The sequence below is a fragment of the Staurois parvus genome, unplaced genomic scaffold, assembly GCF_062004578.1.
Source record: "Staurois parvus isolate SC_StPar_1 unplaced genomic scaffold, SC_StPar_1.0 ptg000175l, whole genome shotgun sequence".
NCBI classification, from domain to species: Eukaryota; Metazoa; Chordata; class Amphibia; order Anura; family Ranidae; genus Staurois; species Staurois parvus.
In genome coordinates this window covers 8,158,907-8,278,187 of record NW_028317971.1, presented here as the reverse complement: position 1 = coordinate 8,278,187, position 119,281 = coordinate 8,158,907, and the positions used below count along the sequence as shown (strand labels likewise).

The window sequence follows — 119,281 nt, the reverse complement described above, 5'->3', positions numbered from 1 at the left end:
AAACAGCATTTTTTCTTGCATGTGAATGGATGAAAGAAATCAATAGAGCTTTGTCTCATTTCAGAGCTTCCTCTCGGATCTAAAGCAAGTGCACTTGAAGTGCACAGTATATTTGCCTTTAGTAAATCAACCCCTCTGCGGTGTGGGGACTTGGCACCAGATGCAAACTACATAAAGGGAGCCATCTACTCCCTGTGCCCTATTACCATCCCATGGTTAACCTTTCTTACCCAGCTGATACTCTGACCCAACTGTTTCAATGTAAACTTCTTCAGTGTTTCTAGTTTCTTGACTTTAGAATTCTTTTGGCTCCCCTTTTTTATTCAGTTAGAACATTTTGCAGTGTTTACTCATAAGGACGATACTAGTCGCTTGTTAATGTGCTCATTGGCAGATGGTTTATTTGTAGCTTTTTCTTTCTGGGGAATCTTACACGGTACTAGTCGGCATTTACCAACAGGGTTGTACTGTCATAAACCAGCTGAGCCTGGGTTCACATATATCGCATGTGATTCGTACAGGAACCGCACCGCATTCCTGTGCAAATCCCGTGCGATTTGTATGCTGTGCGATTGGAGCCATACATTTTATATGGCTCTAATCGCACCGCACCAAAAAGGTGCAGGACCCTTTTTTTAGTGCGCACTAGAATTGGATCACATTAGTATGCACACCTATGCAATCCAATTCTGCACATCGCATAGCGTTTTGCGGACCACTTTCGGGGTGTTGTTAACCACTTGCCATCCGGCCGCTGTATATAAATGGCCGGTGGCAGTCCAGGGGCGGGTTGTGCGCTGCACCGCGACTCGGTCACAGTGGAACACCGATCATCGTACGGGAGCTTTGTGTGAGGTCCCGATCATGTGATCACTGATTGGCCAATCAGTGATCACATGCAGAGTAGTAAGCCAGATGTCACTTCTGACATCATTGCTTACTACTTGTGAAATCTGTGAATGATCACAGAAGTCACATGGTACAAGACTATTCACAACAGCCTTGTACCATGTGACAAGCTGTGACCAATCTCAGCTCACACAGTAGTTCTCAATGGCTACAAGAATGCAGCCAGATAAAAGGAGAAATTATTGCTTTTACAGCCTTTATGGGTGTAAAAGCAATCAGTGTAAAAAAAATATATATATCTTCATCACCCCCCACAAGTAGTACAGTGTCACCAAAAACATAAATAATAGTATAAAAAAATAAAATAAAATGTAAAAATCATAATTTTTGGTTATAAACTAGTTTGTTTTTTTTATACTAAAAAGATAACTGAATACATTTTGACCAAGATTTATGATGAAATATTATTTATTTGCAAAATTTTATAAGAAAAACACTTTTTTCAAAATTTTTGGACTTTCATTTATATAGCAAAAAAAAAAAAAAAATCCCATTGCTGAATAAATACCACCACAATAAAGCTTTATCTGCCTCAAAAAAATGCTAAAAAATTCATATGGGTACAGTGTTGCATGACTGCGCAATTGTCATTCAAAGTGTGATAGCACTGAAAGCTGAAAATTGGCCTGGACAGGAAGGGGGTAAAAGTGTCCGGACTTGAAGTGGTTAACTTAACATACACACCCACAGTGGTTTGCATGAACGGGGTGCGATTCTGATGAGGTGCGGAATTCGCACAGAAAACGCTGCAAATTCCACACCGTATCAGTGTGAACCACTCATTGTACAATTTACAACCTTACTTATATGGTACATAATTGCTGTCAACTATTTCATCCTGCCATACTGATGATGACCATTTGTCTGTTTTGTATTATAAAAATAATGAATTAAATAGCAATTTTGGTTTGTGGTGCTCAAAAGCAGTGTTGTTCTTCTTTAAAGATGAACTCCAGAAATGTAGTCACTTTTTAAAATACTCCTGGCTACTGTAGTTTAAAATGGAACATTATTCCTGCTAGATCACTTCAGGCTGGCCCATTTTGCAGGTATAGCTATGTAAAACATTAATAATAAGTGCCTATACACTATCTCCCCCTGCTCTGCACATGCTCAGTTGCAGTCTCTTTTGCATCACCGTGCCATAAATCAGAGCCACTAGAACTGCTAGATCAGATCTGTTGATGGCCTAAAGATTTACTGCTGCTCAGGGGCTCTGGGTTTTAGCAAAACGGGGGCCTCCAGCAAGAAAACACAAGACCAATGCTGGAGGAAATTTACAGCATACTCTAATTTTTATAGTATAATTATTCATATGGAATGTTGTGACGAATCGTCCTTTTTGATACCATTTTGCCCTTTCTGTTTCAGTTTTCTTCCCTTTGTAAAGCTGGACATGTTTCACAGACATTCTACACTGTTTGTTTAGGGTAATGTGACCTGGTAGTCATTCACCTCTAATAGGAGTTTATACTGTATTGTTGTATTGTAGGGTTTGTTGTGGGTGGGGAAAACCTGGTGCCAGGCTGTCTGGTGGGGGTGGGGTGAAGTTGTATATACTGAACTGTGTTTAATAAAGAGTCATTCATTTTCACCCTACACGAAGTTCAGACTCCTGGTTTGGGAGAGCAGGGAAGGGAGTGTTTTCAGATATATTACCTGCCTTGGCAGAGCACTGGAAGCCTCACTGGAAAAGGGGACCATTGGCTGAGATGCACTGCTCCGCACGAGGAAGCCCAGGCGGAACGGTTCCGCCACAAATGTATATTCCTTGCTAAAGAACATAATTTTTTTATTGAGTTATTATGGGTAAAGTTACGCTTTAAGTCCACAAGGTGTATGCCAACTCATGAACTTATCACTTTTATTTACAAGTTTTATTTTTACTGAGTGACATTACTATACTTGTGGTGCTGGACCGTTGAGTTCCTGCAGTTGCAGAGTTGTATGCAGCGGCTCTGCCTGCCCCTCCTCTCTTGCTCTCTTGCTAAATCACGGAGTGCGTTGTATTATGTGAACTGATTCACAAAATACAAAGACTTCAGTGAATGGATAGTGAAGGGGAGGGATAGGCAAAGCAGCTGTTGTGTCATCTCTACTGTAAGAGTGCAGAGAGTATAGCAATAGCTGTACACCTAGCACACAATAAAACTGTAAATTGTAAATAAAAGCAGTAAGTCCACGAGGTGGCATACGCATCATTGGACTTGACCTCTTGAAAGCCAGCACATTTTAAAAGCTGGATACATTTCAAGAGTTCAGCTTTAGGCCTCATGCACACTGGGCAGAGACTCCAGGGCAGGTGGAAGGCACATATGCCCCTTCCAGTCCTACTGCAGACAGCCTGTAAAACTCTATGAGAGGCTGACAGCTGCTGCGGCTGTACATGGCTGGACAATGCACCTAGCAATGCTAATGTTTAGGGCAGTGTATTCCCAGGGCTGAATGCCAGAAACACAGATTGCTTGTATTCCAAGCACTTGTCCATGGGTATATACTGCCCTAAACCTTACCGCTAGGTGCTTTGTCCAGCCACAACAAGGCGCAGCAGCTGTCAGCCTCTCATAAAGTTTTCTTATTAGACTAATTACTCTAATGCATTTTTATTGAATCTATAGATTTCCATTTGTTTCAAATCTGATAAAACACATGTAATGCAAACATCGTTGTGGACAAAAAGGGAAAATATGAACACCAAGCATGCATTTTTCTTTCCTACTTTTAGAAATGTTTGCCAAATGAATGGTCATATACAGGTTACCTATCGAGATAAGACAGTGATTCAAACAAATGTGTATTTTTTAATTCAAAGCTTATTCAATTTTCATAGGATGATTTGTCAAAAAGTCTTTCACAGACAATTGTCATTAGAAAAAGATATAAATACACGTAATGGATATTTGAGAAATGTTTATGTACACCCATACACTAACATCATATAAATTAATTACCATGTTAAGCCCTCCAGAAGGTTTCACCCCTTTCATGACCAGGCCACTTTTTGCTATTCAGCACTGCGTTACTTTGGCAATTGCGCGGTCATGAAACACTGTACTCATATGACATTTTTAATACATTTTTTCGCACAAATAGAGCTTTCCTTTGGTGGTATTTGATCACCACAGGGTTTTTATTTTTTATTATATATTAAATTATATACATTTCAAAAAAAAAATATTTTTTACTTTCTGTCATAAAACATCCAATAAAATTAAATGTCTCCATAAATTTAGACCAACATGTATTCTGCTACATGTCTTTGGTAAAGAAAATCCCAATAAATGTTTATTATTGTTATGAAAGTTATAGCACCTACAAACTATGGTATATATATATATTTGAATATTGATCAATCCTGTTGTACTGATGGCCGATAGCATTTCTTGAGGCCCTAAAATGCCAGGACAGTACTAATGCCCCCCAAATAACCCATTTTGGAAAGTAGACAGTCCAAGGTATTTAATAAGAGGCATGGCAAGTTTATTCACGTTTTAATTTTGTCACAATTTTTTTAAAAATTAAAATTAAATTTGTTTTTTTTCTCACAATTTTTTTTACATGCTGTCACCAGAGTAGTACAGCATCATCATATGACTGGTGTGGCAGTGATCAGGGATACTGAATGGTGACAGTAAAAAAACACACATTTGTATGTATTTATGTTTATAACATTTTTAATTATTTTTCTTTCTTTTTTTTTTTTTTACAATTTTGTTTTCTTTGTTTTACATTTTTTTTTAGATCCTGTCATTAGAGTAGTTTAGTGTCACCATAGTGGTACTGTTCCTTTCTGAGTTATCAAGGGATGATCACTATAAGAATAATAATTTGAACTGTCATAAACTTTCATTCATAACAGCTGGGATTAGTATTGTGATCACATGGTACAGGGTGCTGTGATTGGCCCACTGTACCATGTTATAGTCCAGGACCAATCATAGTATCAGAGTACTAAGCACAACTGTTATGAATGACACTGGGATCATGTGATTGCTTAGTGATCATGTGACATCCTGGCCGCTCAAAGCTGCCGGTTACAGCGATCCACAATCCGCTGTTTCTGGTGGACACATTGGTTGTGGGATGGGCGTGCCAGAATGCAATTGCTATGCAACGTACGGGTACATCACTTAGCCTGCTGTACAGTTGCCTTTGTACAACTAGGCCATCACATCAAGGAAAGAAGACATGGTATGTAGCTATGCATTGTCCTCTTTGAACATCAAGTTTGAGGCTCACCTTGAAGTAGCAAAATAATGAACCCCACCTTGGTGGATTTTAGGGAGCAAGTTTGTGGTTGCAGGGAGACGTACAACTGGCATGCATTATGGAATGCTCTGAATTTACGTTGATCCCCTAAACATCTTTCTGGTGTGGGGACCCTGGTTTCAGGAGGCAGCATCATCACTGTGGGTGCAGTAGCAGTCTCTGTTGGTGCTGCAGCAGAAGAGGAAGTAGAGGTTGTAGTCAAGGACTGCATGAACTCTTCCAGCTGGACACATCCCTCCTGAAAGGATTTGACAACTTGGGTAAGGGCTGCAAGGTGTTGGCAAATTTGATCCATAGGGCAGGTCCCTCTTGCAGGCTCAGACATGATGTCTGATACTGTCACGTACCTTGCGGCTGAGCCTGATGTGCAGAAGGAAGCCTCTCATACAGCCCTGGCTCAGCGAGTGTGCAGCTAGGTATGAGGGCCTGTAAAGTCTTCTGCTGGTTGCAGAGGTGCATAGCAGGTGCAAAGCAGATTTGGCCAGAAAGCTGGTAGACAACGGCTGATTGTAGATGCAGGAAGACAGGTGGCCCACAACAGATGATAAATCAGCGGGAACTAGGCAGGATGCAAGCAGGACAGATGAACAACTGGATGCAAGGTCAGACAAGCCAGATCAGCAACAGACAGTCAGGCACAGGAATGGACAGCAGGCAGAGAATGGTCAGGATACAGGCAGAGGTCAGCAACACAAGATCAGGCAGATGAGCAGAAGGCAGGGCAAAGTCCAGGGACAAGCCAAGGTAAGGGCAGATAACATTCAAGTGAGGTCAGGACCAAGCAGGGTCAAACACAGAAGTCAACAGAAGCAGATACAATAACATGGGTACAGATGTAGATCAGACAGCAGCAAGCTAGTCAAGATGCTGTAATTATATAGGCCACTTGTTGCCAGTATCAATGGCGAACACACATACCTGCACATGCGCATCTGTGCACAGCAGGATGGGCACTCGCAGGGCTGCGCCTGCACTTTTGTGTGGGCCTCAGAGCTTCAGCTGTGCTATGGCCAGTGCTTGCCTGACACAATGCTGTAAAATCACTTGGTATACCTTCTGCCTATGCTCCGCTCAGGTGTGGATGTGTTCTGCCTGTTTGCTGGCCATCTCTTTTCACAACTTCCTGGACTAGGACTACATATCCCATGGTACCTTACTGCTTACAAGCGGTGATTCCTGAAACTCATCATCTCAGCACCTCTGTAGTTCAGAAGGCAGGCTCTATGAAATGTGTGACACAACTTTACAAACTTCAAGATGGTTCAAATTAATAGGAGTAGCCTAGAAATAAATGAAATATAACGTGGAAATGCATATATATGATTTTACATTTTGAACATAGGTATGTTTTAATGTACGTCCAAAAGTCTGCAGCTCTCACTAGTATAATTCTTGGTAATCCTGTCATCAAGGTCCTTTTTGGCTCTTTCTTTTATAGGGTGATAATTGTCCTTTCCTGTCTCCAATTTTAGATTTCAATTTGTTTATTTTTTTGGACAAGGAAATCACAGCCATACGGAATGGAAATATCAGCTTGTACAATAGCGCATTAATAAAGAATAATTTTTTCCACTTCAATATAATATTCTTGATTTGAGGGAATGCTTCATTGTTAATGCGATATTAAACCCAAAACCAAAAATGTAATATATCGCAGATTACCAATTATTAGATTTGGTGGCTACATTAATGTTCTTTTTTTCGGCTTTTACTCTTCTGTTTTCACCAGGTGATGTGGCAAGTAACACACCTTCTGTATTAGAGTGCCCCCACTCTGGATGATGGAGCACAGGGGGCAACTTTGGACAGCAGCAATGTCAGTTTGGGGGAGGGGAGTGTTATATGTATTAGCAAATTTAGATACACTAACAAACTGAAGCCAAATTCCAGCTCACACTTTATCGTGAGCTACAGTAAACATTTTTTTTTTCATTTTGGGATAAAGGTTTTACAATACATCTGAATTGGTAAGCTGCAATATAATAAATGTTTGCTTTTGGGTTAACAATACTTTAATAAGGCATATGTAGCTATACGTCTCCAATTATAAGTCCTGTGTTGTCACCGATAGGGTATTTGCAGAAGGTACCATTGTATGACCATCAGAATGCTGGCAGAAAAATTTCAGATTTTCTTGGGTTGTACCATATTTGTGTGTAACGCCCTCCAGGTTAGCTAGGTTTGTTGTTTTTTAGATAGAGGCAGAGTAGCAGCCTGGGATGAGTTAGAATGGGAGTGAGGCAGGAGTTCACCTCAGGACAGGCTGGGAAGTTCTACAGGTCAGGGTTTCTGAAGCCCTCCCACCTTTCCAGAAACTGAAGAACTTTCTGGAAGAGGAGGGGAGGAGATCTGAATGTTTGAGGGACCTTGGCCAATCCCCTGGCAGGAGGCTGGGCATAGTGATCAGGACCTGTGGAGGAAGGGGAGTCAGATGGAAGATAGACTGAGAGCAGGCTGGAGTGTGGAGCCTGGGAGGGCGCCCCAGGGTGGGGAGCCTACCTACAGGCTGGTTGCTGGACAGAAGGATCTCCACTGCCCAAAGTCTCCTAGAGAGGACATCCCGAGCAGCAGGGAAGGAGCCAGTGTGAGTACTCCTTCAGCCCCTGGGCAAGATAAGCGGAAAGGGCAGTCAGGTGTAATACCCAACTAGTCTTCATCCGGGACTGCTTAACTGCAAGCTCTTGGGACCCCCTTGCTCAAGGATATCCTCAGCACAGTTGGGTGAAGAGGAGGATTTATCCGGGGTATGAGGAGGTACACCAAAAAAGGGACAGTGCTACTTTTTTTGCTAGTCCACATTTTTGTGTACATAGTTGCTAAGAAGCTCGTCCTCAGGTTCTACAGTTCCTTGGGCATCCCATATACCACTAGACCCCATCCAAGTTGTTAACCCCTTAATAAAAACAACTAAAAACCAGCTCAAGGACCGTTTTACTGAAAATGTATGTTGCCTGGCCATTCTTAGCTTAGGGGGACCCAAATCCAGCGGCCCTTACAAGGGAAGTACTATATGTGTATGCACATAAGCACGTAAAATATTGCCTGGCTATGCAGGTTATTGTATATTTTACTTATCTATGTGTAGAGCAAGTTTACACGCCTGTGTGTACAGGCACATTAAAGTGGAACTACACTGCATCGGAACACCACAAATCATAAACACTATTTAATTCATTTTTAATTTTCAAAGCAAACTCGCCCATCCATGGCTCCTTAATTTATTTTGCTGAGAAATCACTTTGAAAAACACCCCTAGCATTTCTGTCCATAGCCATCTTAAGTAAGGGCAGATGATTTATGTAGCATTAACTTCCTGGAATCCATCTGCCCTTAGCTCAGGCTTGCGGGCAGGGGGTGTACTTAGCTGCGAAAACCAGTCTTCCCCTGCTGAAGACTCCTGGGATGTATTACATCATTTTCCTAGGCCTGGAAACCAGGAAGTAACTGAAATAATGTAAACAAAAAAAAGTTCAAAACAGGTAAATATGATAAACTTTGCTTTCTATTCACTAAGGCTAGCAGCATAAGGATTACAAATTATTAATGTTAATTGAGAGAGTGAGGTTCCACTTTAACTTGTTCCCGCCAACATGGCGCATATATGCGGCCTCTCAGTGGTTGGGCTTTAAAGCCGAGCAGTTGCATATATGGACAGTTGGAGGGCTGTAAACCCATGAGTGGACTGCCTACATTTACTGCCCCCCCCCTTTGACAGTGAAAACAAGCCATGAAGGTAAATTTCACTATCAGCCAGCAAGAGGTAAGTACCAATGATCTTTTACTGCAAACTGTTTAAAAAAACTAAGCCAACAGAGTCACTTTACAGAGACCAAGTTTTATCAAGCAGCACCATGTTATTTTGGATGGACAGTTGGAGGGCTGTAAACCCATGAGTGGACTGCCTACATTTACTGCCCCCCCCCCTTTGACAGTGAAAACAAGCCATGAAGGTAAATTTCACTATCAGCCAGCAAGATGTAAGTACCAATCATCTTTTACTGCAAACTGTTTAAAAAAACTAAGCCAACAGAGTCACTTTACAGAGACCAAGTTTTATCAAGCAGCACCCAGAATTGTTCATGAATTAACAATGATGGAATGGTGATCTTTTATTCATATTTCAGTTAAAAAAGTAACTAAGCCAAGTGTGACATCAGTCGAACCTGAAAAATAGTTGCACTGTCTCTACAGATTAAACAAAAAAGTGCTTACTACATTTTTCAGTGAGAACACCGTAGAAGTGGAATAGGAAGGAAATGGTGGGTTGTATATTCGTTCTTCATTCACAACTGAAGCTTTTAAATTCTAAAATGTTCCTTTTATCATCTAAACAAATACAAAGCTTAGATAAGGAATTTTAGCGTTTCAGTGCACCCTTTAAGCTCCTTTCATATTAACAGTAGTGTTTACTGCCCCCTTGAAAAACGATCCGTGGGGGAAAACGTTTCAGAGGACAGTGAAAGGAGGTATGCAGGCGTTAAAGGGGCAATGCTGCCACCTCCTGATGCCTGTTTTTTTTTTCCTCTTTTAATGCCAAAAGGCAATTTTGCATGGCAGGACCATGCTGCAACTGTAAGCTGAGTGTTTGGCTCATGGTTGTGGTGCAGCCCCATTCACTTACGTGAGAGAGTTTGACAGGTAGTGCTGCCCATCAAACTCTAGATGAAGTGTTAAAACTGCCGAACCGCAATGCAAAGCTACGGCAATGTGTACTTATCTGAGCAGCAGCTGCTTATATATATATAAAATATATCACTCTGCAAAAGGCTCTAATATCTAGGGACACAAAAGAGGTCATCTCTAAGATAGATACTGAACTTGATGTTGGCATGCTGGGACATTTACATTTATTTAATGAGACTTTCTAAATTACATGCCATTTCAAAGCCTCATATATCTTTCTTTAATAGACAGAACTGAAAGTTTGATTAAACATTTCAGCCAGACATAGGAAATGGGCTTAGCATTTCAATTAAGGCGCTCAGTTAGTCATTGGATGTTTAATCCCTTTCTGAGCAAGCAGTACATTCTATTTTTGTCTTTTACAATTAATCCTATTTCTGTGCAAGGAAATATCTATTACACATTTGGGAGATATACAACAAGATAAACAGTATAATTTTTTTTCCACAAATGCCCATGTTTAAATTTGTCAGGTTTGGAACAGGTAGGCAGGTGGTTTGCTGGGGGGGCTGGGAGATCCAGTTGTTAACAACCTCATTACAAATATTCAGAAAATTGAAGACATAAAATAGTCTTTGCTCATAGTGGTCAACTGGGGGCCTGTATCCACCAGGCATGCCACTGTCTGAGTGTTAAACAGTCCCACAACAACAGGCCAGGTGCTTTATTGCTTCCCAGAATTTGCCTGATTACTGCACGGTTCTGCATTTTTGACACTCTTTGACAAAATAAATTCCTTTCCCACACCTCCAGCAAGGCTCAGGCATCTGTTCACTTTTGGGATGAGGCTATTTTACTTCTGCTGGAGCTACCTGCTCAAGCTGGGTCATTTCCTATTTTAGTGCCAGCATGCTGTCCATCAGTTCCTTGATAGTCTCCATTTTAATTGATTCCAGAAATTTCACCTGAATACTTGTTTCAGGTACATTGGTATAAATATCTCTTTCCTATTATGCTTATAGCCTCTTTTTCCAACTGGTGGAAGCATATAGCAGGGTCAGCATCAACCTTCTTCTGGAGGATCTGCCGCAGAAACTGATCTCAAGCAAAAAATGATCACATAGTAACAGATTGGTCTCCTCCAGTACCTGCAAGTGGTTTATGTCATTCCTTTCCACCACCACCATAATTTCCTGCAAGGCGTTGGCAAACTGAGTGAGGGATTTTCCTTCCCTCTGGAACTGGGGAAAAAAAAGTTTGCATACCACAGTGGCTGAAGAGGTGTCTTCATATAAGACCCCAATATGCTTTTAATGTCACTCAGGGTTACTCTATCTTCTGAAGGTTGAAGCAACACGGACCAACATGCATCTATCTCCAGAGCGTTAAGAGCCAGCTCAGCTTGAAGCTCCCGGGGCACATTATACAGACAGATCATGCTTTCCAGTTTCCCATACCAGTAACAGGCTGGAGCTATTACATTATGGAACATTGTCAAGAATGGCTCCAAGAGATACCATAGATATACTCCATTTTAAATGAGTGAAGCTACCCTGCTATCTAAACCAATTTTCTTACAGAGATGCAGCAGGTACTAATTAGCTCAACTTCTAATGGAGTAAACAAACAGGTACTTTATTGCAAAATTAGGTCTAACAACACAGTTCCACGTTTATTAGTATGGAAAGACAGCATGAAATAATAGTATGTGCCGCAAACAGTTCCAATATTTTTTTATACATTATTTTCTTTAAAGCTTATAAAATGGTACAATGCAAGAAGACATATATAAGCATATTCAATAAGAACAATAACATATGAATAAATGAGTAACAAAAAAAATCCACAGTATTAATAATGAATGAATTTACATAGTATTATGATAAACATAACATATCATAAGATAACACAATGAATGGTGAAATAAAATACTTAACAATTGGGGAAGGGGAGGGGAATAAATAAATAAAGAGGTGGGGGGATTGGAAAAGCAGGAAGGGGTAGAGAAAAGAAGGAATGGTGAGTGGGAAGTGAAAACCCCTAATCCAACCTTGGGGATATAAAAGTCAACATATATAAGATATACGAATAAAGTTAATATTTATCAAGTGCTCCCGAAAGAGGAAATGGAAGCGTCTATTAGGATAATATTATATTCGTCAGAATGGGAGAAGTCAGCGGGACCATATATTATGATATTTTGGTTGTATTTTTGAGAAAACTTGAATCATGAATTAGACGAAAAGTGGTCCAAAGAACTGGGATGCAGAATCGGGCTACATTTACTAAATGAATAAGGACCACATTTTTGTATATTTTAAATGGTATGTTATTATGACATAGAAGGAAAAAACTTGAATCTTTAAAAATAATATGATTGGTGAATTTCTGAGTAACAATATGTACCTTGGCCATTAAGACAGGGACAGGTCCAGAAGATATGTAAAAAATTTGCCTGTTTATTGTAACATCGCCAGCAGGAATCTGAAACAAGAGGGTATACTGAATTTAATCATTTAGGGGTACAATACCAACAAGAAAGTAATTTATATCCAGAGTCTTGGTATAAATTACTTATGGATGAGTGAGTTGATAATGTAAGTAATTTAGATCTAGCCTGAGGTGTAAATTTAATATCCAGATCCTGTTCCCATTTATCTATAAATTTTGAAATCTGTAATGAATCAGAAAGTAAGAGTTTAAAGGTAAAAGAAAGGGAATGGGGAAAAGGTCCTGTGGCCTGGCATCCTTGTTCAAATGTCGCAAGTGAGTGGACAAATGAAATGGCATTTGATAAAGAGCACAGAAAATTTGAGATTTGAAAGATCTGTAATGGTGCAATTGAAGAGAAAAAGGGGCCAGATGACATTTGCTCTGCCGATAACCAAGTCAAATTTTGTATAAACTGGAATGCGTGTTTTTTTATCTATAGCTATTAATGTGCAAAAAAGTTTATCTCGCCTGCTTGGAGTGAATTTAGGATGATCTAAATTTGGTAGAAGTGGAGAGGGGAAAGGGAAGATCCCGTATTTATTAAACATGTTTTTACAGTGTTTACATGTGGCTGTAATGGTGAGGTGAGTAGGTAGAATCGATTGCAGGAGTATTGGGCTCCATTGGAAAGCAGGGAGGGGAATGGAAGAAAAAGATTGTTCCGTGGATACCCATTATTTAATGTCAGAATGTCTACACCAATCTATGGCTCTCAAAAGGTGGGCGGCTAAATAGTAAAGTTTAATGTCAGGGAGTGCCAATCCTCCTAATGTTCTTGGTCTATGAAGAATAGTATGTTTAATCCTGACAGGTTTGGGAGCCCAAATACATTTGTTAAAAATCAATTATAACATTTTGAAAAAGTAAACTGGAATGTTTGTTGGGACTGTTGGAAAAAGATAAAAAAAACTTGGGGAGTGCATTCTCTTTCAAACATTATATCTGCCCATTTAAGAAAAATTACAAGACAGAAATTTAGCGTGTATAAAGCATATAGGTTTGAGAGTAGTAAAATACCCAGATATTTAATGTGGGATGAGGTCCATTTGAAATGGAAATTGTATAGTGTAGTTTTTGGGATAGTGAGATTTAGGGCTTCAGATTTTTGATAATTAATATGAAAGTTTGATAAGTTCCTGTATCGTTTAAATTCCGCAATCAGGTTTGGTAAAGTGCTAGTGGGCTTACTAAGAAAGAAAAGTCATCTGCATATGCCGAGATTTTATGTTCACAATTTCCGCAAAAATATCCAGAAATGTCTGGATTTCTCTGACAGTTCTCAGGAAGGGTTCTAATGTAATTATGAAAATGAGTTGAGGCAGTGGACATCGCTGTCGAGTTCTGTTTGATATAGAAAAAGAGGAAGAGAAAGTACCATTCAGGCGAACCTGGACTGAGGGATTTGAATAGAGGGCATTGATCCAGCCATTGAGCTAGGCCTATAACCTCTAAAGTTTGATAGAGTCTAAAGCTTTTTCTGTGTCTGTAGAAAGGATAAAAGTGTGAGCAGTTTTTTACGTCACACCCATGTGACTTGATCAGAGGGATAAAGTCTGATGAAGTCAGGTGGGTGTGACGTAACGCATATGTGCGTAACCATGGGTAGATGTGAATTGTGTTTAATACTACCTGGAAGTGCAGCTTATCTGGTGATGTTTTATACCTGTTTGACCACTTCTACAAGGTTAATGATCGGGTGAATGAAGGAATCCTTACCAGTTTGGCATTACTAAGCACAATTTGATTGCTGTGAGGTGAGAGTTCTGTGAGCACTGAGGTGACACCGCCTGCATGGTTATAGCACTTATTTAATGGTGTGGGTTTTGAGCACAAGAAGAAGCAGATGAGCCGTGAAGAGATGGATTGTTTGCAATATCACTGATTATTTTACATTTATGGACTTGGTTTATGGTCATTTATTTAATATATAGTGTTTACTACACTTTATACACCTTCTATATGCAATTTGTTCATTGATTTATTTGCAGCTCAGAATTGTTTTATTTTTATGTATACAATATTAAACATACCACACGGTCCACCCTTACAGCTCAGCAGTCCTCTAAGTCTGCTAGTTATAAATTAGTCCCAACAATCTCAAAAGTCCCAGTGTACTTGGGTCCCCCACATTATTGGTAATATTAGCAGCAGTAGCAGTGACAGAGCTGTGTACAGCTGCAAATGTCCCTTCATAATCCACAGCAGTTGGTGTCCTTAATTGTGGCTCTCTATTCAGTGCAGTAAAATGCTTTTCTGCTCTTTTAAAGCTGCTTCGGTCTGAATGAGAAAGAAGCTCACAGATGCTTGCATCCACACAAGTGAGGTGAATGCATGAGTCTAATGATCGGCTTCTGTTGAACAGAGAGGACTACATCTACACACCAATTGAAAATTGTCCAGTTCCTGCTCAACCAGTCAAATTTCAGTCTTTGTTTACCCAGCTTTAGGGTTCTGATCATCCAGTCCTGCTGAAGCATTTCCCTTCAATTCTCCCAGCAGCAGCAGAAGCAGCAACTGCATTTTTCCCCCCAGCACACATGTGGATCTCTGTCTCCTCCATTAGGACACCTTCTATATATACCAGCTTGAGGCTGCCCCTCTCTGCACCTTCAGTAGAGCTTCCAGAGGCTTCTTTTCTGGAGTCTTCCCTACTGAAACTATGATTGTTCTCTCCAGCAAACGCGTAACCTTCCTTCCCCTTCATAAATGATAAAGATTTCAGCATCTTCTTCCCTGGCAACTTCACAGCTGGAATGTTCCTTTCTAGGATCTTCTATCCTCTTCTGAAGGACAGGGAAGCTACTGTTCGGTTACAAAGGCAAGCCAGGTTGATATCAGGTAGACAGTCAGAAAATGCGGTCACAGATTCGTAAGACAAGACTGCACTGGACTCATACAGTCATCTGTTTAAATAGCCTGCTCGGTACCAACACTGTCAGCAAGCATGTACGCACCAATAAACGTGCACACACCTCTGCAAACACATGTGAGGTCAGTGGTAACCCTGTGTGTAAGACGACATGTCAACTTGCAATTACACATGATGCACCATTCCCTATTCTGGCACAATCTTCTCAATGACAATGGTCACCAATACAATTAAATGAATCCCCAAAGAGAGCGCAGGGATCAATAAAAACCTGACAGACACTGACCCTGTATTTCATAAAGACTGGTGCAGACAGATTTTGCTAAAGTGTCTGTCATGCAATCTAAGGGCTTGGTCACACTTGCTTCAAAATATGGCATTGGGCATGCTTTTTTAAAGAGCTCCAATGCCAATCAAAGCACCTGTCACTTAAAAAAAATGGTAAGCCTACAGTCCTGGTTGCACGTTGTGCTTGCTTTGCTTCAAAGATTAGATTTCTTTGTGCTTCAATGGTCTCCAAAGCCTCCATAGAAGCCTATGACAAAGCAGTAGGAGATTTAATGTGTGTTGAAGTTGAAGCAAGTGTAAATAAGCCCTAAAAGTGGGGAAGAATACACCAAATTCATGTACCTGTCTAGAACATTTACTTGAATTTGGCTCATGCTGCGCCACTTTTAGAATGCACTTGAGACACTTTTGCAAAGTCTATCTGAGCCAGTTTTTCTCTCTGTACAGCAAAAGAGAGTTGGCCTTAATTAGCTCCACTTTTAAATCTGGTACGTTCAATGCGACACAATGAATGTAAAAGTGGCGCATTTTAGAACTACCTGAATTTGGTGCACGAGTCGCTGTCAGAACCAAGTGTCTGTAATGTTTCATGAATTTGGCGCAATACAATGACAAGAGGGATTAATGCCAGAAAAGTGACACAGCAGCATTATTGAAGTCCCCCTGTGACTTTTTTTTGCAAAGTCACTACTTCTTAGCACATTTTCTAGGTTTTTCCAGGGATGAGCTATACCAACAGCCAAACTCTGCACCTTCTTGAAGTGTAGTACAAACTCTTTTACAACTCAGATGTATGATATATACTTTATAGAATATTAGATGTATGACTAAAGCCTATAAAAACTAAATAACAGAAAAAGAAAACATACACAAATGGAGGTAGCGCCAGACCAAAAGGATAAATGATTCCAAATTAATTCATTCATTTGGACTAAAAAAACCAACACATTTGGGGGAGTCAAAGAAACTCCCCTATCATCAGGGATACAACAAAACACAATATAATGTAAATGTGACAGATAAAATCACAAGTCTAATAGTGCATACAAAAATACACACATATACATGTACATATGCATAGAAATAAAGATAAAGAAATATCAGATGGCAAGCAATAATGTGTAATAGGTTAATTTTTTCTTTTTCTATAAAAACCAAATGACTCCTTGGTAGACTTCCTCTAGTCTTGGTTCTTCTGTCCAACAGCAGGAAGTGGTACTTAGCAGCATTTGGGTATGACTGTGTAATAAGCTTGATCATAATCATTGTCTATACACATTTGCTTGCACACAGACCACAAGCCTCTACTCTGCATATTACTTTATTACTTACTGAGGCAATTACAGTCTTTAAAGTGTTCCTATGGTAACAGCAGTATGTCATACAGTATGGTCACTAGAATATATGCCAACCTTTATCTTAGTTCAACCCTTAGACTTTTCCAGCGTTGTGAATGACATATCAGGAAAACTAATTCTGGATGGTTTTATTTTTTATTTTTAATAAATTGCAAAGATTTCAAAACAAACTTCTTTCACGTTGTCATTATGGGGTATTGTTTGTAGAATGTTGGGGGAAAAAATGAATTTAATCCATTTTGGAATAAGGCTGCAACATGTGTCAAACGTTAAGTGCTGTGAATACTTTCTAGATGCACTGTATATGTACTTTATTTTATTGAAGTTTGATTGCCTCGTACGTATATAACATGCACAAAGTTTGAATACAGTAAACAATCTTAACAAAAAACTCACTCTTTTTCATGTAAATAAGTAATGGCAACTCCTTACAAAAATGAAATACAATCATCTTGTGCATATTAAACAAAACTATTTTAATTCTGCTCAATTCTACTACTACTATTACTTCTATAAAATGAAAATTCACACTTGCCATTATGGAGTAACACAAGATGGCAGTTGTGCAGAGAGATGATACAAATCTAAATGGTAAACATGGACCAACAAGAGGCAATTAATGGTTGACACTATAAGCAGTGGCAGGGTGCTTCTTTTTTAAATTTCTTTCAATGGAAAACTGTTGATTGAAACAAGGGGAGGGCTATATGTTGAATGTAAATGTTATTTTTTTATCTGACCCTCACAGAGCTTCTGAAACTCAACCATTGACTAATTAGGGGTCCATGGTCCGCAGGTTAAGAACCCCTGCTCTAATAATTTAATTCAAATTTTTTTTATTTGGATATATGGTTAATGAGGTCGAATTGAACTTTGTTTTCAAACCCATAATAAGAAATTTCACCGGAGCAGGACAGAAAACTTTTCTCAGACACAGAAATTCTAATGATAAAAATCTATTATTAAAATCATATATATTGTAATGCTCATGTTCTAGGCACAAAAGAAGCCTGTTTAATGCATCTGAAATTCCAGGATTGGATGAAATTTTAAGACTCAATGAAGGCAAGATCAAATGCTGTGACAAACAATTTTTCAAAAGTTCCGTACAAATGTTCCAACTAAATTCTATTGATGTATGGCCAGCATGAGCTCTCTAACTTTTATCTCTAGTCTGTTCTGTTTTTTTTTCTCACCTATTTCATATATTGATACATTGCATAAATAAACACTAATGACAATGTATCCAAGCTAAACTACATCAACCCATTAATCTAAATTAATATTTAAACAAATAATTTTTTTGTTTTACTGACATATTATTTTTTGCATTAAGATGTAATTTCCCTGAAAATGTTGGTTAGTTTCATTAACAGCAAAGTGGTATAAATGACAAGTCAGATGTCTAATAGGATGCATCTTGATGCTGAGTGTCTATGACAGCGTAGATCAGTTAGTGGAACATTCCAGGAAGACTGGCAGAGCTGTGAGCATTGCAGTAAAATGTAGGTGTAGAAAACAAAAAAAAATAGTAGCAATATTTTCCATGTACAATATTACACACAGGCAGTTTGTAATAACTTCTACAACTCTGCTAGGTTCTAGTCAAAGAAATAAATTACAGATATCTGCATTTAGGTTTAATAATAAGAATGATTAATTGTTTTCTTTATTAAAAATAATTCTAATGACAAACAGAACATAAGAAAGCCATATGCTGCACAATACAATTAATATATATGTTATACAAAATAAATTATGAATCAAGTGGCTGGTGCCACTGTCAGTAATATAATAGGATGGGTGTGGGGGGGATTTGTCCATCAACCTTATTTGTGTAAAACCTAGTATACACTATTAGAAATTTAGATGAACAATCATTTGCATTTTTCCATGTGCTCGTCCCATGTTGAAAACAAGAATGCCTAAAATGGTGTGAAAAATTATTGAACGACAAAGGACAACTTCCCACGTAAGTAGCTACAGTCTATGTCTAGTCTGTGGTCATACTTTGTTTCTGATCATGATTTTTACAGGAAAAATATTATCTCTTTGGAAAGTTTCATCGAAACAGTCTATATCGGCTCTCGAAAGCAGTGTAATAATGAACAGAAAATCAAAAGATCATTCCGAATATGGATAATTTTGGACGACTTATAATGACTCTAATAGTGTGTACTAGGCTTAAAAGTGTATGGCCATCAATTCTTTAGTGTATTTGTTATAAGTTTAGGAATTAAGAGTGGTTATAATTCAATAAAGTAGTTTTGTGTCTTATTACTGGTTAAGAAATGGTGCTAAACCCAAAAATCTTATTTTAGTTAAAAAAGACTTAGTTTTAAGAAACTACGCTATTCTTTTTAAATCTTTTAAATTAAAATACACACTGCACACTTGAGAGCACCTACAAGTGAGAAAAATAGCTTATGCCTCAAATATGTAACATAAACTATATTTAGTTTATGTATTTTTTTACATATATTTATATTTACATCTATATACACTGTATATATACAGTATATATATATATATATATATATATACACCGAAGAAAAGAGGAAGTGCTTACAACGCATATCATCAATACAAAAATCCTAATAAAAGTAACAGATTGTATATATTGTTATATTCGCTACAATATGCTCAAAGAAGAAAATGCTGATTTCTCATAGAAAAAAACTACCATACATATTTAAAGATAAAATCCAACAACTCACTTTAAATGTGTGCCCGGTAATCATATGCACATGGAAAGCATATAGTGTACAAGGCACCTCACTAGTAGACAATCTAAATGAACAATCAACAGGAGACAGGTAAAAACATAGACAGTGAAATTAAAACATGATGATGTCACTAAAAGGAGTCATACTACATATAATTTGCCCACTTGCCCTACTTATGTTTTGTCTGTGGACTTCTTAGTGGGCTTCAAGCTCATTTGCCCTCTCTATGGTTTGGCTGTGGACTTCTTCAGGGACTCCAAGCTCCTGAAGGTACATTGTACATCGTTTGTTTTCCTTCATGCTGCTAGACTGGTCCCTGAAGTCTCTGCTCTCCTGCACTTCATCAGACTAAGGCCCTCTGATGTCATCAAAACAGATGTAGGGCCAATAGCCCTGAATTGTATATGGGAAAGCCTAGGGGCAATCCACTGTAGGGGAGTGTCGACTGCCAGGGAAGCATAGGATCAGGTAAGTAAATATGTTTTTTCCGTACCCTAGACAGAAATGAGCACTGAAAACTTGCAGTTTGGGCGCAGCCCTACTGCAAGGGAAGACTTTTAGTTTTCCCAGAGTTGGGCTTTAAATCAGTTTTAAGTAATAATACCTAACGCATTAGACAACTAACAATTCTGGCTTTGTTAGTGCTTATTTTACTGCTGAACGGAGCTAATTCTAAAAAAGGTAATGAATTTTCTTCCAAGAAACAAAACCATTTTTTATGTATACTATATTGCCAAATGTATTGGGACACTCCTCCACATTACTGGATTCAGGTGGTGTTCCAATCACCTCCATGGACACAGGTGTATAAAGTCATGCACCTAGGCATATAGACTGCTTCTACAATCATTTGTGAAAGAACGGGTCGCTCTCAGGAGCTCGGTGAATTCAAGTGTAGTACCAGGGTAAATTGCCACCTGTGCAATAAGTCTATTCATAAAAGTTCCTTGCTACTAAATATTCCATGTTCAACAGTTAGTGGTATTATAACAAAGTGGAAGTAACAGGGAACAACAGCAACTCAGCCACGAAGTGGTAGGCCATGCAAAATGACAGAGCGGGGTCAGCGTATGCTGAAGCACTGAGTGTGCAGAAGTCGCCAACTGTCTGCAGAGTCAATAGCTAAAGACCTCCAAACTTCCTGTGGACTTCAGATTAGCAGAACTTCAGTGCGTAGAGAGCTTCATGGAATGGGTTTGCATGGCCGAGCAGCTACATACAAGCCTTACATCAGCAAGTGCAATGCAAAGCGTTGGATGTAGTGGTGTACAGCACACCGCCACTGGACTCTAGAGCAGTGGAGACGTGTTCTCTGAAGTGATGAATCATGCTTCTCTGTCTGGCAATCCGATGGATGTGTCTGGGTTTGGCAGTTGCCAGGAGAACGGTACTTTGTCTGACTGCATTGTGCCAAGTATTAAGTTTGGTGGAGTGGGTATTATGGTGTGGGGTTGTTTTTTAGGGGTTGGGCTTGGCCCTTAGTTCCAGTGAAGGGAACTCTTAAGGCATCAGCATACCCACAAGCTCCCAACTTTGTTGGAACAGTTTGGGGATGGCCCCTTTCTGTTCCAACATGACTGTACACCAGTGCACAAATCCATGTCCATAAAGACAATGATGAGCAAGTTTGGGGTGGAGGACTTGACTGGCCTGCACAGAGGCCTGACCTCAACCCGATAGATCACCTTTGGGGTGAATTAGAGTGGAGACTGTGAGCCAGGCCTTTATTGTCCAACATCAGTGCCTGACCCCACAAATGCGCTTCTGGAAGAATGGTCAAACATTCCCATAGACACACTCCTAAACCTTGTGGACAGCCTTCCCAGAAGAGTTGAAGCTGTTATAGCTGCAAAGGGTGGGCCAACTCATTATTGAACCCTACAGACTAGGACTGGGATGCCATTAAAGTTCATGGGTGTGTAAAGGCAGGCGTCCCAATACTTTTGGCAATATAGTGTATCTCTAACTGTAAAATATATGTCAGTCTGTTTAGCACTTAGAATTACACAATAAGCAATTTTAGAAATGTAATAAACACCAAGATATTTTTTCTTGAATACCATGTGCCTGTGTTGAGCATATGAAAGGTCTTTTTATGGCTGGAGCATATGATAGCAGCCATAAGTGCTGGAGCAAGGCCCTTTGTATACAACTTATAAGAGCAGAGTCACAGGGAAAGGTCATGTTAGTATAGACATCCAAGCAGTCTCAGTGTGTTCTGTATGCTTGCAGTGTTTTTTCATCAAGGCTCACACTTCTGGACTTTAAAGCAGTATTAAACCCAAAAGCAAAAACAGTATTATATTGCACATTACCAATTCTTACATGTATTGTAAAACCTTTATCACAAAAGGAAAAAAACTGTTTGCTGTAGCTGATGATAAAGAGTGACCTGGAGTTTGGCTTCAATTTGTTAGAGCATTTTAATCTGCTAGTACATATAACACTTCCCTCCCCACAGATTGGCAATGCTCCTGTCTGTTGTGCCCCCTGTACTCCTTCATCCAGAGTAGTGGCACTTTAATGCAGGAGGTGTGCTACTGGTCAGATCACCAGGTGAAAACAGAGGGAATAAAGCATAAGAAAAGAAACTAACGCAGCCTCCACATCTAGTGGTTGGTAAGCTGCAATATAGTACATTATTGGTTTTGGATCTACTACCACTTTAAAACTAAGCAACATGCAAAAATGTGATGTAATATTTTGTCAATGAGCATTAGATGTATCTGCATATACTGTGCACATGTTGTATGCCTCTGCAAAGCCAAGTGCAAGAAATTTTTGTTTGTTTTACTACCAAAGATGAAAATGCAAGGTCTTCTTCAACCGCTTGCCGGCTGTCTCACATAGGAGTATGGCAGCAGAGCAGCTCTCCTGTGACAGATCACATATCTAGTACATGATCCGGTACTTCCAGGTAGGAGGCGTGCTGGTTGTGCTGTGATTAGTCACAGCACAAGCTGATCAGCAGGTGTCGGCCAATGACTGACTCCCAGCACCTGCTGATCAGTGAGGAGGAAGACAGGGCAGGGCTCTGACAATGTAAACAATACAATGTAAACAATGTGACACTCACAAAGTGACACAATATTCTTACTCTCTAAAAATAATCCATACACATCCACCTCATAAGAGCCCTGTAATCTATTTTCATGAAATTGTTTCTTACCCCGGGTTCACATCTATGCGGCCGTGCGGGCCGCGTTTTGCACGGCCACAAGAGCCTATTAATTGGAATGGACTCCCGTGCCATGCAGGGAAAGAAGTCCCTGCATTTCTTCCGAAAATGCAGCCCGCACGTGAACTTTGGTTCCCAGTACCGTTGCATTTCCCAGCGTGGGCGGCGTGCCATTAGAAGTATTGGCTCCCGCCCGCGGGTCTGTATTTCTCTGTACGGGTGGTGCGGCTGCACGAACGTTCGTGTGGACCTGCAGCGGCACCACCCACACAGATGTGAACCTAGGGTTGCAGTGTTTTCTATCTTTGTGAGCTCCCAAACCTCTCCTTTTCCCACCCATCTCTGTTTATTGGAAACAAACAGTGTGCGTTAATTGTGATCATGTGCACTGTTCTATGCAGACCACACCTTAGGATGTGTAGTCTGCGTAGAACAAGAAAAGCAAAATAGGGTGGCTGTGTTGGCTATGTTCTTACATACAGTGGGACCATGGAGAACAAAAGCAGTCATCCTCTAACAGGAGGTCAGTTCACAGCAGCAAAAAAAAAAGAAAAGAGGCTGAACGCAATAGTAGGTACTTTTTCGAGTTAAGAATATATACAATTTCTTTTTACCCAGAGTGTAGTTTCCCTTCAATGTAAATGTATCATGGAAGATACAGAGGCTGTCATTGCTAACCTTCTTTTGTAATGCTGATTTTCTGGTCTCACAGTTTTCTGAATTACTGACCTCAAGCAAGTATGCAGATCAGGAAGAGCTGCAGTTTTTATCGGCATTGTTCAATCATTGATTTAGAAGTATTGCCGCACAAAGGTCAGTATGGCAGCCAGACAGCTAGCATTTTCAGTAGAAAACCACTTGCCCTCCAGAGGATTTACCCCCTTTCCTGACCAGACCATTTATTTGCGATACAGCACTGTGTTACTTTAACTGACAATTGCGCAGTCATGCAATGCTGCACCCAAATGAAATTTATGTCCTCTTTTTCCCACAAATGGAGCTTTCTTTTGATGGTATTTGATCGCATCTGTGTTTTTAATGTTTTGCACTATAAACAAAAAAATTCGACAATTTTGAAAAAATAAAACAATATTTTTTACTTTTTGCTATAAAACATATCCAGTAAAAAAAATCAAAATTCATCATAAATGTAGGCCAAAATGTATTCTGCTAGATGTCTTTGCTTAAAAAAAAATCCCAATATGTGTAAATTAATTGGTTTACATGAAAGTTATAGCGTTTACAAATGGCGGTATATATTTTTTAAAAATTGCTTTTATACTAGTAATGGCGTCGATCAGCGACTTATAGCGGGACTGTGGCGGGCATTCTCACACCGGGGGGGAACTGAATAACTGCCACTGACATCCCAATGACACTAATACAATGATCAGTGCTAATAAAAAGCACTGACACTGCTAATGACACTGGGCAGGAAGGGATTAACATTTGGGGTGATCAAAGGGTTAACTGTGTGCTGTGTGTGTCTTACATTATGTGCTGTGTGTGTTTTACTAGGGAGGTAAGCTGCATTGTATTGCTCTGTTGTGCAGAGCAATACAAAGCAGCATGTTCATGCTGACAGGGGACAGATCTGTATTGTTTACACAAAGACCTCGCCCCTGTCACTGTTCCTCGGTGATCGCCAGGTGCTGGTGGGGAATCTCCAGCCGGGACATGGCGATCGACAGCTGTAGCCGCCAATGGTGTGCGCCCCCTACCCAGAAATGCAAAATCACATATATATGTGATTTTGCTCCTCGATTGTAAGCTCCAAGGAGCAGGGCCCTCTACTCCCTCTTGTATTTATTTATTTATTATTTCAGGTACTTATATAGCGCTGTCCATTTACGAAGCGCTTTACATATATAATAATAATATATAAAAATAATAGCAGTCAGACATCACTAACCTGATCAATCACTGTTTTTGGTAGAAATGATATTTCTACATGGCAAATAATTTACTAGCAGGTGTAGTAGAGTAATAGAAATCCAACAGACCCAACAGTCATGACATCCATGCTGCTGATTCTGTGTAATTGAATCACTAATTGAAAGGGGCATGTTCAAAATAATAGCAGTGTGGAGTTCTATTAGTGAGGTCATTCATTCTTTGAAAAACAGGTGGCAATTATTGCCCTTATTTAAGGAAGACAGCAAATGTTGTACATGCTGGTTACAGTGCATTTCTCTCTGAAATTCTAAGGAAAATGGGTCGTTCCAGACATTGTTCAGAAGAACAGCGTACCTTGATTAAAAAGTTGATTGGAGAGGGGAAAACATATAAAGAAGTGCAGAAAATGATAGGCTGCTCAGCTAAAATGATCGCAAATGCTTTAAAATGGCAACCAAAATCTGAAAAACGTGGAAGAAAGCAAAAAACTACCATTAGAATGGATAGAAGAATAGCCAAAATGGCAAGGACTCAGCCAACAATCAGCTCCAGGAAGATCAAAGAAGGTCTAAAGTTACCTGTGAGTACTGTTACAATTAGAAGACGCCTATGTGAAGCCAAGCTATCTGCAAGAAGCCCCCGCAAAGTCCCACTGTTGAAAAAAAGACGTGCTGAAGAGGTTACAATTTGCCAAAGAGCACATTGACTGGCCTAAAGAGAAATGGCGCAACATTTTGTGGACTGATGAAAGTAAGATTGTTCTTTTTGGGTCTAGTGGCCAGAGATAGTTTGTCAGACGACCCCCAAACACTGAATTCAAGCCACAGTACACTGTGAAGACAGTGAAGCATGGTTGCGCAAGCATCATAATATGGGGATGTTTCTCATACTACGGTGTTGGGCCTATTTATCGCATACCAGGGATCATGGATCAGTTTGAATACATCAGAATACTTGAAGAGGTCATGCTGCCTTATGCTGAAGAGGAAATGCCCTTGAAATGGGTGTTCCAACAAGACTACGACCCCAAACACACCAGTAAACGTGCAACATCTTGGTTCCAGACCAACAAGATTGACGTTATGGAGTGGCCAGTGCAATCCCTGGATCTTAATCCAATAGAAAACTTGTGGGGTGACATCAAAAATGCAGTTTCTGAGGCAAAACCAAGAAATAGAGAAGAACTGTGGAATGTAGTCCAATCATCCTGGGCTGGAATACCTGTTCACAGGTGCCAGAAGTTGGTTGACTCCATGCAACACAGATGTACAGCAGTTCTCAGAAACAGTGCTTATACAACTAAATATTAATTAAGTGATTCAAAGGAAAGCAAAATCTTCAAACATTTTTCAGTTTATATAGTGAATGTTTGAGTTTGTAAAGAAGAATACAAACACTGCTATTTTTTTGAACAGTCTAATATTCACTTTTCTTTAATTTTTTTAGATGAACAACACAAATTTGATATATTTTTCTTCATGTTTTGATTTGGAATAGAATGTGTAGTGTTCCCAATGCATTTGTGTGTATGGAAATAAAAGCTATTAGAAGGATTTTGAGCTTTATTCACTTTTTTCAACACACTGCTATTATTTTGAACACAACTGTATATATTGTACATTCACATCAGTCCCTAACCCTCAAGGGGCGTACAATCTAAGGTCCCTAACTCACATACTAGGGCCAATTTTAGGCAGGATCCAATTAACCTACCAGCATGTCTTTGGAGTGTGGAAGGAAACCGAAGTACCCGGAGGAAATCCACGCAAGCACAGGGAGAACATGCAAACTGTATTGAACTGTATTGTTACTATATTGTCTCCCACTATAATGTAAAGTGCTGAGCAAACTGTTGGCGCTATATAAATCCTGTATAATAATATTAATAATTTTGCGCAGACCTGCCACCCTGTAGCAGTAGTTCTGTTATAGGGTGGCGGGGAAGCAGTTAAAGCAGAACTTAAAGGGAACTTAACCTAAAAGGGAAAGTTCGGCTTTATGTCCTCCCCCCCCCCCACCACCACCATTACAACTGGCACATTATTGTTTGGGGGGGAGTGGGTACGTGGTTTTGACAGATACCCACTTCCACTCGGATCACCTTGGTGATCCGAGCGGAAGTTCGCCCCCCTCACCTTTGCCCACAGCCTTTTGAAACACATCACAGATCCCAGGAGGCTGCAGGACCATTCACAAAGCGCAGCACGGCTCATGCATGTGCAGTGTAAAGTCGCAAGGAGTCATAGCCAGTTTCCCACAGTAAACATGTTGGCACTGGGGACCTGAAGAACCAGCCCCAGTGTGGACGGTGCTGGATCCCTGGTCAGGTAAGTGTCCTCTTATTAAAAGTCAGCAGCTGCAGTAATTGTAGCTGCTGACATTTAATTTGTTCTTTCTATGGTGAACATCCTCTGTCAGAGCAGTTGCTGTAAATCATGATGTATTTGTGAAATATGCAAATGTTTCTACACATATTTTGCTAATTAAACCATTGCTGTAATTACAGCCCTCATACAGTTCTAGACTTCTGTGAATGTGATTACGTTTGCTGGATTTCTCAAAGAATTGAATATTAAATTATACGCTAGCAATGCATAATTTTATTTAATTCCTGTCCATACTGTTTCAAATGTAATTACTTATATTGAGTTAAGATACATTTTGTCAAACTATCCTTGTACTGAAGGAACATTAATTTTCATGAGTCAGGCACATCACAGACTTTCTGATTCGTTTTTAATCAGACTTTCTGATTCGTTACATAATAACTGTGCAGCTGAAGCAGTTAAATGTGTTTAAGGAGTGTCTACAAGTGGCCGTGGGATGGAGCATGTGAGAGCTGCAGAGGTGCTCTGTACAGATGTCATGACATTTAGCACAAAGACTACATCGCAGGCTTCTACTTCAGCACCAGCAAGGTATAGTATACTCTGACTATTCATTATTACATGCTTTCACTTTACATGACACTTTACTATCATGTATAGATGTGGCAAGCCACAAAATGAACTTCATTTAATCTAGGTGCCCGGTCACACTGGTGCAATTTCTGGTGTAATTTGCGAATTGAAATGGCACCTGAAATCACATCTAATGAATGTCAATGTCAGTGCCTTAACATGTGCGATTTTCTGCAGCACTATTTCTAAATTCATTCTTGCATTACTTTTTCTGCAGTTTTGTTGCGATTTCACATACATAGAATATAATGGAAATCAGACTGCAAATTGCAAGAAATAATTGAAAATCTTCATAAGTAGCAGTAATGTCTTCAGAAATCTCACCTGAAATTGCGCTGAAATTGCACACAAATCGCACGATTTTAAATCGCAGCGGTGTGACTGGTGACTTAATGTTATAATCCAGACTAGAAGATACTTTACGTGTCATACTTTGCTTTCTCCGATGACAGAATCTTAATAAGCCCATAAGAATGCAAAAAAGCAGTTTAAATGACAAAATATAAAATACATGTAGATGTACATGTAGATCAGCTGAAGAAAGTGTGGCAATGTGCAACCATTGTTTAGTGGAACTACCTAAAGTATCTAATCTGCTGTGTCCTTTCTTTGTTTGGTAGCATTATTTCATAGTACTGCACACAAATACTGCAACGTAAAGCTTATCAGCAATCATTTCCATGTGAGCGAAAATAAACCCAACTTGTGCCCTCATTTTTTTGGGTCATTTTATCCCGAAAACTACCTTCTGGTATCTGTTCACATTTTCTTCATTTGGTGTGTACCTGTTGGGAAGATCTGATTTTTACTAACCTGGTAAGCAAGGATATTATGTGTTCTTGTTGCCATAATCAAAGAATTTAAAAATAAAATACCCAACAGCAGATTATTTTTTTAAATTAAGCAAAATACAAATAATTGTAGTGCCACTACCACTGGAGAGACGTATGCACAATTTAGAAACTTATAGCAGCCTATCAGTAAATATGTTCTTAGACTTGGCTTCTTTGTTCATTGAAACGTGATTGGCTATGGGTTACTGCACTTTCATATCTTCATTGGCTTCTGCTGGTTTGGTGGTATTAATACATTGAACTGGCCTGAGCAACACTTGATGCATGCTTGTCCCAAGTCATTCATTCCTAGTATTCTAATCAAATGATCAGTATGACAGCCAGGCATGGAGCATTTTTAGCACCATATGAACAGTGGTAGTCCTAATGCTTTTGCTCAGTAAAAAGTTCACAGTTTTGTAATACTAATAATAATATTTTGTAGAAGGAAATATGTTTTTCTATTTTGTTTTATTATTTTGTATTCCTCTGTCAGTGATGTAATGTGTCTGTTATTTTCCATTAAAAGAAAAAACTGCATGTTGGTAAAAGTAGTTCTTTATAGGCTATCTCCCTGCACCCCATGTCAGCAGGAGGAGTGTAGCTACACAGAGATCCAATGGGCCAGTGAGCATGTAGCCTTGTTGCCTGTCTAATGCTGTTCACAAAGCAGCACCTCCTGCATTCTTTTGAAATGGCCTTTTTGATCTCCTTTGTTAAAGCACAACAAGGCGGCAGCTACATCAAAGATTTCCTTTACACAAAAGAAGCTACTCCACTTCTTAAAGTGTTACTAAACCCCAGACCCTGCATTCACTATATCTGGTCTCCCACAGTACACAGAACATAGAAATGCAATTATTTTAAAAATATAAACTGCTAAATACCTTTTCTCATCAAGAGTTAGAGCAGTCTTGCGACTTCTATCGGTGTCCAGCCCAGCACTGGTTAAAGCTTGTAGGAGGAGTTTTCATTCTCCTCTAGGAGGATGCAGAATCCCTGATCTCTGTCTGGACAGTGCGGATTGGCTCTGTGCTGATCACATACACTCTCCCAAGAAAAAAAAATCTCTAGCAATACACACCAAACTGAGCATGTACAGAGTGTCTCCACAAGATATGTCTTATCAGGAGATAAGAGGGGGACACTGGAAGAAGGGGAGGATCAGAGAAGTCAGAATCAAACAGCGTTTTGTACACAATGCATAGGATTAACCCCTTAGGTTCCACAGTGAGTATAACAAGCATGCTTTACTGCATGTACACACTGATTTTACTGTTGTGGGTTTAGTAACACTTTAAAGTCAAACTAAACTGTATTTTTTTAAAATATCTATTAAGTATGCATTCCTAATATTGCTACTAACTTTCTTAGAATCTTTTCCGTTTATTTGTTTTCTGCTGTGATCGGACTTCCTGTTAGAGGGTGGCTACATTCGTTCTCCATGGTCCTAGGAAGGTAGCCACCCTCTCTTGCTCATTCCTAAGATGACTATGGACCAGGGGCGGACTGACAACTCATGGGGCCGCCTGGCAATAGGGGATCATGGGGCCCCTGTGTCCTTGCCCAATCTCAAAAAAGCCTATGAAAAAGGTACTAGGGGCATTTCATGGGGCCCCCTACTGACCCTGGGGCCCTCGGGCAGTGCCCTAGTTTCCAAATGGTCAGTCCGCCCCTGCTATGGACTATGGGATTTGTTCTCAAACAAATGAAAGTGAAGAGGAAATGGAAAAATCTGGGAGCTCATGGAGGATGTTACAAGGAGGCAGAAAAACATAGTAAGAGACAATGAAATTAATAATAGTTTACAGGGCCATTAGATAGTGGATATACATGGATCATTTTGTTGTTTAGTGTTACATGAATGGCCATGTAATCTATTTTTCATTAAAACGTTTCTGTGTTTTTTTCCTGTCTTGTAACATCCTCTGTGAGTTCCAGAACTTCTCCTTTTCCCCTTCTGTTTACTTGGAGCAAGCAGTGCTTGCTACTCACGGTCATGCACACAGCTCTATGCACACTACAAATCCTATAGTCCCATAATACTCGGTCCCTCTCAGAAGCAAATAGCAGACAGTGGCTATGTTATTACATAGAGTGGGACCATGGAGGATGCATACTTGAATAGAATCATTTCATCAGGTAAGTGCTTTGTAACTGCATTTGTATTACATGTGAGTAAATACTCATGCAGTATGTAATGTATCTGTCATTGATATGAATGGAACTGCATTTCAAATGTCTTAATCAGGGGCGTACTGACCATTTGGAAACTCGGGCACTGCCCGAGGGCCCGGGGTCAGTAGGGGGCCCCATGAGATGCCCCTGGTACCTTTTTCATAGGCTTTTTTGAGTTTTGGCAAGGACACAGGGGCCCCATGATCCCCTATTGCCCGGGGGCCCCATGAGTTGTCAGTCCGCCCCTGGTCTTAATGTATAAAGGCAAGACTTTTTTTTACATTGGTAGTCACTGAAGATGTACCCCCTTACATTGGTGGTTAGTGGAGAAGTGTCCCGTTACATTGTTGGTCAGTGAAGATGCGCCCCCTTACATTGGTGATCAGTGGATAAGTGTCCCATTACATTGTTGGTCACTGAAGATGCGCCCCCTTACATTGGTGGACGGTGGATAAGTGTCCCGTTGCATTGCTGGTCAGTGAAGATGCACCCCCTTACATTGGTGATCAGTGGATAAGTGTCCCGTTGCATTGCTGGTCAGTGAAGATGCGCCCCCTTACATTGGTGGTCAGTGGATAAGTGTCCTGTTGCATTGCTGGTCAGTGAAGATGCGCCCCCTTACATTGGTGGTCAGTGGATAAGTGTCCCATTACATTGCTGGTCAGTGAAGATGCGCCCCCTTACACTGGTGGTCAGTGGATAAGTGTGCCATTGCATTGCTGGTCAGTGAAGATGCGCCCCCTTACATTGGTGGTCAGTGGATAAGTGTCTTGTTGCATTGCTGGTCAGTGAAGATGCACCCCCTTACATTGGTGGTCAGTGGATAAGTGTGCCATTGCATTGCTGGTCAGTGAAGATGCGCCCTCTTACATTGGTGGTCAGTGGATAAGTGTTCCGTTGCATTGCTGGTCAGTGAAGATATGCCACCTTACATTGTAGGTCAGTGGATAAGTGTCCCGTTGCATTGCTGGTCAGTAAAAGATGCGCCCCCTTACATTGGTGGTCAGGGGATAAGTGTCGCATTGCATTGCTGGTTAGTGAAAATACACCCCCTTACACTGGTGGTCAGTGGATAAGTGTGCCATTGCATTACTGGTCAGTGAAGATGCCTCCCTTACATTGGTGGTCAGTGGATAAGTGTCCCGTTGCATTGGTGGTCAGTGAAGATGCATCCCCTTACATTGGAGGTCAGTGGATAAGTGTTCCATTGCATTGCTAGTCAGTGAAGATGCGCCCTCTTACATTGGTGGTCAGTTGATAAGTGTTCAGTTGCATTGCTGGTCAGTGAAGATATGCCCCCTTACATTGTTGGTCAGTGGATAAGTGTCCTGTTGCATTGCTGGTCAGTGAAGATGCACCCCCTTACATTGGTGATCAGTGGATAAGTGTCCCTTTGCATTGCTGTTCAATGAAGATGCACGCCTTTACATTGGTGATCAGTGGATAAGTGTCCCGTTCCATTGCTGGTCAGTGAAGATGCGACCCCTTACTTTGGTGGTCAGTGGATAAGTGTCCCATTGCATTGCTGGTCAGTGAAGATGTAACCCCTTACACTAGTGATCAGTGGATAAGTGCCCCATTGCATTGCTGGTCAATGAAGATGTGCCCCCTTACATTGGTGGTCAGTGGATAAGTGTCCTATTGCATTGCTGGTCAGTGAAGATGCACCCCTTTAGATTGGTGATCAGTGGATAAGTGTCCCATTGCATTGCTGGTCAGTGAAGATGTGCCCCCTTACACTGGTGGTCAGTGGATAGGTGTCCCATTGCATTGCCGGTCAGTGAGTGAAGATGTTCCCCCTTACATTGGTGGTCAGTCAATGAGTGTCCCTTTGCATTGCTGGTCAGTGAAGATGCGCCCCCTTACATTGGTGATCAGTGGATAAGTGTCCCATTTCATTGCTGGTCAGTAAAGTGCTCCCTTATATTGGTGGTCAGTTGTGTAGTGCCCTCATACATTGGTGGACTTAAAAACACATCAGAAAGAGGGAAATGCACTTTCACTTTAATAATTCATTTTGATCTACATATACCCCATATTTGAGGTATAGATTAAGATTAGAAAAATGAATGCTGAAATAGTCAACAATGAAGATTGACGCTTTTATTTTCATGGATCGCTATAAATGATATTAGTTGTAAAAAAATATTTAAAGGAAAATGATACAGAATCTGCTTTCTGCATCAAGTAAAACCACTGGAACTAGTGGTGAGTAAGACAATTCAGTAAAGTCTGGGTTTATACACTTTCTGCTGAGTCCTGCGACACCTGTTGAGCCTACTTACTGTATACACAGCACACATATGCCACAGCCTTTTTAACCACAAAATATATTTTAAGGATTGTGCCATGAGCGAGAGACTAAAGGATATATCTCATTTTTCACACCTCAACACACTCATTTTTAAAAAACGAAACTCTTTCATTACATATTCTTTTCTATACAAACCCTACTTTAAAGTGTTACTTAAGCCCTGGACCCTGGGTATCACTATATCTGGTCTCCCACAGTACACACAATATGGACGTGCAATTATTTTAGTAAATATAAACTGCTAAATACCTTTTTGTCATCAGAAGTTACAGCAGTCTTGTGCCTTCTATCAGTGTTCAGCAGAGAACTGGTTGAAGCTTGTAGGAGGAGTTTTCTTTCTGCTCTAGGAGGATGCAAAACCCCTGACCTCTGTCTGGACAGTGTTGATTGGCTCTGTGCTGATCACATGCACCCTAAGAAAAAAAAAACCTCTCTAGCAATACACACTAAACTGAGCATGTGCAGATTGGCTACAGGTTCAGTCTGTCTTATCAGCGTGGACATTTGAACAAGAGGAGGGGCAGAGAAGTCAGGATCAAACAGTCTTTTTACACAGTGCGGAGGATTAAACCCTTAGTTTTCACAGTGAGTATAACAAGCATGCTTTACTGCATATACAGACTGATTTTACTGTTGTGGGTTTAGTAACACTTTAAAGAAGAAGTATATAGTGCCACTGTCATGTGACGAATGATGATGAGAAGAACTGTGAGAGTCTCTGGTCAGTTGGGAGCAGCAGTGAATACTCAGCGTAGTAAACTGCAGTGAAGCTGCACAGGTGTGTGTGTGTGATCTGCCTCTAGCACAAACTAGACCACTAAGTGTATTTGCAAAACGGCAATATCCCACCACCCTCTCTGATGCCCCCCGAGCAGGGGACTATTTACCACAAGGCAAACAAGACACTTGCCTAGGGCTGCATTTTTTAGGGGGGCAGCACCTCCCCTCAGACGAAGGGATGAAAGAAGGGACATGTGTGCTATGGGAACCAGGTGGAATCCGAGAGAGGCTGCGGGCTGCTTGATGGTGTACATAGAGCCTGACTCCCTTTCTCAGGGGTATCCAGAGCTTTGAAGATGAGTGTCTTCCTCTCTATCGAGTGGAAGGCTCTCTCGAGTGGGTGGCAGGGGTGTTGTTGGTCAATGTCAGACTCTCTTCGCAGGAGGGGAAGGAGGGGTGGTGTTGGTTGGCGTCCGTTGGGGAAGATGATTTTTGTGTTGCCTAGGGCAGCACAAAACCTAAATACACCACTGCCCCCTAACCAAGACCGCAAGCTTGCCAGGTGCAGTCAAACATATAGGCTTCCCCATAATCCATTGTTGATTCACCTTTTCTGAGATTGGTAGTTCAAAAGGGGCTTTAGGATTTGCAGTAGGACTACAGGTTCCAAGATTCTCTGCTCTCAGACCAGAAGAATGATTCCCCCTCTATACACAGGAAGTCATGATACGGATAACAGTAATACAGAGTGAAGAGTTCAAGAGTATGTCAGGACTGCGGATAAAGAGAGTATAGGGGTTAGGAGTATCTAACGCAGAGAGTGCAGGGGTCAGATGTACATAATGCACAGGTTAGTGTACACAGTCTAACCAAAAATTTCCCCCAAGACAAATCCCCCCTGCCCCCCAAGCCAATATCCCCACCCAATACAGGTTTCCCTCCAAAGTCCTGACCGATTTCTCCGAGTCAGACCCTCCACAGTCCGGACTGTGTCCCTACATCCAATTCAGCCACTTGAACAAAAAAATGGCAACCGTCCCAACCTATAACCAGCCTTAGCAGAAAGGTGCTGGGTATAGGTTGGGATGATTGCCATTTTTTGTACAAGTGGCTGAATTGGATGCAAGGATGCACTGGATGCCTTTGCTGTCATTTTGCTATAGCTGGGTGTCAAGTGCGTCCTTGTACCTTTTTAGGGAGGGGTGGGCTCCCTCCACGCACTTCTGTCCTTGACCTATCCATTGATATATGTGCTCCCACTGTGGAGGCTCTGGAAATTTTACAGTTAGGTCCACAGTAGACAGAGGCCCCTTGATGATGGACTGTGACTTACACATGTATTTACAAATGTGTGCAAACAAAACCCTCTGCTTTTAACACAAACTGCTAGACAGGGCCAGATTGGTTGTCTTGTAGGCTGGCTGGTAAGTGTGCTGGGAAATCCTTTGTTTGTGCTTTCCCTTCATAAGCCCTGCCTCCATCTTATGAATATGCCCTTGGACTGGGACTGATAAGTATTGCCTTTTATATACGTGTGCTATGATCCTTACAAGTGTCTGCAAGGAGATGACTGGACAGTGTATGGCAGGTTCACTTTTGGATGCCTAATGGACGTTCTATGGTGAATTCTCCCACTAAAGGCTCTTTCCATACATTGATGAACTGAGTTATTATTGTTACTAGCTGTTGTATGAGGGAGATTTTGATTGAGGCAGCCCTGCTTTGTGCCTCTGTGTTGTGGAAAGGTAAAACTTCGCCCTTGGCACTGGTCCTTGCAGACTGGATGAGGTTTTTCTCCGTATTCGTGCTGTATTTATCCTGCCCTTACAAACCTTCCAGGCTCTGCCACAGAGAAACATTTCCACAGTATGATGTTACTGCTACATGTTTCATGGATGAAAGTATTAAATTATCGTGATGTTTGGAGTTTTGATTCTGCCAAAGAAAATGTTTGGAAAATAAAACAAGTTATAAAAAATAAAGGAGCTGCAATTGCTGACTTTTTCTTTGAAATGTTGCTAGGGGGTTTGTTCACGTGTGCGGCTATCATTGCCGCCACTGTTTCACAAGCTAATCTCGCTCCTCGCCGCCAGGACACATAGGCTTCCAGATCGACAACATGGGGAACACAATCATCACCTGCCATGTGCATTAGCCCTCCTACACCCTCAGAGACCCAAATGGAGAAGAAATCAGTCCACCCTAGAGCCTCAATCTCTGAAAAACCGGACCGGATTCTGGTCAGGCCCCCCTCGCCGGACACCATCCAGCCTGGATCCTTTCCTCCTACCACTCTCAGGGGACTTGATCCCTCTTTCAGCGGCTGGTAATGGCTTGGAGGAGCCCTGGACATCCCAGCAAGCGGCTTTCCGTGATGCAGAGCTGTTGACCTGCTGCAAACCAAATTATTAGCTTCAACGTCTAGGTTGGCGACACAACTCACCAAAGAAATTCGGGAACTGGGTCCCGCACTAACGACTTAGAGGATAGAATGGATTCAGCTGCCATGGTTCTGGAAAACCATGAGCAGGACATGACAGATATGCGAAAAGAACTGGAGACAGCTCTCCTGCGCATAGAGGACTTCGAGAATAGGTCCCTTAGAGGCAATCTTCCCCTCCGGGGCATCCCAGAAACTATAACGGACCTCACCTCTACAGCCACAGCTCTTTTCCAGGAGTTGGTCCCGGTTATACTTATTGAGAAGCTGGAGTTTGATCGCATCCATCACTCTCTAGGCCCCAAAAGGCCGAACAGCCTGCCAAGGGACATTATCATTAAGTTTTCTTTTTACTGCACTACGGACATGCTTCTCCGGGCGCCCAGAGACTGTGCAGACCTGGAGTTCCAAGGACACCCCTACCAACATATTTTCCAACCTGGCCCCCTCCACTATCATAAAGCGGAGGCAGCTGAAGCCATACAGAATGGTGCTTGTACAACATCAGATCCGCTACCAGTGGGACTTTCCCTTTAAGCTGAAATTTTCTCATCTGGGGTGCACACATACTTTGCATACCCTGGAAGAGGCGCGAGAGGTTCTGGAGAGGCTGCATCTCCTACTATCTAGAGACATTGATCCATCTCCGGCTGGGCCCCCTCCATCCCGCTCTCCACTGAATCTCCCGGGTTGTGCATGGGAAAAAGCCAAAGGCACTCTCTTCTTCGCACCCAATATATGACAAGCTCTCCAAGATCTGACCCAGGCTGATGTTCTGGAGCCCACAGATGGAGCCTCTTAGTCCTTTTTATTGCCATCCTGAACTGTCCCACGGATCTTCTCATTCCCCGTGAGTGTGCTGATGACCAGTCAGTGAGTCTTACCACGAACTCCCTGGTGGGCCGAGACTTTGTTGTTGGCCCTCTCCATCCGCAGACATACTGTCCCTGGCTTTCTGGGACCAGAGGCTTCCTGGCTGGGAGCTCGCCCAGGAGGCCTATCCTCCCTCTGGGAACTGACACCATTATTGCACCCACCCCCATCCTCGGTGGTACACCAGTTTAGGGGTCCTATGCAAGCCATCCTATATTATGGCTGTATTAACATGTGTCTATGTTGAATTTTATTTGTTTGCTCATTTAGTGCATATGTGGTTGTTTCCCCTTCCTTCCCACTTCCCTGACCCTCCCTCCCTGGCCCCCTTCCCACTTCCATATTCTTTTTCCCTCCCACTTTTCTCCCACCACCCCTTCCCTTACCTCCTTTCCCCCCTACCCCTTTCCCGCTGCCCTCTAACCCCTCCTCACCCCCCCTTCTTCCCCATCCTTGTACCCTTCTCTTTCCATATTCCCCCCCCCCCAGACCTTTCACTCCGTTCCTCTCCCCTCCTGTTCCCCCATCCCTACCTCACTTGAGATCTTTGGTATTTTCATGCACGCATGAATGGCTATCAATACCCTGGAACCCCTCCCCCACGTTTTTTGCTGGAGGAGTCGGTTCCCGATGATGGGTCCGGCCTTTGGGTGTGTTTGGACCCCGGAGGCTTTTTGCCTTAAGTTGTTATACACACTCATAGAGTTTTGTTATGCTAACTGTTCATATTTACTTTGCTTCTATTAAGGTTATCACAAGTTTATGGACTGTATGATGGAACTGGGGGCGGCCTAGTGCCCCCACCCACCCCCCCCAGCCCCACTGGTTGCAATTCCTATTTACCCTCTCTAGTTCAGGTTTTTGCTCTATGATCAGGAGCGCAGAGCCCATATAGTTTTGATCCACCTTGTATTCCCCCAGTGTTTTCATTTTCCATTACATTTTAAGCATAACCACCATGTCTCCAGCGGCAGAGTTCTCCCACAGCAAACATCCCATGCGTAGGATGTTTTCCACTCTTCGAGTAGTGTATACTAGCCACCTTCTTTTCCTTTCTTCGCATTCTTCTCCTGGCATTTTTTTGCTTCTCTACTTTCTTCCTTCTCTCTCTTTCTATGTTCTGAGCTCCTGCAGGTCTGGATCCCCCTTTATGGAAGTACTGCTCTCCTTGGACTGCGCAAAACCCTGGCGGGACTTCTGTGTAACTTCTTCCCATTCTCTATCATGGCTAATATATATATAAAGTGCAGCGCTATCTCTAAATATACTAAATACATATAAATATAAAGTGCAAAAACTGACTGTTAAAGTGCTCCAAATATTAACACACGGTACAAAATAAATGTGCAAAATCATGCATTTCCAAAAAAATAGAGTATAAGAGGCGAGGAAGGTCCTGGTGAGCTATTAAAGTGGTGTCCTGTTTAAAAAGCAAGCTGACCCTGTGGGGTCGTGGCAAGGAGGTGAGAGGCCATCATGGCTAAAGTGTGGATTCACGAAGTGTGGTCACGTGGGACACATGCATGAAGATTAAAAAAGTTTTTTTTTTGTTGCAAAAAGTTTTTTTGGTTGCATTTTGGACATTATAATAATTTTTTCTGTAGATTTTTTATTATACCATCACATTTACAGATGGTTGGAGTGATTATGATTGTCACTAATTGCACTTTATCCGTATGATTTGGAATACACGGGTTGCACTAATTATTTTTGTAAATGCATGATTTTGCACATTTATTTAGTACCGTGTGTTAATATTTGGAGCACTTTAACAGTCAGGTTTTGCACTTTATATTTATATGTATTTAGTATATTTAGAGATAGCGCTGCACTTTATATACAGTATATATTTATTTACTTTGGTTGGTAAGGAGTTTTGTGTCAGCAGCTTGGTGAATAGGGCCCCATTCCTAGCGCAGGAAGTTCTTGCATTTAGTATCATGGCTAATATCCCCCTGAAGATTTACTCTCACAATATTCAGGGCTTCAACTCTCCTATAAAGCGGGTGAAGGTATTTCACCACCTTAAGACTAGCCACATTGATTTAGTATGCCTACAAGAGAGCAGGTTTTCCTCCTCCTCTTTTCTCAGTTTCCTCTCTCCGCATTTTCCTACCTTTATTCTGGCTTCGGCCCCTGAGAAACACAGAGGAGTGATAGTTTTTCATCAGGATCTTTTATTTTCCTGCACTAAAGAAATTGCAGACCCTACTGGCAGATACTTACTGCTCCAAGGTGCTTTTAATGGCCAAGAGGTTACTATAGTGTCCTACTACACCCCCAACCGATTTAAAAACAAATTTTTCTCCCCGCATAAAAGTTACTGCAGGATTGACAAATTTTTTTTATCCCCTTAAGACATATTTCCCAAGAGTGTAAAACAGACATTCCAGACTCCCCCTGGTCTGACCATGACCCACTGATTCTTTCCTTCTCTCTCTCCAGCCTCACTCGCCCAACTTTCCATTGGAGACTCAATGATTCCCTCCTGATGTCCCAGGACTCGTGCAGAAATTCAAAATCACTTCCAGTCTTACTTTACCGACAATGTTGGCTCTGTCGTCTCGGCCACTACTCTATGGGAAGCTCATAAAGCGACCCTTTGGGGACATCTTATTCAGATAGCCTCCGCTAAAAAGCGATCTAGAGAGCAAAAGCTTCAAGAACTTACGGCACAGCTCGCGTCTGCAAACGCCCTGTGGAAGTCTCACCCCTTGGTGAGCAATTGACAGAAACGAGACTCCCTGGCAATGGAATTGGATCTTCTAGCCACTGACCAGGGGAGAAAGCCCTCAGATGGACTAAACACAAGTTTTTTTACTTGTGCAAACAAACCAGGCGCAATCTTGGCAAATTGAATGGATGGTGCCGCTCTCATAAGCCACTCCATGTCCTTGCCCTTAATGGAAATCTTACTTCGGACCCTACCAAGGTTATGGCTTCATTTACCAAATTTCTGTCCTCCTTATATGAGAAACCGCCCCCCCCCCTTCCCCAAGGCTCTCGCGGATATACTTTTTTAAGATCTTCGTCTCCCTTCTCTCGACGAGTAAGCCAGCGAGATGCTTTAGGCTAACATTACAGAACTAGAGGTAATACAGGCCATCAAGACTATTCACACCTCCAAGGCCCCTGGACCGGATGGCTTTTCTGGCTTATACTTTCATAAGTTCTCTTCCATCTTGACACCTTATCTGGCAGGCTATTTTAACGACTTAAAATGGGGTTCCGTGCCCTCCCTCGACTCCCTCAGAGCTCACATCACTATCTTACCCAAATCTTCGAAGGATGCTTCTGACCCTCGAGACTTTAGGCCCATTTTGTTGTTGAATGAGGATATGAAGCTTTTAGGGAAAATTATCAGCACCCGTATTAACCGGTACCTTCGTAAGTTGATTCATAGAGACCAAGTAGGTGTCATTCCAGGCCCACAGGCAGGAGACAACATCAGAAAGGTGATTCATTTAATACATATCCTGAAAGATCCCAGGCTTTATTCTGTCTCTTGATATCTACAAGGCTTTTGATTCCCTATCTTGAGATTACTTTCAATATGTCCTACAACGCTGGGGTTTTGGAGATCCCTTTTTGGCTTGGATCTCAGCTCTCTACTCTTCTCCATCAGGCTGTGTGAAATATGCCAGTCTTCTTTCCAAACCGTTCCCTATTTTCTGAGGCACTAGGCAAGAATGCCCATTGCGCTCCGGTCAGACCCTAATATATCAGGGGTCCCTTAAGCGGGAACCCACCACAAAGTGAATTTATTTGTCGGTAGCGAGCTCCTTCCCTTGACGAATCCCCTAACCTCTCTGCCTAATCTACAAAGCCTTTTTTCTCACTTTTCAGCATTATCTGGTCTTTGGATTAATCCTCATAAAACAACAACACTTAACATCTGCTGGGCGGATTCCTCTCTAGACTGCCTAAGAGTCAAGCTGACCTCATCTTATTCCGCCCTCTTCTCAACCAATTATTATCCGCTCCTTTGGACAGTCACCTCTTTATTGCAATCATGGCAATTTCCCTCCTTACCATGGATTGGCCGTATACATGCTATAAAAATGATCATCCTCCCAAATATCCTCTATTACTTTTGAACTTTTCCCATTCAGGTACCTTCCTTTTTTTACGCCTACTACAAAACAGGATTCTTTCTTTTATTTGGGCCTATAAATGCCCCAGAGTCTCTCGCTCTAGACTGTGCACCCATAGACTCAGAGGAGGTCTGGAAGTTCCTAATGTGGCAAAGTATTATAAAGTGGCACAGATTGGCCAACTCACCCTGCTCCATGTGACCATGGATATCCCCTTGTGGGTATTCCTGAAACTTCCCAACTGTGCTCCTTTTTTCCTGTAATGGCTCTGCTGTTGCTTCCCCATAAGCTTTGTCCTTTCGTAGTGAACCCCCTAATGCTCCACAGCTTGAAAGTCTGGGATTCAGTCCGCTACTCTGGCAACCTTTTGTCCCCCTTTCTTCCTCTTTTGCTGTTACTCAACAATCCTCACTTTTCCCCAGGCCTTGAACAGCCAACATCATTTAGTTGGTGGGCAACTCATGGCTTCACACAGGTTCAACAATTCCTTACCTCATGTTCCTTTTCTTCTTGGTCCGCTATTTGCAAGGCTTATGATGCGCCGCCGACTGAGTTTTTTGCTATGTTCAGCTCAGCCATTGGATATCTTCTCTGAGATGCAACTCTACGTTTCCCTATCGGTCCATGGCCTTTGAACACCTCTGTCGGCACTCCCTGGGTGCATTAGGCACTATCACTCTTCTTTACTCCTCACTGAACACTGTAGACTCTCCTTCCTCCATTTCTTACAAGTCTAGCTGGGAGAGAGATCTGGGTTCCCTCATTGAACCGAAGGATTGGACTAAAGCCTGGTCTTCTATCTCTCATCGTTCATTCAACATGTCCACACTGGAAGCTGCATATAAAGTTCTCTTGAGGTGTTACTGGGTCCCTGCCTGCATTGCAAGCTCAAACCCTGAGTATGATGATAGATGCTTCAGAGGCTGTGGACAACGGCGTGACGTGGTTCATACCTGGTGGTTGTGTACATGTCTCACGGGGTTCTGGTCCAGGGTTTTTGGCCTCCTGTATTCCATATCCTCATCCCCAAATAAGCCAAACTGGCCCTGTTACATTGTCCGATAAAGGGCTTGTTTTCTCACCAACAAAAATTGGCCACTTACCTGTTTATAGCCACCAAACATGTCATCGTCAAGGCGTAGAAGAAACCATCAGTACCTTTTCACATGGTGAAATCTAACCTGACAATCCTGATGTTACATGAAAAGATGGCCAGCATCCTACACGATTCTCATTCAAAAATGTTTAAAATATGGAGTCCCTGATGGACCTATGCTTTTCCTACCCTATCCCCATTTGGTTTGGGTATTTCCTAAATTTTGGCCCGGGGTCAGTAGGGGGTCCCATGAGATGCCCCTGATACCTTTTTCATAGGATTGTTTGAGTTTGGGCAAGGACACAGGGGCCCCATGATCCCCTATTGCCTGGGAGCCCCATGAGTTGTCAGTCTGCCCCTGATTGGGCCCCAACATTTAGCCAGCCAAAGAGCCAGAACTAAGGACTGCCCCTTAACACCTGCTTATAAGAGACTTTTTATCGTTTTACTTGGTTGAAGAGGTACCTCTTAGGAGATGCTGGGCCATACCCAAGACAACACCTTAGAGTGCGCGCTAATCCAGTTGTAGTATTGCTACCTACATTATAGTTAACAATTATTTGAACTGTGTATTTCTGAATTTGCTGCTTCTTGTATTGATCCCAGTTTGGTGGTATAGAACCTGAAAACTTTGGCATAGTTATTACTCTGTCTATCAGACTATGTCCACATTTACCTCTATGTTCAGACTGACATTTATTCTAACCGTGTCAATAGATTCAGTGCATTTATCACTATTGTGTATGTGTCTATTTTTAGGTAGTAATTCACAGCCAGATTAAAGGTATTTATACTTTTGTTTTATACATGCTTGCAGTGATTTTTAATCCAACCAGGTATGTCAGAGGAGATGAGGTTGTTCTTGAAGTCGAGGAGCAGAACAGAGAACCGAATTTACCAAGCAGCTCCTTTGGGGGGTAGCGCTACAATGACATAGCAACTAATAACTGATAAATAAATGACAGTCAGCTCCATAGTTCTTATATACTTGATTTACAAGGATGAGTGAATCTGCAATAATGTTGACAAAGCCTTTTTTAAGTTTTCCAAACCTGAACGTAGGGGTGAACCCCACTAAAGCTTATGGGAGGCAAGTGTTACTCAATTCAAAAATACCATGCAATATCGTACAGCATGGAGCAGGTCCTTCCATATGGCTTAAAGGGTAATATTGAAAATACACAGCATCTCTAAATGCCATGCTTCGAGGATGCCTTAAAGCTGTACAATTTTCACAGTAGTAGTTTCACAGACAAAATAAGAAAAAAATGTTGTGGATTTCCCTTTAAAATTCCACCTAGAGCCTTATTCAGGCTTGCAGCCTGGCATGCCAATAAATGGTTGAATGGACATCACCCAAGATTCTGTAAAACAGGAAAAATCTTGTAGCAATGGATTTTTTCTGGGCATGTAGAAAATTATACTACAAAATAAATTCATGAAAACATAACGTTTATTATACAAAATTTAAAATGGATTTTCATATACGGATACTGGTCACGTGTGCTCCTGAAGAAGATGTTTGAAGCACTTGAAACACATTGAGCCAACATATGGATGTTGAATTGGAATAAGATCTGTAAACGTTACTTGGAAAACACTGGATATGGTGCTATATAACATTTTAATATTTGTATAATGAACTTTATGATTTTATGAACTTGCTTTGTGGTACCATTTTTTATGTACCCAGAAAAAAATCCATTGCTACAAGGATTTTTTTGTTTTACATGTATTTAAGGATGTGGCTAGCACAGTGTCTAAGTGATTAGCAGTTCCGCCTGGCAGCAATAGGATCGTCGGTTTGAATACCAACCAAGGTACTACTTGCTTGGAGTTTGTATGTTCTCCCTAATCTTGCATAGGTGTCCTCCCACTCTCAAAAGACATGCTGATAGGTTAATTGGATCCTGTCTAAATTGGCCCTAGGTATGTGTATTCATAAATGTGAGTTCGGGAGCTTAGATTGTAAGCTCCTTGAGGGATTGATGTAAATGTACAGTATAGGGTGTATATATATATATATATATATACACTGTATATATATGTATAGCGTTGGGTAAAGCGATAGCGTTATATAAGTACCTGTAATAATAATAATGTGGGCATATAGGATCACCCAGGATATCTTGATGTTGTGACGAACACGGTGCCCAACCACTGCCCTTCTCTCCAACTCGTTACAAAGGCAAAGGACTGGCCAATCTCACACCGTGCTGTCACTTATGAACCAATGCCACACTCAGCTGCACCCTGCACAAAGAATTTCCAGCTCACAGGGCAACAATGTAGGTGCCAACAGCCTGAGAGCGATTGTCACTGGGTTAATTAATTAAGCAATTAACCCTTTAAATGCCACCACCGCCTTTTTACTGAGAAGGAGGAAACGCACAATCTTAGCAATAACAACTGTGATTTTAGAATAAACGTCTGCAACATGCACTTTCACCACAGACATGTATGTTCAGAGATTTGTAATAAAGTAGCGCTCTTTAAGACACAGGGTTTGTTTTAGTTTGCATTAACAGCCTTAGGGCTCGTTCACACTAGGCTGTTTTGCCAACGCTTGCCAAACACTCCTATAGCGTTTGGCAAGTGTTGGTCCGGCGTTTGCGGAGCGTTATTAACGCTCGGCAAACGCTCCGCAAACGCCGCATGCGCGGTTTAGCGGCGGTTGCTAGGCATTTGCCGAGCGTTAATAACGCCTCACAAACGCCTATAATGCAGTTTGAGTGGTGTTACCGCTCCGCAAACGCCCCGCAACCGCTCCGCAACCGCACCGCAAACGCCAGCCGGGCGTTTGTGGAGCGGCACCATAGACGAGAATAGGAGGCTTCAAAGCCTCCTGACTCGTCCAGAGGCATCCGTTTTGCCGCGACGCGACGCAAACGCTCCTGTTAGAACAGCACCATGTGCTGTAATGTGCAGAATTGGCAGAGGCGTTTGGGAAGCGGTAAAAACGCTTCCCAAACGCCTCTCTGCCGCCTGCACACAAGGCTAGTGTGAACGTAGCCTTAGGGAGAGTTTTAACACTTTTCAAAATAGGGTTTAATAATGAAAAGGTCAAGAGTGCAAATAAAATATTTACAAAAAAAGGTGTTACAAAGAAATAAAGAGACAATAAAGCAACAGAGAATTAAAAAGGAGTTGAAAATGAAGAATACTTGCAAAGTCCTTGGTTTTAGCAGAGTCCAGTCAATAAGCAAGATGTTATCGGCTCTCAAAACTTGACAGATGTTCCTTCGTTGATGGTACATAAGAACTAATCAAAAGGTCCTGGAATTCCTATTTTCTGTGGTATCAAAGGGGTGTTGACAGAGACCATCTGACCAATCATCCAGTTTAAGGGGTGGGTGCTGTGAGGTCCCCACATTTATGATCAAGTCCCAAATACAATTTCTTATAAGTATTCATATTTCAGAATACATGCTGTTTACAGTCTGTTACCATGCAGATTTTTTTCCAGCATGAAATTAGCTTCAAAATGAATATACTGTAGGTATGACAGGTCTTAGATATCTATTTCTCATAGGAGGGGGTGTGAAGGCATCATCCACTCTGGTATCTCCTAGCATGTTTGGGTTCAAAATGCTACCCAATAATTGAGGGAGGTAAATATGTCTATATTCTGGCTGTGCTGTCATTAATTCATGAATTATGGAATATGCTGATGTTTTAGAATCTTGGCTGACAACCAGTCCATCAGGGATGTGTATTCTCCCAATTTCCAACTAAGGTATTTTTGACCCAATGTCTGGTAACTTTCTGGTCATTGAAGTGGCTATGTCAGACACTTTTATGGGCCATTCGATGTATGTTGGAGTTTAGATTTTGGTAGTCCTATTACCAGGCTAATAAGGGGTGTCTGCCAGCAACTAAGATTTTGTGGATTGTAGGAGCTGAAAGGAGGTGGAAGGGGGAAAGAGGAAAAGAGGTGGCCATTTCTCTCTTCTGACAAAATGGCATGGAAGACCTGTGACCTAAACAAGATAGATACCACCTACAGCTTTCATGTGCCTAATGTGCACAACTATTACAGATGTCTATTTACATTAGCACAGCCTGGAAATCTGTCATATAGCAATGGGAATGAAGCTAAAAAAATGCTGCGAAGAAATGGCAGCTCCAAGAATAGATGATCAGAAACAAATGATTGCTGTTCTTTGAACTCTACAAAATTAAAGTGATTGTAAAGACTGAAGGTTTTTTTAATCTTTCATGGATTCTATGCATGAAGGTAAAAACCTTCTGTGTGCTGTTCCTCCCACAGACCCCCCCCCCCCCGATACTCACCTGAGCTACTTCTCGATCCAGCGATGTGCACAGAAGCCTTGACTGTCCCGAGCGGGGCCATGCCACGGTTCTATGTGTCTTATGGATGCGTAGAGTGGAGCTTGGGAGTGAGCACTCACCAGTGCCCCTATACCAAGTGCTCTTCTATTGGCGCATTGGTTAAGGAGGAGGAACCAGGAGTGCTGGCAAAGGACCCAAAAAAGATCGGGGCTGCTCTGTGCAAAACCATTGCACAAAGCAAGCACATTTGACATGTTTGTTATTTTTTTTTTTAAATGAACCTATAATATCACTTTAAACAAAAACACATATCAACATTAAATATAAAACAAGAAATCACCAAAAGAAAAGAAAACACCAAAATACCACTCCTGAAACAAAAGCCCATTTCTTTAAAGGGAAGCCTTGCCTTCAAAAAAGCCCCAAATAGTAAGAAATAATGCAGCAAAGGGATTGATTGCCCAAAGAGCTAGCAATCAAAATTAAAGTAGTTTCCTGATTGACCACAATTTCTCCACATGCAGTATGACAGCTTTTTCTATCCCTTTCCCTGCAACAGCTTCCGGTACACAGACACTATGGCTGCCCTGTGTCCCCTCCCCCCCTTTTTGTTTTAGTAAAGGGGTGACACATATTAAAGCCCTTATTACTAAGACAGCTGACCAAAGTTCAAAAGCCCTTGCAGTGCATCTTCATTACAATGTTTTATGGAGGCTTAACTGCTGAATTAGTTCTCCAGGTGTGCAATCTGTGAACAAACTGGGTTTGCCTTGAATATATGTTAAGCAAGAACCCAAATCTCATCCCTACTTTTTTAGTTTTTAAATAAAAGTAGATGTGGATTTAGTAATGTCTTAGTAGTAAACATATTCTTGCATACACACAGATCCAGATTTTAGCTTGTGAGACTCACATTCAAGCTTTTATTCTAAAGTACCTATATAAAGTACATGACCAATAAGGATTATGATTGTGTCACACCATGTGTTAGCAAACATTTGATCTCTTTAATTTTTTTTGAGAGAGCATTAAGCATCAATCTTTCAGAAACAAAATGGATTGGTGCTTTGGGTTTTCTTCTGAGTTCTACTGTCAGTTCACCTTCGTCTTTTTTTGATGTATGACAAGAAAAATTGGATATTTTAATATAGAAGTACAGGTATGCACGGGAGAGCAAGAATGTCACATGGCGTCTGGGCATGTGAACTGAAACACATTCACCTGATAATATTTTTTCACTCAGTACCAGGAAATAAGCTAACCACAGCAGAAATGACAAGCCACAGGAACTAGTGCTAACAAACGGCTCTTTAAAATATGTACTCACTAACTGTGTTTTGCTATTTGAAGTACACAATGGATTAATATATATTTCATTGTGTTTTAAATGTATTTACAATGTTCATAATGTGATCTTCTTTACTTCAGTTTCGGTACCACAGAACTTTCAATCTAAATTCCACATCATGGTCATACATACTGTACAGGACATCAGGAATGTGTTCTTGATGGCAGGTACATTTCCCCGATATTTGAATTGTGGTCCCTTTAACCCTTTTGCTTCCAGAGCTGTTTGTGCATTTTTTGCACACATGTTCAAAAAATCATTTTAGACCTGAGGCTCACACAAAAAAATTAGATATTTTCTGAAAGCAGACACCCTAGAGAATAAAATAGTGGTAGTTCCAATTATTGATGTTACCGCAAAGGTCTAGGAAGTGCAAAAGTTCAGTAAAAAATGCTAAAGTGAATTTTAGGGCAAAGAAACGCAATAAATGACCCACATTTTGGTAAAATATAAACGACAAGGTTGCGCTGAGTAAATAGATGCCCAACATGTCAAACCTTTTAATTTCAGTACCCTTATTTTCTATAGGGGACACTTCAAAATTCCCTATAGGCCATCAGTTTAGCGTTACAGAGGAGGTCTTGTGCTAGAATTATTGCTCTCACTCTCGCGTGCGTGGAGGTATGTAGCATGTGTATTGCAATCGATGTTTTCATGCAGAGGCACCCTGATGGCTACGTTTATGTTTGTACGTGTGTATATGTGGGTGTGGGGGGCCTCAAAAATTTTTTGGGGGTGTTCTGTGCTTGGGTGTAACTTTATTTTTTTGCAATAAAAAAAAACTTGTTTTATTTTTTTTTTTTCATCACATAGGGACTACAAAGTCCCCTATGTGATGATTTTTAGGTGACGAGTTCTCTTTATTGAGAAATGCAGGACCTAAAAGACCCTGCATGTCTCCTCTGGGCTCCTCTCAATGTATTGAAATGCAGACCACATTGCAATACATTGCTTCTCAGCTGTGCTAGCCGAGAAAGTGACAGCTGTGACATCACACATGTCGCCTTCCGGATCACAGATAGAATGGGAGAAGAGCGGACATTTGTCCCCTCTCCCCTACACCTGCCATGGTGCTCCCCAGGTGCTCAGTTGGGCAAGCGGGGCCCGAATATATGGCAGGAGCACACGCACGGGGGGGCCCAGTGGAAGCGATTAGGCGGCAGTGCAGCTACCAGGAGCCTGCCTGTCAGTCTTATACACAATCCCAGTGGCTGTAGCCACTGAATTGTGTATAAAACCACCTGCTGGCAGCAAAAGGGTTAAGGCAGTTTTTGAGTACTCAGGGGTACTCGCCCATGCAGGGTGAGGTGTTTCGGGGGGAATGTTTGGCTGGAGAGGACTGATTTCCAGTACTCTCTGGATTGAGAAGTCCATGTAGGTACCTGGAATTTTGGATGTCCAAAGAGTTTTTTGTGGGAAGAACCTCCAAACCCTGATTACCAGAACTCTGGTCCAGAAGGGGTTAAGCTCCAGGAAATCAGCACCTGTGTCAGTGGGGTAGAGGCTCCCATGCTGTCAGCTAGTGAGGAGCTCTCTGGCAAACTGAGACGCTAGTTACTGAACCCCTGCAACCTGTCTGGGACCCTTAACAAAGGAGGAACCCTAACTCCAGTTGGGGGTGAGCCTGCTATGTAATTCTGTTGTGCCAGAACTTTGGACTGTTTACTTGTTTTGCTGAAGAAAGCTATTGTGTTTGTCTGTTTTTCAAAATAAAAGGACTTATTGGTTTTACCAATTCGGCTGGCTTATGTTCCGGAGCTACCTTATATCACAATACTGTGTGATTAATACACATAAATTATCAATGTACATTAAATGGTGGTGGAAACCCAGAAGGAATCTCACACAATCGTGATGTAGACCAGGAATATTGAATTAAAATTCATAGAGGTCCGGTCTGTAATGAATAAAGGGGATTAGTGCTTAAGCACGTTTAGAAGCTTTTAGGTGTGTCAGCCGTTTTTTGGGGCAAAATGCTTCTCTCCCAAATGCAGTAGTATTGGGGTTTTTTTCCTGCCTCAAAGCACTCCTTCTTCTAAACATCTATGCGTGCAAGGACACATAGACTAACATAGAAGGCAGAAAAAAAGTCAAACGCCCTTAAAAGTGGCATTTTTGATGCCTAGTGTGCATGAGGCCTAAAACATAAAAGATGAGTGAAGTCTTTGACATTGAAACCAAGAAATACTGTCAGACATTGAACAGGAATGGATTTAGGCTGGCTTGCATAGTAGTTTTCCCCTTTACACCATGGGCTAAAGACCTCAAAGTGCATTTCCAAATTTCCAGCCACATCGGAATAATGCCTACTTTATATTTATTGCATGTAGTCATTCACCAAGAAAAAAAATATTTAAAAAAATGCCGCTCATCGTTTTACCTGCTTATTTCTAATTACTCATTAAAAAAATGTACTCTGTTCCCTTGTTTATGATGGGGTGGCGGAGCTGTTTTGTTCTATAATTAATTCTGTCTGCATTATGCTGGCAGACCTCGTGGTCATTTGCTGGTCATACATAAATGGACTGAATCTCGGCTGGTTCAGCAGGGATTGGTCAAGATTCAGTCCATCTGTTGCAAAGCTGATTGTATCCAAATCGATCAACTTGGGTACCTGTATGTCAGATTTTTAGCATGCTATTACTGCCAGCAGCCGGCAGGTATGGGTTCCCACGAACCACCCCTGGTTGCAAGAAAGAAAATTGCATAATCTATGTCCTGCCTCAAGAACTAGATTTGAACACTATCTGTCCTAATAAAGGGTTAAAGATTTGCACTGTATGTTAATGAGGGACTCGGACTGAACACATAACAAACATTTAGTGGAGCTTTCTCAAATACAAACTACAAAAGTGGATTTACACCTTAAAGTGGTTCTAAAGCCTTAAAGTGGAAGCAAACTCCCACTGGACACTTGAATCTACAGGTAAGCTGATAATAAAGATTACCTGTAGGTACAAGGAATATCTCCTAAACGTGCACTGTTTAGGAGATATTCAGTGTCCCTGCAGCCGATGATGTCACTGGCACATGCGATCTGAAGGAATGGCATACCTGTACCATTCCTCCAGAGCTCTGTGCCGCGGCTGAGACTCCTGCGTGCATGGGAGTGATGCCATCGTGGCTCAGCCAATCAAGCAGCCAGAGCCCGGGAACCCAGAAGGAAAACTAGGTGAAGATGTAAGCAGGGAGGGCTTCATTCTAAGGTAAGTCTTTCATAATGTGCTAGTATGTGCTACATACTAGCACATTATAGCTACATAGTTAATCTGGCTGAAAAAAGACAAAAGTTCATCCAGTTCAACCATTAAAAAAAAAAAAAAAGTTATGACATTATTGTGCTGGAGAAATTTTTATTTTTTGGTGGTGGTTTACTACCTCTTAAAGGTTTTTTTTTTAACCTTCATGCATTATATGCAGTAAGGTAAAAAAACCCCTCTGTGCTGCAGGATCCCCTCAGCCACCTGCTTATGCTTATCTGAGCCCGATTCGATCAAGCGATGTGCACAAGAGCAGCGGCTCTTACCACTGCCCCCCTTCTCATTGGGCAGGTTGATAGCAGCGGGAACCATTGGTTCCAATGCTGTCAATCAAATGATGTGACTGAGCTGTCCAGTCTGTGTCAATAGACAGTGATCCCGCACAGGTGCCCCCATGGAAATCGGCTTTCTATGAGGGCACCCTCCAAAGAGAAATGGCCTGGAGTGCCATTGGGGGACCCCAAAAGAAGTTGATTGGGGCTGCTCTTTGCAAAACCACTGCACAGAGCAGGTAAGTATACTATGTTTATCATTTTAAGTTTAAAAAGAAGGAAGGTTTAATGTTACTTTAAATGACCTGCATGTTGGAATATAAGGAATGTCTAATATTATTTAAAGAACAGCAGTTTGCTGCTAAAATAGCCTAATGCTGTTTGTTTTCAATCTTCCAAACAAGAGGTAGGCTTGTGCTTATCACGCTGTAACTACTAATACTGAAGTGTACTTGGAGTATTGGGAATTGAAAACAGCAGGTGTTGCTGTCATTTGTGTCTGGCCATCTAAATCAGGAAAGAGAGGACTGTAGTTAATGTTAATAAGCTATACTTGCCAATGCAGAGACCACTGTAGAACTTCCTGAGCAGTAAACTCACATAGGCTTTCTCTCTTCCTATCATAGATAGCCAGCTGAAGGAAAGCATTGCCATTTATAACTAGGAAACTTTCCGGTCTTTTTTTCTCCACAGTCATAAAGGAAAGAACATGTCTCCATTTTTGCGCATAAGTCTTTCTAATTTTGAAGTTGGACCGTACTTGCAAACTAATGGGGAGACAACACAGATACCCTATTGTGCTGTCATAGTAAAAGAAGCCATTGACACAGGTAAGCACACTTAATATGTTGTAAAAGTCTTGTAATGTGTTGCAATATGTATAATCAAGGCTGTCATAGTTCACTAATTCTGGATGTTAAAAAGAAAAATGTGTTGCTTTGTCTGAATATGCAAAACCATTTAAACTAAATGTGTTTAAGATTTTGTTTTAAAAATGATACAAGCTGGTATATTTTATGCATTAAAGTTCAAAGCGTATCATGGAGTTCTATCAATGTACAATGAAGTACAAGGAAATGTAATAAGTATTTCATACATTGATGTTAGATCTAAACATATACATATTTAAAATTGAGCTTTCCCACCTTTCACTAAATTTCAGATCAGCATTCAACTTAGCATGCGCGCATCCAACACTGGTTACTTTAAAAAATGTTTTTGTTTTTTTTACTTCTTTATCTACTTTCTGGTTTCTATGAAGACATTGGTGATGTAGCCCCGGGCACATGGATGCCCCCTGGGAAGGCAATGACTCAAGCTAAAGTTAGAAGCTGATTGGCTACCATGCAAAACTGCACCAGATTCTGAGCGCTCAAGTTTTAGTAAACCTCCCAGTCAATGCTCCTCATCTTGTGCATGTGATGTATGATGTTACACTCATTTGTTGGTAATCTAGTGGGAGATCTAGTGGGTTGCATTAGACCTAAGGTACAAACATCATAGGCTGGCCAGCATAGGGAAGAGAAGTCAGCCACCAATGACTTTCATTTTAAAAATAGTGGCATGCAGGGGCGTACTGACAACTCATGGGGGCCCCGGGCCAATAGGGGATCATGGGGCCCCTGTGTCCTTGCCCAAACTCAAAAAAGCCTATGAAAAAGGTACCAGGGGCATCTCATGGGGCCCTCTACTGACCCCGGGTCCTCGGGCAGTGCCCGAGTTTCCAAATGGTCAGTCTGCCCCTGGTGGCATGGGAGGCAGAGGCAACAGAGAATCGGCAAACAAAAGGATATGCATAATGAAAAAGGCTCATGGACAGATATAAATATACTTGTTTAAGTACACCTTTAACTTATTATTGGCATTTTTAAGAAGGAGGCCCGCCTAAATGTTAACGTGTGTGTGTGTATGTATACGTATATATATATATATATATATATATATATATATATATATATACTGTATATATTAACGCTACTTCTGTAGGGGCTGCAGGAATACTGTCTAGGTCCTCCCTGAATAGCTTGCCCCACAGTCAGGCAAATAGGCACATTCATTCATTTCTCCAATAATCAGTCTAGTGGGTTTTTTTAATTTTTTTTTTTTGAAGAATAGGGATGGGGATGAGGGAGATGAGTGGGATACTCCAGATTAGGAACTATGTACACTGAGGACTTTGACTAATCTTCAGAACAAGTTATATCCGAGTCCACACTGGAATCAAATAGTGGAGTTCAGCTTTAAGCAATAGCAACAGTAACTTCTTTGGAGTCCACAGCAGTGTCCCTTTAAGTAGTGGTGGGCAGATGGACAAAGCTCTTCCGAACACCAGATGATATTCCCTTTGATAAACCTGCAGCTGACTTCCTAGTACCAGAGGGGGTTAACAGCACACAGTCTGTAAGATCATTTAGGGATGTCTGTACTCACAAGTCCCAAGAGCAACTGGATGACTTCCTCCATGATACCAAACCAGATATTCAGGGGACAGCCCATCAGTCAGAGTAGCAGAACATGAGTCTCAGCAATTCAAGCCCTCAGGTATTCCATTTTAGGCATACGGCAGTAACTTCCTGGGGGGGGGGGGAATGTACAAGCCTAGCCAGGAATGACCCAGAGCAGTATGTGCTCATAGAATATATACATTTACCCAGCATGCCTTAGGGGACCCTCTCTCTGGGATAGGTTGAGGCTGTATCTATCTGCTTAGCTCCACACCTATCATCCAGAAACTTCTGCAGTATCCTGGATACAGAGGAAACATAGGCAGACTAGCAGCACCTGAACACACAGAGCAGGCTTAAAAAAACAAGTACAGCTCACTTGGTACAGTGAGACAACTATGCTTTTACCTAACAATATTTACAGCCACTCTGAGGACAGAGGGACAACTAAATTTGCCTATCAAAAGCATAACTAATCCTAGCACCTACCCAGGAGGGTGCTAAATCTAGTTAAAACTTTTTTTTTTGGAAAGAATGGGTAAGGACTAGAACCACTGTCAGATTTTGTACTACTGTCTATATCTTGTTGGGTAGATTCCCCCTCTCTATTTGTTCTGGTAATCATTGTAATAAATAAATCCTTAACAACCGGTATCCCCTTATAAATAAGTGAATATATCATTCCTAGATGCCACGGTATCACTTTGTCCCCGAAAGTCCAAACAGAAAGTCTCACAGCGTCTCTAAATGAAATAACCCCAAAGTGATGAATTATTCCTTCTTCTTTGTTCAATATCTTTCTGTGCGTAATCCCTACTCCATCCTCCACTTGTTACCCTCAAAAAAAGATAAAACGCACATAGTTTATTATCCTCAATACATGCACAATTTTGACTACGAATCACACTCACAAAAATCCATGTAAAATGTGCTCCACACTCCACCATGTGTCCATGTCTAAATGTCTGTTATCCTTACTCTTACCCTCTAACTACTTGAAAATTGCCTTATAATACATTGCACCATCAGGATTCTCTCACTAGGTAGACTTTTCTTCCATCCTTCCTTTCACAAGTGATGAACCCTCCGAAAAGATCACAATATAATATGATATCTTTTATTCCTCAATATTGTGCTCCCTTCACTCATCAATTGTGCCACCAGTGAAAAGTGAATCCACGCTCCACCACCTCACAGACCATGCACCTTACCAGACCTTACCAGACCAAGCCAGATCATCAGCATGGGATAACACCAGCTCCTCCTGGCCACTATTACTCCAAATAACACATGGCAATCGGGGTACACGAATCCTGCAGTGTTGAATAGCAACAGTTACTGTTGGCCAATCATATCTAGACCTCATCCAAGATGAGGTCTACGTCTGACATCACTTACTGACACGTTTCATCACTTCCGACTTTATCAAAGGATGTTTAGTTTAATTTCTGTTCACTTTGTAGAGATTATCTCTCATATCCTGCTGCATCAGAACACAGACAGCATAAAAATAAACTGACAGGGATTTTAACCCTTCCCTACTCTTTCCAAAACAAAAAAGTTTTGGTTATAAATTGTACATGCTGAACAATTAAAAGCTGTCCATTTATTGTTAGTTTTTTTTCCATGCAGCCCACAGGCAGATTCCTTCATCTACACAAATGAGGTGGATGGAGGAGGAATTCCCGCTGTTGGGACATTGTATTCCAACTATGGCTCCTGCAGCTGTCAGAATACACGATAAATGGCTGAAGTGAATTGGCCACAACCATGGATCAAGAAAATAAATTCTAGCATGATCAAAATATTGAGTTCTGTTGAGTGGGGACAGCCACACACATTGAATGAAATTTGGCCTTTTCCCACTGAACCAGCCTAATTTTAATCAGTGTATGGCCACTGTGCTCTGTGCTAAACGCCCTAAATATCTCTACTTATCCTCACTAATCCTAACCCAAACACACCTTGAGATGGGGAAAAAAGGCAACAGTTTGAACATTCTAGGTGCACATACACAAGCCATCACGGAACTTCAAGACAGAGACCTATCAAACTAGAAATCAACCAGATATTTGCTATATAAATTTGAGAATCAGGAAAACACCAACAGGTCTTGTACCCTAATGTAGACTCTCCTAAAGATGTAATTGTCCGCTTTCACTATGATGAAGAAAAGGCAATGGAGAAACTGCAGAGCTGCTGCTTAATTGATTTTTGAGGAGGTGTCGCTGCAATTATTTCCTGAACTGGCTTCTGAGACACTGGACTGCTGAAGAGATTTTAAACCATGCCTAGACCAACTGCGGTCTTCCTGACATCCAATATTACTGGTGATTCCAGGTTTGCCTTATGGCAAGAATGGCCACCCAGCTATCCTGAGATTCCCAGAAGAACTACAGGACTTTTGCAGCAAACAAGATCTTCTTCCACCTTCTCTCCCAAAGGAAACTCTACAACACATACTAGCTGAAATAGTTTAGGAAGAAGTAGTGGCAGCAATCAAAAGCACAGCCAATGGGCTCTCTTTGCTATACTTTAAAAGGTTCCAGGTAAAATAATTATCCATTTCTGCGTTTATGCCAATTCCATTGAAAAAGGAGCAGAAATGCACCCTAAATCCTTGTCAGTGCATATCACCTGGCTTCCAAATGATACCTTTTCTAAATATAGATACCAAACTTTACCCTACAGAGTTAGCCATGAAACTCCAAACTAGCAGTGATCTCCAAACTGTGGCCCTGGGGCCAGATGCGTCCCTTTGCTTGCTTTTATCCGGCCCCTGGGGCACTATTTTATCCACTGATACCAACAATACGGCAACATTCCCCCCCGCTGACACCAAGGAAGAGGCACAATTTCTCCCAATAACACCAACTATGGGGCCCAGTGATGGGGCAAAATTCCTCCCAATGACAAAAACAATGGGGCACTATTCCCTCCACTGACATCAAAAATGGGGCATATTTTTCCCACTGGCATTGGAACCTTTTCTAGTCCCAGTGGCCCCAGTCTGGCCCCCCTAAAAACTGAAGGACAGTAAACTGACTCTTTGTTTAGAAAGTTTGGGGACCCCTGTTTTATGCCTTCCTGGATCTCTGCAGATGGTAGGGAGGCAAGGGAAATTACTCTGAGAATCATCTCCTAACCCATGTAGCCAGACCCCATCCCTCCCCAGGCCTCCATCTGTCCATTGTTGCAAAAAAAAGAGTTGACAGGGTGGGCTAGGGATTAGTGCTTTCAACCTTTGAACATTTGGGCATCATCACAACAATGTTCACCTGGATTAAAACATGGGCAGCACAGTAGCTAAATTGTTAGCACTTCCACCTGGCAGCACTAGGGTCATTGGTTCAAATCCCAACCATGGCACCACCTTAGTGGTTCATATAGTGAACTCGGTGTAGAGCTATTCACCCTGAGGTCAACACAGAGGACAAGGGGGCACTCTTTACATCTGGAGGAAAAGAAATTTAATCTCCAAACACAGAAAGTTTTCTTCACAGTGAGAGCTGTGAAAATGTGGAATAGACTCCCTCAAGAGTTGGTTCTAGCCAGCTAAGTGGATTGCTTCAAAAAAGGCCTGGATTCTTTCTTAGATACACAGAATATAACTGGATACTAACATTTATAGGTAAAGTTGATCCAGGGAATATCAGATTGCCTCTTGGGGGATCAGGAAGGAATTTTTTTCCCAGCAGGTGCAAATTGGATCGTGCTTTGCTGGGGGTTTTTTTGCCTACCTCTGGATCAACTGTGGGCATAGGATTATAATTTTTTTTTTTTTCTATCGCTGAACTGGATGGACTTTTGTCTTTTTTCAGCCAGACTAACTATGTAACTATGTAACCACCTGCCTCGAGTTTGCATGTTGTCCCTGTGCCTGCGTGGGTTTCCTCCGGGTATTCTGGTGTCCTCCCCCACTCCAAAGACACGCTGGTAGGTTAATTGGATCCTGTCTAAATTGGCCATAGTATGTGTATGTATAGATGCAAGTTAGGGACCTTAGATTGTACGCCCCTTGAGGGTTAGGGACCGATGTGAATGTACTAGATATGTAAAGCGATGTGTAAATTGACGGCGCTATATAAGTACCTGTAATAAATAAATAATAAAATAAATTACAGTGAAGGAAATAAGTATTTGATCCCCTGCTGATTTTGAATATTTGCCCACTCATAAAGAAATGATCAGTCTTAAAATCGAATGGTAGGTGTATTATAACACTGAGAGACAGAAGAGCAACAAAAAATTCAAAAGAAATGCATGTCTTACAAATTATGCACTGATTTGCATGTTCTTGAGGGAAATAAGTATTTGATCCCCTTCACAAAACATGACTTAGTACTTGGTGGCAAATCCCTTGTTCGCAATCACAGAGGTCAGACGTTTCCAGTAGTTGGCCACCAGGTTTGCACACATCTCAGGTGGGATTTTGGCCCACTCCTCTTGGCAGATCCCCTCCAAGTCATTAAGGTTTGGTAGCTGACGTTTGGCAACTCGAACTTTGAGCTCCCTCCACAGATTTTCAATTGGATTAAGGTCTGGAGACTGGCTAGGCCACTCCAGGACCTTAATGTGCTTCTTCTTGAGCCACTCCTTTGTTGCCTTGGCCGTGTGTTTTGGTCATTGTCATGCTGGAACTCCCATCCACGACCCATTTTCAATGCTCTGGCTGAGGAAAGAAGGTTCTCACCCAAGATTTGACGGTACATTCCCCCGTCCATCATCCCTTTGATGCGGTGCCGTTGTCCTGTCTCCTTAGCAGAAAAACACCTCCAAAGCAGAATGTTTCCACCACCATGTTTGACAGTTGGGATGATGTTCTTGGAGTCATAGGCAGCATTCCTCCTCCTCCAAACACGGCGAGTTGAGTTGATGCCAAAGAGCTCGATAGTGGTCTTATCTGACCACAACACTTTCAACCAGTCCTCCTCTGCATCATTCAGATGTTCAGTGGCAAACTTCAGACAGCCCTGGACATGTGCTTTCTTCAGCAGAGGGACCTTGTGGGCACTGCAGGATCTCAATCCTTGTTGGCGTAGTGTGTTACCAATTGTTTTCTTGGCGACTGTGGTCCCAGCTGCCTGGAGATCATTGACAAGATCCTTGTGTAGTTTTGGGATGATTCCTCACTGTTCTCATGATCATTGACACTCCACGAAGGGGAGATTTTGCATGGTGCACCAGACATATGGAGACTGGCAGTTGTTTTGTGTTTCTTCCATTTGCGAATGATTGCACCAACTGTTGTCACCTTCTCACCAAGCTGCTTGGCGATAGTTTTGTAGCCGAGTCCAGCCTTGTGTAGGTCTACAGTCTTGTCCCTGACAGCTCTTTGGTCTTTGCCATGGTGGAGAGTTTGGAATCTGATTGTTTGATTGCTCCTGTGGACAGGTGTCTTTTATACAGGTAACAAAATTAGATTAGCAGAACTCCCTTTACGAGATTACTTCTAATCTCAGCTTGTTACCTGTATGAAAGACACATAGTAGCCAGAAATCCGGCTGAATGATAGGGGATCATATACTTATTTCCCTCTTGAACATGCAAATCAGTGCATAATTTGTTAGACATGCATTTCTTTTGAAGTTTGTGTTGTTATTTTGTCTCTCAGTGTTACAATACACCTACCATTCGATTTTTAGACTGACCATTCCTTTGTGAGTGGGCAAACATTCAAAATCAGCAGGGGATCAAATACTTATTTCCTTCACTGTATATGTTGCCTGACAGCCAGGATAGACAGTAACAGGACATTGTTCAAACCATTCCATCTTTGATTCCCTCAGAGCCACGCTTTGCCTAAACCCTAAAATTCAAGGGATTAAAATGGCAGTACAGTCAAAAACCCAAGACTTACCATGCCAGTTATCCTTAAAAAGAGCTATGACAGTGTGTCATGTCCAACCTAACGAGTAATCTGACTACATCAGAAATTTTACTCTACATAGAATATATAGAGCGCTCAGTCTATTTGTATGCCTAGATAAGGGACTCGGGTCAATTCACTAAAAGTTAAATAACGACTGAAAACATGCGGTAAAATAATGCATGCAGTAAATCTTTTGTAAATGTGCAATTCACTAAGTATTTTGTGGCAAATAATGTGATAAAATATCGCTATTGTGGTAATTACTGCATATTTTCATGTGGTAAGTTATCGCACGGTAGCTGGTTGTTAAGGAAGCCGGTCGCTGAGTCCTTAACAATGGATGACTCATCAACTGTCAGCAGATTTTCCCGTGGGGGACCACCATGCTGCATCTGAAAAAATACCACATGTGATACCAAGAGCAAAACCCTGGTGATAAATATTGCATCTTTTTTTACTTTCTGTTCTATTTGTGAATTGGACTTAACAGCTTACCGCATGTTTTTTTGCGGTATTTACCAGCACATTTTTCACTCTGTGTTAAATACCGCATAACCATTTTTTTTTTTGTGAATTGGACATTTTTTTACTGCATGCAATAATTTCTGCAAATGAGACCATGTAATCGTATATGGTAACCTTTAGTAAATTGACTCCTCAGATATTTAGGGATTAACTTGACCTCCTTCCTTACAGACTTTTACCAAAGCCAGTCATAGATGGCTTGAACCTTGGCCAGTTCAGCAGGGACCCCCGCACCTCTGCCGGAAGAAAACAATAGCTCTGCGAGAGCGATTCCCCATCAACACTGACTGTGTTGAAGGAGGAATCAAATGATTTTCAACATCTATGGCCTGCCTAAGACATCAACATTTTGCAAACGAATTAAGATTAACAATGACTTGAATAATTTTTCCACACATTCATTATCATGGCTAGGAAAGATATATGCTGCAAAAAAATTATGATCTTGTGGAAAATCACAGTCCTTAACCTCCATCTCTGCAGTTGCAGCAGCACAGACTGAATGAACTGGAACAGCTCTGCACAGTATTCCTGTTAATTCAGAAACAGAAGCATACACACAGCTTACAATGCTGCAGTTATGAATGAACACAGTGAATTATCGGTACAAATCACTCACTGTGTTCATTCAGAAAAAGAAGGGTTCAGTAAATTACATATTTATGAGCCCCTTTCCCCACTCTCCATCCTGAAAGGATCCCCCCAGCAATAGGCGGGAGAGGAGAGGAGGGGAAGACAGAAGCACTGCAGGGGGATCAGGGGAGTACACAGGGGGACCCCGGCAACAGAAGGAAGGGGAACTTGGACAGGAGGGGCAAGTTACTGGAACCGATCATCTGTATTTTCCTCCTGCAGCAGCTGAATCCCCTGAAAATACAGGGGATCAGTTCCACTAAATGCCATCCCAACCTCCTTCCTATTCAGGCTCCAGGAGTCAGCAAGGAAGGAACGCGATCTACCCGTCACCTGCCCATAATCGACAGTTCATATTAATGGGTTACCAACTCCCAGCTTAGAAACACTTACTGGCTGTTTTTCACCATTTTTATGTTCAGGGTACTTTTTAACAGTTCAAAACTGGATAACCATCACTTTTACAGGTATCTCACTCGATACATTGTCCAGGCCCAACTGGGAACCCTAAATATATTGGCCTCTCTTCTTGAAAGTATTCTAATCACAATGGCTATGGCTAAGCAAGTGACAAATCTGTACAGTTTGTCCCCCTGCTTCCTTTGACAAACCCCAGGCAAAGTGGACTAGAGACTTTCTATCCTATCCTTAACCAAAGAGGACGTTGAGGATGTCGAAGAAACCTTTTTCTCAACAGTTGTCAGTGCACAGGGTCTTCGTTTGCAGTTCTGCTTTCTTCACCATACCATACCTGCTATAAAATGCATACACTGGGACTTAGCCACTCTACTACTGTTGCTTTACAGCACCAACAGATTTGTTGCATGTATTTTGGTCTTGTGTTCAAATAACAACTTATTGGCAATAAATACACCAGCTCCTCCTGGAATTCTACCTTCCTGCTATATTGACAAGTAATATAATGGACAAACCCCTCTAACAGCTAGTAAAGCTACTGCTTTTTTATGCCAGAAAGGAAATCTAACTAAAATGGAGAGACCCAACAACTTTGAACATAAAAACCTTTGTTAATCTCAACCAAGACATTTTACATCAAATGACTTTATATTAGATATTATTATTGTTATACAGGATTTATATAACGCCAACAGTTTGTGCAACGCTTGACAATATAAAGGGAGACAGCACAATTACAATCGATTTCAGTACAGAAGGAATAGGAGGGCCCTGCTCATGGAGCTTACAGTCTAAAGGATGGGGAGGTGGTACAAAAGTTTTGTTTAGCAGCGTGAAGGCCGGAGTTGTATTTGAGAAGGTTAGATTTGTAGAGGCTAAAGTCTTGCAGGGTTTTACGCCATGCTCACTCAAGAGCATGGCTGCGTCTCTTGAGACTTCTGGTGTCATCTGTTTGCCAGGGTTGTGACAAGTGAGGCTTGGTTCTGCGTGTAGAGAGAGGAGCAAGTGTGTCCAGGGAGGATGACAGTAAGTTGTTGTAGGCAGATGTGGCCAGGTCTAGGCAGGGCAGTGTCACAATTTTATTATAAAGGCACTCAGTAACAGTGAAGAAGGGAAGGGCTGAGGTGGTGGAGGTTTCTACAGGTAACTGTTTGCTGGTTGAAGGAATGGGAGGTAGGAGACAAGGAGAGTGTGAAACTGATAAAGTTGTTATCAGAGAGTGGAAAAGGGGTGTTAGGGATGTTACAGGGAGTGCATAGGTGGGTGAATGCAAGGCATGCATGCCCAAGTAAGTTAAAAAAAATATGGGGACCATGGTTCCAATCCTGGTATATATTATGAACCCACTTAAGTAGGATTTCTAGGAAGGTACTAGGAAGTGCTGAAAATGAGTTAATGTACTTCAACCTTTTTATAATACATCATTTTTTTCCTATTTTTGGAGAGTAGGAAGAGAACAGTGCATGAATGTGTGTGAGTGCAGGAAAATTTACACAGAAACCTGTTGTTTCAATGTTCAACTTTCTTTTTGATCTGGTGTGTTTTGTTTTGTCCTGCAAATATTCATAAATAGAACACTTAAAAAAAAAAGAGGTTCTGTTCTCCTAGAACAGTGGTCTCCAAAATTCGTTCCCCCATTTTAGGCAACAGTGAGGCAACAATGAGCCATAGTTCCTACCACTGATACCAACAATAGAGCACTATTCCTCCCACTGCCACCAATGATTGGGGCAGTATTCCTCTCACTAATACCAAAGATAGGGCATTGTTTACTACCACTGACACCAGGACATTTTCTACTTCCGCTGGCCACAGTCTGGCCCCCCTACAATTTGAAGAACAATAAACTGGCCCTTTGTCTAGAAAGTTTGGAGACCCCATCCTAGAAAAACTCACTGCATGTATTGTGAAAATTAGTTTGTTCACAATGCTTACACAGAGATACTGTATGCAGCAGCCTGTTTATATTTGTGCTCATGGTATGTCCCCTGTTCCCATCCTACTTGTTACTAGTCACTCTGTGCTTCTCACTCTACTACTCAGTTAGTTTCACCTTTCAAGCAGAGATAAGACTTAGGAAAGTAATTGTCATCTTACATTTCAAAAAACTGGAAATTACAGCATCTTCTCGTAAAACTACATTGGATTCAACTTCTGTGTCTTGTTAAAGAGTTAGGCTGTCTGTGGATTGTGTCAAAGTCAGCAAGTGGCCATACTGTCCACACAATAGGAAGAGTTGCATTTGCCAATAGACTATCAGCCATATTAGAACATTTTTTACTAAATGCTTATTTCCTTGATATAAGAAAATTTATTTCATTTTTTAAGGGTGGTATAAACATGTACACTTGCATTTTCCCTATCCTTGCCACCTACCAGATCCAAATATTGATCTGCAAAGCAGTATGTATAGTGCCCACAGACTTAAGAGAATGCTAGCCTGGCCCAATGTTGAGTTGGGCAGGGATCTTATTTGTTTTAAATTTGCAAAAATGTACAATTAACACATCTGCATATACAGTGTCATTGTGAAGAGCTCTAGTGGTTACAGATACATTTTGATATATTAAATTAAGTCAGTTTCATTAGGCAACAAAAAATGAATATCAGTTGATCTCAATAAAGAAATGCTATACGGACACTCTCATACATTTTATAAAATAAACTGGCTGTATGTTTGGCTACTTTGCAATATCATAATTTTTTCAGTAAACATAAAAATGGAATCAATATGGGGAAAACTAGGAAGAGAGTAATGCCTTTTCTGATGGAGAGAGTTGGCTTCTTTAAGAGAGCAGTATATGGGGCCAAGATGATAAGAAAGAAGAGAAGAGAAGAAAAGAGAAGAGAAAGCTTTGAACTAATGAGAAAAACTGAGAGGTAGGTAAAAGTATAGGGGGAATCAATGGGAGGGGAACCTTTTTCTAACTTTAAAAAACAGAAAAATGTGGAGATGTGCTTTCCGTAATGCATGTTTAATGTACATGGCAAACTAGGACAAGGATGTATTCTTCTGGCAATAGGATATATATGTTCTAGTAGGGAAGCGGTTATACTGGGATCATGGTTGAGGCTACAATTATGGTACGTTATAAATTTATCATGCCGACGATTGTAATTCAACTAAAAGTAATCAGAGCAGCTAAGCAGCCGCTGGATTGCTTTTACAGGAGGTGAGAGGGAATGCCCTCCTCCCGCAGCACACTGGTACTGGTACCGAGAATCCAGGATCTGATCTGGCGTTTCCGAGTTATCACAAAGTTGGCCGGCCATCTTTATGGTCCAGGGAGGACAAAAGCAATGTCACTTCAGGTTATGGCAGATGTAAACACTGCCATTTTTTCTGGAAAGCCTGAGATTCATTTTTTTATAGATCCCAAATGTCTCCATAAAGAGGACTTTTTATGGCTTATTTCTATCACAAAGGAATAAAAGTTATATAAAAAAATTAAAGGAACATTGTAAAAAAAAAGTAATAATTTAAAATTCTTTTAAAGCAACCCCACCCCCCTGTGCACAGTGGCGAACACATGCATAGGTCGCATATGTAAACCGTTTTCGCACCACACATGTGAGGTATCACTGCAATATTTCTAGTGCTAGACCTCCTCTGTAACTCTAAACGGGTAACCTGTAAAATTTTTAAAAGTGTTCCCTATGAAGATTTTTAAGTAACGTGGTTTGGCACCATAGCACGAGCGTGCGCAATTTTAAAGTGTGACATGTTAGGTATCTATTTACTCAGCGTAACATCATCTTTTATAATTTAAAAAAATGGGTTAAAAATTGTGGGCTTTTTGCAATAAAATGAATTAAAGTGTATTTTTTCCAAAAAACTGCAGTTGAAAAATGGCTGTGCAAATACTGTGTGAGATTAAAAACTGAAACACCCACTATTTTATTCTCTAGGGCCTCTGCTTAAAAAATATATATAATGTTTGGGGGTTCGGTGTAATTTTTGTAGGAGAGAAATGTCAGAATAGGTTTAGTAAGCAAGTGTGTTAAACACCAGTGTACAATCTGTTAGATGGGTGTAGGGAACTTGATCGCTATGTGTGTGTCGATATTTGGACATGTATGCAGGCCCACAATGCAAAGATACCATATTGATTTATTCCTGTTTTGGTTCATTTGCTTTAGTAAATCAAGTGCATTGTCTTTTTGTAGTTTATACTGTACTTCACACTAGAACTTACCTGACCTTTAGAACATTAGGAAAATCAATTTGTTTTATTCTTCCATACAGAGAATGGAAATATTTATGTCCAGAAAAAGCCTACCATGTACCCTCCATGGGGGAGCACATTTGATGCTCATATTAATATGGGAAGAGTCATGCATATTATTGTGAAGGGTAAATCAGAGCGAGTGACATCAGAGACCACAATTGAACTGAATGCACTAGCTGAGCGATGTAAAAAGAACAGCGGGAAGATGGAGATATGGGTAAGAGCTAGAATTTTTTTGATTTGTGTTTTACATTTCTACATATTAGGGGACCTTTTACAGGACTTACCAAAGTAAAAGTTAATTGTCGATTAGGTTGAGCAGAAAATGATAGAATAGAAAACAGCATTGCTAACTTGCAGACTTAGAGTTAAATTTCCTTTACCCCCCCCCCTTTAACTGTGTTTAATGCACTGGTAGATATTGTGTCCTCCTACCATACACTGAAAACAGGAGACCGCAAAGGGAGATATGGCCTCACACTGTCTCATTCATTCCTCTTCATCATGGTATAAGAGAAATTAGTTCTGCTTAAAGGGGTTGTTATGAAAGAATGATGGTGAATTTGCAAATAAACCATGACTAATAAATTTGAGGATAAGATTATTGGTACAAATCAATATAAGCTTAAAACAAAACCTGTACTGAAAAAGTATAAAGGCTGTAATTTCTGACCTCTGTATTTGAAAATAATTCCCTCCCTGGCTATCATGCATGTAACTTACGCATTCTAACTACATGCTGCCTTTCCTGATTTGCAAGTCAAAGACAGCCATGCAACTAGCATTTTCATAAGGAGGTCAGAAGTGGCAGGCTTATAGTATTTCTCTCTAAAATGTTAGTGTAGCTAAGTGCTGGCTAGTAAACCTGCAGGACTGAGGCATATTGTTGACAAGGCCTGTATTGGGCTTGTTTCCCTCTAGTGTCCAGGTTAGTAACTGTAACCTTGTGCCCTGGAAGCAGTGATAGAAGAACTGCTACTGAAAGCAGGAGGTTGTAGGACATGTGGTCTGGGAGGTCAGACCTCTACATGGAACCAGAGCTGTCGGAAACTACAAGGTTCAGCCAACTGGAAAGAAGGGTGGAATGCTGGGATATTTAGGGCCCAGGGGAAGCTCAGGGGAATACCACTGGAGGCTGAAGCAGGGGGGCCCAGCTTCTCGGGAGAGGCATAGCAGGCTTTGCGGCTTTCACAGCACAGGGAACCGCCAAGGGGTGAACTACATACCCCTAGGCAGATCATCTGTTTCAAGCCCCTTGCTGATCGAGTGATTGTCCTAGGTCACTCACATCGTTGCTGTAATAGACTGAGTTGAAGTCCAGCTCTGGTTCCATGTAGAGATCTGACCTCCCAGACCCAGGTACACGGATCAGGTGCTTTTCACTGGGCCCGGATCCTTCAAGTGCCTGCCTGGGGATGTCTGCATCTCTTGAGCCTCGGTATCTTCAGGATTGGTGAGCAGGCAGAAGCCCACACTGAGTACACTCCTTCAAGGACACTGCCTGCAGACACCTTTACTTCATCTCTTTGATCTCAAAGCCTCTTATAGGAAACACTAGCATGCGCTACTCATTATTGCTGGTCGCCATTGCACAGAAATCTCTTTGGGCCCAGATTGAGCTAGCTGAAAATTTTGGAACACACTCCATTATCAAGACTCTTTTTCTTTTGTGTCTTCACTTAAAGAACTCTTTACTCTGGCGTATATTATGGGGAATTTACACTCAGAAATAGTTCACTGCAATACTCTTACATTGAGTTATTATAACCTGTGTTGATATTTGTTGGGCCTATGACATCAGGGTTTTAAGGGGAGAGATTGACACAGGAAAGTCTTTCTTTCTTCTTTCATGCCTGGGGTCAAAGGTTCTTTCAAGGCCTAATTTTAGTTGCTGTTTGATTCACCTCTATTTTACATCTGTGATCTGAGACCTTAGGGACTAAGGGGGTTATATTTAAAGTTATCTGCACCAACACTCTTTTGCCTTTGTCTGTTGACATAAAATCTTCTAGTAAATATTCAATTGCCTTACTACAACTTGGTGTCATTGCAAGTGTGATTCTGCGTGGACCATGTCTGAACCCAGGGTGTCAGAGGTGTCAGAAGGCTTGCAAGGTCAGGGCAACCTTTGGAGACCGTCATCTTCCAGCGGCGTGCACGGGAGTGGCACTACATTAGTAAAAGGCATATGTAACTACAGGCAGTCCCCGGGTTATGAACAAGATAGGTTCTGTAGGTTTGTTCTTAAGTTGAATTTGTGTGTAAGTTGGAACAGGTACATTTTAAGTGTAACTCCAGCCCAAATTTTCTTTTTTTAAAGTTTTGGTTAGCATAGGGAAGGGTTAACTGACCATGTAGTAATGTGGGATTACTGACAGGTCAGCCTGCCAGTAGGTGGCAGCATGCGGTGAGCAGTCAGATGGCCGCTTGGCAGTTTTCGGGATCAGCGTGACAGCAGGCTGCCTCCATTCTTAAGTATGAGTTGTATGTAAGTCGAGGAACTGTACAGGGGACTTCCTGTAGTCAACTTTTTGAAGAGCGTAATAGGATGTTCAGCCTCATGTAAAAGGCCCCGGATAGAGCAATGGTAAAAGACAGGGTGAAGGTGCGAGACTATCCTAGTAAATCTGGAACGGTTGGCTTGTATGCAATGTAAACAAATATGGCACCAAGTTGATTATTACAGGAATTCTGTCATGAGAGAAATGCGCGGGCTGAAACTCAGTCAAAAATGCTAGTTGCCTTGATGTCATGCTAATCCTCGTAGTTACATATTTTTGGATTTAGTGATCCAAAGCAAGTTTGCAGCATGTATGTATGTCAGAGTGAAGTCAAAATTTCTGATCTCCCTACTTGCTCCAGATACTGTATGTAGTTGCTTCAAAATATTGCAAGCAAATGGTTAGCTAAGTAACCAGCATTTTAAGAAGAAAAATGTTAGTATTGGCCGCCCATGTGTAAGGGGCCTTTCACACAGGTGGACAGATTGGGTCCGCCTGTCTTTTTTTCCAGAGCACCCGATCAAACAATGAATTACCTTCTATGGAAGGGGGGATGTAAACAGATATGTGTCCATTTACACCAGTCTGCATCCAATTTGATCCTATCTACTATAAACAGACTGATAGGGATCCGTTCCCCAATCCGTCTAGTGGATCGGATGACAGTCAGATGTAAACGCACATGCAGTCTGTTTACATGTGACCGCCTATAGAGGACAGCAGGCTGTGTCAGTGTCTGCTCTGTATAAGCGTAGCAGACATACACCTGTCACCAGCCTGCTCAGCAGAGATCCGCCGGCAGTCTGCCAGTGTGAAAGGTGCCTAAAGGCGGCCATAGATTTCTGATTTTCTTGCCGAATTATCGGCCGATATTCATACCGTTAGTGGGGAAAACTGTTGGCCGTTTTTCTTAATTTTAAGAGATTTTGAAAATCGTCTAAGGTGGAAAATCCTGGGACGTTTTGTTAGATTGTCCGATTTTCGCGGTAATTTATGGTCAAATCGGCCGTTCTTCTGGCCGATTTGACAATAAATTGACTATGAAGAAAAAGAAGAAATAGAAGAAATAGATTTTGCAGGAGAAGAAGAAATAGAATATCAAGAAGAAGAATAGAAGAAAAGAGGAGAAGATGAAATAGATTTTGCAGAAGAAGACGGAGAAGAAAAAAAGTTGCAACATTGTATCTATTTGTATGCATTTTGGATACAGATGTTTCTATTCAAGTACAAATAGATACAATCTTGTTTCTCTTCTTCTTCTGCATAATCTATTTCTTCTGTCAAATAAAATAGCGGGTCTCTATGCAGGGACACCGCTATTATATATATTGACGGCCCTAGATGGAACTAAAACCCGCCGACTTTTTTTTTTAATTAGTGGCAACGTCGACCGTCTGAATGACCGATTTACGACTTTTAAAAAAAAAAAACGGCCGGTTGTTCCCACGTCTATGGCCTGCCTTACACTCATGACAGTTTTTCCTTATTATCACCAGGAAGGGTGAATCACGTGTGATTTTCATCAAGGCATACACAGCATTTGTTCCAGCAGTTATTTTGTTCAACATGACTCATGAACTTGCTGATCAGATCATATTAAAATGTGTTTTTCACAATCATCTTTCCTCAATCAAACAAAATAAATAATTTGAATCTGCATAATAAATAAATAAATAAAAGCTACCAATAAAGTAATCCTTTTAATATATAATTTTGTAACAAATTGGAGGAATCCATGATCAGCAAAATTTAACGAGTGTTCAGAATGAAAACTTTTTTTTGCTTTCTGCACAGATAGAACTTAAACCACAAGGCAGAATGATAATGAATGCAAGATACTTCCTGGAACAGTCGGGTAACACCATTTTCTTCTTATATGTACTACTTTTTAACAGAATGTTTTGTGCTGTAACTTACTAAATACAAGTGTTTTATGCAGGAGCAACCCAGCTACAGGGAGATGGGAGGCATCATACTGTAGTACGTTCTGTATTTGATGTAAAAATGACATCCTGGGCGGTATCTATAGAAGATGCAGGTTTTAAAGTAACCCTCTGCTAACAGGGAGGAGATGTTGAAAGCAGACACCTTAAAGCATATCTATGGTCAAAATGTAAAATCACGTATTTATTTCCAGTCTACCCTTATTAAGTAAGCTTATATTGGGTTGTCAAAAATAACTATTGTTTATATTACTTTTACAATGGTAATGTTATAAAATGAAAGAGTGTGCTGTGACAATAGATTTTCCTCAAGGAAGCTGCATCTACACTGGAATATGACTAAGAGCACCCCAGAACACCCCAAAATCTAGAGCACTATGTATGCAAATCTCCTGTGTATAAGAGCTTCAGTATTGCCCTGTAACTATGACAACTAACTTGTGATTTAGCGCAGTCCCTTTCATCTTGTTGCCCTAGTGAGAAGCGCTTGAGTACCATACGGTAAATTTGACTCTGGTAGCAACGGGTTCCCATAATTCAGTTTCTATAAATTTTGTCAGTCTGAATTTTTTTCTGTCCATTTCCTATACATCTGTCATTCTTTATCACTCCCAGGTCCTTTCTCTTTCATCAGTTTTATCCATACCATACTCTGCTCTGTGCCTTTGCCCTCCCATCCGTGCTTGGTCTCAGCAATCCATGAGAGTTCCTCTCCTTTTATAATTCCTTAAGTTGCTTAAGGCAGGGTTGTCCAACCTTTTGACCTTTCTGGGCCACATTGGAAGAACAGAAATTGTCTTGGGCCGCAAATATTTGAAATCTGGGGGGCGCAGCCCACCCCAGCACCCCGCTAGATCTGACCATACAACATTAACTTACCTGGCTCCCCTGCATTCCCTGCTGCCAGTGCTGGTGCAAACATAGCAGTCTTGGCATCCCTCCAGCCGACCATTTCCCCTGGCTTGACGATGTAGGCTGCAGAGGCTGCTGTGTTTGCAAGGCATTCCTGGTGTCCCTACAGATGGGTTTGTCTGTGTCAGCCACCGTGGCTGCTGTGCTTGCACGGCATCCCCAGATGGGCCGCAGGCCACATGCTAAACTCTCTGGGGCTGCATGCAGCCTGTGGGCTGGACACCCCTGGCTTAAGGATTTCCTAATTTCTGCTTTTGTCTTAGCCCTTGTAACCATGTTCTTTGCCTTCCCCTGTGCTTGTTTTGGCTTCTTGTCTTCATTGATGGATCCAGACTTGCCAGCTTTATCTGGGCCTTCTGTCTGCTATCCTGATAACAACCTTAGCCTGATTTCTGATGCCTGTTTTCATCTAGGTGCTGTGTGTCCTGTCTGTGTTTCACCTGTTCACTTGTGTATAGGACTTCTGCTGTTCTTCACATTGCTTCAGTTTGACTTTCTGGTGGCAACAGTAAAGAAATTCCAAAGGTTGCAATCTGTTATGTATGTTAGTTATGTTATGCGGTATAGTCAACAACAGTGTGGGGTGGAATCTATTGAGATCAAATACTTCTTAGTTTTCATGTCTTGACATAAACTCATGCAGCAGATGTGACACTAAGAACCTACACTAAACCACATCCTGCAAGTTCAAATCCTTGACATCTGTATCCTATACGTCTTCTGTTTCTGGACACTTGATTTAGATCATTTTATTGGGTGCTTTAGAAAACAAAAAATTGCACAAATATTTCCAACAATATGCATGTTTATGACATATTAACAAATGATGTGTTCAAAATTGGTACATTTTTAATATGTCTACAGATTGTGCATGTCAACATGACGCAAAATCCCGCAACACGTTTTCTATATGGAAATATGCAATTGATGAACATGGTTCCTTTTTAATTGTTGTGTTTTTCCACAGATCCTAAAGCGCACTATGAAGCAGAGGCGGAAAACCAGTTTGCAATACATCAACGCCGTGGAGCCATGAAACAAGCTAAGGTTCATAATGTCAAGTGTCATGAGTTCATAGCCACCTTCTTCCCTCAGCCAACATTTTGCTCCGTCTGTCATGAATTTGTTTGGTAATCCTTATGTTTTTCTGTATGTTCAGATTCATAGGATAGACCAGGGGTCTCCAAACTTTCTAAACAAAGGGCCAGTTTACTGTCCTTTAGATTTAGGGGGGCCGGACTGTGGCCATTGGGAATATAAATTGTACTGCCGTCAGTGGGAGTAAACCACAGGTGTCAAACTGCCCTCCAGCTGTTGCCAAACTACAAGTCCCATGAGGCATTGTAAAATTGACAGTTACAAGTATGATTCCCAAAGGCAGAGGCATGATGAGACTTGTAGTTTCGCAACAGCTGGAGGGCTGCCAGTTTGACACCCCTGGAGTAAACAATGCATCTTTGGCATTAGGGGGAGGAATAGTGCCCCACTGCTGTTGTCAATGGGAGAAATAGTGCCCCATTGTTGATGTCAGTAACAGTAATTATGCCCCTTTTGATGGTGCCAGTGGCAGGAATAGTGTCTTGAATCAGTGGGAAAAAAAGTGCTTGAAGGGCCAGATAAAAGCAAGCAAAGGGCCACATTGGGACCCCAGGCTGCAGTTTGGAGACCAATGGGATAGACAACAGTTTTTACCTTCAGATACTTACAGTACATATTAATGCTGTTTAAAGGTTTGATAAACATTTGTGGTTGAAAATTGACTGTAAATACTATTCTGTGAAGAGCACTTTTCCATTTTGTTGCTTTTTCTCAGGCTATTATTCATCAACGTTACACTAACCTTTTTAGTAGGGTGTGAATTAGTCACTTTAAATTAAAAAAACATTACTGAATGAAGAGTACCCTAGGGAACTTAGCAACTCATTGCATTTATTAGATGCAAAGTGGATCACACTGAGCTCAAAAATATTTAGTGTGAACTATTAGTGTGCAATCCATTACTGGCAGTTCTTGTATCCTATCATTTTGAGCTGGATTTGGGTCAACTAGACTTCCAGACTTGACATTTTTGCAAGACTTGTAACATGTTTTAAAGTCAATATCCCAGAGTTTGCTTACAGCCCAACTATAAAAAGAAGTGTAGGCTGTGTGGTTCTTTGGTTTAGCACTTAGCTAATACTGTATAAATACCATGATGAAAAAGTTATAAACACTTCTTTTACAAGCAACAGCATCTTGAATAGAGCACAGACATAGTCCAGTGTAAAATGCAGAGACAGAAATACACTGTGTTGAGCTGTGCAGGGGGTGTGTCAGCAGAAGTCTGACCACTGGAGTACAGACAGTTTGGGCTCCCAGGTAGAATGCAAAGACGCAAACCGACCATGCTAGCATGGATGTGCTTCATGCCCTGGTGTGGTCAGTTTAAAATAGAAAAGCAGAGGGTTGGCAGGAGCATCAGGTATTAAACAAAAAGGAAGCAATGCAAAGAGATCAGGATACTTCATAATACAAGTACATGGTAACAGACACATGTCAGAAATAAGAAATGTTGGGGTAATATACACTTTAGTTATACATTTTCCTTTGAATTTAATTTCCCAACTACATATCTGTACCTACTATTGCTCAGAAGGAGATTCTGCCCACTTAAGATTTAAAAGAAATCTGATCTGGCCTTACATTTTTTACAGATAACAACAGTGCTGAAATGCCACATTGCTGAAAGTACATATGTCAGTCTTCAGCTCGATCCCTATGTGCATGTGGAGCTAGTTGGACCCAAGGCCCAGACCGCTTTCAGGGCATAATCTTCTTAACACATTGAGATTAAGCCCCACCTCTTGTCATTCCACTGTCAAATGTCTACACTGCCCACTGAAGCTCTGGTATTTGACCCTTGAATAAAAGCAACAGTGGCATAACTGTGACCATGTATATGCCAGGCTCTATGTACAAGGGCATGAGAATCAATTTGAAGATTGAAACAGGAACTAATAGGGAGCACATAACTAGTGCAGTGCTGTTGCCCTACGTATATTTTAGGCTACCTTTTGCAGAAATATAATAAATGCATAGGTGCCTGAAAAGCATTGCACCCATGATTAGTGTATGGTGGGTGCAATGCCAGGCTCCCCCTGTGCTCCTTCATTCAGAGTGGAGGCATTCTAATACAGGAGGTGTGTTACTGGCCAGAACACCAGGTAAAAACAGAGGAGAAAAAGGCTTAAAAAAACTAAATGCAACCACATCTAATGATTGGTAAGCTGCAAAATATTACATTTTTGGTTTTGGGTTCAATACCGCTTTAAATTGCACACAATCTTGGCAAATGTTTGCTTTAAGAAGTCTTTAAGTTCAGGTGAAATGAAATAGAAATGGTTTCCCTCTGAAATGCTGTCCAACCTTCAGCTGGAATCATCCTCTTCATTTCTGAGTTGTACGGAGTGGCCTTTCTGAGGTCATACTCAAATATCACCAGTAAACAGGTCCAGCTACAGTCAGAGTGCTAAGCCACTTGCTCACTACTTAACATAACACCCAAGTGAACTGAAATGACCCAGGTCCTGCAGATTATTTCGAGGCCAACTCTGACTAATAAGAATTTTTTTAGTAAGAATTACCACATGCTATCTTCATATATCTTATGCAGTATATCAGATACTTTAGTGGTGACATATTCCCTACCTACCTGCATTTTCATGCAGTGTAGCTGACATAACTGAAATTGTAATACATTTTCACAATCAAAGAGAGAAAATGGGTACAGGCCCTCTAACCAAGGACTGTTCATGTGGTAAAGGCCACATTTTCTCTTTCCGGGAATTATGGGACAGCTGTAACAGGCCTCCGAGCCCTAGATTTTGCACCTGTACTTCTGTGCCTCAAATACACTGACTTACTGTACTGTACTCAGTGACATCATGCTTACATTTTCACTTTGTAATGTGATATATAAATCATCAGCTAAAAAAAAAAACTGCTCCCACTATTCCTCCCAAAATACATACATTCTATTAAAATGTATTGTACATGTGTTCACAACTGCAGGTTACAAATCACCATTGTTAAAAAATCAATATGTAGTGTCTCTGCATATAATAAATTATGTCTAAAGCCAACTTTTTTTTTAGTTTGGGATGGACTAGAGAAGAGTTAAATCCCATATCATGGTTTTTTGCATTGGGGAAGATTGACATTTACTTCCTGTCCTGAGAACTTCAGCAGCAAGTGAGAAGAACTCCTTCCAAAGTAAAGAAAATGGCTTCTTATGCCTTGTTCAGATGGGTTTTCCTACACTTTTAGTCCTGGTTTCAATGCGTAGCAGGATCAAGTGAGAGGGCATATCTCTCCAGCAGAGGTATAGGGGTAAAAATAAAAAAAACTGCCAGGGGTTCTAACTCTTCTCTAATGTACCCTATCTAAAACTAAAAGAAAATGGCTTTGACAGTACTTTAACATTGCTACTTATGCTCAGGACTAAAATATTTTTATTTCTGTTTAGCCACATACATGGTATGTTGTATATTAATTACTATAGGATTTTTGTACATTGAAATGCTGATATGCTCTGAATAGCCTGAACAGTCTGTGTAAACTGAGCTCTTGCTATTCAGATCTATTCAGATCATGTAAACATCTAATAGTCAGTGGAGAGACACATACCCTTCCTTTTCTGCTAGCAGTTATGGACCCACCTGGAGTTTTAATTCGGCAAGAAATAATAAGCCCTGGTTCACATATGTGTGGCTGTGCGGGCCACGTTTTGCGTGGGCACAAGAGCTCATTAATTTGAATGTACTCCCCTGCCCCATAACACGCATGGAAGAAGTCAGTGCACTTTGGAAAACACAGCCCACGCGGTAACCTCGGTTCCCAGTACGGTTGCGTTTTCCAGTGCGGGCGGCGTGCCATTAGAATTAATGGCACCCACCCGCAGGTTGCATTCCTCTGTGCCGGTGGTGCGGCTGCACGGATTTTCATGTGGATCCGCAGTGGCACCACCCGCACAGATGTGAACCTAGCCTTAAAAAAACAGTGCTGTGTCTACTAATTAGAAAGCCTTTTGCTCTCTTTAACCTCCCTAGCAGTATTCCCGAGTGTAGCTCGGGGTAAAATGTCAATACCAAAAGCGGTAACCCCCGAGCTACACTCGGGCTTACCATGTGGCGCTGCATAGGGAGTCCCTGCAGAGCTTACCTTGTCCTGTGCTCCCGCGATGTGTCCCCTGCAGCGTCCCCGGCTATCTCCTCCGGCCGATGCCGGCATCCGGCTTCTGTGTTCCGGTCCCTGTGTTGTCGGGACGTACGGGTGTCGCCCGCGGCAGGAAATTTGAAAATTTTAAAAAATGTCATTTTTTTCCAAACAAATTTTACATAGTAAAACATTGCTGTTTCAACCCATTTCACATACATTTTGTCCCTAGTGCTTTGTCCTGTGCCCTGCCTGCATTTTGTCTGTTCTTTCTGCCTGGAAACTGAGAAAAGTCCATGGCGTCCAAAAAGTGTCCCTTTAGGTCAAAAGTGGTTTTAGACCAGCTAGAGAACAGCGATAGTAAATCAGAACCACTTGCAGAATTGAGTGATAATGATTCGATCATCAGACACTGAAAACGATTTTGTGACTTTGCTCAGCGATGTGCGAACTTGGCGCTCTATTTCAAATTTCAGTGTTTTTGGTTTGATTATATTATTGAATTAAATTTATTATATTATTATTTTTTATGATTATTTATTCAATTATAATTTATGATTTCGTGTTTCAAATTTTATCATACCCGGGATGTTTAATAGACTCTTGTTCGGACAGATTTCAGTGAGTTATTCCTAAAAATTACAGGCCTACAATAAAAAAATACATATTTCCATGCAAAATAATGGTACCGCTTTCAGCACCAAAAATCTGAAATAATCATACCGCCAGGGAGGTTAAAATACATGCAATGGGATGAGCCTTAATTAATTTTTTTTGCAGTATAAAAGTTTCAAACACACACACCCCATGATCCCCTATTGCCCGGGGTCCCATGAGTTGTCAGTCCGCCCCTGTTTAAGAAATAGGTCCAGGATTGTTGCACTAATGGTACAAGTTTGTAAATATATATATCCACAGATGAGGTGAACAGCACTTCCCAAAGAGCATAGAAAACAAATCCAAAAAAAATGCAAATTGTTCCATTAATGTCTGCAAAAGTTTCAGGATAAAATGCAAATGCCCTTCCTCATTTTCCTACCTGAGGAAGTGCATTAGCATTTTAGCCTGAAACTGTTGCAGACATTAATGGAACAATTTGCAGTTTCTTTAATAAATTTTAAGTGCAGCAATGCCAGACTTATCTCTTATATGTATGGTCTTTGGGAAGTGCTGTTCACCTAACCTGTGGATGTGTGTGTGTTTATATATACAGTATGTGTATGTGTATATATATATATATATATATATATATATATATATATTATAGTATCTCACAGAAGAGAGTACACCCCTCACATTTTTGTAAATATTTTATATCTTTTCATGTGACGACACTGTAAAAATGTGACAGGTGTACTCACTTCCGTGATATACTGTATATATAGATTTTACAAACTTGTACCATTAGAGTTTCCCTATAAGAGCTTGTCGGTGCTGCTTAGTACAGTATATGGTACATTACAAATTGTGCAGCCAAAATGAAACACTATAAGCTATGAGCAAGAAAAGACTAAGGTACTGTAAATATATGCTGTAATATACAATGTACATATACTGTTATTTATCAGACTTACCTGTCAAACGATTCTCAATAAAGTTCTGATATTCTGATAAAAAAATAACAGTGAGATGTGATTGACCCTTTGGAACTGTGTGCACTGTGTCTTCCCAGCGTACACCAGTAGCTGTGTGTCCAGTGAGGCTGCTGGTGTACATGAGCTCTGGTCAAAAGGACAAATAGGAAGAGCAAATTTCCCTAGTAGTTGCACAGACAGTTTGCAGGTTTCTAACCCTTCCCTACTGCATCCAGGACAAAATTGACAATTTTAATTTGTAAAGTTGTATTGTAAACAGGTATTTTCAGTGCTAGAGAGGAATTTCACCTTTAGTGTAGTTTCATCGCTGCAGGTATGGGCAGAGGCGCTCTCTAATAAGACAAATTAGGCAGTCGCCTAAGGCCTCACGCTCGGAGGGGCCTCATTTGCCTAATGCAGCCGGCTTGAAAGTGAAAGTGATGCGACAGCTCTATAGCTGCCAATCACTTTCACAGAGCCAGCAGCGTGATGCCGGCCACCCTCCTCTTATGGTTCCCAGGATCTCCTGCTCTTACTTGAGCTCGAGAACACATCCGCCAGCTAGGGGAGGGACAGCACTATGAGACCGAGGCAAATCCATGTTTCGATCTCACATGCAAACAGTGAAACTGGAAGTGATGTCACTTCTAGTTTCAGATGCACCATTTCCTGGCCAGTCCAAACAGAAGACACATCTAACCAAGCCGATCTGTGATTGGTTAGATAATGTGAAGGGCAGGGGAGACATTGGGGTCACCTGTCACCTGCCCAATGCTATCACATGGGGGTTTATTAACCCCTTGTGATAGTAATCAAGTAAAAATAAATAAAAAAAGAAAAAAGGTTTAAAAATCAAAATTATAATAAAATATATTACAATTTTTGAAAAAAATTTCCATAACCCCTGCTGCCCTGCACACCTGCGCAAATGCCCAGGGTGTGCATGTGTGTGTAAACCATGGTCACACCACATGGGTGACATATCGCCGCGAACATCAGAGTGAGAACAATAATTCTTGCACAGGATCTCCTAGTTGACTCTAAATTGATGAGCTGTAAAGGCTTTTAAAGCATCACCTATTGTGATTTATGGGCACTGTAGTTTTTGGTGATATTGCGGGCGCACGCAATTTTAAGACATAGAATGTTTGGTATCTACTTACTTGATGCAACCTCTTCTTTTATATCTTAACCAAAATGGGTATTTTATTGTGTGTTTTAAATTTTAAATTATTTTTTTAAATAAAAAAAAATTTATTTTATTATATAGTTTCCTGAAAATTTGCATTTAATAAACAGTTGCGCAAATATCATGTGGCATACAAATGTGCAAATATCAGCTTTTTATTCTACATGGCCTCTTCTTTCACAAAATATATAATGTTCTGGGGGTTTAAGTAATTTTATTGCCAAACATTGAGATGTTTACATGTATGCGAAAAATAAAAAACATTGCTCTGGAGCCGAACTGGTTAACGCTGCTGTGTGCAGACTGCGTTAAGAGCCCTGTCACACTCACCTCTCGTGTAACCTAAGACTTCTGGTGTTCCAGCGGCCTGCCACTGAGGAGTGATGTTGCTTCTGTGCATGTCACCCCTCCCATCCACCACATGAGGATCTCAATCTGGGAAAGTCTGCAGCATAGCTGTAGGACAGACAGATGGGAGTGAGTTGGGCCTCATGTCTAAATGTTGCCTAAGGCCTCACAAAGCCTAGTGCCACCTCGGGATGAGTTATACACTGGAGCCAAATTCCAAATTTGAAGCAAATAAAAGTGGAACTGTTGCTCGGAGGATTGTTACTATCAGATTGCAGTTTTATTTTTTGAAAGAAGTTAAATTGTTGAGCATTTAGTCTGTTTTTGTTTTGCTTCACTTACCCTAAACCACATCTATAGCATTTACACACTTGCGAATTGAGCCATTAGTGATTGCATGTAGGAGACCCAGCGCAACCTGGAGATTAGCTGTGGGTGGAAATGGCCACTTACATTTAAATGCTCAAGTTGCAATTACCTGTAAATGAACAGCCCTGGTTGTAGACTGTCTGGGGTTTATTTACTAAAGCTGGAGAGTCCAAAATCAGACTCCCTTCTGCATAGAAACCAATCAGCTTCCAGGTTTCATTGCCAAAGCTTCATTGAACAAGCTGAGATTAGAAGCTGATTGGTTTCTATGCAGAAGGGAGTCTGATTTTGGACTCTCCAGCTTTAGTAAATAAACCCCTCTGTGTCCATGGCCAGTCATTTTCAGGTAATTGCTCCATGAGCGAGAACATGCAAGCTGCCACAATTAGCTGTAGGGCTTTCACTGGGAACCCTCAATAGGGGGGTACAAATGGGACCTTAACAATTTTAACTCCACTGAACTCTACATTAAATCAAAGACTTGTTTACATAGTGTTTTATGTATTGTATTTTGACTGATATTACTCAGAGATCTTCCTCTGAATTATACTGTATAGAAGCATTTTCAACTAACAATACATTTTGTTATATATCTTTTTCAGGGGGCTTAACAAGCAAGGTTATCAATGTCGACGTAAGAATTTTTAAAATACTTTTTTTTTACTTTTGACAATAATGAATACATGTATAATTTATATATTTTTTTCATTACTAGAGTGCAATGCTGCCATTCACAAGAAATGCATTGATAAAGTTATCGCTAAGTGCACTGGATCTGCAGTCAACAGCAACGAAACAGTAGTAAGTATATTCCATATGTAAAAAGATATATGTATAGAACTCTGCACTATCTCTGCTCCTTCAGTTGCAATAATACTGCAGGATTAACTGTAAATCACATTTTTCTTGTCTTCATGTACTAACACAGAGCAGTCTCTCTTTACACAACTCTTGTTTTTTTACCTACATTGCCTCCAGATGGTAAAATCTAATATTGTGACCACAGAATTAATCACTTTAGATAATTATTATTATACACAATTTATATGATGCCAACAGTTTAGGCAGCACTTTACAAAATAAATGGAGACAGTGCGATTACATTATAATTCAAGAGGGTTCAGCAGGCCTTGCTAGTGAGAGTTTACAATCTAAAGGAGAGGGTCAAGTGATTCAAAAATTAATAACTGAGAGGGATAATGGAGAAAGTAAAAATACAGTATAGACTCGCTCACACATGGCAGTCCTTACCACCCCTTTGAAAAGGAATCAGCACCTCCTCACTGCCTGGCTTAACCTTGAAAATCCTGCACCACCGTGCATTACATGCAATTGCAGGGCGATTGCAGCACGGCCCTATTCACTTAAATGAGTCATGTTTGGTGACAGTACTGCCCACCGAATGCAACATGAGGTATATTTTTTTAAAGGTGTACAACTTCAATCCAGCTTAACAAGGACAGTCAAGGGGCTTAACCAACTATTTTTACCATGCCCTGGCTGCCCATGTAAATGTGCCCTTTTACATGGGGAGATGAGTTTTCATAAAGACAAACAGAGCAGATGATAGCTGGACAGATTAGGGTAGGGAGTTCCAGTGGATGGGAGAGGCTATGGACAAGTCCTAGAGGTGAGTATGAAAGCAATTGACTAGGGAGCTATATATCAAAGGTCTTGGGAGATGCAAAGAGGATGGCTTAGGTGATATTTTGAGATGAGGTTGGTGATATAGCTTTTGACAGAGCTTGGGATGGCTTTATATTTTATTAGTATTTTAAACTGTATTCCTTGGCAAAGCCAGTGGAGGGATTTGCAGAGAGGGATGGCAGACACTGAACAGTTGCGAAGGTAAATGAGCTTGGCAGCAGAATTCATGATAGACTGAAGGAAGGATAACCTATGTAAAGACTGGCCAATGAGGAGGGAGTTGTATATAGGTACTGTTGTATATTCAGTTTACCAAGCTCTGTTTAGTCACTGTTGTTTGCAAAAGAGATTGTAGAAGGTGTGGGCCTTCCTTAGTTACTATAGAGATGTTTCTCCAGTGACTGTGGAAGCTTGCTTGTCCTACTCAATCCAAAACAGAAAGATCTGTTTCTGGAGAGTTCCCCTTTAAACCAACTTGGTAACATTCTCTAAATGTTCCTATTTTTCAAGACTTAGCACTTGGTAATCCTGTAGTTAGCTCTTAGAAATAGAACTCTATAGATATATAAATCTTAGCTTTTGTATAAGGCCTTGAATTTATAGCTTTGTGTTTTATGAAGATTTAAGAAGAATGCAGATGAATAAAATGTTCAGTTTTGTTCAATGTCCCATTTTTACAGCTCCATAAAGAAAGATTTAAAATAGACATGCCTCACAGATTTAAAGTGTACAATTATAAGAGCCCAACATTCTGTGAACACTGTGGGACACTTCTCTGGGGACTGGCAAAGCAAGGACTAAAGTGTGCGGGTAAGTACTTGAGTCCTACTGATAGCAGATGAGCATTGTAATTGGGAGTGGGAAATAACTGCAGTCTTTTCTGGAAGTTCTACTGATAGCTAGAAAATTACATTTCATTTTTAGCTTTTTTTTTTAACTCTATATATTGCAGAAAGGTACCATAACAGAGCTTTGGTTCACAGTACAACAAGCAGATAATAGCATAAAGCACCAACTTAGTGCGTCATGTACAGCATCAGTTCAATAACCAGTAATACAAACTGAACTGAACAACAAGCAATTGTTTCCTGGATTTAAAACTATGTCAACATCGATAATACAGCCATAGGGCAGACATACTGTAGTCCCAACATGTCATAGAGTCTACAAAAAGAAAAAGGGGTTAATTCCCAGACGTTGTCAGTGTAAGAGTTTATGCACACCAAACAAGATTTTGTTATGTTTACGAGGGCATCCTCTAAATTCATAAATGAATGTTTCATATGGGATTTGAGATAACTTAGTTAACTGCGTGTACCCATTGGCGCACCAAAGGTGGGGAGGATTGCATCCATTTGAGATTAATCTACTAGCTAATATTTTCACGTAAAAAATTTCTAGTGTATCAGGGCCAATGTTCTTTGTTTAATAAACCCAGAAGGCAACCTTCAGAGGTCAGAGAAATTACAGAAATAGTAGATCTACTACCTGCCTCCAGTAGTACTACCTGCCTCCAGTAGTACTACCTGCCTCTGGAAATGGCCAGCCAAGCCCATGTGACACACATAGTTAGAGGTGGCAAAACAATGTAATTTTAGCTTTTAAGCTGTCCAGTCTGATAAAGGTTCATATTATCTTTCCAAGAGGGCTGGATTTACTGTTAGGCACAGCAGGCAGGTTGCCTATAGCCACCAGAAGCAAAGAAGCAGCTTTTTTGTTTGTTTTCCAGAAATGCATTTTTCCTCCCATCATCAGCAGGATGATAAAATAATATTTACACAATATCACAAAAATCTGTGCAGACTGAGACAAAGAAAACATTCAAGTATTATTTAAGCTGGGGGGGGGGGGGGTTATTCAACTTGTGTACCTAGATGCTCTGGAGATATAAATCCAGCGCACATTAGCAACCTTAACCCTTTCATGACCACGGATCATTGAAGTCTAGGTGCCCAGGGGTAGATTTAGCAGTATGAGTCAGTTAACTTGACTATACCTCTATGACTTATGTGCCAACTTAAATTATTTCTACATTTCTAAAAGGCAAGACTTTTGTTTGGTATACTGTTTTAAAAAAAAAACCCTGCTCTCTTTTTGCCTGAACCTGACAGTAGCACACACAATAGTTTTGATTCTCTCTTGTTCAGGAGAATAATGAGAAGAAGAAGCATAATATTTTTCATATTGCTTTGACAGTTACAATTATTAAACTTGTTTAACTATAACTATTTAGGTTTCTTAATGCATTTTTGTCTATCGTATGTGTTTAATGCAGAATGTGGTATGAACGTCCATCATAAGTGTGAAAATAAAGTAGCAAACCTATGTGGGATAAATCAAAAGTTAATGGCAGAAGCTTTGGCCATGATAGAGAGTACACAACAGGTAAACTTGTGTTGTCTTCTTAGTGTTCTATTACTGACCTATGTACAGCATCTATACTTTCCAAAGCTGAGGACAATTTACATCAGGTCTATAGCAATTGGTGATGGTATGTTGGCTTTGGTGCTGAAACATTGCCACTGGTAGTTATCAGTGTGAAGCTCCAGGTCATTAAAACAAGTAAAAATGTTTTCTGTCATCTCCCTTAAAATGTAATCTTATCCCATTAGGTTGCCATGCATGGCTTGAGTTTTGACTGATTCAGCTCAGAATTCAAGTCATGAGTGCCTTAGTCAGCACCACTTGGCTCAACAAAAGATGATTAAACAATAAATATTTGTTGGCGTTAGATGTAAAACTGTTCGCCGAACAGCGACTGCATCCCATCATATATAGGCACTGTTTGAACATTCTGATGGCCACTGGCTGTCACAATACAATAGCCAGCAGAGAAGATTAGTCCAGCCATGATATCTAATGTTGATGGAGGAATCTGTTAGAAATTCTAAAACAAAAGGGGCATTCAAGCCAAACTGGGACTTTTAATTTTCCAGGTATAAAAAGGGATGCTAGCGTGGAGGTACTACACGCAGTAGTAAGTGGCAAGTACGTCCTATTACTGATAGGCAGTGCAGATGTCACGGGCCAGTCCAGAGACTGTTAATCAAGATGCCATACAACAATGTTAGTGCGTGCATGGTGAACGAAGGAGTAAAATCTGCAGATATCTACAGAGGACTTCAAGCACAGTACGGTGATGAGACACTTAGCTGTAGTAAGACATCTGAATTGTATAAAAGCTTAAAAAACATCTGTACGTGACCATCGAGGCCATGTTGGTTCCCAGCCCACAGTAGTTATTCCTGTGAACATTGACTCCAGAATTAAAACGAGCATAAAAGCAGTGGAAGAATGCAGACTCACTACCTCCAAAAAAATTTTGAAGAATTGCATCTGCAGGTAAAGTGATGACAAGTGTTTTCTGGGACAAACGTGACGTTATTCATATGGATTTTCTACCCTGTGGTGACACTATCAACAGTGAATATTACTGTTGTGTTCTGAGTGATGTGCATACGCACCTGCGGACAAAATGGCCTGGTTTGATCACTAAGGGCATCATGTTTCTCAAGGAAAATGCACAAGCTCATACTGCTCACCGCACTGCACATTACAGCAACTCAGCTGGGAGGTATTGCCACATCCCCCTTACAGCCGGACCTCTCTCCGAGTGATTTCCACCTGTTTGGACCCCTAAAAGAGTTCCTCGGAGATCAGCATTTTAGCACTGATGAAGAAGTGAAGCAGGTTGTCCTAGGATGGTTCAGGTGTACTGACAAATCTTTCTATGCTGAAGCTTTCCAGGTATTAGGTAAATGCTGGGATAAGTGTAGAAAAGTAGCAGGGGAGTATGTGGAAAAATAAATGCAGTTTCCACTCCTTGAAATTTGTTCTTTTATTATATAAACTCAAAAGTCCTGGTTTGACTTGAATTCCCCTCATACATAAGTCCAGCTTTAGGCAAACCCTAACATTTAACCTTACCCTCATCTGAACCATAAAACTTAACCTAACCTCTAAATAAATCTTTACTTATAATCCCCAATGCTTAGCCTTAACCTAACTTTAAAACTTAACACATAGCTACTTCCTAACTCTCACCCTGAAAATAAATTCATGAAAATAAACCTCAATCAATTCTAAAACACTTTCTAAATCTAAAGTATTACTTTAACTCCTGTCCCTTAAACGTAAATTTACCCTAACCCCTAAATTAACTATTTGAAAATCCATAGTTACGTTGTGGGATCAAATTATTTTCTAAGCCCAATTTCCTAAGATCTATGCAAAAAGCTTGCCCTTGGAGCAACTGGTTCATATCAAGGCTCATATATAAAACCCGAGGAAAGGAAATTTGAGGCTGTTAAGTAAAGCCACCAATCAATGCTTTGATGACCGGTTTGGTATAGGCAGTAAATTTCCTCCAATCTTGGAAAATCTTGAAATTGGTAAACCCTTCAAATCAGGTTCACTCTTTTGTAGCTCATTAGTTTTTGTGATATTTACCTGACTATATAATATTTATGGTAATACTATAAATAGTGTTAATAATATCAGCTGTTTTTTTTTTTCAAGAATTAAACAAATCTTCTACATCCATAAAACTGCCATTATAGCTTGAACAGTCATGTCTCGTAGGTAATTTTTTGAATAAATGGAGATCTGAAATATCCTTAGTGCTTACCACTGACAAATCTTAAAAAGGAGAGCAATTATTATGGTGAACAAATTGGCAGCATGTTTGTTATGCGTCTTGTGACCTCTTTTCCCCCCTTCCAGGATAGGAGACAAAGAGAATGTGAACAAATTTACAGGCAAGGTCCACTTGAAGTTGGTCACAGAGAAACAGAAGAAAAACAGCCATTAGTATCTGCGAGGAAAGGTACATGTCATATGTTGAATGTTTCAAGCAGGATTTCAGGGTCACCAAAGCCTGTACTTTTCCTGCATGAAATTTGTAGACCAACAAGATTAACAAAACCAGGAAATCAATACTTGTGTCCAGAAGGGCCTGACTTAATGAACTTCTAAAATTAAAGAACTGGATATGCAGGTTAATTTTACGTAACATTTGTTGAATGATGTAGTCACAGGAATATTAAAAAGCTTATAACTTACTTGATATAGGGGGTCTCGTCTGTGGCCCAGACATTACCAATGACCCACACTTAGTGAATGTAATACTACAGAAAGCTGAATATATTCAATTACTGAAAACATACAACAGGATATAGTCAGAGACTGCAAACATGCTATAGGGGTTGTTTGAGACTTGGGACATGCTTCAGGACACAGTCATAGCCTGGAGACCTGTTACATGAGATGGCAAAAGATCACAGCTATTACATCCCCTTTATAAGTCAAGGCTTTCTACAGCCCTCTTAAAAATTAACGTACTTGTTCCACATTTAATATTTTCATTAGCTGAAAAGTAGTAAAAAAATAAAGAATAAAAAGTTATAAACATCTTCCAACATTTAGTATTACAGTAACCACTAGAATAATACTTACTGTATCTGTACCTTGCAAAAAACAGAGTCCCAAGGCATTTTTTGGGAGTCCCCAGTGGAAGAAGCCAAATGCCCAGAAACTACAGCTGAGCCTGGGACAGAGACTAGAAGGATAGAAGAGGAACCACGCAGCCACATCACACTGTCATTCAATGACTTTATTCTCCATAAAATGCTGGGAAAAGGAAGTTTTGGAAAGGTAATCTTTTGTCTGTCCTCTCTGTCTATTTTTTCTTTTATCTCTAATTACAGTAAAGGCCATGATTTAATTAAAGGACTTATGTATGTAGATTTTGCTGTTGATTGAGTAAATATTTTTTATTTCATTCCTATGAAAGGGAGCACAGCTATCCTTGTAATGTGATCCAGACAATTAGTCCTAATGCACACTGGATGTTTTTACAGCGCTGTTTTTGGCTTTTGATGTTTTTTTCTACAGCCAGTAAACCCCCCAGCATGTTATCCTATGTGTCCATGCACACATAGACTGTAATCGCCGTTTTTTGGCTGGACTATTGGGTTTCTAGAGGAGTTTTTTTAGCTGTAAAAATGCTCTAAAACTGAAAAATGCAGTAAATCGTGGCAAACCGGCATTTTTTGGACTTTTTTTTTACCCCAAAAAATATTTTTGCGGGTAAAAAACCCCGCTAAAAATGCACAAATGCCGCTACACGCTAAGGCAAAAACTCTAAAAAAAAATTCTGAAAAACTCAAGTTTTGAATGTGACTTTACACAGCTAAAGTTACCAGCGATATTAAAACGCCCAGTGTGCATGGAGCCTAATAGCTGTGCATGAGGACAAACTTTGGAGTGCCAAGCTAGAGGTACAGTTGCTGGGGTTCCAAGGAAGACCCTATACAGTAAGTCCCCTACTTACGAACGAGTTCTCTTCTGGGAGTTTGTTCGGAAGTCCAATTTGTTTGTAAGTCCAACAAAGTAAGGTTTATGGCACTTTTCGCACAAATAATGCATAAAAAACACAAGAAATACTGTAAACAAAGGATGTTTAAGCTTACAGTACCTTGAAAGGTACAGTCGTACAGTACAACAGCTGACATAAAGGGGCTGGCATGGAGTGACCAGATAAGACCGCTGCTTTTCTGCTTGATTCCAGACATCCTAGGCTTGAAATCAACACTGTACTACTGTACACTGTTGTACTATACACAGCAGAACAACCACTTGTGGCAGAGGGTGCACTCAGCAATGTCGGGCAGACACGGGAGCTACTTTCATGATTTGGCAGGTGAATGCATGTTCGCATCTTTGAAAGTTCGCAACTTGGAGGTTGTTCGTATCTTTGAAAGTTTGCAACTTGACTGTTCGTAAGTAGAGGACTTATTGTATAGGCCTTTTTCTTACAGGCTTCAGCTTGTATAGGAGCAGTGGGAACAGCAAGCTTTGACAAAGCATATGCAGAGCTTTCAGAAAGCTTTTTAAAGTAAATGTTGAACATAGAACATATTGAAAATGTTGATTGACAATTTAAAGTGTAACTAGAGGCAAAACTTTTTTTTTAGTTTTGGATAGTTTTTATTGCTGTCTGTGTCCCCGAGAGATTCATCCTCTCTATTTTTAGTGATTACCATTAGTATTAAAAGTGAAAGTAAAAGAAAATCCCAAATTTTGCTTTGCCCCCAGAAAAGTAAAGGAATTTTCTAATTGGCTCACCAGTTCCGGTGACCTAGGGGTCCCCAAGGGATTCCCTTCATTTGCAGGGATTTCCTCTCACTTCCTAGTTGGCTATGAGACAGGAAGTGAAGGGAAATCTCTGCAATGGGACACAGATGGCAAAAAAAACTGACAGGGGTTGATGAAGGAGAGGAAGAAATGGGGCGAAAAGAGGTTATCGTAATTAGTGAGCATTTGTGAAATTAGAGAATGGGAAGGGGAAATATGGGTGGTGGGGGGAGAGGGAAAGTAAATAAAATTTGTTATGAATATTAGTTGATTTGTGTTAGTAATGTAATGGTATTTGTATAATGTAATTAACAACAATAAAAATATAACTCTCCCTTACTCTATCCAAAATGAAAAAAAAAAAGTGTTTTACCTATAGTTCTATTTTAAGAAAGCTGCTTTAGCAGGCTTTCAAGCTTGAGCCCGGGTGCACACTATGCGGTTTGGGACACCGCATATAATTCGCACAGGAATCGCACCGCATTTCTATACAAATTACATGCAAATGTCTGTGCGGTGTGCGATTTAAGCCATACACTTTGTATGGCTCAAATCACACCATCACCAAAAAGGTACAGGACCCTTTTTTAGCCCAGGTTCACGCTGATGTGGTGTGGAATTCTGTACTGCATCATAATCGCACCCCATTCATACAAACCACTGTGGGTGTGTACTTTAAGTTAACGACACCCCAAAATCAGTCCACAAAATGGGGTGCAATGTGCAGAATCGTATTGCATGGGTGTAAACACACATGCGATCCGATTCTGGTGTGGATTAAAAAAGGGTCCTGCACCACATCAGTGTGAACTCAGGCTGAAAAAGGGTCCTGCACTTTTCTGATGCGGTGCGATTTGAGCCATACAAAATGATGTGGTGTGGAATTCTGCATCGTATCATAATCGCACCCCATTCATACGAACCACTGTGGGTGTGTAGCAAACTAGCTCATCCAGCTGGAAGCAGAGTTCTCCTTTACCTTGTTGTATTTGAGGTATTCTTTGAATCATTCCTCACATCCCCCCCCCCTTGCATTCCTGTGAGGCAGACTTTATCTCCTGGCAGATGATGTGGAACAACCAGGCTAAGACAGGAGAAGTGGAGCCAGCCCCTCTGCGCAGGTGTCACTTTGGTCACCCACAGCTATGTAAGCCCAGACATTATCAAACTGACCCAGGACTGAACATTCCTCAGGTCAACTGTATGGTTCATATCATGGGATATGAAACTGGTAATTTAGTTAGAGTTTCCCAATGACCACTCCCAAAAGGTGTAGTCAGAGCCCCTTCCCCTTTGAGAGGGACTTTCGAGAGAGTGAAAGTTTTTTAACACACACACACGCAGAGATCTCCGAGGTAACATCGTAACAGAGGAGATCAAAGAACCTTTCTGCTCTGCTTCTTGAATTTGCTAAAACCAGGCAAGGCAAGTAACTTACCCTGTAATTCCCTCGCTATTCTATGTTTGCTATGTCTTTATATACATATATATATTTTTGTGACATCTTTGTAAATATTTATTTGCATCTGTTTGACCCTGTTAGAATAAATCTTTCTTTCTGAAAGTGTTAAACTGTTTCTAAGCGCTTACTTGCAATTCACGAATCCCTGCCTTTGAAGAGACGCTACTGTTTGTATATCTCTGTATAGTAGGTCCGCGGGCCCTTGCTATATAGATCAATATTTCAATCATTATAGTGTATATTTGATAACGGGAGTTTCCCAGTCTCCGACAAAAGTGGTGGTGGCAGTAGAGGGTTAGTTGCGCAACTAACCCGACCCAGTAACAAGCGCATTCAGGCTGCAGGCACCGATTGTAGACCATTATCTGGGCAATCGCTGTGTAGGGTGCAGCTGGGTGGGGCCTTGTTACGCACGTCACACCGCGGTTTTGGATCGGCCGGCCCTTCGGTCACGAGTTTGGTGAGAAGGTCTGGGGTATTACTATTAGTCGCGGCTGTGCGATTGTCGCCTGTTGGTGGCGGCGGCCGTGGGTCGTGACAGTGTGGATTAAAAAAGGGTCCTGCACCACATCAGTGTGAACTCAGGCTGAAAAAGGGTCCTGCACTTTTCTGATGCGGTGCGATTTGAGCCATACAAAATGTATGGCTCAAATTGCACCGCACAGAAATTGCATGTGGTTTGCACAGGAATGCAGTGCAGTTGTATGAGAAGTTATCTCTGCTAGACTATCAGCTATGTGAGAAACTTTAGAACGACAGCAATATAAAACAGCAACAGTAATTGAGCCCCAGGAATTAGGAGTGAGAGAATAGTAGATGAAATGCTACCAGCTTAAAAGCTGCACTTTCCTTATTAGATGGAATGATCGTCTACATTAATTCTACTTTAATATAACATGTTATTATTTTAGCATTTTATATGTCTCTGTCTTCAGATCTATGTAATATTGTTGCAAACAAAATTATTAGTGGTGAAAAAGGAAATGGTTCGAGAAGAAACTCTCATTTATTACTGACCACTTAACTTTCTCTTTTTCCTGGCATTTCTTAGCATTTGCCATATTGTTACCACTTACACTGAAGTTAAACTTCTGTTGTACAACACATCTAAGCAGATACTGATATTACTTTGTATTAATGATGTCCTTGATGTCCGAGTCGAACACAAGTTCGAATCAAACATCGGCCGTTCGTGTGTTCGGTGAACGCACAACTGGTAAGGGCATTCTGCAGACTGTTCGTCTGCCGTGCCCCGCAATGCACCTGAACATAGGTCAGGTGCAATGCTTTGGCCAATCACAGCACAATTGGGGGAGCTAGTGGTGACATCACCTAGGTCCACCCAATTGTTTACATTTGGCTGGCAAATGTCAGATAGCGGCGAGTGCAAAGTGGGTTCAGACGGGTCGGCGGGCGGCAGGTTTTTTTTCATTTCAGCAAGTCGGTGTTGGCGTGACAACTCTGGATGACGATGGGTTACAACACTGGAACCATTTTTTTTTCCTTTTTTTTTTAATAAAGAACTTGTCAAAAACTGTTTTTATTCACATTTTACACTTTTTTGGTGAATGGGTAGGGGTACTATGTATCCCGACCCATACTCACAAGGGGGGGGGGGCAGGATCTGGGGGCCCCCTTGTGAATGAGTATGGGATACATAGTACCCTTGTGAAGTGGACAAGGCGCTTTGGGGGGGAACCCCCCTACCTCAAAGCACTCCCCCATGTTTAGGGCATGTGGCCCGGTACAGTTCAGGAGGGGGGGCACTTGCTCACCCAATCCCTCTCCCCTTTCCTGGCCTTCCAGGTTTGTGCTCAGATCAAGGCTCTGGTAGGAATTTAGGGGGGACCTCAAGCTATTTTCCCCCAATTTTTGGGGGGTGGGGTTCCCATTAAAAGTCCCGTCATGCCTAAAGGGCCTGGTATGGCTTTTGGGGTGAACTCCACACACTTTTTTTTTTTAATTTTGCACTGTAGGGTCCCTCCTAACTATCCAACCAGACCGAAAGGGTCTGGTATGGATTGGGGGGGGGGGTCCCCATGCTGTTTTTTTTTTTTTTAATAAAAATGTAATTTCTTCCAAAATATGTCAGTCTGTTGCAGCAGGTTCTATACATTGTACAGATGTGTAACTTTGTACGTAGTTTAAGGGGACCCCTTATTTAAAGGAATTTTTAATTTTTTTTCTTCACTGTAAGCAGTGAAAAATGACTGCTTCTTTAAAAAACAGTACTTTTTGACATTTTTTTTTCACTGATTCATGTCCCACAGGACGAGTCCCCATACCCCATACCCCTTTTATGGCCAATAACTTCTATATAATCCTTCAAAATGGAATTTACAAGTTCAAGTCCCATAGACTTGCATTAAGTTTGAAGTTCACGGTCAAACTTTCATTAGGTTTGAATGTCTGACCGCAAACCGAAAAGGGGGTGTTCAGCCAATCAATACTTTGTATCAACTATGTCCACCACACAAGGTAGATGCACACATATGCGCAGTAATGCAAGCTTGTTAATGAACAATTTTCCATGCTTTTCCCTAACAAGCCTCAATGCACTTAAAAATGAATTACATCACAATGCACCACTTCTGTGTGTTGTGGTGTGCTGAAGGACAGGTGCATTTCTTTTTCTTTTTTTTACAGGTAGGTACATGTCTTTACATGGACATTTCCATGCATTGCGTAAAAGCATTTAAATAAAAAGAAATCTAATGCCTACAATATATACAGTATACTGCATTCTAAAACCAATGTCTGCCTTGTAGTTTCTAGGTGCACACACAAAAAAAACAATGTTTGGAATCTGATTTGGTGAAAGGGACATATTATAATGAAAATAGGTAACTGCAGATGTGAGAATGATTGATTGATTGATTGATTGATTGATTGAAATGGTCCAGTTTCCAAACAAGAAAATCATGTGTTTTGTTTTAAGGTTTTTCTTGCAGAGCTGAAGGGAACCGACCACTTTTTTGCTGTTAAAGTCCTAAAGAAAGATGTTGTGCTCATGGATGATGATGTTGAATGCACCATGGTGGAGAAAAGAGTTCTTTCTCTGGCATGGGAACACCCTTTCCTGACACATCTATACTGTACATTTCAGACTAAGGTAAGGCTGTCTTAACATTCAGGCCTTGGAAGGCACATACTGTTCCTTGTTTGAAATGTTTAGAGAGGAGAGGTAAGGTCAAGTTTGGTCCTTAATAAAAATGTATAACAAATAAACAGTACTTAGGACTAGCCATACATTATGCAATTTTCTTGGTTCCCTGGTCAAAGGAACAAAAATTGCTTGATTCCTCCATCAACACAGTCAGTGTTAATGGAAGAACCCCTCCTGAAGCCTTCCTCAGCGGCAGAATACAATGATCACTGCTGGCTCTGGCAGGGATTGCATTAAGAAAAAACAGGCTGGTTGTACTGAAGTCACTCCATAGATCAACTTCAGTACAACCATCCTGACCATAAATAGATCAAAATTCTGCCAATTCCTGCTGAACTGGACGAATTTTGATTCATCTATGGCCATCTTCACTTGTTAAAGCAACATTTTGCAGGTAGCGTTGAGTGTATTGTAAATATTATACATATCAGTGAAACTAATAGAAAAGCAGTACACTATTGTACAATAGTTGAAGTAAACAGAAATCATAAATTGAAATGTAAAACAAACTTGACATAATAAAGAAATTTTATTTCTCCAGACTGTAGTAACTCATGTCTCTTGAAGGTCGGGTACATGGCCACAAAAAAGCCTGTCCTCCCTGCGTGTACACATGAAATGAAAGAGCGGCCAAGCACTATTGATGATACTTGAATCAAAGTCACTTTATTCCATAAGACAAAACACACTGATAATCCCTCCCTAAAGACCAAAAAAGAGATCTCTACGATCAAGCCTGAAAGGGTGAAACATGACCGTCTTCATGTATTGTGGAATAAAGATGATTTGATTTAAGTGACGACATTGGTGTGCTGCTGCTTGTTCATTTTTATGGAAAACTTGACATATCATTAATAGATAAATGTCAAACCCTAGGGAGTTTTTCAGTTACCTGATCCTAAATTAAAGTGTATGTAATCCTTAACAATGAACTTCTGTTATTGGCTACCTCTCGGTCTGTTGAACATACCATTGAAAGGATCATTTTCTGGCCAGTCCCTTGCTGCTTTTGCACATACACAGGAAACTCCTATTAAGAGACCAACTGTTATGCATTCCTTCAAAACATGGCCTCTCCATTGGAATCGAATGGATTTTTTTCAAAAGGGACAGATCGGAATCAGGCAGAAGCATGGAAATGTTGGTATTGAGGGAGAGAGAATAACTTAAAGTGGAACTGCACTGCATCTGAGCACCACAAACCAAAAGTGCTATTTAATTCATTATTAACCACTTGCCCTCCAGAGGATTTACCCCCCTTCCTGACCAGGACATTTTTTTTGATACGGCACTGCATTATTTTAACTGGCCATTGTGCGGGCATGCAATGCTACACCCAAATGAAATTTACATCCTTTTTTCACCACAAATAGCGCTTTCTTTTGGTGATATTTGATTGATTGTGCGTTTTTATTTTTTTGCGCTATAAACAAAAAAAGACTGACAATTTTGAAAAAAAAAACTATATATTTGACTTATTGTTATTAAACATGTCCAGTAAAAAAAAAATCAAATTTTGTCATAAATTTAGGCCATAATGTAATCTGCTACATGTCTTTGCTAAAAAGTCCCAATACGTGTAAATTAATTGGTTTACGTGAAAGTTATAGTGTTTACAAATGGCGGTGTGTATATATACTGGAATTTTTCTTTTTCTTTTTTTACTAGTAATGGCGGTGATCAGCGACTTTTGCGGGACTGCGGCGGGCATTCTGACACGGGGGGAACTGCCTAGGTGTCACCGACACTGTACTAATGGCACTGAGCAGGAAGGGGTTACCATGTGGGGCGATCAAAGGGTTAACTGTGTACTGTTTCACTATGTGGGCTGTGTGTGTTTCACTGTAAGTACAATGCTTTGTATGGCTTTGCTATGCAAAGTCATACAAAGCAGTGAGCAGGAGCTGACAAGGGAGAGATCTGTATTTGTTTTTATACAGGTCTTTCCCCCCCGTCGGTAATACTCGGAGATCGCCGGGTGCTGGCAGGGAATCACCGGCAGGGACCCGGTGATTGACAGCTGAGGCCGTTAATGGCGGCAGCCCCTACCCGGAACTGCAAAATCACATATATATATACATGATTTTGCACGCCCGGCATGGCCCTGTGTCAGTATTTCTGCTATAGGGTGGGGCGCAGAAGTGGTTAATATTCAAAGCAAACTCCCCCATCCATCCATGTCTCGTTGCTTTATTTTTCTGAGAATTCATTTTGAATAATGCCCCCTGATGATTCCGGCCGTGGCCATCTTGAGTAAGGGCAGATGATTCGTGTAGCATTTACTTTCAGGAATCCATCTGCCCTTAGGTCAGGCATTCGCTGGGCTGAGAACCCTCCCCTCCTAACCGCTCCTGATATGTATGACATAATTTGCCTAGGCATGGAGACCAGGAAGTAACTGAAGAAATGTAAAAAAAAGTTTAAAGCAAGAATATGATATACTTTCCTATGTATTTAATAATGCAAGGATTAAAAATATTCAATATTGTTTGAAAAAGTGAAGTTCCGCTTTAAGTATAGTTATGCTTTCAGCCCACTTACTGGCCAGTTGCTGTGTTTTCATTTTGCCACTGAACACATTTCATTCAAAAAGCATTTAAAAACAAGACAGAATATGAAGAATAGTGTGATAGAAAGATGAAATGTAAAGATTTCTACCACCTTTTAATACAAGGAGTCATGCTGATTCAGAATCAATGTTCTTGGTAACCTTTCTTTCAACTCAGTGGTCACTCAGTGCTCCAGCAAATCATAACCTTTTGATAAAAGAAGCCTGCTGATAGTCAATAGGCCTTTCATTTACTGAAAAAATGGGAGCAGTCTGACTATTTAACACACTAAAAATCCATATATGAGATTTCAGTAATTCACTGATGTATGATTGACGCCTTAATAATGATATCACATATGAACTACAGACAGCTATAGCAAAACAATTTAATGCATATTTTTAAATAATTACATGTACATTCAACTAACTTAAGTGTCTGTCTTCATCTGAGCCTGTTATCCCCTGCACAGCAGCACTCAGACTAGAAGAGGGAGGGGGAGCACCAAAAGGCAATCATGCTCTGCTGCATGCACAATTACTGACTGGTTACATGCTGGTAGACAGGAGACCACAGTGAGCAGAGTGTATGATGTATTAGTGTGCTGCTGCTCCTTCAATGTCTAATCAGCAGTCACAGTGCAATGAGGTGATACCACTGTATTCATTAACTGTAAAATAGGAAACTGTGTTTTTCTGGCAGAAGTATGTGAATCATGAAAGTGGTTTGTGTAAAATGTTCTTTGTTTACACTTTGCTAAAATACTCATAAGCCTGTTACACCCAGGCTTCAGCTTGTATAAGATCAGTGTGAATAGCAAGCATTGACAAAGCATTTCCAGAGCTTTTGGCAAACTTTGTTGAAGATGTTAAAGTACTATTCAACTCCAGTTTGTAAATGTTGAACACAAATCCTAATGGGAGTGTTGACTGCCACTTTAAGCAAGTTGCTAGCAGGCTTCAGCACTTCTTAAAGCTTGTTGAAAGTTTGCTGAAGCCTGCTAGCAGCTTGCTTAAAGTGGCAATCAGCACAGCCATTTGCATTTGTGTTCAACATTTACAAACTGGAATGTTACTTTGAAAGCTTCAACGAAGCTTGCTGAAAGCTGTGCTAATGCTTTGCCAAAGCTAGCTGTTCACACTACTCCTATAAAAGCTGAAGCCCACGTGAAACAGGCCATACACAAGCACAAAAGATTATTAAGTATGAATGGTTACAGCTATTGTTACAACTATTTGTGAATGTGTATACAAAAATCAGGTAAAAATATTGTTTAGACGGACTAGGTATAAGGCTAGGTTCACACCTATGAAGGTTGCGTTTGAACTGTTTATGCATTGCTCTTTGAATTGCATTTTTCATTTTTGCACTTGTGTTTTTTACATGTTTTGAAGCGTTTTTGATGTGTTTTGCATTTTTTTTTTTCCAATTGTTTTTTTTATTTTCTTGTTGCTAGGCAAAACGCATCAAAAACACATTAAAACGTGGCAAAAACGCATAAAAAACACAGCAAAATACATGCTTTTCTGCAGCATTTCCAGTGAAATACATAGAAACAAAAGCTTTTTGCGTTCAAAAAAATCCCTACCCCTTTCCAAACAACGCACCTGGTGAAAACACACAGGTTTGAACATGTCACATAGGAAATCATGTTTAATGGGCTATACTCCGACACGCTGCAGAAAACGCTTAGGTGTGAACCTTGGGTAAAGGTTTGTATGTTTGCCATTGGGCTCAAACATCCTATTTAATTGTCTGCGGACATCAAAAATGCACGGGGCCAGTAAGATGGAGGTAAGAGAAAACTATTTATTAAAGTGGAACTTGAAAATAGAAGAAAATTTAAAAAAAATGGCAAACTGGCAGGATTTTTAATGCAGAAGAGACAGCCTATACAGCTCAGTGTACAATTTTTGCAAAGCTAAGATGAATAAATTCCAGCATATGTGCGGGAGTGATGTCATCTTGGTATGACCATAGAAAAAAGCCGAAGAAGTCAGTGGCCAGCAGGAAGCTCTGGGACACCGCAGCACTGGAGTGAAGGAGAGTATAGTTCTGCTTTATTATTTTCCTCACTGATATTTGGATATATATCAGCAAACATGTATTCAGCTTTTAACAAATTGTTAATATACTAAGTTTAATTGTGTATTATTATAATAATTTCTTATGCAAGACAGATCAGACAACACTTCCAAAATGTGTGCTCAGGAAAAAAAAAATAATATACCATATATATTAGAAATTATTTTATACACATACTGTAAGTAGTACAATTTAATAACATTTTGAATTAATGTTTCCTTCTTTTTTAAAAGGAGAACCTGTTTTTTGTCATGGAATATCTCAATGGTGGGGATCTCATGTTCCATATCCAAAGCTGCCAGAAGTTTGACCTCCACAGATCAAAGTAAGATCCTAAATATAACTTTTAAATATCAGATAGCCAGTCCTCACAGCATGATGATTCAGTTCTCAGATGTCTTCAGGATGATTGCAGTGAAATTGTTAGGATCAGAAATGTACTTGCTTTGTCATGGGTCTGAATAGTCATTGTTATCTGTACAGGACCTACATAATGACACCATCACACAGATGTTACCTTTTCTTACTTGAAAGGGGAACCTCAGCATGTTAATCTTGCATGTTTAGAGAAATAAATAGTTGCACTATTTGAACCAGGCATGTCTTTCAAGGATCTTTATTTTTAGTTTGAATGTCTGTCTATGGATAAACTGAAGATGAAGTCTTTTGCAGATAATGAATTTAAGAGGAATACATTAATTTAAGTTTACCAATAATTGTCCATAGTGGAGTATCTTTTGGCTGGGCATACATGTGGTATGTTCTCCCGACTTGACCCATGGACTCTAGGCTGGCCATAGATGAGTCAGTTTTGTGAGTTGAAAGAAAAAATGGACCCAATACTCCCAACAACTGCATTACCCAACATACACATTCACTATTCTGTATTCCATTTATGGTGTTTCCCATTATTGACTATAGGCTTTATAAACTACAAATCATTTATGTGATCTTCATGAACAGCAATGCCCCCTCCTTCAAATACTCCAATAACACCAGCTTTAGCTTCTGCCTCATATGCTCAGAGATACTGTAATAATATAATATTAAACCAATAATATAGTATGATAATCTACGTTTGCCTATGACCCACCTTAGAATGATGAGGCATGGAAACACTTTGTGACCATAATATGCCTTTGAAAAAAAATCCTTGTCCTGAGAATGTTAAAGTACAACTAAAGGCAAAACCTTTTTGTTTTTTTTAGTTTTGAATGGAGTGGAGCGCAATTAGAGCACCTAACAGTTTTTATTGCTGTCTGAACCCCCATTAGGGAGAACCACTCTCTCTATTTGTCATGCTTACCGTTATCATTGCAAGTGAAAGTAAAAGAAAATCCTAAATTTTGGCTTGACATCTGAACACTAATAGAGGGGAAGTTTTCCAATTGGGACACTAGTTCTGGTAAACTGGTAACACACTGGGATTCCCTCACTTTGGTGGGATTTCCTCTCAATTCCTGTTTTGGCTATGGGACAGGAATAAAGGGAAATTTTTGGGACACATATGGCAAAAAAAGTTATAATCCTCCCTTACACTATCCAAAAAAAAAAACAATGTAGCCTTTAGTTACATTTTTTTAACTTTGAAGCACTAGTGAAGTGTGGTTGTAGTTCTCAGGGCCAATGTCAAACAAAATTAGGCACAGAGCTATTGCCAAGTTAACTGAGGCATACTGACACCACTACCTTTGAGCTGGGTATATGGGATTCAAAAACTTTTTCACAAAAGAGTAATTAAAATAAAATTGACAGAGAATGGTATAGAAGCAAACAAGAGGTTAGAAAAGAGACTCCTAAGTATTAAGCCTCATGCACACAGGGCGTTCATTTTTCTTCTCTGAATGCCAAAACTGCTGGCAGGAGAAAATCTGCTTAAAAAAACACACCTAAAATCGTGTATTGCACATGTGTTTAGGTGAGTCAGGTGTTTTAATGTTAATTGATCCCCTTGGAAAGAATATTAATGTATTCTGGCCTTTGGGATACTTTATTGCCCAAACACTAGAGGTGTCTACTGTTTAGGCACGTTTACACATGTTTAGCATCCAGCATATTTTCTGCCCTTCAGTTCCTCTCCTAAACACACTGGGGATGGATTTTTCTTTTTCAGCCTATAAATGCTGTTTTTTTAATACGCCGGTAAACACCTATATGTGCATGGACACGAAAGGATTGATTTACTAAAACCACAGAGTGCAAAATCTGGTGCAGCTGTGCATGGTAGGCAATCAGCTTCTAACTTCAAGCTTGTTCAATGAAGCTTTGTCAATAAAACCTGGAATCTGATTGGTTTCTAAGCACAACTGCACGAGATCTTGCACTCTTCAGTTTTAGTAAATCAATCCCATAGGATAACATAGAGATACTTTTACGGGCTGAATAAAATGTCAAATACACGTATATGCAGAGTTTTTTAAGCCTGGTCTGCATGAGGCCTTAGAAAGAAAAAGGAAAAAGAACTGATGACAAAAGTGCTCTACATGAATGTAAACTGGTAACTTTAGTGAACCACCAATGGTAAAGCCAGGGAATTATATCTGGTTTCTGTGGAAAGTCCACGTATGCCATGCCAGCTTCTTGACCCCTTGCATTCTTTGGGTGGACGTAAATACTGTAGACCTACATATACTGATAAAAAGGCTAGACATCATCAATAATATGAACTCATACAAACATTAAGCACTATTTACAATAAACCCCATATGACTGTTAGATATCACGAAGCATAGATACACAACAACCAGTGGAAACAAAAATTACCACGTGCCAGACAGTATGCTTTGTATCAGACTTACACCGCTGAGAGTGTAGTTCTTAAAAATCTAAACCACATTCCTATGTCTGGACCCACAGAAGAAACCACAAAACACAGACTGACTCTCTTGCTACAATATGGTAAAAGATTTTTTGCTGGTGATATTATGTTGATGATATTGTCATGTAGTGTTGCCCTCTTGAGGGCTGCTGAGTTTTTGGGTCCCACTAAGCTCTGCACAGCCAGGTAACATGTATTTTACACAGCCAGTAAACAGTTGTTTTTTTTATGTTTTATTAAGGGTTGACAACTTGGATAGGGTCTAAGGTTATATGAGATGCCCAATGAAACTGACACAACTTGTAAGACAGCTTCTCAGGCACAAAAAGTACAAAAATCAGCACACAGTCTACAGTCTTTGCATGGAGCACTTGGTCCCAACTCCCCAGCTGACAAGGCTCTCTCATATTTCAGGGCTAACCTAGCCATCATGCCAGGCCTCCTGCCTGGAGATTGGCCAATTTCCCCTAAGTATGCAGATCAGCAACTCCTTACCCATGCCTACTGGCTTCTAGAAACTTCTCCAAGTTTCTAGAGCACGGGGGAGGTATCAGAGACCCTCCAGTAACCTCACTGACTCACTCCCAGGCTGAGTCATATCCGGGCTTCTAGCAAGCCTCTAACTATAAACAAAACAAAAACTATCTTACAATAGAGGGTGTAACAGTCATATTACTATTGTGTGTTATATTGAAAGAATTGATGTATTATTAACTAATGTTCACAGTGTATTAATTATTGAACTGATTCTTGTGTTTTTTTTCTCTCCTTTTGATAATTGAACTGTTTTTTTTTTTCTTGATGGCTTTGTAGGTTTTATGCTGCAGAAATCATCTGTGGCCTCCAGTTTCTTCATTCCAAAGGAGTGGTTTACAGGTAAAGCGACGAGGTTAAAGTACAATATAATTTTTTTTATTTAACAAGACACTGACAATACGTAGGCTGTGAAAAAACATACAAACATCTGAAAATGCTCTATGTTTAATGTTGTGTTCTATTTCAAGATGTCACTTATATCATGTCAAAAACTTCATAGGTTAGTGCTTCAAAAGTTTTTAAAATCCCTTTATAAAAGCACATATTTGCCAAGTACTTCTTAGTGTGTCAGTGTTCTGAAGTACACTTATTGTTTGTGTGGTCTAAATGTGTATTTATATTTTCCAAGCAAACTTTTGTGCAATAACCATTTAGATTTTACCCCCTTCATGACCAGACCATTTTTTGCTATTTAGCACTGTGATGCTTTAACTGGTAATTGTGCTGCCATGCAACTCTATACCCAAACTAAATTTATATAATTTTTTTTCACACAAATAGAGCCTTCTATTGGTGGTATTTGATCACCACTGGGTTTTTAGTTTTTTGCAATATAAACAAAAAAAGACCGAAAGTTTTGAAATACAAATATGTTTTATTTTCTGCTACAAAACATATCCAATTAAAAAAACAAAAAGTTAAATTTCTTCATAAATTTTGGCCAAAATGTATTCTGCTACATGTTTTTGATTAAAAAAAAATCCCAATAAGTTTACATTGATTGGTTTGTGTGAAAGGTATAGCGCCTACAAGCTATGGCATATATACTGAATTTTTTAAAATAATACTAATAGTGATGATCAGTGACTTATAATGGGTCTGCAATAGTGCAGCGGGTAATCTGACACTAACTGTTGCTGGGGAGAAATGACTAACTGCCACTGAAATTTCCAGTGACATTAATACAGTGATCAGTGATAATACTATACACTGTTACTGTACTAATGACATTGGCTGGGAAGGGGTTAACATCTAGAGTGAACAAGGGGTTAAATGTGTGCCTAACAATGTTTACTATGTAATCCCTATCTAGAGTGTGTTGGGGTGCCACTCAGAATGATGTTGCGTGTGATGCAATAAGGCAAATATGCCCTTAAAGTGTGAGTCCACCCTGAAAACAAGGACAATGAAAGATGGGGAAGATAAATAATGTATATCAGTAAATGTTGCATGTCTGCATTTTTCCGTACCACATTGGCATTCTCCTGAAATCATCCTCCATGCAGTGTGTAGAGATGAATGAAATATAATTTTGTAATAATTCAACAAAGTTTAAAAGGAAAAAGTAAACAGTGCCTTGTGTTGTAAAAATGAAAGGCACCATCTCCCACCGCCAATACAGAACAGACACCAGCCCACACAGAAAAAAAAAATCACCTCTTAATATTTCAAGTACCAACCAAAGAGAAATGATCTCACACATTTTCTTACTTTGCATAGCAGGGATATATTTTGTCAAGGTTTTGGAATCACCCGCAAAGAAAGGAATTAACAAAGAAGCTCTGAAACAGAAACTGACGTGGGTGACTCAGATTAACCTGAAACAGGTCTATCTGCTTAATTAATGTGGCGTATGACACTCCAGACTGTTTCCTGTGCTTTGTTTAATGGCACAGGAAGCTTATTTAGATCACTGGAGAGTGTTTAGAATAATTATGTATTTTTTTTACTTTTGGTTAGAGTATGAAAGGGTTAAAACCCCTATCAGATTATTTTTGCCATCTGTGTTAAATTAGGGAGATATTCCATTATTTCCTGTATTAGAGAAGCAACAGGGATTGGGAGCAAATTGCCCCAAAGTAAGAAGAATTCCCTTCTCATTCAGTTGTCACCAGATCATGTGTCCTCATTGGAAGACTTACCGTCATCTTCTGATCTGGTGACAAATTTAAAATTCTAGGTTTTCTTTCACTTTTAGTAGTCACCAAGACACATGGTGGGGTAAATCTTCTCAGTGGAGATACAGACAGGAATAGAAATTTAGAGGGTATTGCCCTTCCCCGTATTTGCATACGCTTTAAATTATGTATTGGCTATTTTGTGTCCTATCTGCTCATTTGTTGTCTTTGCAATTAAATAGAATTCTGTATTTCAAGTAAAAAAATGCAGTTAATTTTTGCTCTGATATTTAATAATTTGTGGGCACTGTAATATTTTTCAGGGACCTGAAGCTAGATAATGTGCTCTTGGACATGGAAGGACATGTGAAAATAGCTGACTTTGGAATGTGTAAAGAGAGCATGTTTGGTGATATTAAAACAAGCACATTCTGTGGGACCCCTGACTATATTGCTCCAGAGGTGTGTATCATGCGCTGCCCTACATGATAGCTCTGGTATAATATACAGTGGGGCAAAAAAGTATTTAGTCAGCCACCAATTGTGCAAGTTCTCCCACTTAAAAAGATGAGAGAGACCTGTAATTGGCATCACAGGTAAACCTCAACTATGAGAGACAAAATGAGAAAAAAAATCCAGACAATCATATTGGCTGATTTGGAAAGAATTTATTTGAAAATTATGGTGGAAAATAAGTATTTGGTCAATATCAAAAGTTCATCTCAATACTTTGTTATATATCCTTTGTTGGCAAAGACAGACGTTTCCTGTAAGTCTTCACAAGGTTGGCACACACTGTTGCTGGTATGTTGGCCCATTCCTCCATGCAGATCTCCTCTAGAGCAGTGATGTTTTGGGGCTGTCGCTGGGCAACACGGACTTTCAACTCCCTCCAAAGGTTTTCTATGGGGTTGAGATCTGGAGACTGGCTAGGCCACTCCAGGACCTTGAAATGCTTCTTATGAAACCACTCCTTCGTTGCCCGGGCGGTATGTTTTTGGGATCATTGTCATGTTGGAAGACCCAGCCACGTTTCATCTTCAATGCCCTTGCTGATGGAAGAAGGTTTGCACTCAAAATCTCACGATACATGGCCCCATTCATTCTGTCCTGTACATGGATCAGTCGTCCTGGTCCCTTTGCGGAGAAACAGCCCCAAAGCATGATGTTGCCACCCCCATGCTTCACAGTAGGTATGGTGTTCTTTGGATGCAACTCCGCATTCTCTCTCCTCCAAACACGACGAGTTGTGTTTCTACCAAACAGTTCTATTTTGGTTTCATCTGACCATATGACATTCTCCCAATCCTCTTCTGGATCATCCAAATGCTCTCTAGCAAACTTCAGATGGGCCCGGACATGTACTGGCTTAAGCAGGGGGACACGTCTGGCACTGCAGGATCTGAGTCCCTGGCGGCGTAGTGTGTTACTGATGGTAGCCTTTGTTACGTTGGTCCCAGCTCTCTGCAGGTCATTCACTAGGTCCCCCCGTGTGGTCCTGGGATTTTTGCTCATTGTTCTTGTGATCATTTTGACCCCACGGGGTGAGATCTTGCGTGGAGCCCCAGATCGAGGGAGATTATCAGTGGTCTTGTATGTCTTCCATTTTCTAATTATTGCTCCCACAGTTGATTTGTTCACACCAAGCTGCTTGCCTATTGCAGATTCAGTCTTCCCAGCCTGGTGCAGGTCTACAATTTTGTTTCTGGTGTCCTTCGACAGCTCTTTGGTCTTCACCATAGTGGAGTTTGGAGTGTGACTGTTTGAGGTTGTGGACAGGTGTCTTTTATACTGATAACAAGTGCAAACAGGTGCCATTGATACAGGTAATGAGTGCAGGACAGAGGAGCCTCTTAAAGAAGAAGGTACAGGTCTGTGAGAGCCAGAAATCTTGCTTGTTTGTAGGTGACCAAATACTTATTTTCCACCATAATTTGCAAATAAATTCTTTCCAAATCAGCCAATGTGATTGTCTGGATTTTTTTTCTCATTTTGTCTCTCATAGTTGAGGTCTACCTATGATGCCAATTACAGGCCTCTCTCATCTTTTTAAGTGGGAGAAATTGCGCAATTGGTGGCTGACTAAATACTTTTTTGCCCCACTGTAAGTGGAAGAATAAATTGAAGAAAAGTTGAAATCTAACTATTCTTAACAATATTCCCTTTTTCCCAACTCCTACCTATCCTGCCTAACCTGTAGAAAAAATTATCTGTATACAGTGCCTTGAAAAAGTACTCATACCCCTTGAAATTTTCCAAATATTTTCATGCTACAACCAAAAAATGTAAATGTATTTTATTTGGATTTTATGTAATAGACCAACACAAAGTGGCACATAATTGTGAAGTGGAAGGAAAATGATAAATGGTTTTTAAAAATTTTTTACAAATAAATATCTGAAAAGTGTTGCATTCATTTGTATTCAGCCCCCTTTACTCTGATACCTCTAACTAAAATCTAGTGGAACCGATCACCTTCAGAAGTCAAATAATTAGTAATTTAATTTGTGTGTAATTTAATCTCAGTACAAATACAGCTGTTCTGTGAAGCCCTCAGAGTTTTGTTAGAGAACATTAGTGAACAAACAGCATCATTCTGTCTCTCCAATCTAAGCATTGAAAGTGTGATCTCTGTATCTTACAGTTGTGATGAGATAGTGAAAACTCCAATCTTAGTTGAATAACACAGGCAGTGTCCCAGTCCAGATCATGTCTTGTAGATCTTGTGAAGTTTATTCCATAAACTGAGAGAATCTTACAACAATGAACATCGGATAGGTCAAAATATCATAATGTGATCTGCTTCCATAAGACATGCGGCTAGAAGCTGAAATGCATTACTGGGAAAAAGGGTGGGGCTATCTATACAACCAGAACTAAACCAGAGGAAAGGGAGGAGCAGAGACAAAATATAAAGAACACTTAAAGGCATATGACAGTCATGTGAAACATGACACTCCCCGTCGAAATCTAGGATTTCTATTATAACAAACTTTAGTTCAAGTCCAATATAAGTAATGAAGACTCTTTCCAGGAACATCTGCAAAACGAGAAAGAAAGGAATAACAAAGGAAAACAATGCAAACATTTAGCATAATACTTGCAGATGTTGGTCTCGAAAGTCCAGGCTGAGACATGGAAATCCATATTCAGAGGGGAAGGCAGCAACATGCACTATTCCTTCTTACCTCCCTTTAAATCAAGTTGCTGACTTGTCTTCCTCTTTGGGGAAAAGAAGTACTAGTTCCTTTATAGGCCTGGAGTAAAGGTGTGCAGAACCTTCTTTCATGGTGGATATAGCCAAGATGTGTCCCAAAATGCAGTAGTAGGTACTGCACGACTGCCGCAGTCAGCAGGGTTGAGGCTAGTGGGAACATAGTGCCATTGTTCAGGCGTAGAGAACTTCCTTATGCGTTCCACTCTGTTGCCGACATACACATAGAACTGTCTTGTGTAATTGTGTATATATCCTAGCACTATTTTGCCGTCTGTATGAAAGTCAAAGGTGTCTATTTCAACATCTGTTTCAAGTTCTATAAGCTCAGCAATTTCCACAGCTAACACAGCTGCACAAAGTTCAAGCCTTGGAATAGTATGTGCAGGTTTTGGTGTGAGCTTGGTCTTGCCCATGATAAATCCTACACCCACTTCACCGCTGGGATCCGTAGCTTGAAGATATGCCACCGCAGCAATGGCTGTGTTTGATGCATCAGAGAAGACATGAATTTCTCTTCTGGTGGCATTCTTTAAGGATGCTTGGGTGTAAGAGTGTGCTATTTGGAGTTGTTTTAATGCTTTTAGAGACTGTTTCAAGGTTTCCCACCTTTGTTGTTTCTCCTTGGGTAAGGGGGTATCCCATTCTGAGCTTTCAGAAGTAAGTTGTCTCAGCAGTATCTTACCCTGAATGGTGAGAGGTGTAATGAAACCTAAGGGATCATAAATGCTGTTCACTGTAGACAACACTCCTCACTTTGTGAAGGGCTTGTCACAAGCTGATGCTTGAAATGCGAATTTGTCTTGTTTAACATTCCAAAGCAATCCAAGACTGCATTGTGTAAAACAAAGGTCAGATCCTAGTTGGAATTTCTTCACACTGACAGCATGGTCATCAAAAGGAAAGGCTATCCTGACCTTGTCGCTGTTAGAGATGATTTTGTGAAGTCTGAGGTTTGCAGTGGCAAGCATGTTCTGGGTTCTAGTAAGAAGGTCAAGAGCTTCTTCTTCATTGGGCAAAGATATTTCAGTTCGTCATCTACATAGAAATTCCTTTTAACAAACTGTCTTGCATCAGATCCAAATTCTTTCTCACCCTCTTGAGCTGTTTTCCTCAGTCCATAAATTGCTACTGCAGGAGAAGGACTTTTACCAAAAACATGTACCTTCATTGGTAGTCTATGACTTCATCCTTGACATCATTATTGCAGTACCATCGGAACCTGAGGAAGTTTATGTAGTCTTCATGGACGATGAAACAGTTGAACATCTGCTGAATGTCAGCCATAACAGCAATTGGCTCTTGTCTGAAGCAAAGTAAAACTCCTATGAGATTGTTGTTAAGATTAGGCCCAGTGAGAAGATTGTCATTGAGGGAGACACCTTTATGATGAGCACTTGAGTCAAAGACCACCCTAATCTGATCAGGCTTGTGAGGATGGTAGATACCAAAGCATGGTAGGTACCAACATTCTTCTCCTTCTGTAAGAGGAGGTGTAGGCTCAGCATGATCTCTCTCAAAATAAAGTCCACAAAGTGCTTTTTAATCTCAGGCTTCTGGTTCAAACTGCGATTTAAAGAAACAAACTGTGATTCAGCGTGTACCCTATTGTTTGGTAGTCTCTTTCATGGGGTATGAAATGGTAGAGGTGCTACCCAACTGTTGGAATCATCTTGGTAGAACTCTTTACTCATGGTTTTCAAAAATCCTTTGTCTGGTATGGTAGCTGCCAACTCATTGTCTTTAGTGGTTACCTCGAACACTGTGTTGCCAATATTGTCATCCCAGAGATCAAGAGCTTTCTTATTGTCTTGTATGATGTGTCGTTGTGCACTTTTTTCAAACAGTCTTTCTTTCACAATATATTTATGTGGTCGTTGTGCAGAACAAGTTGTTCACCCATTTGACAGGACATGTTTTAAAGGAAGAGAGTGAGTAGGACCTCCTGTTTCTTGTCTAGGCAGACATTGCCTATGATGACCCATCCTAGGTCCAGATGCTGAGCATATGGTGCATTGTGTGGACTGTTGATTTGATGACAAACTTTGTGCACCCTTAGGATGTCTCGACCAAGTAACAGACGGATATCGGCACTTTCATCGAGGGTTGGTATTTGGTTGGCTATGTGCTTTAAGTGAGAATGGTGAAAAGCAGCTTCAGGAGTAGGGATTTCCTCTTTGGTGTTTGGAATCTGGTTGCACTCAGTTATGGTGGGCAAAGATATTTCCACATTCATTCAGAGGAGTAACTACAAGACCACTGGCTCTCCTGCCTAAGACTTCTGTAGTGCTGGCACAAGTGCTTAGGGTATAAGGCAGAGCATCTCCAGTTATGTTCAACAGTTCAAAAAACTGTGTTCTTGCAAGAGATCAGTTACTCTGATCATCCAGAATATTATATAGTCTTATGGCCTTTTCAGGTTGACCTTTGGGGTATACACGGACCAAGCATATCTTTGCACAGCATTTGTCTCAGAATCCTTCTCCACAAACATCTGTACATGTAGAGAACACTGGGGTGGTAGGTGCTGCTTGATATGGGCGCTCCCTGCCTTGCTTTACCTCAGGAAGATTGTTTGTGAGCGTAGTAGAGTTGTGCGAATATTGATGAAGAGCTTGCACATGGTCATCACTGTCACACTCTATACATTTGATGATCGCTTTACAGTCCTTTGCAAAGTGTTCTATGGAGGCACAGCATTTGTAGCAAACCCAAAATTTCTTCAAAAGTTCCTTACGTTCTTAGAGGGTTTTCTTTCTGAAGGCTATATATTTCTTAAGTGGATGTGGTTTGTTATGTATTGGACATTGCCAATTTGGGTCCTCAATTTTCTTGATTTGATCAGTCTTTTCAAGAACTGTAGCAGGCACAGGTAGAATATTAGTCCTTTTCACTAACACTGGACCTCTATAGTCTCTGTGCGACATACCTGTGTTTGTAGGTCTTGGTGAGAGTGTAATGAGAAGGTTACAGTCCCCATATGAGAAACTTGGGTCATTCTTAGTGTCTGCAATTCTTTGATGAACTCACAGAAGTAGGAAAAAGGAGGAAAGGCAACCCTATGTTCTTCCTTATAGTTTGATCCAAGCGCTGCCCATCTTTCTTGAATTCAATATGGTAGCTTGAGAACAATAGATTTGATGCCGTGAGAGGTGTCAAGGTACCTGAGACCAGGTAACTTGATGTCAGCCTTAGCAAGTTGAAGCTCTAATAGAACATTGCTGAGTTCTTGAAACTTTAAATCCTTGGGAAGCTTTGCAACCTTTTGAATAAAGCTTCTTCAATGGCCTCTGGGCTGCCAAAGGTATGTTCAAGTCTGCCCCAAGCAGCATTAAGGCCTGCAGCAGGGTTGTCAATATGAACTGCTTTGAGCCTCTTGATGCATTCAGTGGACTGGGGACCTAGCCATCTGATGAGTAGATCTAATTCCTCTGTGGCATTGATGTCTAGGTCACTCATTGTGGCCTTTAAAAGTGGATTTCCAGCCTCTGTAATTTACAGGCTTGTCATCAAACTTGGTGAGGCTTGTCTTAAGTTCTTTGCAAAGCATGTATTTAGCAAATTGTGTTTTCTGATTTTGGTTGCATGACTGCAGGTGGAAGAGAGTTGGTTGTGACGGTTGGTGGACTTACGTGGCGTGACGTGGGAATATATGTTGCTGCTAAGGCATTCAATGCTGGAACTGGCTTAAAGTCCATTGGAATGTTAGTTTGTAGAGTAGTGCGTTTGCTAGGAGGTATTCTGTTGGTGCCAAAGTATGGTGGATGGTCTATTAAATACACACCAGTGTCTGCGGCTAGCTGAGATGCTGCAGTCTGATGTATTGGAGGATATAAGGGCAAATTGTCTTGAGGTACAGTAGGTGCGGAGAAGAGACTTTGATTGAGTACTTTGGCTGCTGTGACAGGGAGTTGACGTTCTGGAGAGGTGTGTGAAGAATCTGAGACATAAGATACAACTGAGTGTCTGGAACTGTTGTCTCTTTCATTTTCACTAGTGGCTTGTTCTAAGATCCTTAACCTTGCCATGGCTGTGGCATGCTCACATTGTTTTTCCAAAACTTCAATTCCTGCCTTTTGGCGTGTGGCTTCAGCTTCTTTCTCTGCTTTCTGATGTGCTGGATAGCGCCCTTTAGTTGTATTGGCTCATGAGATTGTTGGGAGAGAGCAGACATGCGTTTAACAGTATTAGACCATAAGTCATTAATATTAGACAGCATTCTAACTTGTCAGCATTAAGATTCTCTTGCATTTTCCAGCTTGGTTTTGTTAAGCGTTTTTCTCTTTTATCTAAGTCCTGCTCTGAATGAAGCTCTGATTGTGGTTGTGTATTAGTTTCCTCAGACTGTATATTACTTTCCTGAAACATCATGTTAGCAAGGAGAGGGGGTTGATAGAAAGTTTACAGAGAAATGTATAATTTTTTTCTGTGGGTGAGCTCAGGTTTCCTAGGCAATGGTTGCAGAAAAGTTTTCTTTCACTTTCTTACAAGATTTCACAGACAAGCCATGTGCTAATGCATACAGATGCAGTGTATAAACTTGCAGGTGTAAGACATTCACATCAATAATTTGTCCTGACACTGATGAGTGTTATGCTGAGATATACTTGCAGACATGTACATGCTTGTGTAGAGATGGCTGCACTCTGTTAGCTGTCCACATAACATCTCACTGTGTATTCAAAGCTAGCAAGGATTCTATGAAGACATTTCACTGATCTTTTGACTGTTCTATCTCTCCAATCTAAGCATTTAAAGTGTGATCTCTGTAACTTACAGTAGTGATGAGATAGCAATAACTCCAATCTTATTTGAATAACACAGACAGTGACTCAATCCAGATGATATCTTGTAGATCTTGTGAAGTTTATTCCATAACCTGAGAGAATCTTACAACAATGAACATCGGATAGGTCAAAAGACCATAATGTGATCTGCTTCCATAAGACATGAAGCTAGAAGCTGAAATGCATTACTGGGAAAAAGGGTGGGGCTATCTATACAGCATGAACTAAACCAGAGGAAAGGGAGGAGCAGAGACAAAATATAAAGAACACTTAAAGGCATATGACAGTCATGTGATACATGACAATCATGAAGGCCAATGAACACACCAGACAGAAGAGGGATAAAGTTTTGGAGACGTTTAAAGCAGGGTTAGGTTCTAAAAAAATATCCCAAGCTTTGAACATCTCACAGAGTACTGTTCAATTCATCATCCAAAAATGAGTATGGCACAACTGCAAACCTACCAAGACATGGCTGTCCACCTAACTTGACAGGCCAGGCAAAGAGAGCATTAATCAGAGAAGCAGCCAAGAGGTCCATGGTAACTCTGGAGGAGCTGCAGACATCCAAAGCTAAGGTGGGAGAATCTGTCCAGAGGACAACTATGAGTCGTGCGCTCCACAAATCTGGCCTTTATACAAGAGTGGCAAGAAGAAAGCTATTGTTGGTGGTCAGTGTAAATCCCTCCTCGCATTGGTGGTCACTGTGAGTGGTCCTTTTAGATTAGTGGTAAGTGTAAATCCCCTTTACATTGGTGGTCACTGTAGAAACTCCTCTTTATATTGGTAGTCGATAAAAAAATCCTAACTTGCATGTGTGATCAGTGTTGAATTCCCCCTTACATTAGTGGCCAGTGTAGAAAATGATTGGTTGTTGGTGTAAAATCCTCCATTACATTGGTGGTCACTGTAAATTCCCCTTTACATTGGTGGCAAGTGCAGAATTGTCCTTACACTGGTGGTCACTGTAAATCTCCTCTTACGTTGGTGGTCGATGTAGAAATGTCATCTCCTATCCCCATCCAGCACTGTCACTGATCCCATTCCCCCAAGTACTGCCACTGATCCCATCCTTCCAGCAGCACTGTCACTCATCCCATCCCCCCCAGCACTGCAATGTATCCCATCCCCCCCACCACTGCCAATGATCCCATCCCCCCACCACTTACACTGATCCCATTAACCCCTCAGCACTGCCACTGATCACCCCCTCCCCCCACCCCCCCAGCACTGCCACTGATTCCAGGAGTCCTAGAATCTCTAGGAGTTTTCTGTCTATTAGTGCTTCCCCTCACCTTCTTAGTCCAAGTTATGCAGGCAGTGAGGAGATGATGTGCTGTAACCTTCAGCAACCAATTAGTGAGCTGTAATGATGTACTGTAACCTCTAGCAATCAATAAGTAAGTGGTAATGATGCACAGTAACTAACAGCAACCAATCAGTGAGCAGTAATAATGTACAGTAACCTCTAGCAACCAGTGAGCGGTAATGATGTGCATATTATACTGTATAATAAATACTGTATAATAATAATAAAACTCTACTAAACAATCAGTGAGTAGTAAGGATGTGCAGTAATCTCTAGCAACGAATGCGTGAGCAGTAATGATGTGCAGTAACCTCTAGCAGCCAATCAGTAAGTGGTAATAATGTGGCATAACCTCTAGCAACCAATCAGTGACCAGTAATGATGTGCAGTAACCTTTAGCAACCAACCAATGAGCAGTAATGATGTGTAGTAACCTTTAGCAACCAATCAGCAAGCAGAAATCATGTGCTGTAACCTCTAGCAACTAATCAGTAAGCCTTACTGTGTGCTGTAACGTCTAACAACCAGTCAGTGAGTTGTAAGGATATGCTGTAACACCTGGCAACCAATTGCAATTGCTGGCTGCTCTGCTAAATAAACATATTTTGAGTCTAGCTGCTATTTATTTTACTATAGTGATACCTGTCCTGTCACTCACACAGAAGTGCCTGCCATCCTCATGTCATATAGAGAAAATATCCATATGAATTTCCTGCTGTTGAACTTGAAATCTTGTCTCAACTTATGCCTAGGCAAAATTACTATTTCTATATTCTCCTGCAGATTTTATTAGGACAGAAGTACAGCTATTCAGTTGATTGGTGGTCTTTCGGAGTACTCCTCTATGAAATGTTAATTGGCCAGTCTCCATTCCGCGGCATAGATGAAGAACAGTTGTTTCAGTCTATACGCATGGATGACCCATTTTATCCCCGTTTTCTTAGCAAGGAAGCTAAAGATATATTAATCATGGTATGCAACATTACCCTCTTTATCACATCTTTTCTAAATCTGTATATTGTTTTAATGCATAAAAGTGCATATGCCTTTTTTAAACCGTAACAGTGTTTTCATATTCTTTAAGGGGAACGTTTCATCACAGCACACACTATTCTCTAACAGTGCTTTTTTCTATTAGGATGTCTTAGGTTTACCCTGACATTGCTAAGAAACAGGTGGTGGATATCTGGCTCATGTGCACATATTACCAGATGTTAGAAATAGAAGTGGGTAGGTTGCTTCAGGGGAAATGACATGCAAGCTCCTACTGAAACTACATTTTCCATGACCACTGGGCAGAATGTGCTTCTAAAGGGCTTGCTGGCAAATGAAGTGAAGATAGGTAAGCCAGCCATTGATTGGCTAGCAAGAGCAGCCTTTCTCAACCTTCTAACCCCAGAGGAACCCTTAAAATAATTTTCATGTCATCAGGGGCACAATTGAGAAGAATGCCTGCCTGCATTACAGTGATGGTCAAAATGTCAACTTTACCATAAACCAACAAGAACATAGATGCCTTGCTGCTGGGTCTTCCAAGTGGCATTAGTCCCAAGATCTATGCAGGCACCATTAGATGGGAGAACCGTAAGCAATCTCTGGAGGAACCTTGGGTGAGAATGACTGACCAAAAAGATCATTGGTGTCATGTTGCTATTTCTTCCAAGTGGTGTTGGCCCCAGAATTGTGTGGGCACCATCAGATGGGAGATCAATTAGTCACAGGTCAAGGAACCCCTACCAAACTCTGGAAGAACCCTAGTTAAGAATGGCTGGCTGAGCTAGAGACTGACCATTTACCACCATTACCCCATCCCGCTGTAGTCCTAATGAGTACACTGGCACAAGCATGACACAACTGCAGTGCTTTCCACAGCACAAGGATCACTGTTATTCATTCATAGAAAATACATCATGTATTGTTCTGCTGGCAGAATCACTGGGTATTTTCTTACTGTGACACAGGTTACAAAGAAAAACATACTGGGTAATGCACTCCTATTACCAGCCTAGTTACCATGTTAAATGTTGTATTTTGCCTATAGGTCTACTTTTCATGAATATTCACAAATTTGTACTGATTCTGATTGTATATGTCAGCTTTTTGTCAGAGAACCAGAAAAAAGGCTTGGAATAAAAGGCAACATCAGGCAGCATTGCTTCTTCCAAGACATTGATTGGGAGAAATTGGAGAAGAGACAAATAGAACCACCATTTAAGCCTAAAGTGGTAAGCATTCTGTTCTGAGAGCTCACAATGGAGTATAGATGTTCCCACTGATTAGCAGGACAAGGATTCAGTGTAAAATGACTTCATAATAATCTCTACCCAGAGACACAAATTTTCTTTCCAAAACTGTCTGCCATACAGTTACAATAAACGAGCTAAAGAATAATTTATACTTCTTTTATCTGGATTTACTTATCATTTTTGCTGTGATACTTCTATCAGCAATTTTTGATAATTGTTTCTTTTCCAACCAGAAATCGGCAAATGACTGCAGTAACTTTGATAAGGAATTTTTGAATGAGAAAGCAAGATTATCAAGCACAGACAGAACATTGATCAGCAGTATGGACCAAACTATGTTCAGCAAGTTCTCATTTGTAAATCCCAAAATGGAAGAAATCATCCGTTGAAGCAATCTAATTTTTTTGAAAAACTATCCGACATTATACTGCATGAAGACCTTTGTTTCCACCAACATGTATGCAAACATACATTTTCCATCAGAAAACAAAGTTACTGTAAGCTGTACATTTGGTTATCAATGTATAAAACATAACACATATTTATATTATGAACACAGATGTAGGATGACCATAATTCTTTCTGCTGCCCAAGCAACAACAAATTCAGATAAGTAAATGTAGCGTTTAACCCAGTAGGAGCCTCTTGATGTGTTGGGTCCCCTGTTCTTGTGCCCCCCGACTCTGTGAGCAGCTTTGTACTCTCTGACATATCTGGTTGGGATGAGGATGTGGTTGCAGATACCTGTGCTTGTGTTTACATTTATGAATATAACTCCAAGACACAGTAATACAAATGATGCCAAACCATTTACCAGTATTAAAGTATATACTGTATATTGCCACAGATGAATGTGGAAGAAAATGGGGCAATGGAAATCAATTAGAAAAATATTGTACTACAACGGGTAAAACACAATCAGATCGTGATAATGCAACAGCTGAACAGTTTACTAAACAGGTGGAAAACAGTATCTTTTTTTCCCATCTACTATGGGCAACTCCAACGAGTATAAGAACCTATAGGGCATTTCCACAGCAGCAGTCAGTAATAAAGAAATACTTTTTATACACCTTCTGTGGGCCAGCTAGATGGGGTCCACAACCTTGCGTAGGCACACTTGATGAGTTTTGCACGCAGGGTTAAAGTGTTCCTATTTGCTAAATTTGTCTCTGTTCCTAGTAGCTGCAGTGTATGGTTGGCCAGTGGCCACTCACCAGTCCTGTGTACACAGCAGCTTTCAGTCCCCATGCTTGGCATAAAGTGCTTCCCTAGTGGTATCCCCAGTGTGTATCTCCTTGCTGCACAGCAGGCTCCCCACAGTTCGGATCACAGTCCAAGGTTCAAGGATAGCATCCCTCTGCTTCCAGATAAAGTTATCACCCTCTGTGCTCTCCCTGCACACAGGTGGGTTACAGTATGCTACGTCCTGGTCTCCCTGCAAAAAGAGAGAATTATTCCCATCTCAGCCTGAAAAACCTATATCTGCTGCTACCCTATTAGGAATTGTATTTTTTTTAGCCCACCTGCAGTCAGAGCCAAGTCTCTCCAGTGAACTAAACCCTCCAAAATCCTTCATGTTTCTCCACATAGTCATTTTGCAACACAAGTGGATGGAGGCAAGATTGCACTGGCTGTTACAGTTGTCTCTCACACACATACACCTTCAACTACCTCTCTTCTCCCAGTAAAGTAACTTCAAAACACCATCAGTGTCCTGTGTTATAACTCTGTAACTGTAATCGTAAATTATTTAAGTTGTTTCTGATCTGTATAATAGGGCATTGTAGGGAACCATTTATAAGAACATATTCTACATTTTACATTTTCTTGGTTTAAAAGCCAAATGTAGGCCATAAAGGAGCTAGATTTTTATATATACACCAGGAAGACAAACCACCAAGTTCTATGGAACCAGGAAAACACCAAATCTCAAATACTGGTCCAAGGGGCAGCACAGTGGCTAAATGGTTAGCACTTCCGCCTGGCAGTACTCGGGTCGTTGGTTTGAATCCCAGCCACGACACCACCTGCCTGGAGTTTGCATGTTCTCCCTGTGCCTGCGTGGGTTTCCTCTGGGTACTCTGGATTCCTCCCACACTCCAAAGACATGCTGGTAGGTTAATTGGATCCTGTCTAAATTGGCCCTAGTATGTGTATGTATGAATGTAAGTTAGGGACTTTAGATTGTACACCCCTTGAGGGTTAGGGACTGATGTGAATGTACAATATATATGTAAAGCGCTGCATAAATTGACGGCGCTATATAAGTACCTGTAATAAATAAATAAAGCGGGGCATGCACTGGCTTTGGTCTGGCTTTTCTGTTGATTGGTATTTGTACCATACGTCCAGGTCTTTGCAGCTTTCCATAGAAATTAGTGATCAGGAGCCATAAATGTCTTACTATCCCATTTTCTTCAGGTTTTTAACAAAACTAAAATAAAGTGATTTAAAGCATAAGTTTACTCAATTTATAATTTATAATTTACAATTTATAAAAAATAATGTTCTTTAGCAAGGAACATACATTCTACATTAATAATTATGCTACCAAAATTAGTGTATGCTGCAAATTGCCTCCAGCAAGCCCTGAGCCAGAGCCCTCTTCTTTCAGCCAAGGAAGCTGCCATCTGTTATATCTGCAGCTACCATGATGCTGCACATATGATCAGTTATAACACCAGTCATTTGATGGTTTGACAGTGTGGTTGAGAACACAAGCAAATATGACAGATAGCATTCCTGGCATTCAGGAATGTAACTGTTTTTTTAACTGGTAAATCAATAGGTTTAGTTCCACTTTAATCTTTAGACTGTCAGCAGACCGACCTCTACAAATTCGGCACAGTGCCTAAAAACGGAGAGCTACAGAGCATGTGCAGAGCAGGGTGAGACAGTGCATTACTGAATTTTAAACAGTATAGGCATTTATTTTGATATGTTTTACATAGCTATACAAGCAAAATGGGCCAGCCTGAAGTGATCTAGCAGACTTCAATTGGAACTTTAGTCAGAAACTTAAATGTTGGACTCATATTTTCTACCTTAAAACCCAACTACAGCCAGAACTTTCTAGTTAGTTTTGTAGTGAGAACTTCTGAGTTTTGGGTGTTATCCACTCTATTGAAAAAAATAAAAGATTTGGCTTTAGCTGGGTTTAACTTTTGCATTTGCCTGGATCTTAAGTAATTTTGATGCAGGATTGATGTCAACTAATTTGCATCTTATAAATACTGTAGCTCAAATTATACAGAACTAGATATATGATTCTAATATAGAAAGTTAAATTAACAGCAAATATATTTTATTATTGTGTATATTATTTTACATTAGCAAGGTTGAATAACAGTTTGTATTTAAGTGCATTGGCATGTTTTTTTTAGAACTGTTACAAGTGTGAAATAAATGTGTAAAGTAAATGTTTGAACAAATGAAAATAGCATACTAGTTGTTCTACACTTTAGACTAAATTATATTATTATTTTTATTTACATTGATTTTAGAACTTGAATAAAATAAGTTGAAAAAGAGTCTGGTGATTTCAGGGTGAATGATAGTGGATTGTTAAATGAAAATATCTATGACAACAAAAGTCAGTAATAGTACTCGAGAAGTCCCCACACTTAACTCTCCCGCACTTTCAGATTCTGCTGCAATATCAATTACTGCAATTGTATTTGGTTGTATGTACTTTTTGCTCAGATCAAACACAGTATGGTGGATTTACTAAAGGCAAATAGAATATACATTTTGCAAGTGCAGTTACTTCAGAGTTTGGTAAATGAGATAAAACTTAACTTTGCTAAGAATACCCAATCACATTCAAGGAAAATGAAAAGACCGCATTTTTGCTTGCACACGATTGGATGATGGAAGTCAGCAGAACTTTATCTCCTTTACTAAGCTCTGGAACAACTGCAATTGCAGTAAGTAAATCTACCACAGTATGTGTGTGCTAAGGGATCTTAGTAACACGGATGTACATAGGAATGACTTAGTGTACCTGGCAGATGGGACAATTCACAGTTTCAGACATTTAGATTTGGGAAGTGGCTAGCAATTTATATGGCACCCCTATCGACAGCACACTGTTTGCATGGAGTGTGAATGTTCTCCCTATGATTGCATTGGTTTCCTCCCAAATTCCAAAGACAAGCTGAAAGTTTAATTGGCTCTTGCCTAAAATTGGCCCTGAGCATGGCAAGATGGCTGCCTCACCATCTTTCCCAGCAGCAGATGAAAAGCTTTGAGTCCAGAAGGAGAAACGTACTATAGAAATAAAAATTATTTTTTAAAATCTTTACCCACCAACAAGTTCAGCACAGAGGGACATGGACATGTTGATGTGATAGAAGCAAGGGTCAACATTGCCATGCTTTAAAAGGGACACCCAAATTACCAAAATCCCACTGGTGGTCCCTGTCAAGCCTGCCATAGTTTTTCTTCTAATGTAATCTTTATCTGAGAAACATTTATCCAGCAGAAATAAAGTGGCACATGCCAAACAGCATTAACATACAAAAACAATATGTATAGAAAACTTCAGCCATTGATAACAGAACGTCATTCAGAATATACATTCTCAAAGCATTCAAAGGATTATAAAATGTTCTATACAGTATATCAATCAGATTTGGATGCCCAAAATTGCATTAGCTGGCACCATGATTGGTAAGGGAGCCCTGTGACGATTCGCGGCGTCAGACCCCCAGCCCTTCTCACCAACTCGTGATCGAAGGACTAGCCAATCTAAAACCACACTGTCACA

At 40.7% G+C, this 119,281-nt stretch overlaps 1 protein-coding gene across 3 annotated transcripts; it reads left to right on the top strand.

Annotated features, from left to right (window-relative positions):
• Positions 1-51,834: 51,834 nt before the first annotated feature.
• Positions 51,835-118,043, top strand: PRKCQ (protein kinase C theta). Of its 3 annotated transcripts, XM_089676908.1 has the most exons (17): positions 51,835-52,120; positions 65,428-65,627; positions 69,706-69,766; positions 71,734-71,896; positions 80,042-80,073; positions 80,155-80,240; positions 81,767-81,896; positions 83,362-83,471; positions 85,809-85,911; positions 86,566-86,738; positions 92,621-92,794; positions 97,716-97,807; positions 101,114-101,176; positions 103,278-103,416; positions 113,048-113,236; positions 114,361-114,489; positions 114,744-118,043. In XM_089676908.1, exons 1-17 carry the CDS (start codon positions 52,000-52,002, stop codon positions 114,897-114,899), a joined length of 2,121 nt encoding a protein of 706 aa, XP_089533034.1. In that variant the 5' UTR covers positions 51,835-51,999; the 3' UTR covers positions 114,900-118,043. The 3 variants fall into 3 exon arrangements, with proteins under 3 accessions (XP_089533034.1, XP_089533035.1, XP_089533036.1); XM_089676910.1 differs by lacking the exon at positions 65,428-65,627 and having other exon boundaries at positions 51,994-52,120; XM_089676909.1 differs by lacking the exons at positions 65,428-65,627; positions 69,706-69,766.
• Positions 118,044-119,281: the final 1,238 nt, after the last annotated feature.

Bases quoted from the DNA above. Each gene is read 5' to 3' on its own strand.
- PRKCQ (XM_089676908.1), top strand. From the start codon at position 52,000: ATGTCTCCATTTTTGCGCATAAGTCTTTCTAATTTTGAAGTTGGACCG. The intron at 92,795-97,715 runs GTAAGGCTGTCT...CTTTTTTAAAAG, and splicing joins ACTGTACATTTCAGACTAAG to GAGAACCTGTTTTTTGTCAT. The intron at 113,237-114,360 runs GTATGCAACATT...TGTATATGTCAG, and splicing joins CTAAAGATATATTAATCATG to CTTTTTGTCAGAGAACCAGA.